General features: G+C 37.2%; 6 protein-coding genes and 1 long non-coding RNA gene across 9 annotated transcripts in view; 5 read left to right on the top strand and 2 right to left on the bottom strand.

The window, feature by feature from the left end:
- Positions 1-1912, bottom strand: part of LOC134794556 (uncharacterized) — a 3091-nt gene extending 1179 nt beyond the window's left edge. Inside the window, exons 1-2 of the long non-coding RNA XR_010144679.1 lie at positions 1441-1912; positions 1-1038 (exon numbers count right to left, since the gene is read on the bottom strand). The exon at positions 1-1038 is cut by the window's left edge and continues 192 nt beyond it. This is a non-coding gene — a long non-coding RNA (uncharacterized LOC134794556). The remainder of the gene's footprint in view (positions 1039-1440) is intronic.
- An 8894-nt stretch (positions 1913-10806) lies between these two features.
- Positions 10807-24859, top strand: LOC134794226 (uncharacterized). 2 transcript variants are annotated; one of them, XM_063765966.1, is made up of 3 exons: positions 10807-11222; positions 18201-18574; positions 23138-24859. In XM_063765966.1, exons 1-3 carry the CDS (start codon positions 11111-11113, stop codon positions 23633-23635), a joined length of 984 nt encoding a protein of 327 aa, XP_063622036.1. In that variant the 5' UTR covers positions 10807-11110; the 3' UTR covers positions 23636-24859. The 2 variants fall into 2 exon arrangements, with proteins under 2 accessions (XP_063622036.1, XP_063622037.1); XM_063765967.1 differs by lacking the exon at positions 10807-11222 and adding an exon at positions 15348-15704.
- Positions 24860-29723: 4864 nt separating this feature from the next.
- On the top strand, positions 29724-41197 carry LOC134794228 (cubilin-like). Its single transcript, XM_063765968.1, has one exon. It carries the CDS (start codon positions 29852-29854, stop codon positions 41147-41149), a length of 11298 nt encoding a protein of 3765 aa, XP_063622038.1. The 5' UTR covers positions 29724-29851; the 3' UTR covers positions 41150-41197.
- A 5807-nt stretch (positions 41198-47004) lies between these two features.
- LOC134794254 (uncharacterized) lies at positions 47005-115152 on the top strand. The gene is made up of 2 exons (XM_063766011.1): positions 47005-47233; positions 114050-115152. Exons 1-2 carry the CDS (start codon positions 47146-47148, stop codon positions 114919-114921), a joined length of 960 nt encoding a protein of 319 aa, XP_063622081.1. The 5' UTR covers positions 47005-47145; the 3' UTR covers positions 114922-115152.
- A 4068-nt stretch (positions 115153-119220) lies between these two features.
- On the top strand, positions 119221-129954 carry LOC134794238 (arginine/serine-rich protein PNISR). 2 transcript variants are annotated; one of them, XM_063765990.1, is made up of 12 exons: positions 119221-119711; positions 121491-121581; positions 122527-122682; positions 123123-123241; positions 123691-123863; positions 124405-124578; positions 125247-125352; positions 125566-125631; positions 127036-127112; positions 127820-127937; positions 128725-129481; positions 129853-129954. In XM_063765990.1, exons 1-11 carry the CDS (start codon positions 119423-119425, stop codon positions 129462-129464), a joined length of 2109 nt encoding a protein of 702 aa, XP_063622060.1. In that variant the 5' UTR covers positions 119221-119422; the 3' UTR covers positions 129465-129481; positions 129853-129954. The 2 variants fall into 2 exon arrangements, with proteins under 2 accessions (XP_063622060.1, XP_063622059.1); XM_063765989.1 differs by having other exon boundaries at positions 128725-129954.
- A 3793-nt stretch (positions 129955-133747) lies between these two features.
- On the bottom strand, positions 133748-135759 carry LOC134794229 (dehydrodolichyl diphosphate synthase complex subunit nus1). Its single transcript, XM_063765969.1, has 2 exons — positions 135298-135759; positions 133748-134486 (listed from the first exon to the last, which is right to left on the bottom strand). Exons 1-2 carry the CDS (start codon positions 135596-135598, stop codon positions 134029-134031), a joined length of 759 nt encoding a protein of 252 aa, XP_063622039.1. The 5' UTR covers positions 135599-135759; the 3' UTR covers positions 133748-134028.
- Positions 135760-136728: 969 nt separating this feature from the next.
- On the top strand, positions 136729-142082 carry LOC134794230 (ubiquitin-like FUBI-ribosomal protein eS30 fusion protein). Its single transcript, XM_063765970.1, has 5 exons — positions 136729-136797; positions 136993-137075; positions 137526-137691; positions 141274-141367; positions 141986-142082. The coding sequence occupies exons 2-5, from the start codon at positions 137001-137003 to the stop codon at positions 142041-142043; spliced, it is 393 nt and encodes a 130-aa protein (XP_063622040.1). The 5' UTR covers positions 136729-136797; positions 136993-137000; the 3' UTR covers positions 142044-142082.
- Positions 142083-144179: the final 2097 nt, after the last annotated feature.

Below are 144179 nucleotides of genomic sequence, written 5' to 3' on the forward strand. Positions count from 1 at the left end.
ACCAAGTATATGTTTTGAAATTTCACTGATTTTATATACTAAGTTTTGATTTCAACATTTGATGTGAATTTGTGTCGTTTTTAAGCATAAAATTGCAATTTAAAAGGTTTTTGTGCATTCTTTTGTCGGTACGGACTTATTACAAAGATATTCCAATTTCAGTACACACAATTATTTTAAGAGTATTTGCTTACATTTATACTGTCAGCTCATTATTACATATTTAAAGTGAAAAGCATTGGATTTTGTTGGAAATATTACATTCTTGGATTTTTGTGGTATTGTTTGGAACCAATTTGATGGTAGCTTTCACTTTGCAAATTTAAAAAGAAAGTTGACGTTTGAAAGTGTACACCTGTCAGTTAGAAATCATTTTCGGTAGAAAAAATACTTTACTCATTAAGGATTACAGTTACATTATTTGTAGATTAAGATTGGTTTAAAGAAAATAGTACACTATTTAGTAGTATTTATTCTTTATAAAAACAATATAAGTGATACAATCATACATACAAAACACATTGTTAATACCAGAATTTTCAATACAACAGTTGATAAAATAGTTAAAAATGGAGCGCAGCATTCAATTTCACAGTCTTTTGAAGGATGAGTTGATTTATGAGGTTCAAATTCGGTCAGAAACTCCTGCAACCACAGTTGACGCTTTGAGAAAGCAACTTAGGTCTCTTATTTTAGAAGCTCCTAGCGAGGACATAGTGGGAACTGAACTGTCAGCGGAGTCGGAGCTAGGCATTGTCTCGGAGAAAGTGATCGATTTGGCTTCCATTGTTGACAAATATTGTGAGACAAAGGAGAGATATTCTTTAAGTCGCGCTAAAGCCCTTGGGTACCATATTTATCACCGTCTGGCCAGGGTTCAGCCGGAACGCAACCAGACATTGTTAGAACTGAAGACTACTTTGCAATCCAAGCTTGAGACTTTATTGGCGAAGATTGAGGGTCCAGGTTCAGGTCCAGCAGCACCCAGTGGCAGCGCGGAGGTTTTAAATCCAAATCCTTTGGTCTCAGGAAGTAGTTCTGAAATGTTAACAAGCGGTATTAGGGAAATGCAGGTTCAGTGCTCAAGTGATTTGAATATTTCAAAATGGCAGGTTAAATTTAATGGTATAACAGACCCGCGCTCATTTTTGGAGCGCGTGGAGGAGTTAAAGGAAGCAAATGGGGTTTCAGATGCCAAACTATTTAGGGCGGCACCACATTTATTTGTAGACTCGGCATTGTTGTGGTTCAGAGGTGTCAAGGGTTCGGTTTCAAGTTGGCAGGATTTAAAGTCACTTTTATTAGATGAGTTTGTCCCCGGAGACTATGATTTTAGGCTGAGACAGGAAATTCAAGCTAGAACACAGGGGGAAAACGAACCCATCCATTTATATTTTGCGGTAATGTCAGGAATGTTTGCAAGATTAAAATCAGACTTACCGGAGGAGGCGAAACTGGACATCTTGTTGCACAACATTCGCCCACATTTTACTCAGCAGTTGGCATTGGTGGATATTAAGTCGGTCGCCGAACTGAAGGCTTATTGTCGCAAGGTTGAGTTTTCACAGCAAAGGGCGAAGTTATTTGTAGAACCGCCCAAGGTCAGCGAGCATACACTTTGTCGTGATCACGTTTATAAAGGCTCCAGTGCCAAGCAACCTCAGGTGAATGCCATCGCTGTAAAACAAAGCTCAGGCTTCGCGACCAAGTCGGATAGTTCCTTTTCACAGCGGAAACAGCAACCAAGGTTTTCGGACGCGAAGTTTTCGAAACCACATCGTGGAGTGTGTTACAAATGCGGAAAACCGGATCATAACTTTAAATGGTGTAAGGAAAAGCCTAAATTAAATTCGTATAGCTGTTTTGGTTGTGGAAAAGCAAATACAATTCGATCGGAATGTGAAATCTGTCAAAAGGGTAGCGTTCAGAAACCAATGCAACCACAGTCAAAAAACGTCTAAGGTTGAATCGTAGCAAGTGTCAATCGAATCGATTAAACTTTAAATCGATTGAACAAAATAAAAATGCTAGTTCGATTGCTACGATTCTGTTTGCCCCAAATAAAGATGATATTAGGCCGTATTTGAAATTTAAGGCGAATGATTTCGAGATTTATGGATTGGCCGATAGCGGTTCAGCATTGTCAGTTTTAGGGAACAATGCACATTTAGATTTTGTCAAATTTGGTTTTACATTTCAGGAAGCGTACTCTAGTTCGTGTAGGGTCGCAAATGGAGTAAATTGCGAGTCGATTGGGTACATTTTTGTCCCGGTTACGTTTGAAAATACTACGAAAGTCATAAAGTTTGTAGTAGTACCCTCGATCGTAAATTACGTGATTTTGGGGTATGATTTTTGGAAAGCTTTCGATTTATTGCCTGAATGTTTAAAAAATGCGGAACACATGACTCCACCTGAAAATTATTTTAGTTGCAACGGTTTAAGTGCAGAACAGGTACACACGATTCGGTCTTACGAGCATTTAACTGCGGCCGAGAGGGAACTCGCGGATACCGTCGTAGGGAAATTTAAAAACATTTCGTTCGAGGAGAAGGGGCTTGGCAGAACCAGCTTAACCGAGCATGTCATCGAGACTGGCGATGCCACGCCCATCAAAACGAAACAGTACCCGTTGTCGCCGGAAAAACGCGCTGCTTTAGCCTCCGAGTTAGACCGCATGTTAAAATTGGACGTAGTTACACCCTGTGAGAGTCCGTGGAATAACCCGGCTCTGTTAGTTAGGAAGCCTAACGGTGATTGGCGATTTTGTTTAGATTGTAGGAAGTTAAATGCGGTCACAAAGGGAGATTCGTATTCCATTCCGTATATACCCCAGATTTTGGATAGTTTGAAGGAAGCGAAATACCTGACCTCGATCGATTTAAGTTCCTCATTCTGGCAAATCCCGTTAGCTGAAACCTCACAGGAGAAAACAAGTTTTTGCGTGCCCGGTCGTGGAATGTTTAAGTTCAAGGTCATGCCTTTTGGTCTCTGCGGCGCGTCAGCGCGTCAGCAGAGGCTGATGGACAGCCTTATTGATCACAATTTGACAGGTGACATCGAAACCGGTTTAGCATTTTGTTACATCGATGACATCGTTATTTGCTCATCAGATTTTCAGACGCACTTGCTTTTGTTAAATCGTGTGTTGGCGAAGTTAGAAAAGGCGAATTTAACAATTAATTTCGAGAAATCTAAGTTTTTCAGGCAGTCCATTAAGTACCTCGGTTACGTCGTGGACGAGTTCGGGTTGCGTACTGATCCTGATAAGGTTTCTGCCGTTCTAAACTTCCCCACACCGACGAACGCACGTGACGTAAGGGCATTCTTAGGAACGTGTTCTTGGTATCGACGGTTTATCCGAAATTTCGCATCTATAGCCGCTCCTTTGAATAAACTTACGTCACAGGGCAAGAAGGCGCCACCTTTCGAATGGTCTGCAGAAGCAGAGGAAGCATTTAAAATTTTGAAGAACGCTCTAGTGACGGCACCCATTTTGGCGGTACCGGATTTTAAAAAAGAATTTTCTGTACATTGTGATGCCTCTGCGTACGGAATTGGTGGAATGCTTTCTCAGACCATCGAGGGTGTTGAGCATCCGATCGCATACGTTAGCCGCGCCCTAAACAAAAGTGAGCGCAATTACAGCGCCACGGAAAGGGAGGCTCTTGCGGTTATATTTTCAGTGGAGAAATTTCAGGCGTATTTAGGCTCACGTAAGTTTAAAGTGATCACGGATCACGCGTCACTCAAATGGTTCATGAATCTTGAAAACCCGTCAGGGAGGTTAGCTCGTTGGGGTTGCAGACTGTCTCAATTCGACTTTGAGATTGAGCACAGAAAGGGATCGCTTAACGTTGTGCCTGACGCACTGTCAAGACTTATGCAAGTAGACGCAATAAACGTGACGAATGATGACGCTGAGCCGGATGAGTGGTATGATAAGATCTTCAATGGTTGTAGATCTTTTCCCGCAAATTTTCCAAATTTTTGTTTAAAGGACGGGAAACTTTTTAGACTTTCTAAGTCAAAGTACAATCTGTTGCGAGAGTTCGATTGGAAGGAAGTGGTGAAGAAGTGTGATCGTAAGAGAGTTTTGCAGCAAAATCATTGCGAAGCAACCGCTGCGCATTTAGGTGTTTTTAAAACTCATCGCCGGTTGGCGTTGACCTACTTTTGGCCTGGTATGTACAAGGATGTAGTCGAGTTCGTAAAAGCGTGCGATGTCTGTGCAGCGTACAAGCATTCGCAAAAACCGACTGCAGGCCTCATGGGACAGCCAAAGGTATGTCGACGACCATGGTTGGTAGTTAGCATAGATCTTGTCGGTCCACTGCCGCGCTCTCGCGCAGGTTATACATTTTTATTTGTTGTTACATGTTGCTTTGCGAAACACACACTGCTATTTCCACTTCGCCGCGCTACTAGCGCTTTGGTGGCGAAGCATTTTGAAAACCATGTCATTTTGGAACATGGCGTTCCTGAAACCGTGATTGCAGACAATGGAACGCAATTCACGGGATCAGAGTTTAAGCAGTTATTGAAACGCTACAACGTACCTAACATTTTTTATGGCCCGCGCTATACTCCGCAGGTAAATTTAGTCGAGCGTTATAATAAAGTAGTAATGACCGCCGTAGCGTCTTACGTAAAGGACAATCACCGTACATGGGACGAAAAGCTGCACCAAATCAGGTTTGCGATAAACAGTGCAGTAAGTGAGACCACCGGGTATTCTCCTTTCTTTTTAGTGCACGCTAGGGAACCCGTCATTAACGGCTCGTTTTATAAAGATACTGATAAACAGTATGCTGTGGGTATGCCTAGAGAGGAGTATGCAGGCGAGTTTGGTTGTATGAGAGAGATTTTTGAGCAGGTTAGGTTACGGATGCTGCAAGCACATGCAACAAATGCTAAATATTATAATTTGAGACGCCGAGAGGCGAAGTTTTCAGTAGGGGATATTGTTCACAAGCGTACTTACACGCAAAGTGACGCCTCTAAGTTTGTTATGTCAAAACTCGCACCTAAGTATGAACCGTGCAGGGTTAAAAAGGTTTTATCTCCTTTGGTTTATGAGCTTGAAAGGCTGGATGGTCACCCAATTGGGTCGTGGCATATTAAAGATTTTAAGTAGGAAATGGAAGTTAGGTTTCGAGGTGGAAGTTATCTCTGGACGCAAGACCCCGAGTCACTTTGGCTTGTCGTCTTGCCGCCAGAGTTGACAACCACTATCACCTACCTCTCATAACATAACAAAAAAAAACAGTTGAGATCGTTAGTAGTGTTAAATATTCGGTAAATATTTAATTCACGAATTTTGTTCGGAATGTGGCGAACAGGAAAAACTGTTTCGTTATTATTTTTTTGCATGGGCGATGAATGTTTGAGTCTGTTAGTGCGTGATGTATGTGCGGTGCGATCGAAGCTGTGCTCAGTCTCAGAGCGATATTGGGATATAGGAATTAGTATGGTTTTAGAGCGTAGGGGAGTTATCCTTGGACGCACGATCCCTCGTCTTGTACCAGTCGTCGTGCCGCCAAGGACGACAAACCACTCACCTGCTAAGTACCTCTCAACCCCAACATCGGAGCTATCTTTAATATGACCAAATGGTAACGCATTGTTGCGCTTTGTCCGGTACTTACCATACCCGACAAACATCGAAATAGTACTTTGTTTGTTTTTGTTTTTAACTTAGTGTATTTTTTTTTAAATCACGTGTCGTTAGGCGTAAGTCCTAATGATTTTTTTTAGTAGTACTATTTCGCATGTTGCCGTACCTCGGTTTTGTTTAGGTATACCATATTTTTGGGGGTGTTGTGCAACATGATTTTGGACGTTTCGTTTCCTCCGACAAGTCAGTCGGGGACAAACTTTTATAGGTAGAGATTGAAACTTAAGTTAGCAACTTTGATGGTTTGAAACTTAGATTTGGTTGGATTGTTTTCCGGTTTGGATTTATGGTTGTTGGAGTCGGGTGATGGTTATTGCCTAGACTTCATCATTTTGCCCGGTCAAGAAGAGTTTATATTGATGAATGCTGAATATCGGTCCTGGCGGTTGGATTTGGCTTTCTCAGCACAACAAGCTTTTACCGCGTTGTACTGAGAAGGCCAACGGTTTGTTCACTGGTTCGTAAGATAAAACGGAGGTTTTTTCTATGTGTTGCGCAGAGGCCGCAAAGTTTTTTTCACCTTCCGTATGTTAACGTGGGTTCGAGATTTTCCTTTTTGGTCGGTTGTTTTTAGATTCGGTTAATCCATGTTTGTAGAAACGGTAGTTTAATTTTTTTCTTTTTGATGATATATGTATCATAGAGTCCTTAGACTCCTGAGAGTCAGAATCTCGAAGCCGCGTTAGGTTTTTGTTCAATTTGAATAGCTTGTGTAGTAGGTTAGTTTTTTTGCCTTTGGTTTGTTGTTGGTTTGGTCCAATAGACTTATTTCAAGGATCCAAGTCGCTGAGGACAGCGAGCGGTTCACCTACGTTGAACCTTAAAATCGGGGAGGGGGGTATTGTAACGTAGTACATTTTTCTAAATTTATATTAAGTATTATTGAGATGATTCATAATTAAAAGAAAAATACCTTTTCTTATTTCAACGTTTTTAACAGTGTCCGAAACGAACTATATTAATTGCACTTCTTTGCATAATCTGTTGCATTCAGATGCACCTCTAGATGCTTATCTGTTGTCGGGGTTGTCATACGAGTAAAAATAATTAAAACTTGAGATATTTATATTGTCACTCCAGGAAAACTTTGTATGATTTAGGTATGTTTTTCAGGTAAAAAATAATTTTGATATAAAACAAAACATAGAAATTACAGACTTACAAAGTGGCTCTGGAATGAAACAATATTGGATTTAATGATAAAAATATATTTCTTAGGCTCAGGAGTGAAATTGTCTAAACAATTCAGATAGAATTTTCGAAGGATTTGTGTCTTCAAGGGACTGCCACCCTACTTTTGTTAGGCCCTCAGGGACCTCCATATTGGAGGAGTTCATTCGAGAATGATTTGCACATTTGCTTTGGGAACCCCTCTGGGGACACTCGCTCGCAAGAGCACAATTTATGGGAAGACCACACTTTCGACATGGTGGTCCGAAAGATGGAAACAGCTTGAGTCCTTCGGAAGCTCCACTGAGTGAGTACTAATTAAATTTCGTGGTGATCAACTCCACAATGGCGCAAAACGTTGTGGGTTTGTCTTAACCAGGGTTTGGTTCTTTGCAGAGTGACTCCTGCTCGAGGGAAGGGAGCGCTCCGCCAGAAGTCTTAGCAGCTTCCAGTGCGGTGAGCTAAATTTACAATTGTTTCGTTTCTTCTCTAGCGGCCATAAAGGGCATCGGCTAATATAACCTTTTCTCGGTTTACAGGAGCCGGGAATTTAAATTAAATTTAAATTAAATTTATTTCATCATTTCAAAAGCTTGGAAGTCAATTTATGAATATTGTTTGGGAGACCTCCTGGATCGAGGAATTAAGCATCCCATCTGCCTCTGCCACGTCGTCTTGGTACCACGTGCGCGGCCCCTGAGCTCTACATCTCCGCTCAGCTTCTAGCCTTCTCGGGGAAACCAGCCTGACACCCCGCAGCGTCTGAGGAAGGTTTTCATCCTGAGGTCGGTCCTTTCCATGTTTTAATTTTGTAGGGCATCAGCACCAGCTGTAAAGTGTAGAGTAAATTTAAAACTATGAGCAACCATTAAAGTAGCATAAAGACATTTGAAAATCCTGGTACATCGAATTTAGAGTTACGATAATTTAGTTCTTAAATAAGTAGAATTCTGTGTGAAGCTTTATTCTGGACCTATTAAGCGGCCCCGCCGTCCACTGAGCTAAGTTCTACCATTAGGTGTCGTCAAATCAAGTTAGAGGTTCACACAGAGGTCATAAGTTTAGGTTAAGCCACTAACATTGCATAGGCAAGATTTTAGTAATAAATAAAGTTCCTTAAATATAAATTTGTTCACTTTTTATCTCCCAAAATAGGTTCCTCCAGCAAGCAATTTTTGACACCACATTTTTTCTAATTAAGTTAATTTTATTTTCTGTGCTAACGTGCTATGCTTTATTGAACAAGCCGGAACTTTGCAATCTTATTTACCTTTAAAAATAGCACGTTTCAGTAAAGACTGGTTCAAAAAGTAGAATATTGAGTGACGTTTTTGTTTGAAGAAATACACTGACATATCTCATCCATATCGTATCTAAACGTAGTATATGATGTTCATTTTCCTTTTTTAGGGTTCCGTACCTACCCAAAGGGTAAAAACGGGACCCTATTACTAAGACTCCACTGTCCGTCTGTCTGTCCGTCTATCTGTCTGTCTGTCACCAGGCTGTATCTCATGAACCGTGATAGAAATTTTCACAGATGATGTATTTCTGTTGCCGCTATAACAACAAATACCAAAAACAGATTAAAATAAATATTAAAGTGGGGCTCCCATATAACAAACATGATTTTTTGCCGTTTTTAGGGTTCCGTACCCAAAACTGGACCCTATTACTAAGACTCCGCTATCCATCCGTCCGTCCGTCCGTCCGTCTGTCACCAGGCTGTATCTCATGAACCGTGAACCGTGATGCTAGGCAGTTGAAATTTTCACAGATGATGTATTTCTGTTGCCGCTGTAACAACAAATACTTACTAAAAAGTACGGAACCCTTCGTGCGCGAGTCCGACTCGCACTTGGTCGGTTTGTTCGACCTGTATGAACTAGTTTGAATTCTTATCACATGTACCTATGTGTTTGTTTCAGACGCAGCAGTAATCAAGGCGCTCACAAGTTAGTTCTCACACACGTTTATTTACAAACTATTTTGTAAGTATGCAGATTGCTATTTTATATATCGTATAGTTAAGTCATTATTGTCTAGTTAGCGCTAGTTTTCGTCCAGCTCCATTTTTCGTCCACATGGCGAAATTAGAATATAAACCTATCTTCCCGCACAAATTTGGACTTATTGCAATCCTTACTGTCTAAACATATTTCTACGTAAAAATGATATCTAGCAATTAAAAATGAAATAAAATTATTTGCTATTCCGTCATGTGGACGAAAACTAGAGGCAGGACGGAAACTAGCGCAATGACTACGAGACATTCGCACGAAAACAAACTTTACTTTAATTGTAATAGATAAATGAAATAATTTTAAGTTTGCTCTTATTTTTTTTACACCACACCAGCTCGGAAAGGCTTACTTTGCACTTCAAAAGAACCGATAGCAAAGTTGCATTTTATTCACATGTGAGGCAAAGTAATTAAATGCAAATTTTGAGTTGTTTTCTTATGTTTGCTGGTAGAATTGACTTTTAAATGATGATTTTGGATGATACATATTTAATAACATTCATTTGGATTTGAGTTGGTTTGATTGTTTGATATTTTCATTTAATATTTGCTTCGGGTTGGTGTGGTGAAAAATTTTGTGTTTCACTCGGGGGCAAATTTTGTTTAACCCTCGTGCTTTGAAACCCTCGCAACGCTCAAGATTCAATTTTTCGAACCACTCGCTACGCTCGTGGTTCAATTCTGGAAGCTTTCGCTTGCTCGGGTATCAATATTAGCACGAGCGGTTAAACAACAACTTTGCCCCCTTGTAAAACAATACTAGTTTGTGTTTCAAGGGATCAAAATTATATATTTCCGTCAAGGGCGTACATTGAATCCTAAATGAAGCGATGGATTCTACAATAGAATCTCAAACGTAGTGAGGGATTCTAAAGTAGAATCCTGAGCGTAATGAGGGATTCAAGTGTTAACGCCCAAGACGAAATAATTTTGATACCGTTTCACAACAACTATGAGGAAATTGTTATGTTCCAAAATATGTATTATTTGACAACAACAAAAAATAGTATGCAAAAAAGAAAAAATCGTGTCCTAGAACAGAAAAGTACAACTTTGATCCCTCCTAGCAGGGAAGAAAAGTGCCACTTTGATCCCTCCTAGCGGGGAAGAAAAAGCCCTTTTTCGAATAGGTGATGTGAAAATAACTATTACAGGCCGCGTAGCCCAGATGCCAATCGCTTACGCTCCGTAGCGGTCGAAACGCAACTGTCACTGTCGCGCTAATATGGAAGAGTGGTAGAGAGACATAAAGCTTTTCGTTGTCGAAGCAATAGCGATTGTAACCTTGGCTAGGCCGGCAGTACAGCCAGGATACACCTTTTGCATAACAATAAGATACATTTAATTTATTTTGTCCAAAATCTCTGAATATATAAATAACGTCTGAAACATTCTTGAAAATCGTGTAAGTATTGTGATGGTTAATTATAAAAACTATCTGTTTTTTTTTATTATGGTGAATTGGTGACTATGATTGTTGGTTTTGAAAGCTCTGGCCACCTCCGGGGTTTAATAACCACAAAGAGCCATTAAATTAAAATTTACTGAAATAAATCCTGTCATGTTCGCTTAACGTCTTATGTAACAAAAAGCTTTTAATGTGACGTAAAAAACTACAGACTTTTAGCACTAGCCCACGGATTTTCAAAATATTATGTGAGCAATCTTATTCGCCGGTTATTATAACATGGAGCGGCTGAGAGCGGGTGGCTGCGTCACTCCATAATTAAGGATAATGTGCAACACGGTAATTTAGGCAAATACGATCATGTGCGTTACTGGCATTAAACTTATCCTGTTGTTAACAAACTTTGTGTTTAACCAGTTAAAAATCCTACTCCAGCCGATTTTTAACGCTAATATCAAATTTGTTTTAAATTATGGGCGTAACACATAAGTACGCCGGCAATTTTCACGTACATCCTGGATCCTCGTACGCACATGTCCTATTTATTTTGATAAGCGATTACGTTAAGGCATCTGGTCGTCTTACGTCCTAATCGCGAGCGACGTTATCCGTGACGTAATAGCCCTAGTCCAAACAGTTTTTTGCACCCTTTATCGCGGGTGCGCCGGCCACATAAAAGCAGTGTGAAACGTTCAGGATACACATTACAAGTGTAGCGGCTGAACAAGCGCCAACTGAACGCGACGCGCCGCGCCATTTTTCAAATTCAAATATCGAACGCGCGGCAATTCGAATTTGTGATGTGCCAGTGATATATTGACTGTGAAAGTGAATGAACCAAAGATTATTTATTGTTTTTGTATCTGTGATAATTAATTTAGAAGAAATGGATTTCACGATCTGCAACAAATGTTCCTCGGAAAAGCAGGAATCGTTTAAAAACGGTAAATATTATTTTAATACTTCTCTTGTCATTTTTATTCACTAAGAAAATTATTGTTGAGACAATTAAGTACACTAGTTATCTATATATAGCTTACGTGTGTGACGTATCTTCACTAAACCGGTGTCACATAAACAATAGATATTGTCCCACACAAGCGTGTAATGTATCTTCTATGATATTACTTTTACTATCTAGTAACAACTGTATAACGGTGATTGACTTCTTAGGTTTAATATTATCTCAGAAACCGAAAGTAACATATTGTCTGTCAAAGCCGCGAAATTTTAAATTTGTATGGAGGGTGAATCTTTGGGGCGATTTTTCAAATTTACATATCGTCTTTCTCTACTGACGAGATTGGTGTCCCAGTATAACTATTATAGTTATTTAATAATAAAATTTGTAAGTGTACCTATATCTTAGATTAGTACTTACAAGAGTCATCAAAACCAAAACATTATGATTAGGTAACACAAACAGACCATGATTTTAGAAGGATCTTCTAAAGTATGAAATTGAAATCATTTATAATGCCTAGTAACATTATTTGAAATATGACTAAACATTGGATAAGCATTACGTCTTAGGTCATATCTTTTAGGTTTAGGTTATTCACATTAGGTCATACAATTGTTATCAATGATGATTCAAGAAAATCGAATTTTGTTACTAATACATGAAGTCACGCATGTAAATATATTTTTGGTACCTAAATAATATATTTTTGGTAATATTTTTTTATAAAGCCCTTCTACAATCAATGATCTTATGTAGGATACCCGAACAGAAAACTTCCAGGTTACAGATAATCCAAGCTCTCGTCTGATTGGTTGATAATAGACCGACAATTTATTGATATAATAATTGACAACTCATTAACATTACCTACTGACATTGACCGCGTGGCGTGACATAACTTCAATTAAGGAAGATTTATATTCCCCTACCATCATGTGGGATAGATAGCTAGGAAGAGAGAGAGAGAGAAGGAAGATTTATATCCCTTGACGGCTTTAGTTCAAAAAACCGGACAAGTGCAAGTCGGACTCGCCCACCGAGGGTTCCGTATTTTTTAGTATTTGTTGTTATAGCGGCAACAGAAATACATTATCTGTGAAAAAAATTCAACTGCCTATCACGGTTCATGAGATACAGCCTGTTGACAGACAGACGGACAGTGGAGTCCTAGTAATAGGGTCCCGTTTTTACCCTTTGGGTTCGGAACCCTAAAAACTGACTCATCACGCATTATTTTGATGAGATGAAAACTCATTATTATTTAAAGTTTTGGCAGGGAATTGGCAATGGGACATCAAGATGAACATGATACTTATCTGGGATTAAATACTTTTTTTACTATTTTTGGCATAAACAAAGTGATTAGCAATGAGATAATTTATTGGATTACCGAAGCTTAAATCATACCTAAGCATTGTGTTGTCTTATTAACTGACGATAAAGTTCGAAACAAACAACATACTAACAGGGATTAAAAAGGAACAAATCGTAGTTAAGAGCCATTATCTTATCTGTAAAAAACTGCTACATCTCATTTCAGTGCTTCGTCAGAATAACAATGAAATTAATGCACTTTACAAATTGGTACATTTATATAAATTTACTTTGAAGTAGTAATAATATTTCAATCGATGACAAATATTACGATTAAAGCGTCAGAAAAGAAAGTTACATCATGACTAACACGTCAATACATATTCATATGTGTATCATAAATGCGGGAAAGGATGACCGCAAATAAATTAACAATTACATCATAAGTCATATAAGGAAACGTCCTCCATGAAAGTTTATCCTATTAACTGGAGAAAATACTATAAAATCGAACCAGTAAGCCTGTGTTCTATTCATACTTATTCAAATTCGTGTTTACTTGCGCATCAGCCAAAAGCTTTCTCGCGCCAGTCAGCGTGATTTATACTGCGGTGCAAACAATGCCATTCGACTATTGGCAACCACGCCACAGACGCAGGCAATCCCGCCGGCTGCTACTATAGCTTTACGGTAAACTTAAATTAGCTACGCCAAGAATCTTGGCTAAACCAGCCTCAAACTTGTCTGATTCATGAAGCACCTATGACATGCCTAATTCACTGTTACAAAACTCAAGGTTGTCAATGAAGAAATCGCTGAATCAACGCGGATCCGTACCCGCGCTTTCTAGCGTGAGTAATATCGGGCCAGACTTTTGCAGGCTTCCCTACCCTTTTTTGCGATGAGTCCACGAAAATTCGGGAAATCCGTGAGTCATTGGCGAGGCAATCGGCGGAAAAGCCGCCATTTAAACTAATTATCGTCTGAAAAACACTGATGAAAGCTGTGTCATTATGTCAGTAGACATGAACAAAAACGCATGCGCTGGGAAACCGCAGCAAAAACAATTGTAATCTCCCGCTACTCGTATCGCAATTACAAATTGCATTCCGTCTGTCGCACTGCCGTTATTGATCAGTAATCGCGGAGCATTTAAATCAAAAAAAGTTGTGTTCAAATTTTGAACTTCGAAAACTATTCCACGTTCTACCGCCCACAAACTAAAAACAAAAGGTTTTATATTTGGTGCGTTATTAATCATAACCTTTAATAATTCTGTATTGACACTATCAATAAGCGGTCACGTACAATAGCGACGGCTTGTTAAGCACGGGACACGGGACAAAAAAACGTGTTAAAGTAAATAGCGCGACCGCCAGTACCGAACCATACGCGGTAAAAGTTACGACCAGACTCGTTCTCAGACGAGCAGTATACAAAGTGATACGAATGTCCACATATTTGTCTCTGTTGAGGTTAGTATAAAATAGTAGTTTATTTTGTATGCCTACGTATGAACGTGAATCTCTACCTTAATCTGTGTCACAGAGTCGTTGGCGAGTCTTTTCCCAGACTCGAGATGTTTTGTAGTTTGCTTTCTTGTTATGTTTTTTGCATCGTGTTTGCCGTTCATATTTGAAGGACAGTCGACACAAGTAATTTGCTTTTGTGGAATCCTTACTAATATTATAAATACTGAAGTTACTCTGACAGCTTTGTATTTGACTTGTTCACCCATACACCGCGGGGCTGTTATATGTATGTATGTAATAAGTTATAAAAATAGTATGTGTACCGGAGAAGACGTGGGCTGCTTTCTAATCACTTTTTCGCCATTATATTCATGATTGCATATTTAATTTGATAAAATTAATCACAAGTAAATTTCGTCATGTTGTATTTTTGTGAAATTTCATCATCATCATCATCATCATCATCATTTCAGCCTATATACGTCCCACTGCTGGGCACAGGCCTCCTCTCATGCGCGAGAGGGCTTGGGCTATTAGTCCCCACGCTAGCCCAATGCGGATTGGGGACTTCACATACACCTTTGAATTTCTTCGCAGATGTATGCAGGTTTCCTCACGATGTTTTCCTTCACCGAAAAGCTAGTGGTAAATATCAAATGATATTTCGTACATAAGTTTCGAAAAACTCATTGGTACGAGCCAGGATTTGAACCCGCGACCTCCGGATTGAAAGTCAGACGTCATATCCACTCGGCCACCACTGCTTTTTTTTTGTGAAATTTACATGTCAACAAAGACCTCTCGCCGATTTGATTTCCGATATGATTTACGAGGCAATTAAACGTAATCAATGAATTATCTCAGTGTCGCGAATAGTGCCGGTCCCACGTGCCGGCGCGCGATAAAAACTCACTTCGGATAGACTCATCGATGAATCACCGCCGGCCGAATAATGTTCGCTTACACAAGATTTGGAAAGAGACTGGAGTAGAAGCTTTTATAATCATTTGTAAAAAAAAGTATTTTAAATATCAAAATGAATAAAATTATTGTTATTTATTTTTCGTGTAATATTCAATTAGCGTCGCGATTTTGATAATAATACAGTAATTTTATTACCTTAGCATAATCTTTATAATAATGAAAACGTAAAAAAAATTGTACTACATTTTTTATTTACTTACGTAGCTAATGAACAATGTTAAATTTAACTTACAAGAGAATTCAAAAATACTATTTGACGTTCCTACTGTCAAAAAAGTTTTCAGTAGCATCCTCTCCGCGATCCGCTTGAACTTTAGTCCTGCCCGGCGGTAAGGGTTTTCGCATAATGTTTGACCGGCTATTTCATGTACGGTGCCGCTTTTCGGTACCCATTCATCGAGTGGAGGTTGCCTGTGCGCCGGTCTCGCACTCGCGACTCGCCCCACGCCGGTGACACACGATTCGAAACGAATAGTGCAAATTCAAATAGTGCCTTCCAATTTTGAAAATTATCTGTGTTGTATTTTTTTAATTTGAAGTGCTCGTGGTTTTAGTTTCCGGCCAGTGATGAATAGTTTGAACTGTCATTTGTTTTCCCATAATTAGGAAACCGTGTTTGTATTTGACGCGTGAATATGGACTTGCCTGAAGGAGCTACATCAATGCATTGTTCATGGATGTCTTTTTAACTGGTGTGTGTTGTTAATAATTAGCAAAATTATATTTAAGTATAAAAAAAAGGATTACGTTTGAATTCGGAAAGTGGTCTTCGTGTTCATTAGCTATAAAATAATAATTTAATGGATTTTTTTATGCAATCAATCTTATTTTCTATACATATTATTATCAAACTGCACAACGGGACTTAATCGCGTATTTAAGTTTTAAGATTACACACACATATTTTTTTTTTATATTTCATTTAAAATATAGGGTATCGAGAATTCATTAGAAACTTAACCAAAACTACATAAATATATAAACAATAAATCAGCAGACTCATTAATATGCATACAACAATAGCAATAAATACAGAAACGCACCCAAGTGAATGTGCACCACTATTTACGATTCAAGTGCTCCAATACCTTTCTGAATATGTCATTGTTATTGTTAAAACCGATTGATGCTCGTTTTTGGAAGCCCGACGGAGAAGTGCACCTATTCAGCAAGTCGTGTGGGAATGCTCAACAACCCGTCGGCAACATGTCAAAAGGATTTTTCCTTGAAACCGACAGCGATGACATCCGATACTCGTTTGTTTTTCAGATTCGGAAATTGGATGATTAACTTTTTAATTGTTTAATTAGTTTAAACGTCAAATAGGATTCCGGGTTGTCGATTGGTAGCGTCATACGCGTTGATGTCGCTATCACAACATAATGTTCAATTTTCCTCTCTTGTGTTCTAAGAATTGGCTTAGCAAATATATTACAAAATGCTTAGTACAGAGAAGTGTACAGTGAGTAAATACACCTCAACGATCCATAAGGCATAACTATCATGACATAATTTAAATTATAATCCTGTATATATAATTTACCGCGTCCGAGTTTGTGGAAATCGAAATCAGACATCTATGACGCCTGTAAAAACGGGAAAATCCAAAGTATTGTCATGTTACAATTTTCGTGGTACTTCACGGGCCGTATTGTTTGTTCTCGCGATTCATCCCACGATGCTAATATGCTACTAATCGTACACAATAGCCACAGCCTAAAACCGTTCCGCGAAAAACGAACTCAAACTAACAGATCAACAATATATTAGCCTGGTTGTATTATACTGTGGTGAAAAAGCGTCATGTTTAGTTAACATACATTAAATTGTCAACGACACGGATTGACCCAATGATTCACTGACCATTAAACTCTACTTTATCCTTATCTGACATAATATATTACGTGCGAAATTCTAACACATCAAACATTAAGTCATTAGTTTAATAAAAGGGAAAAATAGTAAATACATTTACAATGATGATGTTGCTAACTAAGTTAACCCGCAAAATTAACATGTTTCGATTGTTTTTCTTATTCAAAATTTTCTAGGATAATATTGTACTCCTTCCTACCGCAACCTACTAAAATGACTAAAATAATAAGTATAAGGTATAACTTGTTACTTATATTAAGCTACCTCACCAAGTACATAACTAAGTAATAAACCTCTGGAAGCCAATCCTTGGTCATAAAATGTCACTTTGGCGCAATCTGAAATGGTCACTTTCTACACGTTTGCACCCAGACCCGTTGTTGGTGGCACTTTTTTAAAGTTTGCAAACGAAGATCCACAGATTGCTGGCCTCGGACCGTAAAACATATTTTACGGCCGCTGCAAAACATCTCAGCCGTCAATAACATTTAGCATTAAAATCGAAAGTTACTTGCGATTTAAGTAAAATCACTTTTAGGGCTAAGTTTTACCGGAACTGGTTTGATTTTACATATTGTAAAATTAGTTCATCTATTCCGACACAAGCACTTTATATATTTTTAATTATGTAGCCTAAAAAGACCTAGTCCACCGTCTATAAATGGATAAGAAAGTGCGTTGAGATGAAGATAGTATACATATAGCAGTGTACGCAGAGGTACACCTATATCTGCTCCTCCGGTAATCGCCGAGCTTATTATTTTTTATGTGACTCCTCAAGTACTTTGAGGAATGCGAGCTACTGTGTGAACCGACTTCGGAAGTATCTTACGTTCAAGAATGTATAAAATTGTATTAACTAAAACATTGACATAAACAATGCGCTTTTTAAAAGACAAATTTAAATAGTTAATGGACAATGAGTTAAAACCCTTTTTATTCTTTTACAATGTTATCAAACTTGTATCGATTTCTGAGCATGACTATTAGTTAGCATACAATTATGTTTAACAAAAATTTTAAATATTAGTTACCTACGAAGGCTACCTTACTAATTAGGATATTGTAATACCCCATTTCACAATTTTGAAACAAAAACACTTTGATATCTACGTATGCAAAACATTTACTGATAACCTATTTATCCAATAGGTATAAGCGAAATTCTTAAGTTAATACCAAGCACGCTGTAAAGATTATGATTATCTACGGCCGAATAATTTAATTAGCATCCACAGTGATAACAATTAATCGGTCTACTTTCTTGTCACTGTAATTATGACGAAATTATAACGGCGTTTATGTTGTTGCAGGTTTTTCCAAAAAGCTTTTGGTAGCTGTATGCATAGTACTAGTAGTCGCGATGTGTCTCACGCCCGTCGAAGCCCGACCACCACACAAAACAAGACACAACAAAGAAGAAAGATTAAAAAATAAGCTAATACCAAAAGAAGAAAGAATGAAGTCCAAGGCGCTGCCAAAGAACGTACCCCTCCACACGATGCTAGCAAGAAAAATAATAAAAAAACTGAAGAACACTAGGAGGTTCTTCGAAGACGCACGACAAGAAGTCAGAGACTCAATGGAGCACAGATATGGAAACCCCAAATGGTTGCCTAAAGTCAAATTCACCGAGATTCATAACCACACTTACGAAAACTTGAATAATGGGATGTCTAAGAAAAAAGTAAGTTTTGACTTTAACCTAGTCTTACTAAACTCAATCCTTCCGATTATTTATCTCTTTTATAAATATCTCTATATATATAATAGATCTAAATACATATGTTCAAGTATCTATTTTCACTATATTATGCAAACTTCTGAGTAACCTTTTAGATCAAAGACCTCTCAACGGTTCCGTCGGCCTATTTCGTAATTTTTGCATATGACTAACGAGTCGGCCTACCAGCCGCCGGATATACTATTATATAGGTCACCGATGAATCGTTTGGGTTAAATAATTTAAATTAAGTGATTCACGTTACGTGAGATAATGTAACGTTAGTTATATCCTTACATTTTTCCAATGTAATTACTTCATGTATGATTAGTTTTTTGTGAGTACCTAACCATCGGAGACCAGAATATTGGAACCTCTAATTTTGTCAAATGCTCTACATTTAATCTTCGTCCAATTAAGCTATTACTTGATTCAAGTTGGTAAAACTTAGTCCGCTGCAGTGCGTCGCGGGGGAGGACGGGTTGCGCCCATCTCTCATTTTCCGTTCAATGTTTTAAAATTATTTTTTAATTTTTGCTCTCTTTAAGGTAAGATTCCCGCGCACATTAGCCCGCTCGAGGCTTCGCGGCGGCTTAAATGAGGCTCCGTCGGCCAAATTACACGGGCCCGGCCCGCCGCGCGTTTATTTACTTCACATTGTACTTAAGGGCAATAACTACAAATGCAGGCCTTTATTTTCAATACCGCTATGCGCGAAAATTGACGCAATTTTTAACGGTCGATATTACTTCATTTAAATTCTTTATCGGCACTCTAATTCATGAAATTAAATTGATAAAGTTCAGTTTTGAAATTTAAACTCATCGATTATCAATTCAAAATTTAATTGGGAGGCATTATCGCTTCAAATTTAATAAAGCACCGCCCCCAAGCGCAGCCAGGCAGAAAAGGTCTTTGGTAAACGGAGATCCGTAATGGAGAGGTTGAATTGTCAGGGTTTAAGTCAAGCTGGTGCTTCATAAATCCGAGCTTTACTGTGCGTGTTAGTGGGAGCCGGGCAAACAAAGAAGCAAGTTAAATATTTCGAGGAAATTTGCATAGATCGACAGCGTCCATGGCGGCACGCGAGCCGATAACCACAGTCCACGCCGCGTATGATAATTGCTTCTAGACCATTGATTGTTCTCGCCGCCTCCAACCGATATATAAGATATACAAGCATGTGTAACGGGTCTTCTTAAGCTCTTTTATTGTTTGTTGAACACACATCTGGACCGCGACTTTCTATTACGTATTAGTATTGGACACCCACTAATTAGTACACAAAACTAATGCGACACGAGACAATAAGCATGTGTGTATTGGTGGTTTGGTGTCTGTTCATATTAGGAGAGTTTTACGACCAACACCAGCCGTCGAACTGTCTTCTCACGCGGTACAGTATTAGTCGCTCAGTGTACACACCGTTGTATGTTAAATATTTCTGACGTTCGACTTGACATTTCATCGATGTATGGCCACTTAAGAAATTCAAATATTTGACGTTGGGCAAAGGAAAGCGTTAGAATTCAAGTGATCTCAGCTCCGCTCCGACTTTAGTTGACTTACGGACAGTTTAAAAATTAAATAGCCCTCAACACAACAAGAACACAAGATGGATTAGATAATAAAAACATCGATGTATTTATTATGTAATAAAAAGATGGAACAAGATGTAATGATGAAGCGCGCAAAATTGTATATAAGATATTTTTAAACTTATTCGTAGAGCCATAAAAGCTAGTCATATATTTTTGCGTACTTCATTGCTAAAGATGCTACTATAGGTATACAGTATACAGTCTCTTTAACGGCTAAATGCAAAATAATCCGTAAAAGACATGCTTTTTATGATTACATAAGTATATAATATAAGAAATAAAAAGGGGTAGAAACTGAATTGCATATTTGAGGACGTTTAACTTTTTATTGGTAGGTACTTCTCTATGAGTTTAGGGTATAACTGTTTTTTTATAAATTTCCTGCAGAATATTTAATCACTGGGAATAAGCGTTCACTAAAGCATAGCCGCGAAGCTATCAGCGCCCGCGCCGGCCGACGGCGGGCGAGAGACAAGCGCATTTCCTCGCCGGAGACGCTAGAGTTTGTTCAGTATTTACGATTCAACAAAACAACAAGAAATGTTAAAAACACATTATTTGCTCAAGTGAGACGAATGTGAACTTACGATTCCGGGCGAGGCGTTTGTCTGGGACACGTTCTCGCCTCGCGCCGCTCTTTAGCGCAAATATACGGCGTATTGTCGGTTTTCAGCTTTAATACTTGCGTTTGCGCCGACGCTTTTATTATCGCTCGACAATTTCTTCTTCAGAATTCCATACAAGAAACTGTGAAACGTGTTTTTTACGACTTCAACACATTGATTCTTAAACAATTATAAAATACCTAATTAAAATTTATTTAAGTGCGATTAAGTTACTGTAAGTATTCATATTAAAATCACTTCAAGAATACACAATGGATTATATTAATAAAATCTGAAATGAAACCATGAAACAGTATTTATAAATAGAGCATCACTAAGCGACAATATTCCACAAACGTTATCCCATGAATCGTGAGTCACCCATTCATGGGGAGGAAGTTTACAAATGACAATGTTTATAAGTAAACAAAATATTTAGTTACGTCTCTCTACCGTCCGGTGTAATATTATATTCTATGAAGTGTGACAATTATTTTGGATGAGTTCATTCATGCAGTATTTAACTACTACACATATAAAAGTGAACTCTATGAAACGGGATTACAACTCAAAACTGAATGGAGTAAATTGTAGCGTGGTAAATCACAAATTTTATTGAAAAGCGAATAGTTTTCCTTGTTAGTTAAAATGACACAAACAAAGACTAAATGAGTAATTTCGTTATATGATATCTTTTAGAGGTTATTTACAGTTTAGTTTTATGTTGGTACTAATACATATATGTATATAGTTGTTAATCTCGTTTATTTTTACACCTCTGTTTCATTAGCCCCAAGTTTTAGGAATTATATTTTCGCGTATTAAAATAAAATGATTAATAAAGGATGATGAAGGATTTATCTTGTTATCATATAACGTTAACGTGTTTATATCGTAAGTTAATAACGCAACTAGCATCAAGACAAGACGTTTTAAAAGAATAATAACCGATCAGTTACAAGAGTCGAGGATAACCGGCTAAGCAACTTGTATTTACCTAGATTCTGCGCTTCAGTACAACTATAATGAATATATGTAGTAGACTGAAGCATACTCACAGTAAATCTCATTGTCGTAGGACCAAAGAAAATATGATAGACACTTACATGCTTACAAATAAACAAATATTGTAACCTAATGCCCCTGTAACACAGGCTTTAAAGACTTGCCAAATGGGTTTAACCCTTTAACCATGTGACATTCCTTTCTAGTCATTCGATTTCGAACCGTAATTCTTATAGATACGGTTTTGTTTTAAATATGATGGCAAAGTGTGTTACCGCTACTGACTTTAGGGTTAATGCAATTTCTATTCCAAGTGCTACCTTAGTGCTGAGCGCTTGCCAACAATGCTAAACAACTGTCACTGATAGTGGAACAATGGAGTCAGACCAATTAATGGACCGACCTAGACAGGATTACGAGTATATGCCCTATTGGATATTTTTCCAATCACAAGTTTGTAACATTATGTCAATTCTTGGCATATTCAATTTATGATAATATTTCTTTATCAGCCTAATCGCACACTGGCCATTGCAATGTTATTGGTACTGCAACTGGATACGACACTTGCAATTATGCTTGGGAGATTGTGTCATAGGCGAGCTATGTCTCTAACCTAACTCTAAACAACCTAAGCACCCAATATTCTCAATTCGTTTTCGTCGTTTTAAATTTGAGTTATACACGTAGTTACGTCGAGACGTACCTGGGTATTCACCGGTTAGCAGATATTCAATGCTAAGACAAATAAATTAACGGATATCGTATTTCAACTTGAAACCTGAATTTAGAGGAGTGTTGAACATTTAATGAAGTGATTAATTTTGTCAGCGATAATAAGACAATGATTAAAATTAATGTTTATTGCAATACGAGCAAACATATTTGTTTATATTTAGACCAGATTAGACCTGTAGTTATCTAAACAAATTTAGTTACTTACGTAGATAATATTTAAATCAGTTTTATAGCTGGTATGATCTAAAGATTCTAAAGTATGATTTCATTTGCAATTAATTTAGAGAAAAACTGGCTAATGACCAGGCAATCGGTCGTAGATTGTGTAAAGTTCTCTTAATGTCAGTTGAACAGTCCTGTTGATCACAAAAACGGATAATACAACCTCGACACGAATTAGCTTCGCAGTAAAATATCGGACTTTATACATGTTTAACGGCCAACAATATATACTTGCTTCGAGCTTACGAGTAGAACTGAGACAACAATGCCTGAATAAAAACTTCCCTTGTAAACTTAGAGCACAAACAATTTTAGATTATCATAACATTGCTGACTTCCCTTTTCTTTTGTTTCAGTTTGAGTACATCGTGCCGAAGCTGTACAAAAGCTTAGTACAATTCAAGTTGGTCTGGGAGCGCCTCGGCAACGTCACTATCACCCAATTAGACATCCATTTCCAACAGAACTACGCGAAAAAACGCGAATCTGTGATTCGTTCAACACTCGACGAACTTTTCAAGCTTCTTACAGAAATCGAAGATGACATGGATAAAGCAAATATCCCTAAACCACATATTAACATTAACAAACTAAATCTAGAAGATTTACAAAAAGACAACGTAGAAACCACTCTCTGTCTTCGACAAGACATGATTGCTATTAGAGCTTATGCCAATACATTGAAGAAGTGGTATTGGGAACTACGGTGTCCAGACGACTCGAATCCAAAACTGTCTGAACAATGCAGAAGAGTTGACCAGGCACTGTTCACGAAAAGAACTCCACAGCGCAACGGCAGTTCTAAACGACACAGGAGGCAAAGAAGGCACCGGCATTTTAGATCAATCCCGTAGTTCAGTTACTCAGTGTTGCGTCAAGTTGTAACAAATTTATTGCATTCCAATGATTTGAATTCATCTAAAACTAGACAAACATGTATGTTACCCTACGAGTCGAGCCTAGCCTGCGCGACATGTCCTCGTAATCATATTGTATTGTGTATTGGTTGATATTACAGATTGTTAACCAATGATAATGAGTCATAGGACTTTTTTTAAAGTCAGACTATAAGTATTATAGTTATGTAATTTTAACTCTTAGCTATTTATTTTATTACCTACTTAGTGTCTGTATTATTTATTGTTAGATTTTAGTTTATGCTCTCTGTAACACATTAAGCTTTTGTATAGTTGTTGTGAATTGGTAGCAATTATATGATTGCCCAGTCGAGTTATTGAACATTGATAACTTCTTATGGTTTGATAAAATTTTAAGTAAGTATCATTTTAATCAGTATTGTTCGTCAATATTTCGAAACATGCAGTGATCGATACATATAATGGTGAAGTGTTTGAAGTAACGGTTTTGTAAGTATTGGGTACTTTCTCTGTGATATTTAGTAATCCGTTGTAAATAATTTTAATTTATTTTAGGTTAAGCACTTTTAATAAGTTCCTTTTCATTGTCACTTTCATTGTTTTGTCATTATTTCAATTCCACAATTTTTTGTCATCTCATGTTTTCTTTCTAATTATTTATTATCTTTCTACTTTCATATTTTAAAATTTCATTGCTTTTGTTTTTTTTTATAATCGTAACTTTTAAATGTTTAACGATCTTATATTTATTTTTATCGATAGTCAAATCGGTAACAGTAAATTTAGTAATCTTTATAAGAACCAGTATTCTGATTAATAATATATTATTAGTCAGAGACTTAAGATAGACCCCTAAATAAAGAGTAAACATTAAGAGAATTATTGAGATCTCCACGAACATTCGTGACGTAAGAAAAAAAATGTTGTCGAGTTAGAATCACTTTGTATACGGTATTATATTCTGTATCTTTAGGTATTTAAATAAAATTAAACAAATAATTTGTATATTTTCGGGTAGTTATAACATTTATTGGTTAACCAACTAAATACCAAACTGCCTGGATCTGCCACTGAACGACCTGACTTTAACCTACATTATTTGATCATGTAATGTTTTCATCTACCCTCAACTGACTTAAGGAGCCATTTGAGGGTAGATTTTGTTTACGTTTATTTAAATACCTAAAGATACAGACTATAGATTGAATACATGTAAACAAAATAAACGATTTCAGATTTTGAAGCCTGTTAAAAGCTTCGTTTTAGTAAAATATGGTCCATAAATACATGATTAACACGAATAACATAGTTGTTTATATTAAATTTTTATATGTGATTAAATACACATTCCAGTTGTTTTCTGTGGAAACTTAACTTCAACAAACTTGACAAGATAGTATGTATTACCATTTTTGTATTGATAACCCGGAGTCTGGACAGTATTATTATTGTTGTATTCTTCTTTTGTATTCCTCTTTCATTTAGGTACTATGCTAAGATTCTTTGCCTTTTCATCCAAGAAAGACTTATCTTAAGTAAGTGATTCTGCCTATTTATTCATTTATTGGAGTGAATAAACACTTACTTTTGCGCGTACTATTTCAATATACTACTGTTTGATAGTTTATTCGAAAGTTCCTGAAAACTTGAAGTATATTTAATGTATTAGCAAATCAATTTGTTTTTACTCATTTCAATAAATACGAATAATGGTTAAGCATAAACTCTAACAGTGTACGTATGTCCATGTAAATTTGCCGTTAGTTACGTAGTAAATAGGTAAATGAACTGAATATTACGAATATTATGTAAATAATATTTTATACGTTTATGCGAATATTGTTACCGCATATAAAATGAAAGACGAAAATAAATTTATTCTGAATATATTATGACAGTTTTTCTTTTCCTTAGTATTAATTAATAAAAAAAGGCAACAAAAAGTTTATTTAAACTGAAATAACGAAATACAAAATACATATATGAAGCGAGTTGGTTGGTAGTGGTGGGTTAGGGCTAGGGCTGCGATAGGGCTAAAAAAAAAAGAAATAAAAAAAAATTAATGGAGAATATAAAGCGAAATACCTTATAAAATACTGATACACATTTTTATATAAGCAAGTGAAACAGCTAAAAATAAATGTTAACTTGTCTCATATTCACGTCTTCCGAGCAGAAACTTTCTAAAGAAATACTTACTTATACTTATAAAGATACTTACATACATATATTTAATACCTACACTTGAAAATCAGAGTCTTTCTCTGATTAATTTGCATAGTTACCTACTAGGTATCAAATTCTTAATTAACAAGTCCTCATGACACGACTTGAACTTACCTACCTTTCACAGGCGATATCGCGTCCGGTAAGACAATCAAATTAAAATCTCAATGCCCAGAATTTTATAGATGGCGCCTGCGTAGGTTTTACTTATCAATCATACGAATAGTGTACATTTTTTGTTTATTTTTTCTAATTTTATGGCCTGGATGCTAGCCCTCTACGAGTCTCACAAATCCTCCGCCCGAAAAAGCCGCTCTCAAAATTTTTAATAAGTACTTACAAATAAAATAGTGTAGAGTGTGTAGAAAGTATGTAAAAAGTTTATTCGATCTATTTTTTTTTATAAGGTTGCGTTTCGGTCAGGGCTGTGCGAGGGTGTGTTTGTCAAGAATCAATAGAATCACTTCATTTGTTTTCCTCGCTCAGCGTGCAGTGATTCTATTGGTTCTTAACCTTTTGGACGCCAATGACCGATATATACGCACCGCAGGTTCAATGCCAAAGACTGATTAATCGGTCATAGACCACAGAGCAACATAGACAACCTAACAATTCCTAGCAAAGAAAACTAGTACCAGACATATCTAAAAAATAACTGCATTCCCGTGGCCAGGGAGGTTTTAGGATTATACTGAGCAACTTTTACTATGGGACCAACCCCGAAAAAAATAATACCCCCCATAGAAAATGGACCAGCCAAAATGTATGAAACAGCCAAGTTTTTTTCGCGATTTCAGGGTTGGTCACATAGTAAAAGTTGCTCAGTATAATCCCAAAACCTCCCTGGCAACGGGAATGCAGTTATTCTTTAGCCACCGTGTATAACTATGTTACTTGAATGTCCATGCCAAGTTTCATGTCATTTCAGTAAGTCGTGACCGCCATGAGGCGGGGACAAATGGGAATGATTTATATGTAAACATCTATCCTATCTGGTCTGGTGGGAACAGATGGGAATTCACCAATTCGAGAGAAGCCATTTGACCCAAACAAAAAAAAACAGTACCTAGGCACCTTCATGGAATTCTTTAAACGGCTAAGTAGGTACATTTAAATTGGAAACCTAAAAAAAATTATGCTGCAGCAGTGTATTTTTCGTGAACATAGCGTAACTACAACAGACCAACATTTATGGAATTAATGGTATACTAGCGACCCGCCCCGGCTTCGCACGGGTTAATAAATTATACACAAACCTTCCTCAAGAATCACTCTATCGATAGGAGAAAACCGCATGAAAATCCGTTCAGTAGTTTTTGAGTTTATTGCGAACAAACACACAGATAGACGCGGTGGGGACTTTTTTTATGGTGTAGGAGGTAGTGGTACCTATGAGATTTTCACATAGGTACCATGCTGGTCGAATCATGCTGTCCCTTTTTAATATATGGCACTATCCCTTTCGGCTATTTAGGGTTGTCAAAATTCAAGCCATTATCTGTGGTCGTGCACGCAAAGGGACGTCAAGTTGTGTCAACCCTAAAAATTGCTCGGAGCAATGCTGAGCCGAGCGGAGCCTAGTTTGGCCGAAGTCAGGAGTTTTGCACCCCTGCCTTGAGTTACAGTGGTATTCCACATTCCACCTGTCTGTGCGTCTCGCTCTCTCATTAAAGCAACATGTAGATGCAATACACATTGGACAAAGAAATTGGATAGGTGGAATACCACCCTAATCAACAAAAACGTTTATATGAACGACTGTCGCCATCTAGTGGCATTAAAAGGAACTTCTAGGCAGATGTGATACGAACTCATTTTGCTACTCGTCACTAGATGGCAGCACAAAGAACCATGAGTCTAGTGTTTTTAATTAAATGAAGTTATTAATGTTTCTACTAGATGGCGCTGTAAACAACAACTCATTTTGTTTGGTTTGAAATTATTTTTTTATACCACGTCGGTAACAAACAAGCATACGCCCCACTTAATAGTAGGCGGTCACCGCTCCCTATGGACGCCTGCAACTCCAGGGATGTTAAATCCGCATAGCTTACCCTTCAAATTGCTAAAGTTAAACCAAGCTAAGTTAGCAGCGATTTTGATGGCCCAGACGGTGTAATTTGCCATGATACTATTATTCTAAATATGAAATATGTTTTTCTTTCTTTCTTATTCCATACAACCAAATACAACTAAGGGAAAAAAGTACTTAATACGAATGTATTAATGTCAATGAAATATTTAATAAAGAACGAAAGATGATGTTATGCTGTTATACCTACTTACATACTCATTTGCTACTACTACTCTATTGATGTGATATATTATGATAAGTAAATATAGGAAATAAAGGTACTTACATTCGTTTATTTATTTTTGTGACATGACGAACAATCATATTTGAAAATGTTTTTAAATGTATACATACGTAGTTAACAATTAAGGCTTGTCATGTAATTTTTTTTGGTAGTTGTGTCTTCGCGAGAAGTGGCAAAAAAAATGAAACGAGAAAAACTAGTTCATCTAAGTTTAAGGACATGAAGGTCTGTAAAAATATGCATTACTAACCCCATTCTATCCTTCCTCAATTCTGAATTTATTTGGTTTCACTCGCATGCTTGGTTAAGCTAATATTTTTGAATAAATCGTTTATTACATTATTTTGAATAAATCTGAATCTGAAACTAAAGAAGATCGAAGGATGATATTAGGCATACAGTGCTCTCCAGCCACTACTCCACATAACCAAATCCCTCGTGGAAGCCACTCTTATTACCTTAGCCTGCTAGACCCTTTATTTCTTATAGAGAATATAGAGTAACAAATACCTACTCACTAGTACTCACGGAAAGAAGAATCGATTAACATCTTCCAAAAAAATCATGCATGCAATTTGCAATACGCAAATGCAATTTGCAATACGCAAATGTCAACTTACATTAAATTTATGTTATTGTTATTTTATTTGTTTTGGAAGGCAGTTATACCTACATACTTAACTATAATGGAGTTAGGTTATTACGAGTAGGAACTAGACATACATGATTTAAAAAAATGCTTTCTGCATCAATGTCTGTATTAGATGGAAAATACGGAAATAGGTTTGTAATTTATAGAGCAACGAAATCCCTCTAGTTAGTGTGCCATACTATCATTATTAATTAATTCGGGCGCCTGGCAGCTGTTCAGCGGTGGGTATGAGAGGTGTCCGGATTAATTAATAATGATAGTATGGCACACTAACTAGAGGGATTTCGTTGCTCTATAAATTGCAAACCTATTTCCGTAGCTAGCTCTTAGACCATATTTGGACATTCAATAATGAGTAATAACCATTGACGTATCATAATTATCGATACATATTGCATCCTGGCGGCATAGCACGGTCGCGTTTTTATCCCTTGTCACCATAGTCTAATAAAACATGGTCTTCCATTCCCAGAGTGACACGGGCCTACGTCACAACAACATGGCCGCTATATATAGCGCTATCGCATATTATCATATAGCGCTGTCGCATGATGACGTAGGCCCGTGTCAGTTAGGTGACCTAGAAAAGACGGGAATGGAGTACCAGGCGGAGTATATTATTATACCATGCTTGTCACCATGCCTGTCACGTTCTAACAAGTAAGTAAGTGCGAAAGGGACGCGCATAGTGATAGACGATAAAAATGGAACCGTGCTGCGCCCGCTGGTCAAAATAAATGCAACATAAAACCGTTCGCCTGACCAAATACAATACATATTATATTTTGGTCTGAAAGTCAAACGAAATAAAGTTCAACTTGTTATATTTAGATGTTTCTGGAACCACATGGCCTAAACTATATAATCATCAAGGGGCGGACCAGTGATAAGATCTTTACACCAGCTGCGGGTAACGCCCCCCGTGTCAACAATGTCAGCATCAAGAGAGGCGCATGCTAGTCAGTCACAGCGGCTCCTCCGGTCACTCGGGACAACATGTCCGCTCTACTTATAAAATGTCTCTTCTTAACCGTTTGGGTTGTGCTCCTCGACTGTGAAGTTTATCAAGACCGACCCAAAATCAAGACTTCAGATGGCGATTTAATACTGCAGCCGGCTTTGGACAAAAATATATATCTACTCCCTAATGGTCCCAGGTCGAAAGTATTTATCGGCGACACAGACTTGCTTGCCTTCAACCGGAGCAGTTCTCCTAGCATTGTACCTTCTGGACCTGCTTCAAATTATGATACAGGTAATTATCGATCGGATATATCTGACATATTACGCAGATTAGACAACCTAGAGAACCGTGATAGCATATCGACAAATAATCGTCAAACGAACATGTCAATGATATGGAGAAGAACAAATAGAATGATCACAAGAATTTCTAATCTCGAAGCCCAGATCAGTTCATTGACGAGAGACGCGTGTCAATCAAATCCATGTGCTCACGGCGGTACCTGTTTAACGTTGGTGGGAGGCTACCACTGCCTATGTCCATCTAATTGGGAAGGGACCGATTGCGATGTGGATGTCAACGAATGCCGTAACTTTGCCGGCACAGACTTGGGCTGCCAGAATGGCGCCTCTTGTATCAATAAACCTGGATCGTATGAATGTCAATGCAAGTTTGGATGGTTTGGCGTCCATTGTACTAGAAAACAGAAAGATTGTTCTGGCGGTAACTATGAAATATGCGGCCATGGAACGTGCGTTGAAGGAAAAACCGGAACTGGTATCACATGTTTCTGTAATCAAGGATGGACGCAAAACGACACTGGCTCCGCGTGTTTAATAGACGTCAACGAGTGCGATCCCAGCCAAGGAATTCATTGCTCCGTAAACCCAAGAGTCGACTGTATCAACACCCCGGGATCGTTCAGGTGCGGCGCTTGTCCAACCGGCTACGACGGTGACGGCTACATTTGCTCTGACATTGATGAATGCATGACAATCCCAAACGGTGGCTGCAGCCCGTTAGTCACATGTCATAATACTATTGGCTCTCGTATATGCGGAAATTGTCCACCCGGCTATATTGGAGACGGAGTTACCTGCAGCTGGAAAGGTACGTGTAGCGTCAACCGCGGCGGTTGTCATCCCTCGGCCCAATGCATCGACAACCCTGGTTTCCTTGGTCAGACGAGTCCATGTGTGTGTCCCGCCGGCATGGCAGGCGACGGCGTGGGGCCCCACGGTTGCTACGTTTCTACTGGAGGCAATTCTACCCAAGGCTGCGAAAGTAATCCGTGTGTTCACGGACGTTGTCATGTTCTACGTCAAGGGTACACTTGCATCTGTTACGATGGCTACGGCGGCGCCCACTGCGACGCACCTACTGACCACTGTGCAAGCAACCCCTGTTACAACGGCGGAGTGTGCAGACAGGATTCCAGCATGACTAACGGCTTCAGGTGCGAATGCTTGGCGCAATATACCGGCGATCTGTGCGACACTCAAGTCCGAACCTGCGGCGGCATATTGGACAATGAAGAAGGTAGCCTTTACTATCCTTTGCACAATAGTTCATATACTCACGACTCCAAATGCGCTTGGGTAATCCGTACAGTTCCTGAAAAAGTTATTAATGTTACCTTTAGTAAATTCAATTTAGAAGACAATCCAGATTGTAATTACGATTTTTTGCAAATACACGATGGTCGTACCTCGGCAAGTCAACTTATTGGGAGGTTTTGTGGGAGTACATTTCCGAAAGGAGGTACCATAGTCTCTAGTCATAATTATTTATATTTTTGGTTTATATCTGATAGTTCAATTAATAAAGACGGATTTGCTTTGCATTGGACTAGTATCCCCCCGGTTTGCGGTGGCGAGATAGATGCGACTAAACATGGACGTATCAGTTCCCCGGGTTCGCCCGGCAAATATCCTCCTAACAGAGATTGTTACTGGCACTTGCAAACCAATCTTAACAAACGAATACAATTGCATTTTTATGAACTAGATATAGAAAAGCATTCTAACTGTAGTTTTGATTATATTGCTATTTATGACGGAGAACACAGCAGCGACCCACTACTTGCTAAATATTGTAATTCAACCCTTCCCGCGCCCATCCACTCGGCTGGCTCAGATATTCTAATTCACTTCCATTCTGATGCGTACGGGGCCGGAAACGGCTTTCAAATTTCATATGCTCCTACCGAGGGACACCCGGGATGTGGCGGCATGTACACTATGAACAGAGGAGAAATCGTCTCTCCGTCATTCAATGGCACATATCTACATAATTTAATATGCGACTACAAAATTCAAACTGGCCCAGACACTAAAATCCGTATAACATTTGTATCCTTTGCGTTAGAACGCTCATTTCATTGTAGGTATGACTATCTTAAAATTTATGATGGACCTTCGCCCGACTCGAGACTGTATGGCAAATTCTGCGGTAATACATATCCAAAAACCTCATTTATATCTTCATCTAATAGTCTTTTTATTAAGTTTCATACTGACTATAACGTAGCCTCAGAAGGTTTTAAAATAATATACGAATCCGTCTGCCAACACACAATATTCGGAGATAGCGGTGTTATTAAGTCGCCAAATTACCCTAATAATTACCCAGCAAATAGAGTATGCGAGTATGTCATCCGTACCATTCCAGGTAAAGCGATTATACTAACTTTCCAAGATTTTGATCTCGAGGAAATTGGAGATAATAACTGCCGCTACGACAATGTTGAAATACGTGACGGCCCTGATGCAAACGCAACTTCGATGGGCAGATACTGCGGAGGCTCAGAGCACATGCCACCCACATTGATATCTACTCATAATTTCATGTACATTAAGTTCACTTCTGACATGAGCCTCTCTGGCACTGGTTTCTACGCAAATTACACAACAATCGACACAAAATGTGGAGGTATTTACAGAGATAATACTGGACTTATAAATCATCCAAAATCAATTAAAGAGAACTACGAAAATGACCAAACCTGTACTTGGATTTTAACAGCTCCTGAAGGATTTCTTGTAAAACTAACATGGAATAGATTTGACTTGGAAGACATGGATGACTGTGAAAGTGATTATCTAGAAATAATTGAGTTCGATGATACCAATCAGAATGATGATCCGCAGAAGTACTGCGGTACCACTCTGCCGCCGGCCCTGACTTCTACTACTAACCGTTTAATGCTGAGGTTCCATTCAGATGTCAGTATACGAAAAACTGGTTTTTCCGTGCTGTATTCCTTCTTAGATGCGAAACTACATTGTGGTGGAAATTATATCAAAACTCACGGCTACATATATTCGCCAGGATGGCCCAACCTATATGAACGAAATCGTGATTGTACTTGGACGATTACAGTACCTGTTGGTCAACAAATTATTGTAAATATATCTCAGTTTGATCTAGAAATACCGTTACGAGGATCTTGTGACAGCGGTGACTTTTTAGAAATCAAAAACGGTGCGTCAGAAAACTCTCCACCAGCTGGAAAGTTCTGCGGAAGTTTCCAATCCAAGACTATAAAATCTCTTGGTAACACCATTTCTCTTCATTTTCATTCTGACGGTTATTTACAAGGCAGAGGATTCAAAATTGAATGGGACGGTACAATCACAGGTTGTGGTGGCACGCTTACGAGTTCGTCTGGGTCGATATCTTCGCCGAACTATCCACAGACCTATAACGATAACGCAGAATGCTTCTACAAAGTTGTAACTAATCCTGGGTCACGGATTCAAATTTCCTTCATCGATCTAGATCTAGAACGGACACCGGATTGTAGGGACGATTACGTTGAAATATTCGATGGTCTTACGGTAAACGACCCCACTTTAGGTCGGTACTGCGAAATGTCACCTTCTGTAAATAAAATAGTAACGTCTTCGAACTACGCCTACATTAAATTTAGGTCAGATATATACATTGGTAGCAAAGGATTTTATCTTAACTACAATACTATTTGTAACAACAATATAACTGGCAGTTACGGTGTTTTGGAAAGTCCTGATTTCCCGGGCAAGTATAAGGGTAACTTAAACTGCTTGTGGACTATTACCGTTCCAAAAGGACACAAAATTAACGTGACTTATACGCATTTTGACATCTACAAGTCATCATTCATCAGGAGGTTTCCGGTATACGGTAGCGTTACAGCGACAAGAGGTTATCCGTCCTGGGGTTGGCCTCAACATGAAACCATGCGTATATCAGATGACTGCAGTCAAGATTACTTACAAACCAGACAATTACCTGATAGTGATTTTTCTCAAAAGCTTTGTGGATCCACAATCCCGGCTGCATTCACAACTAAGAGTAACGTTTTGCAAATTAAATTAGTAACAACCGGTTTTATGCCAGCCACCGGCTTTCGATTGGAGTGGGTGAGACAAGGCTGCGGAGGGATTTTACAAAAATCGTATGGGACATTGTCATCCGATATAAATGAAATGTCCGATGAAGAGATGGAATGCGAATGGTTATTACAAGCACCCCTTGGCAGAACGATCACTATGACATTTACGGATATATATTTAACGGAAACCAATAATTGTACGACTGATGCCATTGAAATTTATAGTGGACCAACTTTGAGCTACCCACTGATTACAAAGTTGTGCCGCCGTCAGTCTTCTTCAATCCAATCAAACAGCAATAGTTTGCTGGTACGTTACGTCAAAAAATCGAATCTTAGGGGAGCTTATTTCAAATCTCTATACAGCAGCTATCAAACTGGTTGCGGAGGTAGACTTAATTCGCCGACAGGAATGTTTATGTCCAAAAATTATCCCCAAAATTATGACACCGACACAGACTGTACTTGGCAGATCTCTGTTCCTAAATACCATCGTATTGAAATAAATTTTCTGGACATTGACCTATACTCGTCATTTGACAATGACAATGATGACGACTGCCATGATTTTATCAAGATTTATGAAGGCTCAAATATATATATTAGTAACAAAAATTATTCTAAGCTAATATGCCCTAGGTCTGGAGTTACTAAATATATATCAAACTCTAATAGAGTAGCTGTACAGTTCGTGTCCAACAGTTACGGAACATCTAAAGGTTTCAAGGCTAACTTTTCTATGACTTGCGGAGCGTTAATCACTGCTCAGTCTGACGGTATTATCACTAGTGATAAATACTTAAACCACTCAAACCGAAGTTGTACATGGACTTTAGTAGCGCCAAAACCTGATCAGAAAATTACACTTACCATAACTCACATTTCAATTCCTAAAAATGTTGATATCGTTAGTAATAGAAACTGCCCTTCTTCCTACCTTCGAGTTCTGGAAGGAAATGATGACTACGGACCTGTCATTGGTGAATATTGCGGTAATAAAGTACCTCAAATGATAGTGAGTCAAGGAAGTGCACTCACCGTTGAACTAGGCACTTATACCAATAATATCACTGGTCAGTTTTCTGCTCACTACACTAGTCTAAGTAATGCTTGTGGAGGATCCTATACTTCGGAACAGGGCACAATAGCTTCACCTAACTATCCCCTAGCATACCCAGGTAGTGCGGACTGCGAATGGATCCTAAGAACATCACCGGGTAACAAGGTGTACGTTATGTTTGAAAAATTCGATTTGGCATTTTCTGAAGGTTGTAATGAAGACTATCTCGAATTACGAGAAAATAACGGAGCCGGGCAATTGATAGGAGTATATTGTGGAAACGTTATACCAACAAATACGACTTCAGCAACAAAAATATATATGAAATTCCACAGTGACAGTCAGAATGCTGGAAATGGGTTTCTAGTGCATTACGGTTTTCTACATGGAAATGAAATCACCGGTTTAGAGAGTGGTGAGATATCTTCTCCGTTGTATCCTGCTTCATATGAAGGAACAGGTGAATACGCTTGGAGAATTATGTCGACAGGTGAATCTTTATCTCTGATCGTGGATCGTCTTGAAATACATACATATGGAACACGCTGCTCAAATCATTTGACAATATACGACGGATTTGATGATAGTGCTCCGGTTCTGCAAGAGCTTTGCGGTATACAGATCGGAATACAGGAAGTTCGAACATCCAGAAATGTTGTATTTATTAAACTTAAATTAGACAACTCTAACACTGGATCTATATTTCACATCCGATGGGCTGAAAGCTCTAGTGAGACCGAACCTCCAGAATCCATAAACTGTGGTAGTCCAAATATAACTGAACTAATACGACCAGGGAAAACAGTCACCGTGACGTCTCCAGGTTACCCTGAGCCGTACGCTGATGAGTTAATGTGTGAGTGGGTATATAAATCTCTACCCGGCCAACACATAGCTTTGGAGTTCCTTGACTTTCAGCTTGAAGAAAGGCCAAATTGTTTTGCTGACTACGTTTCCATAATGGGCTCAGATACCGGGATGCAATGGAAACCCATAAAAGAATTTCTATGCACAAATGAAGCAGCCCGGAACATCAACATTGACACTTCTTTTATGAAACTGATTTTCAAAAGTGATTACTCGATGACTGAAAAGGGTTTCCAAGCTCACGTCTCTTCAAAATGCGGTGGTCATATATCAGAACCCTCAGGTGAAATCGGAGTCACTTGGCAAGAATTATCACAAGGATACCTACCTAACATAAAATGCCAGTGGAGAATTAAAGTTCGCCCAGGCCGAGTAATAAAATTCAAGTTTGAGCAGTTTAACATTACTAATAGAGACAACGACTGTTATAAATACGTTACAGTTCGTAATGGCGATTCTGAGGAAGCCCCTCTTTTAGGAAGTGGTAAATACTGCGGATACCCTCATGAAAAGCGTGAAGAATTCGAGACGTCAAGTAACGCTCTCTTTGTAACTTTCAATAGCATGCGAAACCAAGGTCAAGTGCAAACTTTTCGATTACACTATGAAGAGAAAAACATAGAATGCGGAGTGACTTCCACATTAGATGCCGATCATAGCTGGGAGGTCTTCAGTACTCCAAACTATCCCTCCATTCCTCTACCATATTCTGAATGTGTTTGGGTTTTTAGCGGTCCTGTGGGAGAAATATTAAGAGTAGATTTTTCTGACTTTGATTTAAAATACGACACTGATTGCAGAAAAGAAGCCCTTGAGGTTAGAAATGGTGTATCGAGTATAGCTCCACTTATAGGACGATATTGTTATGACAAACCTGGATCCATCAAGTCTATTAGCAACAGCCTATATATCAGATACATCACTCAAAGTGATATCCCGAACCGTGGTCTGAAAGCTAACGTATCGATCGATGTTTGCGGTGGAACGATAGTTGCTAATTCAGGAGAAGTGTCGTCGCCCGGATTTCCTCACTTAACCCCGCTTAGCGAGGGCACAATATGTGAATGGCGTATAACAGGATATCCAGGCTATGTTTTCCAGCTGAAACCACAGACTATAGATTTACCCGAATCCGTAGTTTTATGCGCTACTAAAGTCACTATTACAGACGGCATTGGAAACCAATATAATACAAATGTAAGAATATCGGACAACACAACACTAAAAACATTTTGCAATGAGGACACAGAAGATTTTTACGCACCTATCGAAACATCTTCTAACGAGGTTATCATTAAATACTATGTTGGTAAAAGATCTTATTATGCCAATCCAGATTCAAAAGGATTTCGGTTCACATTCAATTCGTCCAGACCCATGTGTGGAGGACCCATTACAACACCAGAAGGCTACATAATGACTCCTGGATATCCTAGAAAAACCACAATGCACTACTGTTATTGGGTCATCACTGTTCCTGATACATCCAGGAGAGTACGTTTAGAGATCGAGGATTACAACTTAGGTACGGATACTTATCGAATAGCAATTTACAATGACAACCGTTTCCAAACTTTAGTCCAAAGCATTACGAACAAAGATTTGAATCCGTCGAAAATATTCGAATCATCTGGAAATAAACTTGCTATTTATATAATAATGTCCCCATTATCTTCGGAACATAACAGGTTCAAAGCAAAGTTCAGCTCAAATGAACCGACATTATGTGGCGGTACTTTAACGGGCGACACCGGCGAATTAGCTTCACCACTTTTGAACAGATCCTACTCTTGCGATTGGAGCTATCGCAGATATATTACTGCAGATATAGATCAATATGATGACAGTGACAATATTGACAATGTTAAATACAGCACATTATTAATCAATGCTAAAGTCAATTCATCTTTTGCTAGAACTCGATGCCTCTATAGTGACCCAAAACTAAGTATTAACGCCGTAATGGCTGATAAAAATGTCATATTCAAAAGAGAACTCTGCGGTAATAATGACTTACAATTTCGTATACCTTCAGATAGTATCGACTTAAAGGCAACTCAAAATAAAGGAACGTTTCTTAACTTTCATCTAGATTGGAAATTACAACCTTGTGGTGGTGTAGTAACAGTAGGAGAGGAGTCTGTTAATGTTCTAGACGTGCCAAATAATTATAATGATTCACTAGATTGTGCCTGGATACTTAGAGGGTCTTCAGGAAATAGGATTAAAATCAAACTTGAAGGTTCATTTAAATTAAGTTGTTCTGATGAGTTTATTCAAATTAGTCAAGGCTTAGAAACTTATCAACCCATTATTGGAGATTACTGTAAAGACAAAATTCAAACTACTGATTTAGTTTTATCATTTAGAGAAATTTATATTCAATACCATTCAAATATTCAAAACAAAACTTCCATTAAAGTTATGGCAGAAATTGTTAACCACCAATGTGGAGGATACCTTAACAGGTATGATAGAATGTTTACATCCCCCAATTATCCCAAGAATTACATTGAAAATCAAGAATGCGCATGGGAAATAGAAGCTGACGTAGGCAATAGAGTATCTTTGCATTTTATAGATCGCTTCGTTATAGAAGACACACCGAACTGCACAAAAGATATGGTTATTATTTACGACTGGGACGATAATTCCTACACAGAAATAGCTCGTGTCTGTGGCCGCAATTTGCCACCCGTTTACAACTCTACTAACAACAGGATGAAAGTAGTTCTACGGACAGACAGTAACACTAATCTAGACGGATTCAAAGCTCTATGGACCCCAATCTGTGGAGGTAAATACAAAGCCAAAGAAAAACAACAAATATTGTACAGCCCTGGGTTCCCTGATAACTATATGCCATCATTAGATTGCAGCTATGAAATTTCAGCTCCGGGACAGAAAATCGCATTAAAATTCCTAGAGTTTGAGCTTGAAGGGACCTATCCGGAATGTTCTTATGATAACGTTTCTATTTCTGCTGATAACATGTATTATTATTCTGATAATACATACTGCGGAACGGAAACGCCGACATCTAATCGTTACGGAGACAAAATATCAATTCGATTTAGAACTGACAGATTCATCCAGAGAAAAGGTTTTAAACTATCGTATTCGATTTTTTCTTGTGGTGGCAATGTAACTGAACCTACTGTCATATCATCTGGTGAAGGTGAGAATTATGACAGAAACTTGAACTGCACGTGGTTTATCGAGGCTCCTTCCAATAAAATCGTCATTGTAAAATTCACCACCATAGAGATTGAAGGGCGTTCGTGCTCTTACGATTACATAGAATTATTTAATGGACACTTACTTGACTATAACAATCGTATAATTAAGACTTGCGGTTTCCTACAAAATGAAAACACCGTTTTTAGGGGCACTGGTAGTAAAATGCTCTTACACTTCGTAACGGACGGAAGTGTCAACTATGAGGGATTTAAAGCTGGTATTTTTTTCAGCTACGGAGAATCTGTTGGTTGCGGTGGATATATCAATTTGACAGAAACGTCATTATCTGAAACGTTTTCATCTCCACTCATAAATAGTAGTAGTGTTTACGAAAACTTCTTGGATTGTCACTGGTCCGTAACAGCACCAGATGACCGAGTTATCAAACTAGAATTCATCAATTTTCATGTTGCCCCTTGCCAGAATGTCAACCAAACAGCTTTGGGATATAGTAAGTGCGATTGTGACTTTGTTGAAATCAGGGATGGGTTAAATCCAGATAGTACGCAAATTGGTGTTTATTGCGGTCATACAACACCAGCTGAAGCAATTTCGTCCGGAAACCAAATGAGCTTTAGGCTCTCGACGGATGGTGAAATTAACAGTTCGGGGTTCAAGGTTCGTTTAACTGCCATTCCTAATGTTTGCGGTCAGTCTACTTTCTCCGTATCTACGCAAAAGCTGGTTATACGCTCTCCAGGTTACCAAACGGGCTCCATTCCCCGAGGATTAAATTGTGTTTATGAATTTATGCCGTTGTCTGAATATTCTTACAGAGCAATTCATGTAAAGATTAATCAACTAGACCTTCAACCTAGCGACCCTGACAGAAAACAGTGTACAGCAGATAAACTTACTATATCTGGCCAGAATTCCCCAAGAAACCTTAGTCTGGGCTCAGATTACATTCAAGAACATGGAAATAGAGACGTATTTGATACACCTTACTACTTTGAGGAAGCATTAACGTTACCAAAAGAACTACAACTGTGCGGTACTCACAATTCAGGGGATTATTATTTATATGGCACTACTGTTATAAATGTACATACTTCTCCTGATTTCGATTCTAAACAACATAGAGGGTTCGAAATAGAAGTATCGCATGTTGAATTTTGTGGTAGAAACTACACTGAATCACAAGGCCGCATTAGAGCATCACGACGAGATACCGAAGAAACTGAAAAAGATTGTTACACGCTAATTACAGCTCCTGAGAATTATACTGTATCTGCTTATTTCATTACTGTTAATCCCGATTACTGGAATGAAAACGTATACTTGGAAATATTCGATGGTGATAAGACGACCTCAAAAAGTTTAGTCAAAGTGTCCGGGGACTACGACTCCGAATTAGCAGTATTTTCAACTGGAAGGTACCTTCTCTTGCATAATCACCAGGTAGACGGTGATCGCGTTGGCTACGATTTAAATTATATTATAACAAACAAAGGACAAGGTTGCGGCGGAAAAATGCAAAACGAGTACGGACTAGTGACAAGTCCCCTGTATCCAAATGCCTACCGTCAGAAGAACAACTGTGAGTGGGAATTGGAAACACTTATCGGTACTAAACTGAGATTACATTTCTCAATATTCGACATGGGGGCTGCGTGTAACGAAAACTATGTGAAACTGGTTAAACGAAACGGAGACATAATATCTACGTATTGCGATGAGACTCCAGCGGATTATACCAGCGATGATAATTATGTGAAAATTGTATTTGTAACGAATATGAACAACGGTGGCACAGGCTGGCTCGCCCACTTCATAGGTATCGTGTAGACGAAGGCATAGGGAATGCAACTGCAACAATAAGATAACGGATATATACGTTACCCTAAAATAAAAATCAAACTTATTACAAATAAAAATATAAAACCAGCCAGGAGCATATCGGGGCATGCTCGGGAGTTTGAATATATATAACAGCATCTGTAAGGTTAACCTAACCTAAAAGTTGATAAACCGAAAGACGTAAGTAATATACTTAAAGAAAAGTGACCTAACCCCTAGCGGCTGCGACCGGATTTGAATCGACGTCTGCAGCATTCGTGGCTAGCGCCATAATCACATGACCATCCAGGACCTCTAGGTCATCCGCTCATGTCGGCTCATATCCCAATTTTCGGAGTACCTATATGCAATTAATTGAGTAAAATAATTTAACTTGTTTCCAAGTTTAACCAAAATGTACTTTAAATAGTATAATTTGGCAGTTTTAATTGAGCATTGAGCGCAGTTTCTACACCAATCTCTATTCAATACGTGCACTAATCCATGAAAAGTAGGTGATTGTTGGCGATTAACAGAAGCACGCTCTATTTACGGTTAAGATTATAGGCATTAGTTATTAATAACAAATGAACTATTTGTAGCATAATCCACACCTAAAAGCAAGTATAGAGTTGGCTTGGTGGGCAAGAAACGAACCCGACTGATTACGTAGATTGTTTTTGTCATGTTGTCAGCAATTTTAAAGCATTTTTTTATTTTCGTCGCATTGCGTATGTTCTGTCTGCAAGGTGAGAAAGTACTCCCGGTACTAAGTTTGTATGGCGAGCTTGTCAAAAAACAGTTTAAGGCAGAGTATGTATAAGTTAGTCTATGAATTTACTAGAGTCGGTAGTGCTGCACTCTGGCGGCAGAACATTGCAGTAATATCCCCTATTGACGTAATTGAGTGGTTGCCCCTAGAAACGTAAACGTAAGTAAATGTCGATGGTAAACATTATGTCAATGAATTATTTATTTATTTATTTATTTATTTATTTATTTATTGAAAACACGTTTACATGCCATTACAGTGTATAACTAATGCGCCATGAAAGTAGTTACATTTAGATTACAGTATACATATATGTATAAGATTGACTAAATTATTACAGTTGAACAACGACTATCATCCATCCTCTCACAATACCTCAAACATTCACTGCACACAGCCGTCCATCGCCACGCAAACATATCGCAGTTAGTAGCTGATGTCAGGAGCGCATTCAACAATGTGAGAGCACGAAGAAGTGGCGAGTTCTTACGCGACACAGTGCGAGCCGCCGGCACTGCCAATAAGTCGCGTCGGCGGGGCCTGAGACCTATCCTGGGAACGTCAGCGACAAACAGTCGTACCAGACGGCAGACCAGCTTTAGGCAGTCTAACTCGCCGCGCAGAACCCGCAAAGCCGTAGTCAATAAAGAAAAATTTCGCCTGACCTCTAACGAGTTATAACCGAGGGTCCCTAACAAGTATTTGGTTGGGTACAGAAACGGGTAATACCCGTACAATTTCTTGTACAAGAATCTTAAAAAAGCTTTTTGAACCTTTTCGAGTAACAAGGCATATGTTGACTCGTGTGGGTGCCACACGACCGACGATGCCTCCAACTTACTTCTAACTAAGGCGTTATAAACCAGTTTCAGTGCTAATGGCTCTTTAAAGTCGCGCATGTTGCGAATTAGAAAGCCTAGTCTTCGATAGCAGTTCGTAGCAAGTGATGACAGGTGCTCGTGAAACGTGAGGCGCGTATCGAAGACACCTCCAAGATCCTTAACCGAGAAGACCCGAGTTATGGGCTCGGGTCCCAGCACGTAATTCGCAATTATAGGAGTACGCGCACGGCTGAAACTACAAACACAGCACTTGGCAGAGTTAAAAAGAAGTTTGTTTTCCACACTCCATCGGTAGACCAAGTTGATATCATTTTGCAATGACTCACAATCAGTTCTCTGCTCCACACCATACACTAACTTCAGATCGTCAGCATAAAGGAGACATTGAGACGACTTGAGTGGATGTCATTGATCATTATTCCGAACAGGAAAGGTCCTAATATGGAGCCTTGACTGACCCCAGATCGAGTGTGATATGGAGCCGAGACGAAGCATCCATGTCGAACATATTGCTGCCGATCACGTAGATAGTTTGCGAAAAAAGACATCAACCTGGGAGAGAAGCCAATTTCACCCAGCTTTTTCAGCAACACATCATTATCTACGCGATCGAAAGCTTTCCTAAAATCGAAATAAACGACATCAACTTGGATGCCTCTATCAAGATGTTCAGATATTATATCTACTAAGATGAGGAGATTTGTATTTACGGAACGATTAGGTCTAAAACCATGTTGAGCGTCACATAAAAACGGCCTCACTTGTGCTGATAGGGTCCGATGGAGTATGGATTCAAATAGTTTAGCCAGTGTGGAAAGGACGGCTATCGGTCTGTAACTTTCTGCCGCAGAGCTAATATTTTGACATTACGTTAAAATATTAACTCTAAATACCATCAGTTTGCTACACGATATTTAACCTTAGGTGGGTCCCAAATTAAAGCTCGTGATTGTACCTATTTGTATAGAAAACCAGGACCGGGAGCACTTTCTCACCTTGCAGAAGTTGTAGACAGAACATACGCAATGCGACAAAAATAAAAAGATGCTTTAACATTGCTGACAACATGACAAAATTAATCTACGTAATTTGTGTGATAACACATTTATTACGTTAAATAATACAATTTTAAGCTTATTTCAATACAGTTGTGCGGTAGAAAGAAGAGAGATCTAATCTTCAAGGATGGGTATTCCACAGCCGTCTTCAGATCCAAATCTTTCTATCCTTCTTCTCGTTCCTCTAATTCTTAGAGAGACAGCTCTGATGATTGATATTTGTATTTTGACTTTGATCCAGTTGATTATTTGTGAGTATGGTTTGGACCATTTTTCATGGAGCTTAAGGGATGTTCTTTTTATGAAGGATTCATATTCCGTTCCTACAGCGCCATCACAGGAGACCACAAGAGGAGTGAATGAGGCTCTGAGATCTTCTGCAGCCAGGTCGTATTTGCGATGTTTTTCGTAATTTAGTCGGGTTCGTTGTTGCCCACCAATCTTTGATTTAATTTGTTAACAACATCTTTTATGTGATATTGACATTGAATTTTTTATATTATTCCTAATTGTAATTTATGTAATTTGAAACTGACTTTCTACATTCTTGTTAATAATTGTAGTATAGTACGTAAGGTTGATTGACATTTGTTTATTTATTTGATTTTTACAGTTTGTAACGCATATGGGGCATTATCTATGAAAAGAGACCATATTGACGATGGCACTTACGCCGCACAGCGTCGCGCGGCATTGTATTTACTTATATCGGAGCGTAATTAATAATGGCGTAAGCGCCATCGACAATAAGGTCCCTTTTAATAGATAACGTCACGTTTTTAAATTCTAAATTAAATATATTTAGTTAGCTATATATGTATTTTAAATATAGTACGCCGGAAAGGCATCATAGTCATACCTGCTACATGTAAAACACCCTATTACTTACAGCTGTAAGTATTAAATGTGTTTACACCCATGATGATGAAATAAAAAAAATATTGCTTCATCGATTGTATAATCATAATCATTTATTGTATAATATTAATATTACCTACATGTCAGTTGTGTACAAAAAAATAATAAAAAATTAAATAATTAATTATAGGTGTTTCATTTAATTTGCATTGTCACAACCCTATAATCATCATCCTACCCTTCCCGTTTGAAACTACCATAACTAAATTTGGTACTGCGAATTTATACGATAACGATACCAAACATGGCCTCGTAGCTTTACTGATGTAGAAGTCAAGATAAAATTGAGAGCCCTAAAATCTTATTACTTGGCCTAACTTGTGTAGAAGGAAAAGGAAAAATAAAAGTCTTCGGCAGGAATATTAGACACAAATATAATTTTTTGAGTGACTATTTCAATCATCAAACATAAACATACCTTGATTATATTATTCTAGTGAGATCCTCATATATAAACAAAAACATTTAAAAAATTACAAGGTCGAAATGTCACGGAACTTGTGAGAGTTATAGGTGAAAAATAAAAACTTTATGACAAAAAAATCTGGACACAATTTAAGAATCACCCATTTGCGTCGAGGAATCATCTGTATTTTTGCTTGTTTCATTACCTCCTTGCTTCTTTTTTTGTCCTTTGTATTTTGTAGCAATTGGTCTAAGATCTGAAAATAAAGATAACTTGCGACGTCACGGATGTCGATTAATAGGTTTTAGGGAGTGCAGAATTCGATAATGATGACCATTTTATAATCCAAGATGGCGGGTACGCATTTTGTCATAAAAGTCGTCATGAATATCGTTTTATAGGTTTTAGGAAGTGCCGATTTCGAAAATGATGACCAGTTTGGAATCCAAGATGTCTGCCGTGCACTTTGGCATATAAGCCGTCACGGATGTTGATTTATAGGTGTTAGGAAGTGCAGAATTCGAAAATGATGACCATGACCAACGTGCACGGCAGACATCTTGGATTCCAAAACGGTCAACATTTTCTAATTCTCCACTCCCTAAAACCTATAAATCGAGATCCATGACGACTTTTATGACAAAGTGTACGGTAGACATCTTGGTTTCCAAAATGGTCATCATTTTCGAATTCTGCACACCCTAAAACCTATAAATCGACACCCATCTCGACTTTTATGACAAAGTGTTTGGCTACCATCTGCACGCAAGACATTTCTATTATTTTTACGTACAAAAATGACCCCCTGTCAACTTTCAATCGAGATTTAATCGATAATTTATTCGATTAATATTCAGATTAATTCAATTTCAATCTATGTTAGGTCGACTAAATTAATCGCGATTAAAATTTGAGGATTAACTTTTTTTATTCCATTAATTAATCGAATAAACAGTTAATCGATTAATGCCCATCTCTGACCACGGCATGGCTCTTACACTTTGAGAATATCTGAAAACGAATGAACACAAGGAGCCATTTTGCAAATCCAGTAACTTTGTTACTACTTTTGACAGCGCGTGTCATGTGTCTACACAGAGTCTACACAAAGTCGAAACATTGCGACTACTTTGTCACTGGAATATTTCTCAGCCTTAAACCATATTTTTACATCATAATTAACAAGTTTAGTACTTAGTATGTAAAGCGTTATTTCTGTTATTTATATATAGTATTTCTGTATAGTATACGCATCGAAGTACTAAAAATGCATCAAATAATATAGTTATGAACACAGGCACTGAGAAGTAAACAATTTCATTGCAGGCTAAACTAAAACAATGTGGTGGCGCGTTGATTATATAAATTATATTACACTTAGTTTATCAAATCACTCGAGCAGTTTAATTCCCCATAGTAATTTAAGTCCTATTAGCCTAAGCAAATTAGAAAAATCTGCGGAAATAATTCGTGTAGTTTTGAAAATTGGTACAGGTATGTGGTGACTAAAATACATCCACAAAATACTTTTATAAATGTATATTTATATTTTTATATTTAATTCACTCTGTAACTGTGTTTCTCGTGTTTTTATTTTTATGTACAATAAAGAATATACCTACATACAAACATACATATATTTATGACAAAAGTTTTGTTTTTGTTGTTGTTGTTGCTGTTGTTTTTAAATTTACGCAAATAATTATGCCTTCTTTGCAAAACGATACACTAACTACGCCGGGTTAACTTATTATATATGCGCGGTCGGACTGGGCCGATTTTTATTTTTATTTTGTTTGTAAACATTTTCCTGCACCGCATTACAAAGCCCTCCGGACGCACGCGCATAAAGCCAATAGAAAGTACCGCAGCGGATTTAGTCGAGGACTGCGCGCGCACAGACATCGACGCGCGGCGCAAATGTTACTGCACTGCACGCGGGAAATAGTTGCGTCCTGAAAATCGTGAAAAGAGATTTTTTAATTTTCGTGTCGGATATTTTTTTCGAAATGGGTGCCAGTGCTTTTGCCGTGTTGTTGCTGGTGTCAGTTGCGGCCGCCGTTCCTGCGGGAAACTCGAGGAAACAGCCAGCTATAGGTAAGTTATTTTTTTAAATATTTAGTCTAAAGTGAATGTTCTACGGTCAGTTCCATTAAAAAAAGTTTTTGGAGCCTTTTGGCGTAAGTATTAACTTTTACATGCTATTTTTTTTCTTTTTTTAAAGTCTTGCTAATTTGTAAACGGTCAATAAACTTACGCTCAAATTTATTTTCAAATTTTCCGAGTGAAAATCTTAAAAGTACAAATAGGTGGGTACATATATGGTAGGTAGTGATCTCGGTCATTTTATTTATATTTTTTATAACTTAGCGCTAAAAAGGTAAAGCGATTGACAAAGCAAAACAGTAAATACTTAAGTGGCTCACCAAAAAGCGACCCCGTTTTCAAGGCCTAACATCGAATGGCATCGATTGGGGTTATTTAATTTTAGGTAGTACTTTATCCATGTATCATATTGATGATGATCGTCAATATCACGATGTAGAAACTGTAAAAATGTATTTAAATAGTAATTAATGAAATCGTAAAACTGTGTTTTATCTAACACGGTAATTACAGTACCTATCTATATTATGTATAAGTATGTATTACGATATTATGTTATATTCGTAATATCGTACCTGACATTAACATAATTGCTCAAGCGAAGAACAAAGTATAATAACATAAATAAGGATATCCTATCGTTAAACCTCATTGCAAGCTGAAATATCAAAAACCTGAGTACCTAATAATGACTGTAATCGTGCACTAAAACAATCAAACACTAATCAAAGTAATCAAGGAACTGAAAATTATATACCCACTATGAACAAAAAGACTCTTTCCTGTTATCGAAACCGTATTACCTTTGCACCGGGGGTTGCACGTGGTACCATTTTCCAGTAGTTTTATAATGTGTTTGAGAGTTTTAGATTTCTTAGTTTTAATTTAGTTTTATTCATTGATTATGATTAATAAAACATCATTACTACGTGTGTATACTTTCTTGATATGAAGGAATTTTCGGTGATTCATCTCGTAACATAGTTAGCTTTTTTTTGATCGTCATTGATTTTAATAAAATAAAGAAACAAGAGGTTTCTATTTCACAAAAAAAAAACATATTTTGCGATAATAGAACTTTAAAATAATAACTTTCTATAAGTATTTATATACGTTGCCTGTTAGTTATATGTAATTTTCGTTTTAATTTCTTTATAATTTTACATGTAAAATGTTTTCAAATTCATATTAATTTCATTAAAAATATTAACTTACTTACGCTTCTTTTTTCCGCATCATCATTTTTCTTTCGGCAACAAACTTATAAGGACCACAACGCAAATTTTGGCGGAAAGATAAAAATCTGTCATATAAGTACCAAAATAAAATTATTGACTATCTGGAATGAGAAAAAAACCGGGCAAGTGCGAGTCGGACTCGCGCACGAAGGGTTCCGTACCATAATGCAAAAAAAAAAAACGAAAAAAAAAGCAAAAAAAAAACGGTCACCCATCCAAGTACTGACCACTCCCGACGTTGCTTAACTTTGGTCAAAAATCACGTTTGTTGTATGGGAGCCCCATTTAAATCTTTATTTTATTCTGTTTTTAGTATTTGTTGTTATAGCGGCAACAGAAATACATCATCTGTGAAAATTTCAACTGTCTAGCTATCACGGTTCGTGAGATACAGCCTGGTGACAGACGGACGGACGGACGGACGGACGGACGGACGGTCGGACGGACGGACGGACGGCGATGTCTTAGTAATAGGGTCCCGTTTTACCCTTTGGGTACGGAACCCTAAAAACGAAAGATGGTGTAACGACTTGAAGCATTCCACATGGAATCGTGACACAATCCAAAAGATAGGGTCGAATGAAGGAAAAGAGGGGTCTTTGCTCAACATTGAAACACTAAAATAGGTAACCCTATTCAATTAAATATAAAATAATCTGGAAATAGTCGCGGATCATGGAAACTCCAAAAAATGTTTATAATTAAGTATAAAAAATAATCTAAAAAACCGGGCAAGTGCGAGTCGGACTCGCGCACGAAGGGTTCCGTACCATAATGCAAAAAAAAAACAAAAAAAAAAGCAAAAAAATAAACGGTCACCCATCCAAATACTGACCACTCCCGACGTTGCTTAACTTTGGTCAAAAATCACGTTTGTTGTATGGCAGCCCCATTTAAATCTTTATTTTATTCTGTTTTTAGTATTTGTTGTTATAGCGGCAACAGAAATACATCATCTGTGAAAATTTCAACTGTCTAGCTATCACGGTTCGTGAGATACAGCCTGGTGACAGACGGACGGACGGACGGACGGACGGACGGACGGACGGACGGACAGCGAAGTCTTAGTAATAGGGTTCCGTTTTACCCTTTGGGTACGGAACCCTAATATCTAAAATCTCGAATAGACTTGCAGACACCAATTTACACGCAGAATAATTTAACAATAATGAAATCTAAAAATTAAGTAGACATTACACAAACGGGTTCACGAACTGTTCGAAAACTTGTTGCAAAAGCTAATTTATAAACAACTTTTACGGTAAATTTCACGCAGAAAAAATGACTGCACGCTTGACAATGACCTGAAACTTACCGACACGCCTCACGATTACAAAAAGATTAGACGTATTTGACATAGAAACAAATTAATAGGTAATGTAGCAAAACTTTGACGACGTTTTGATAATGCATGCAATGCTGGAAACGTACATTAAATTTGATTAAATAAATTGTTGTTTTTAAAAATGCTAAATATGGCTCAAATGGTCATGTCATGAGATAAAATGTAACAGAAAACAACACTATGAAGTAAATAATGATACACTTCTAAGAATAACCAAAAAACGTTAAAAACAAAAAAGCGCTGATGAGAGAAAACCAACGAGATGATAATGTTTTACGTGGTAGTCATGGCATGGTAGTCAACTACAAAAGACTACTTTGCTTAATTTTGCACGGGAACATCAAGCTCGTTGCAGTCGACGTCAAAAGAAGCGGCATATTTTGAATCAGAGTAATTTGAAGTCGGGCATTGACCTGACATTTAATAGTACATTATTGCAGAGGCCGGGAAAGGGCAATTCGTGGATGAGTTTCGATTTTGTCGGACGACGCGAAGCGGAGTCCGACAAAGAAGACGAATCCACGAATTGCTATTCCTGCCGAGGCATATATAGTGCTTTTCTCCAAACATGCGAGGAAATAAGGTAAAATAATTATTTAAGCATGAAGCATCACTCAAATCGAACCTTCACATCAAAATGTCAAGTCAAAAACTATTTCCCTCTTACATTTTTAAAAGCCAAAGGCACAAACTTATTCTGCCATTCAGTACCATTCAATATTCGTTCATTCAATATAATTGTGCAATATAGTTGGTCAAACAAATTTGTCAGTCAGTAAGAACCAGGAAAACTATACCCATCCTTTTCTTTTGGGTGCTAGTACTAGTGTAAGACAAAGATAGTATGATTCTCTTTGTCTATGATTGAAATGAGAAAGTCCTTTGACAAACTATATAAGCTTTATGAACACCGATGAGATCCTTAAAAAAATATAAAAATAATCTTTGATTTTATTAAGCAGTATTCGCACGATCATACACGAGCACAACGGTCTTGTAAGAACGAGACTAGTAAGGTCGTTTATCTTATTATCTCACTCTATCCTATAGCTTGAAATGCTGATCGGGACGTGTAGACGCGGCTCGCGGTTATAATAATTGGCTGTTTGCGTATTTATTTTTAAAAAGTATAAAACACTACAGTAATAAGTTATTACTGTAGTGTTTTTTTACTTCCCGTCCGCTAGAGCAGGACAGCGATAGTTTGATTTTTTTTTATTAGAGTTTGACAATAACGAAGAACTTCGCGTACTATTTTTGCTACAATAAGGTGAACATTTCCGAGCATATTGGAGAAAAATAAATATGGTTATTAGTTCAATTTTAGTTTTAGTTTAAGGATGACAGTTTTGAATGATTCACGGTAAGTTTCACTAGACTTATATTGACTGGGATATGGACCGTGATTACCTTTTCCCGTGATTTCGGGATCTCGAAAACAAATCAAAAGGTTATCACGGTCCATATCCCGGTTGATATACTCGTAAGTTTAGTTTAGGATAGCAATTCAGTTATCTAAATTATGAATCGATACAACGAACTGGTTCATACTGTCTTGTATGATTCAATGAATTGGGTGTCAACTGTCAATCAAATGCAACTTAAAACTTCAAAAATTCAAGTAGGCAGGCTTAAAAATAAGCACTTTTAACAAGTCATAAGTGTACAAATAAAATATAACAAACATTAATTGAATTTTAAACAAGAAATAAATAAATACAATTGGTAATAAATAAATACAATAAATAAATATAACTTATTCCTAGGCCAGTAGAAATTTAAACGCTAAGTAACAAATGAAGAGGTCACAGCAATTATTCACTTCATAAGCATAACATTGCATATTAGAGGCAGCGATCGACGCGACCCAGATACCTAACGGCGCCAAACAAATTTGATATTTGATAACACCGTGAAATTTATTAACATCGACCAGCGAACATTTTACAAGCCTTAATGGCATAAATTGAGCTTATGAATATTAGTTACCCTTAAAATTGAATGCTAAGTTGTACAAGATACTTACTTAAGAAGACATTATGTGCATACTCGAGCATTTCAAAAATATTCTAACGTATCGAAAGACGAAATAATAGGGCGATATCCTTTCGTAAACAGATATCTAGATAATAGGTAACTTATTAGGCAATGTGCGACTCCATTTTGCTATTTTTATTACGATCTTTTAAAAGACAAACATCAGGTCGAAAAATTTGTGTTAATAGTATAATATTTTGTAGGTAGGTAAATACGTCTGTAGTTAAACCAATTTTCTGAATAGAGTGTGCCTAAGTCTTAATTAACTTTCATAACAACCTAGTGTCCCAATTTAGCGGAAACAACTTTTTTTTAGTTTCCCATTGTCCGTAATAACTAGTTCTTTCAAAGTCCATTGTTGTCACTGCATTGTCTTATTTGTCTTAGCTCGATCAGATTTAAAACAAAAGCTGTGTTTTGTCGAAGTTGGTAATGCATTTACGAAATTAATTGATCGCATATTTTCCAACAATGAAGCTTAATGTCCATCAAATTGCGTTTAGCAGATTTTCTTTGGCCAAGGATTTCCTTGCGTCAGTCCTAATATTGCCTAATTGCTTCAACCTCCAGTACTGTCGAGTAACAATGGAAGCCCAGCAAGGTTCTTTAATGCTTACAGACAGATTCAAAATGCTATTGTTAATGTAAGAGCTAAATGTAACTGTTCCATTCTAAATTATTCGTAAATGTAAAATCATCAGCGTCGAAGAAAACACAATAAGTCATGAAAACACAATAAGACAAACATTTTCCTACAAACTTTGAATAATAAAAAACTACAAGTCTACCTTTATTTAATTGTACATCTAATGACAGAATCAAACATTATAATAAATAGCAGTAGGGATGTAAGTAGTATTTTGGCTTTAATTTTTAACAGTCTTTACTAACATCACGTCAGGAAGTAAAAGTAAATTTTTTGGTAGTATAATTTTAATTCAATTTATTCGGAATTGTAATAGACTCGATTCTGTAATCGATTAATCCGATCCGTTATTCAATTACTTTAAATACTTACCATGCATGCATGATTAACCTTGATGCCTGCACTTTTGTTGTCCATCTGATAAAATATATGCAACTCCAAAAATATACCGACCGCAAACCACTCAATTAACCAGTCCGCAAAGGTGATTCAAGCACCATTAAATAACAATAATTTCTTATTAAGAATTTTTAATTTTCCTTTAGTGTTTTTAAAAATCTTCCTTCATCATCGAGTGACGCAGCCTCTTACCTGTACATTGCCCTGGGTCCTTTCTCAGTTCAATACCCTCTGCTAATATTGACAATGTACTTTGACTTTACGACTGCACGTAAACTTGCAGTTTGGTCAAGAATGTGGTTTTGGAAGAAGATTACACTGTCAGGTCTTTGTTTCGTATTGTTTTGTTATTCATATGAACGTCGCCCATTTGCTTTTAAACTCACCAAGTAGTCATTTATTTGCCAATTTTCGTGAACACAAACTGAACAGATACTATACTAAGAATAAAATTAAATTCATTATCATCATCATCATCAAGAATAAAATTTGACTTGTAGTAACCCCATAACACATCAGAATCATCTGTTGTTATCCCTAAGCTTTAGATTTTATTAAAAGTAGTACGTTCGAACAAGAAAATGGTTACAAACATTCGACCCTGAAACGCATCCGAACCTCTTATCCGACGACCTCATTGTAGACAACATTGTCTAATTACACAGTAAAGATAATTATCGATCCGACAGGTGTTTTGTTTTAATATTCATCCAATTTGAGATACCACACGTCCGCCATGATTACAAGTAACCTTATTTTATCACTTTTTAGCGTCATCCTACGTAAGTCGCGTTTGTTATGCTTTTGTTTCTTTATTTTGTTACTTAATGCATTATCGTAAACTTCAAAATCGTGCCAAATATTGCCATATGAATTTGATTACTGATTTCATTATTATTATCGTTCATTATTGTATTATGTTATGTCATGTTTGTCTTGCAAGAATGTCTAATCAACATTTTCAAAAGTAATCGAGTTATTACGACCGATAACCGCATGTTTCCTCAGTGTTCAGAAATAACGAATATTCTACATAGATTGCACGATGATACTATACTAATTAGCGGTCCGATAATTACAAAAACGTTGCAAAAACATTACGTAAACTATTACCCTCAGATCTGTCTACATCGATTTCTTTTTTAATCATTTTATACAATATAATTTATCCAAAAAAAACGAATTATAGAGATTTATAATGACAATGGGATCAACTGAAAAGAGTTTTAAACTAAAATAGAAAATTTCCAAATCGGTCCACTTTACGACAAATCAGGGAACTAAGTATAAGTAATAAAAAAAATACGGTCGAATTGATAACCTCCTCCTTTTTTAAAGTCGGTTTAACTTTAAAGCAGGTATTTAACAAATCATTTAATATTTACTTGATAAATCAATTCAATTTCGTGTTTATCAGTGTATTTTTAAATACCTACGAATCATTTTTACAACCTAGATGAATTAATTATAGTATGAAATGAAAATAGAAATAAATACATTAAAATGACTCACGGTTTTAATATCGGTCGAAATCAAATCATATACTATCAGAAAGTCATCACATATCAATTAGGTATTAATTGAAACGATATCTGCCAATGATACATTTATAACAAGTTTACTTGATGAATTGAGTTAATTTAATCATACCAACAGACATACATTTAAAATGGATGTTTAATCGAATGCACAGTTTTAATGATAATGAAAAGGGATTCCAGACATTTCAAAATTTAATCTACCGCCAAAATGGATAATCAGGCTTCTCGCGTTGCGACACCGTTTCGCCATGCTCTTCTTCTGCGCGGGCGCCGCCTTTGTGTTCCTTGTTTGTGAAACTTTGCGGCTTACTGCATTATACGATGTCTTGTAAACACGAGGATTTCTGGCTGAGAAAGGAGATGAACATCTTTATGTGGATTAAATTGCTGTTCGTAATTCGGATGGATGATGAAAACCGTACAGTTCATAAGATCATACTCGATTAAAATAAACCGTAGGCTTAATAAAGCACACAATTATTTGATTAATTAAAATTCTATACGCGTGGGTACTAAAGTCCTCTGTCAACTATTTTAAACACTAACCCCAGTGTTGGGCAATCTTCAAATGTCATCGAAGAGGTATCCATGTCGGAGTCTGAAGGGTACGGAGCTTGCAACACGATTACAATGCAATACATAAACACTATGCTACATGGACGAGTATATGGTGACGACTGTTAATCTGCATATAAAAACATATTGTAGTCTCAAGTATGTACCTAAATAAAAGCGTTACACCATCTAGCGGCTTTGTACGCCCGCTGGCGGGGTTGGCGTACGGGGTCTTCATAATAAAGCTCTCCTTATATTATATTTGTTCCCGTATCTCTTACTGAATGAATACTCATTTGAGTCAAATACCTAACGACGACTGTAATGTTTAGTATATACAGGATGAAATTGTTGTATTTGACCCTACGCTGAGGGGTAGATAGGTATGTATGTATTGTATGTCATACTGAACAACTTTTACTATAGGGCAAACCCCAAAATCGCGAAAAAAAATCGAAAATACTGTTTTTGTGATTTCAGGGTTTGCCCTATAGTAAAAGTTGTTTAGTATGACCCACATATTCACCCCTCAGCGTATGGTCAAATATAACAATTGCACCCTGTGTACACCGACTGATCCTACGATCCTGGAACGGCCGTACACATATGTATAGCCGTTGCAGTACTATAGTTTAGATGATGAATTTATATGGAGACTAAGAGTCTATATTATTTACTTGTCTCGGCTATGCACCAACACAATGAAATTCTGCTGATTATAATAAGTATAGAATAAAAGTAGCAGTTGTTCGAAGGAAACACAGGATGAATGAAATACATAATACATAGTTGCGATTTGACTGTAGAACGATGTTGTTTTGTAATAGATAATAAGATTTCTGCCTTCAATGCATACTAACTATAGAGAAAGCAAAGCAACATTATGTTCAAAATTCCAACGCAATTTACAGAATCAATACATTATCGTATGAAGCATGTATCTTTGATCTTAGGATTAAGTAGAAGATAATGTTACATTTAATTTTGTATACGTACAGAGCGACATCGTCACAAAAGTGACTAAGCTCTTTAAATAAAGATTAAAAAAAAAAAACTTATGACTTATCGTATTTGAAACTGGTTATAGCTTAAAACTATGACTCAAGGGCCTGCTTGAACCAGAAGACAGCCTTCTACTGAAGATAATTTTGTTTTTAGGTTAGATAAATTACATTACTCACTCTCAAAGATATCTGCCTGTTAAAGACGTTAGGAGCGGTAAGTACCTTCACATTACACATTTAAACTAGATTTCAAATACACGTACCTACGTAATGTATATGTTAAGCACGGCAAAATAGTGGTGTCATTTAAATGACACTTTAGATTACTACAACCCCTCCTTATATAGTCGTGAGCCATAACATCACAGTCAAACAAAACGTTTACTTTGTTTCATCACAACCATCCATCAGCTGACAATTTACAGCAATATTGTGCCAACGAAAAATCGTGACCGCAGGGACTTGAAACACCGCTCATAATAACTATGATTTAAGTACCGAATCCTCATTATTCCGAGAGTGTAATCGAAAATAGGCAATTATGTCGCCGACATTCAATTGTCCTAAATTGTCATTGGCAAGAACAATTCAATTTGTACGGCCTTCGTCTGTTGTTCCATCAACTGTCATCATTGGTTGGGAAACGGTTGCTCCTTGAATCGAATAGAGATTGCTTGAAATTGGACTTGGTTCAGAAAAACCACACAATTATTGAATTCCTTGGTTGAAGGCGGCGTGAACTGTAATTTGCGTAAAATATACTTGAATGATCAACGAGATATGTGAGCACTATTTGAGTTTTCTTTTTTTAAGACAATTTTACAAAATGTCCATAACAATATTTATTAGTACCTATACATGTATGTTGTAATAAAGTATGTTACGAGTATGTCACGGAGAATGAACTCTGTATAACTAAAAATTAAAAACTCAATCAGACTAAAAACGAAACAATGATCCTTAAACTTTTTGTTCATAAGGTTTAATTACCTACATACGTGACATACAAAAGAACCAAAAAAATGGAGATAACAACCCCTTTTTTTGCTAGAACACTTTATTGTATTTTCAACTGGTTCGCACAATCTTTGTTGGTCTATTACGCATTCAAATTAGCAATCAATACGCACCCAAACTGAGCTAGTTCTAGTTCTACCAACTATTGCAAAACGCGTCTCATTCATAATCACAACAGGGCTATTACTCCCATAGCTTACCTTTAATACTTCAAGCAAATCAGTCGAAAATTATTAGAGTACGACCAAGCAAACGCTTCATGGCATTTGCGATGACAAAGTGTAAAAATGTCATCACTAATGTCAAATTTATATGAAAATATGACGTTTATAATTACATACCCTCATTTTATTCAGTTCCAGTCAGTGCAAAAATAGCTTAGATGTACTCTATAGACCTTGAGATAAGAAGAACTAAACTGGCTCACCAGAGCGTAGGTATATAAGTAGGTTAGTTAGCTATGGGGAATAACTGCGACTACCTCTAGTTATCTTTATCAGTTTCTGCAATGTGTCAGTATTTATTTCTACTAATATTTTACATTGCTTTGGGCGACGCACGTATAAATTTGCCAAATCGATCTTTTAGATACATTTCCCAATATCAGCTTCAAACCTTCCCTGTTTCGGAACTTGAGAAAAATTTAAAGTTATATGTTAGGTTCAATCAATATATTAAACATTCAATTCAAACCTAATCCATACACGTCACTAGCAAAAAACAGGTAACTTTACAAAGTGACCTTATTTTATTACTCGTGAGTGTACAATAGGAATTTAAGTAGGCTCTTTCTGATTCTGTCATATGCCGCATTCTTAACTTCCTTCTATTTAACTGCTCTCTTCTCTTCAATTTGTTTCTAATTCACTTCTCTCTTTCTGTCTCTATTGTGTATGGTCTTCCCTTTCTTAGCTTCAGGTTCTCCTTCTATGATGTTATTTATCGCTAAACTATAAAATATAAATATTCCGAGAGCAACCTTTATCCCTCTTACGCGTAAATTATATTTACTGTCTCATTTAAAACATCGACAACAACTGGAATGCCTAAGTACGGCAACGCCTGTCTGCGAACTTTAAGGGTTACGAAATTTCTTACAAACGCAGATTTATTAGCATTTCTAAAGACTGGAGCGCATTTTCGCAAACCTGATTTAACCACACATAAATTCACAGTTCACAGCGTTAATAAACTTGGTACTTATAAATATATTTAAAACTAAGTACAGCAAGCTCTCATGATATTTATTTGTTCTAGCTAGATATAAGCTTTACTCAGACGGCACAAGGTCGTTTTTGTTATGTCTTCGTCAGGGTGTTTACGACCTTTTAGGAAGTCCTCAGGGTCTACCGCGAAACACAAAAATCGAAACTTCGTTATCTGCCTTTATATTTATATCACTCTTGCATATTCGAGCGATAGAGAGGCAGATAGCGAAATTTCGTGTTTCGCGGTAGACCCTCAGGTCCGAGATCATACGTCCCCTGCCAGCTATATGGCCACATCTAAAAATTTATGATCATTGAAGATTCAATCTTAATTAAAAATAATAAAGTTACGTTTCCAATAATCATAAATTTTGAGATGTGATCGTATAGCAGGCAGGGGACTAATAATCTCACCCGCTAACGTGGATGCATGTGCGTCAATTGCTAAGATTTTTTTGTGACCCAATGAATTTTGTTTTTAAGACGCCAAAGGACGTTCAAGTTCGTTGCCCTACGCCACGAAAATAAAGTTTTACTTTTATTTGCATTTTTTCTCGTTGAAGCAATCGTGTCCATGCCTGGTTTTATTGAAATTAAATACTGACATCAATATGAATAATACATTCTGTCTAATAAAGGTGATGCAGCATAAAGTACACTGCAATTAAGGTTTTATTTATACTAACTGACATATTTTTGATATTTTGAAAGCTACTTATTGCGATAGGTCAAAAAAACGAACAAGAATAAAAAAAAATGACCAATAAAAACGCGTCTATTTTTGGGCACTGATCGACAGATATATATAATCATTTCAATTATATTTATTTTTACAACATTGACCATTATGCAATTTATGCCTGACGTGCCCAATGCCCATCCATACCAACGTAAATATTATGCTTTATTGACACCATTATACGACTCTTCATCAGTTCTTCATCTTACTGACATACCATTCTAAAGATAATAGTGTGCTACTAAGTAGCCATTGCAGTAACGTACCTACATACATACTTACTGCACTCATATTGCCAGTATCAAGATATAGTGAAACCGAAAAATAAAAACACTTATAACGAACTTGGATGAAGTAAGATGGCAGAAATTTGGAAAGTATTTCGTGATTCAGACCTTGTTTTGTAATATAATCAAATGAGGAACATTAAGATGAGACATGAACCTTGAAACAACTAGAATTTACAAAAAGTTCTAACCTAACCCGTACATTCAACATTTATTTATTTCTTCCAATATTGATTCGTAACCCGATTATGTATTTTCTGTTGTAGTCAATATTATAGTTTAATCGACAACTACGTGTATATCAGATTAAGTACTTACTACTTGTAATATATATTTATAGGTCTTTGTAGATCATGAAATAGGGCGCTACAACAAAACTACCGATCGATATAAGTCTAGTGAAACTAACCGTGAATCATTAAAATCTGTTAAACTACCGATGGTCTCAGACGTCTGTGACAAATTTCTATCTGTCTCGGTTATGCCACTGGGTGCCAAAATTAAATAATCTACGAGGGAATAGCTAAATTTAACAAGAACGTGTCAAATTGATTATCTTTATTATTAAATCTAATCATAATTCTCATTTCGTTTACATTTTTGTCAGGCATAGGTATTTTCTTTTTGTAAAATATACCTAAGATTTTGTTTTATCTATAATAGTTATATGTATTTGTATAGCGTTATTTGTGTTCAAAGGAAGGAGCCTAATAATTTGTTACGTAAAATTGCTGGTTTTAATCATTTCCTTTGGTGGTTTCCTGTGTCCGGTGTTTATCTAGCAATGCATTTTGCATTTTAAAGTAAACGGCCTTCTTTGCCGGAATTTCAATGTTTGTACGAATATTAACAAGAAATGTAGCTGTGCTAAGAAACACTGTTCAAATTAAACGAATATTTTAGTTTTCGATGCTACTGCAAAAACTTTGAAACTATTTTCTCCGAAATGAAATATTGATCTCATAGCATACTAAAATCATAAGTATTGTAGTTTAACTAGTTTAAGTAGAAATAAGCACGATTTAAGTTCGCAATGATAGTGGCCGACCCACAAATTACTTCCTGCCTCGTAAAGTTGTTATATCTACGATAATAACAGACAAGACTGTTAAAGTTATTACTCTGAGCAGTTATTACAAATATACTAATAAAAAGTATAATTATATTCACACTTTGGTGTAAACACCTACAAACGGTGTTTTTAAAAAAAAAATTAGGTATATCAGTTATCATATCTATTATTGATGAAACAAAACGTGAATGCTTCACAGCTCTCGTTAATTACAATAACAGATCACACCGCCTAACCTTGATCCAATGGCATTTAAGATACGGACTCCGTGTCAATCACCCGATGTATTGCTTTCACCTCACACCTCTACATCTGGTGACTCATTGTTTGGACCGTTTGACATTTGGGTCGATTGAAATAGGTCAAGAATACATTTTGTAATTTGATTTAGATATGTATTGTTATCTGTGTTATTCGCGCTATTTGCAATACTGTCTTTAAATTCACCCAGCGCACTTCACAAGTTGAAATGTTTTCTGCTTTTCAACGAGGTTTACATGTTTTGAATTAATGTCGAGAGTGTGGTCTGCATTAACTAGACTTCCCTTCTATAGGTACATATAACAATACACCATTATAACTACTAATGTTAAATGTGGGACTGTGGGTGTTGTGTTGATTTTTATCCCGGTCTCTACTACTCGCAGTTGCTTATCTTTAATCTCAGAACTATGTGCATTGGCGATAGCTGACAATGGATCTAATAGGATTGAGTCTTTTACAGATTATCTGACTTTCGCTACGGCATAATACGATTGCAATAAGTGGTTTATCAGTGCGATTCATCAGCTTTCCCAAGCGAACAAAAAACGTTTAAGGAAAAAAATACCGGTTCCGAATTCGAATCGGTACGTTGATTCCGAGTGCCCGATGTGTCGATTTGGCCGCGGGTGAAACTGTAACTCACGCGAAAGTGAAACTTGGATATATTCGATGTCGCACATTGCGTAATTTTGTATAGGCAGTCGAGATCACGCCGTGATCGAACTTAAGTAGCCATTCCGGGGAATCGCGAGCGAGTTGTAATAGGTACTTACTTGCGGTGCATGTGATGGAATTGAAATTATGGCGAGAGCTATCACGTCACATGTGTTTACGAGTAAATACGAGGAAGTAGACCGACGTGGCTTACCCATTACGCGCATTAATTGCACTGCTAAGATATGTTTGCTATTAGGTCTAGTATAGTGTTTCTTAGGCCAAAATAGGTAAGTGACATAACAGACTGGCAATGACCTTCTAATTCCGTGCAGATATCAAAATATTATAGCTGGATTCATTTTCCTGTATAAATATTTTAATTATACAATACGGCCAATCCTTTAAACCAGCGGTCGGTAACCTTTTAGCAGCCAAGGGCCACATAGCAGTTAATGAAGGGGACGCGGGCCGGACTTTGTTAATACTTATGACTTTATCAGACATTGTCATTTGTCAATATTACATACAAAGTAGCCAGGGAGGCTCGCGGGCCGCGGGTTGCCGACCGCTGCTTTAAACGGTGGTTAGCATTGGACCTAAGAAGTATAGGTACTGAGATAACTTTTGCCTAGAAATAAGTAGGTACAATGGAAATATTAACCAAAAATCTCGTATCTCGTAATGTCATGTTATGTATCCTAATATTTGCAGTAGGTACATTGCTGCTCGGTAAATTTTCAATAATGATTTACGGGGTCATAACTAAGTGTAACTTAGAAAAAACTTCTTAAATCATAATTACACGGGTAAATTATTTATGTCTGATTTGATTTATTACCCGTATTGGGTTAACACACTGAATATCTACTAATATTGTTTGGCCATTAATTGGATTACTAAGTTTTAGTCATATAATGTACAATAAAATAACATTACCTGCAACTTCTTTTCAAGTTACATCAACATTCAACAAGCTTGTCGTTTATAATTCTCCTTTTTACTTTGTCATACTTTGTATTGGATACACAAAGCAGTTTTTATCTGTTATCAGTATCACTATCTGATATATCTAGACCAACTTGGCCATCTCTTATTGAATTACGTAAGTTATTTGTAATTGCTTTTTCACACCGCCTCGTAATCGCGATCTTTTCCTACTTCTAGCATGCAAAGCCGTCGCACGCGTCTCTTTGTCTATTTCTTCCGGAACTCGATTACTTTTACGTTTAAAACCGGTATGTTGGGTTCCGTTTCAATAAATTTACTGTTTTATGTCTATAATAAATAAAACGAGCCCAGTTGTTGAAGTTTAATGAGGAGCTGTTGTAAACAATTGTGCCTAGTATCGTGCTTTGCGTGACTTCTTTTTTTTCAAAGTTTTATGCTAATCAATAGGTTTTTCTTTACTTCAATATTCTTATCGATCTGCTTGTTCCTGAATCAAGAAACTCATTAAGGTGTGTGGTGGTAAGTAGTATAAAATTCAACCGATAATGTGCTAAATCTTTTGCCGCATCGAAATCTCAAAGATTTTTTTTTTTTTTTAATTTATTTATCGCAAAAAAACTTACAGGGTATTTACATATTTATATTCCGCCAAACTGAGGACAGTTTGTTGGCGGATAAAGCGCTCTCAATCCTTTTTTTTTTTTTTTTTTTAATATTCTTTATTGCACCAATAATTATACATTTTACATACATGTAAAACTACAAAGAAATTTTAACGGAAAAATAGAACCAGGTAACAACAGGCGGTCTTATCGCTAAAGAGCGATCTCTTCCAGACAACCTTTGGGTAGCAGGAAATGTAGAACTCAAACAAAAGTCAACAGGTAGTGCACGGAGCAAAATATGGAGACTATTAAACACAAACACACATATTACAAAACTACTTATATTAGTATTACAACAAAACCTAATACACAAATAAATATACAATATATATATACATAATACATATTTATACTTACATATATACAATATATAAAATGGCAACTTAAGGCAGAGATAAAAAGTATACTTTCAGCTGATTTTTGAAAATGGGGAGAGATTTAGCTAATCTTAATTCTACTGGCAAAGCATTCCACAACCGAACAGCCCGGAAGGTAAACGAGGTGTTATAAAATTTTGAAGTAGATGAAGGAGGAGCAAGAATATGAGTCTGAGAACATCGGATAGAAGAGAGATACTTGAAACGCTCTTTGAGATAAGGTGGTGTAGCGGGATTAAAGAGAATGCCATAAAGAAGGGCGAGGACATGAGAGTCACGGCGAAGTCGAATAGGAAGCCACTTGAGCTGAGAACGGAATTGTGACACATGGTCATATTTGCGCAGGCCAAATATAAACCTTATGCAGAGATTCTGGAGGCGCTCAAGCTTATTCAGCTGGTCCTCCGTAAGGTCCAGATAGCAAATATCAGCATAATCTAATATGGGCAGTAAGAGGGATTGAGCTAGCGCAATCTTAGTGGCGTAAGGCAAGAAATTTCGAAGTCTGCGGAGTGATGCACTTGCTGCAAACATCTTCCTGCTAACCTCACGCACCTGAGGCGCCCAAGAGAGACTCTGGTCCATCATCACACCGAGGTTCTTTACCTGGAGAGAGTAGGGAATCTGAATGCCGTCAAAGACAATGGCAGGTAGAGAACCAAAATCAATCCGAGCAGTAAGCTTTGAGCTACCTATTATCATAGCCTGAGTTTTAGTAGGGTTTACCTTGAGACCGTAACGTTTGCTCCAATCTAAAATGCTCTCCAAGTCGGTGTTCATGGCGCAGATAGTCTGTGATAGATCGGCAACAGAGCCCTGAGAGTATATTTGAAGGTCGTCGGCGTAAAGGTGGTAGGAGGACAAAATGTTGGAAGTGATGGAGTTTATAAAGATAGAAAAAAGAAGAGGAGACAACACGCCGCCGCAATCCTTTTGTGTTCTACCCACTTAACTTACATACTTATACCTAATACATTACTTAACTAGAGTTATGCCATACAAACAATATACTATTACTACTAACTACTATTATCATACAAATCTAAAAGTTTTGCTTGCAGCCTTTTCTTTAATATTTGCTTACTGCTACACTGATCTACTGTTGGACTTAATTGGTTAAGTATTTTAGGAACCATATGTTTTCGCGTTCTTTGGCCATAGTAATTATTCGCTTTATGTTCTACGTATGTTTGTTGCGTGCTTGCTCTGAGATTACGTAACGGTAGTCTATGCGTTTTGAATTTGTCTTGACCATAATCATCCATACAAACTAAATGCCTAACCTTCTCATGCACTGGTAAGATTTTTAGTATCTTATACAATCGCTTGTAATTATTATTGCATTCGTTTTTAGTTTTTTTATCTACTAATACACTTTTTACTATTCTTATCTGGAGATTACAAATTTTATCAAGGTAACTCTTAAACGATGAATATGTACTTAATGTAAATTTATGTTTACAAAAACAGAACCCTGAACGCATTATCTGTTTTGCTTATGGTATTTTTTACGTTCTACACAGCGTAATTTTAACACTAACTGTGGTTGCTGTTGCTACTGTTACCATTGGCATTAAAAGTCGATTTTTGATGTAGGGTAATGTTCATGTAACTAGTTTCTAGCAACTATTTGTTCTGCTAAATTCCTGTTCACATAACTAAAGGCTTAATATACTGTCCAGTCTCAGTGGCATAATCCTTTGTGACATGAACATATTTGATACATTACTAATTTACCTTTTACCTGAGCTATGTCAAAAGTTTTTACTTCTACATATTATAATGAAGTTATGACGTTTCGGTATAAGGTATAAGTACCTACAATAAAACGAAGTCATATTTCCATTTTGTTCGTATTACACTTCAATTACATACTTCACGAATATACTTGTAGGTACTTCGTTTACTAACGGCTTTATTTACATAACAAATGAAGACAATACCTACACTTGATTAATTACTTGTTCGATTTGTTTTATTGCAAATTTGCCAATTAAGGCAATATCAGATGAATCAACGGTTGCCATTTATTACTATTGAAGTTTTCATTACAGTAAAATCACGATTTTATTATTTATCTTGATCTTGACTGTATTTGGAATTGAAGTTTCGTGCTTAATTAAAACTACCATCTTTGTTCATAATGCAAATAATTGAATTAATTACTTAACGTAAACATCGTGAACTTTTATGTGCAAATCTTGTTATTTAATCGCTTCTGTAGACCTTCAGCGGAAACAAAATCAATAGAATACCCATTAAATGTTTACATTCTACAACAATATCCTACGTTACCTACATGTACCTACATTTTCCTGGCATTATTAATTTGAGCATTTATTCCCAATTACTTTCAAGGTCACATTTTTGTAATGTTAATACTGGATTTTGATTTTATGCACCTCCAACTAGATACGGAATATCATGCAACCGCTACGGATAGACTAATACGAGTATAATTAGCAAAGAGTTATCATAAAAGTGCTGTGTACCGTAAAGTATAGTAATTCGCCTCTATTAACTCATAAACATGACTTTCACTTTCGATTATCGTAAGATATTTTCAGATAGAGTTGTTACAGAAAATTGCAATGAGGCGGTATTTTAATGGTTATTTGTATGACGATGTACTTATAAAGTTTATCGTCTAGAAAACGTGATACTTCATAATTTTTTATAAACATTAAATTCCTTGTTTAATGAGGAGTCAGTAGGATTTAGCGTAAGTTACCTATAATTCAGAATTAAATTTTTTATTAAGAGCCCATCAACGTGCACACTAGCGCCACTGCTAATTAATAAATTTAATAATCGTGATTATTTAAATTTAACGGAAAGGGGGCCGCTACGTACTGTATTTTGTATTTAAGTACCTTTTGAATACATCAATCTACACAATTTTTAGAGTTCCGTACCCAAAGGGTAAAAACAGGACCCTATTACTAAGACTCCGCTGTCCGTCCGTCCGTCCGTCCGTCCGTCTCTCACCAGGCTGTATCTCATGAACCGTGATAGCTAGGCAGTTGAAATTTTCACAGATGATGTATTTCTGTTGCCGCTATAACAACAAATACTAAAAAGTACGGAACCCTCGGTGGGCGAGTCCGACTCGCACTTGTCCGGTTTTGTTATGTTGCTGGATTCGTCAATCTATGCGTCCAAAGTTAAAACGGGGCTTTTTGTTTTTTCATAGATCGACGAATCCAGCAACATAAAAACTAGTTTGATGTATGTAAAAGGTACTTAAATACAAAATACAGTACGTAGCGGCCCCCTTTTTTTAATATATCTTTTATTAAATTTAAATAATCACGATTATTTAGCAGTGGCGCCAGTGTGCACGTTGATGGGCCCTTAAATAATTCATATGCAAACAACTACAGATATCATCAGGATCCGATTTCTGCGAAAAGTAATTCCGTTCTTTTTTTATTTGTTCAGGTATCTTAATTTGTCTGCGCTGAATTGGTTGCGAATAAATTTCATTTTCAATTACAATTCTCAGAATTTTATTAGTGCGTGAACAAGGTGCGTCTCACTGCTGTATTCGAACTTCAAGATATTCACAAGAGACGACACGTACTAGATCCATTCTAGATACGTTATAGTTTAGATATCAACTAGTACTCTTTTGCAGCGCAATTCGGGCAACCAATGTTACTTTTACGTTAGATAGAGTAAGATATCTATTAGATGTGAATTGGATCTCTAAGTCATATCCTGTGGAAATCGTTCAACAGTATCTCCAGAATCGCGCAAATGTCAAATTTGACAGGTTAGATCTTAAACATATCGTTATCGTATCTTGGTGATGTCTAAAAGATGTCTAATGGATGTCTATTTCAAAATCCGCATCGGGCCCTCAGTTATGTTAAGCTGACTAGTCATGTTTATTTATTTGACTGCTCAATAAGATCCATCACGTTTCTATTTACTAGCTCTATGATTACTAGGGTCGACTATCGTGAACTTATGGGATTACGAGTAAGTATACCTACAGCAGTACGATTTATGCGATAATTTAATTATATATGTAAGTTGGCAACAAAAGCGCATTATGCACTGTTATGTAGGTACTGCTGCTGAAACGTGACCTCAATGAGATAACTCAAAATAAACAGGAATGGCGCTTAATAATTAGGACAGCTGACTCTCTGATAAGGGAACACAGGTAACATAGCTCGGCAATGATGATGATGGTACATTATTAATTTTAATTACAACATGTTTGAATTACTAGTCTAAACCCAACTGAACCGCATTGTAAAAAGACAATGCAGACCGATAATCAAATCAAGATATAAAAGTATAAGTGAGAGATAAGATGAGGACACAGCACTACCAGTTGTTATGGATATCCTATGCTTTTTTCCTGCTGTGGACTTCTATCGGCTGATACATCATGCTGCTTTTGATTACTGTTAGCGACGCTACGACAAGACGCGGATAATTGTAAATTAGATTAAGATCAAATTCGATTAAGACTGTATTCTCAATAAAAATTTATTGATAGGTAGGGAAAACCGCGATTAGATTGTCAGTAGTCATAAGTATTCAAAATATCCGTTATTTAAGTCGTAGGTTCGTAATAAGTTTTAGGTCATATAGTAAGTTAGGAAAAAACAAAGTTAAACCTATTTCCCAATTCCCAAGTAATCACTATAAACTTGGTAAAATAATGTAGGCTCTGTCATTGGTTAACCAAAGAAAGGCGGATCAAGACAAGGAAGTCTCAATATGAAAGGGACAGAATGACCGCTTCTCATTGGTCGGCCAAATTCGAGCTCAGCGCTCCGATACAGCGTAATTTTCACTTAGAAACATACACGTTTCATTAATTAATTCGTAACCTGTTAAAATTACATCATAACAATATTTGTAGATATTATAGGTCGTTAGCCTAGTCACCTAGTTAGATAAGAATCATAAGGCAGTCACAGGTAGACAAAGGCCTGCGAGTCGGCAAAGGGCCATAAACCATCCATTGTATTCATTTCGGCCGCTTTCCTATCTATTGTAAACCAAGTCGTAAGGACTAGTGAACTTGTTATCGTTTGTTTTTATAACTAATGAACGTAGTTAACTATTTGTAATAGTTTTAAGTTAGTAATTAATCGGATATATGTAATATGAGTCGCAGAACGATAGCGGGATAATGAAAATTCACCCGAAAATGACCGTATGACGTAAGCGACCAATCACAGGCCGATTAATTCCGCGAATTAAGACATGATTTTATCTCCCTATCGTAGGTGACTCTCTTTCTTGATTTTTCGTATAAAAGTAAGACGGAACCGCTTCGGATCGTACAGTACACCAGGAGCAGCCGAAAAGGAAAAAACCAAAAGGAAGAAAACCAAAGGAAGAAAACCAAGGAAGACCTGAGGGATCCGAAGCTGTACCGCCTAATCGTTGTAGGAGTATTTTTATATTTGTACCGCGTAAATAAAAGTCAGTTTTTTAAATCGTGTAGTTTATTCCTTAACGCGAGGCGGTTGAAGATATTCGTCGAGGGCTTCGCACATGGGCATCTAGTAGGCTGGGGCGACTGCGGTTTCGAGCGAGGCGCCAGTAGACCAGTTACCTTCTCCAACTGCTATCGTCGGCTATATTGGGCGTTGAGAGTTCAATAATTACTATGTTCAAGGCCAAACATATGCTTATATAATTAAAACATTAAGCCAATGTTGTAGGTATAATTATAGTAATTAATTAATTTTAAGCTTCGCGTGCTACTTAGATTTACTTAATTACTATTGAAGTCGCATCTTGTATTTATAATCAAATCGTATATCAAGTTTTTGCTCCTGATGAATCAGTCTAGTCCAGGGCTCTCCAAACCCCGGCCCGCGGGCCAAATCCGGCCCGCGAAGCGTTCCAAACCGGCCCGCCGATAGCGGTCCAATCCGGCCCGCGGGAGCCAGGCACCAGGTGTTCAGCCCTAACAGCAGCAACCAGATACACCCCCCCTACCCCTCGGCGCCGACGGTGGCCCGCGCGAAAATTCTGAGGAGCAATATGGGACTCAGGTAAAAAAGTTTGGAGACCCCTGGTCTAGTCCACAAAAAACTCATTAATTTATCTGCTTAGTTCATGCTTTAGCTTTTATTTCCGAATCTGTATCGGTTCTGTTTTGCTCTAGTTTCGGCCGGAAAATAATTTTTAATTTTATGCCGAAACCTGCCGAAATCGAAACTTCGGCTGTTTACTACCGAAAATACAGTTTTGGCACGGGCGGAACGTTCGGTTTTTTTGGCCGAAACCGAATCTTCGACCGAAACATGATACCTATTTATGCCAAAATCGAAACTTCGGTTGGACACTACCGACACTGACCGCCACAGTCTAAACGTCTCCTGTGTGCGTTATAGTAAAGAGTTATACATTGAATGCAGAACTCTGAACGCGGAACGCGGAACCCAGAATTCCAGACCGCTCTCTGTAGGCGCGGGCTCCAAAAAATACTCTAAAACGCTTATAGCGCTTTATAGCGCTACAATAAAAGTTCCAGGGTATAAGGATAAACGTCCAACCGAAAGCGAGAGGCATAGTGGTAGGAAGCAGCCAACTCAAGTCATGATTCATACAGTTGGACCAAGAAAAGTCTGCAACGATTTTGATAGCACACGCAATGCAAGTATTATTTTAAATTTAAACGTCAAACTTCTATGAAATTATGACATATAAATAACACTTGCACTGCGTGTGCTGTCAAAATCGTTGCAGACTTCTCTTGGTCTAACTCTATCAAACAATCAATGCCAGACAAAACTGACTGTGGATGTATTCAGTTTACCCATTTACGTCTCGGTGGCACGGCCTAGCGCTTCGTGGCGTACCGTTCGCGAAAACATTCAATTAATTAAATTAGTGAACGTTCGTAATTCGTGTTGCCCTTAGAACAGATTTATTCGGTAGTTCTCTTCAGTAGAACGATCGTGACTCCTTCATTAGATCGTGAAGAGTCATCTTTAAAGACACTGCATCCTATAAGTACATTCACCTGAAATACCTAATACCTGGCACGACAGGGCACGCAAAAATATTTGACAAAAGTTATTTGCAGTCAATACTTAAAGCGTGCTTAGGTACTTAGAGCGTGATTAAAAAATACATATTACAAACATCGCTACAAAAATCTAAAAAGGTTTAACACTGAAATTTCTGGAGTATCGTCAAATAAAAAACGCATTTTGTACAAACTTATTAAATTGTGAATTTGTAATTTCCACGCAATATCTCGCGCGCCACGAAAACTACTGCGGATTTTGCAATTAAGTACAATACTTGCACTTTGCACTACTTACGCTTCCAAATTTGACAACGCTTAAATCGTGCCCAAACTACGCAAGTATTTCATAAATTCATAACAAACTTAAAGAAATGTCATAACAGTTATTAGTTCGCACTAAACTCGTAACTAAACAAATTACAATAATATCCAAAGTAAAACCTATTACACAATGTTCGTGAGAATATTACTTAGATTCACTCATAGATGAAGACGTAACCGTTTGAGTAACGCATTCTGATTGTTTGTCAAAGAGTACGTACTTCCGGACGCGATTGGAATCAATGATAATGACGAGGTAGCTTTGCATAACAAAGCAAACCGAATCAAAGCAAACATTAGCCGACTTGTGGGTCACAGTGCTTTCCATTACGTACGATAGATAGTATGAGACCTAGCATTTTTTCTTTGATTATCAGTTATTTATTCCTATCCAAGATAACATAGAACATGAAAAGAGATATTGTTGTCGCAATACTATGTAAATAAGGCGTGTATTTAATTAATAAAAAATAAGTGATAATTTCTGTTTACAGGTAAGCAGATTTACCTACAATTATCGGAAAGTACACACTGAGGAGGACTTAATTACCTATTCCGAGTACGTAAGTACAAAAAACAGCAACATTCGTAAGTTATATCTACTTTTCTTTCCGACTGATTCAGATTTCTAGTATTTTAAGATTCTCAGTACCTACACCTACTTGCAATTGTCTGTCCCCTGAACCAAGTCTTTTGACAAATATTTTATTCAAATATAAGGCATAATTCGGTAGGGATATGTTGTGTAAAATTTCTCGAAATACGCATATACCTCATACGTAATGTAATGATAAAGCACAAAAACAGTGGATCAAGTTATACGCGTATGGACAAATACATCTTACTACACTCGTATCGTTAACCTACTAAACTTACTTGTGACAAGACGAAACATGACTAATTTCATTCGCCATGGGAAATTAAAAGACAGATGTCCTAACAGCAACTCTCTTAACTGATTATCTAGGACATTACGTCTTTGCAATAGGTATGGTTTACGATTTGTTAGTTAATTTTGTGGAACAAAGGTACTCATATTTATAGGTACATAATATCACAGATCTTCGCTAAGTATTTATTTTACGGTTCTTACGAAAAATTGTCGATTCTTAGAAGCTACGATGTCCCTGTTGATGGAGATGAATATGACAAAGCTCGTAAAATGTTATAAACACGTGTGAAGCCGTTTAAATTATTGTTATATCTTAAGTGAATTTGCTCTCGCAAGCACGATTGAATGAAATCGAAGTATTTAAGTATTTTAACGAATTACTCCGTTTTTATATTATGTTTGTAAGTGCTTTGACATTTTTGCTCCATATTAACCATAGTCTTCGTCATCTTAAACGTCTAGCGGTCCTTTGACGTTGACGTCCTTCTCCGACATATTGCCGCAACCCTCACCAGATCGCCGTTCCATCTTGTGATATCCACCCTGTGTTTTATTTGGTTACCATTCCAGAGCAACTATTTTCCCCAGCGATCGTATAAGTTCTAAGAACAATGAAATTGTGTTGAACTTGTAAAGCCAGGATGGCGGTCGCTTTCGTGATAACGTGCCAGCGCCAATTCTTAGCCGCTCCCTCGCCGCTGACTCTAGGCGTTCCAAAAAGCTAGGGAACGTCAGGAAGATGAAGCCAGAATAAATACAGAATTTTCCTTATCAAGTGTTTACGAAGACCATAACATATAGGTGTACTACATGCTTCATTACTCACTTGCATCGTATACTACTTTACACAATATCTATCACTATTTTTTGTTAATACATATTTGTAATTTGCATTAAGCCGCGTTATCATTTAGTATGAGCAAACATCTTGTTTTGAGCAAATGTTTGCTCTTCGCATTTACTGTTGGAGCAAGTGCTTCCTTTATCCGAACGAACGAACGATTGCTCGCTCAGAACTGTTTAGAACACTAAGTGACAACGCGGCTTTAGTAACTAAAGATCATTTTAACAAACATTAAAAAACTTTAACACACTTAATTAGTATAAATGCGTCAATACGTGGCGTGGTGACCGCAAGCTGTCCTTTATACTCCATCTACTTAGTAAAAAATTATTTGTCAGTAAACATAACGTCTACTATCTATTACGAAGCAGTCTGAAGTATCATAAAATGTACCTATATAAAGTTATGGTACCTCTATGTCATCACCAGAAGCAGAAATGTGGATGAGCCAAAGTATTTATTGTTATTATTTTGATGTTATCACATAGATTTGTCGTTGGCCTCAGAATAATTTGGATAGAAAAAATCTAAAACAAGCGGCGTAAAAAAAACTAGTTCAATGCTGCGGCCTTCTCCGTGAACTCTAATGGAAAACCAGTAAATTATTAAATTTCCAAAATATTATGCAAACATAAAACATTTGAGCTGTACATGTAAGCGCTACGTAGAATTCGTTACATTCACGCTTAAAAAATAATTGATTTACAGAACAGTTTATGAAAATTCATATTTTATTTAATAGATATTGTTCTCAATGTAAAGATCACAAATACCAACGCAGCTTCTATTGATGGACTAAACAAGTAGGTTGCAATTTTACTATTTATAATCGGAAATGGGCGGTATTTCTTTCATTCCTTCGCCCTTAAAGATATTCAATTAAATAGTTCATCTAAAACAAATTATAAATATTAGGTGACATGTAGAGTTTTGAATTATCCTAGTTCTCTCATATTTCAAAACATTTTCAGTACTACAGATGCCTAGTAGGTAGTTATATAACACAATATGGCTAACTGATACATAAAGCACTAGCAGTGTGCATGTACTGCCTGCACTAAACTCATTATAAATATGAACGCGAACAACTTTTATCAGGAAGCGGAATCACATTCTACCAGCAAGTAAGATATAGATGGTATACTCGTATGTGCACTATGCATAGGAGTAATTGCAATCGCTTCGAGAGCGAAAGCAAGTTCGACGCATAAACAAAGCAATAAGGGCGTTTTTTATCGTAATAAGTTTACGTAATCTTTGGTTTCCAAGAAATTTTTGGTTATTCCTCGGAATCATGAACATTATTGTAACGGAGAAAAAATAATCCCAATTTATTCCTACTATTTCCGATTTTCCATTGCGTTACATTTTCGAATATCCATAGAAAAGTAGCGTTCGTGGACTCTTAAAAGGACACTTTTTTCTGATTAAAATCAAGATTGCTCGTGATTTTGAGTAGGAATAACTTAAAATTGTTGGTAATCTAAAGAACACAGGAACATGCCTACAACAATAAAAACGCTCATATGTAAAATCTAGTAGATACAATGTGTTTAAGAACATACAACTCATTTAAACATATCACTTTATTAATATATTTTAACGTTTTAGTAAAACAAATAACATTTCTTCTTCTTTGTAAAAATCAATAATTTTTAACAGAATTAACACAATCATATATATCTAGTCAATGTCAATAATCGAATTCCGAATCCATACGGCGGCCAGCAACGTCGTAGGTACATGAAGGTGTCAAGCACCAATGAGGCGCTAACACAATGTCTTTTTTATTCGTATTTATAAGTCAACCTCAGTATTTTTAGTACCGAGACTGACTGATATAGCAAGACACTTTCGTACGTTTCCGTAAAAAACGATGGAAAATAATTATGCACTATATGTACGGTAATTCATTTCATTCTCACAGTAGGCGAGGCACTGAACCTTAGGCTAAGCCAATGATCAGCGAAGATGTCCACTTGTTGATACATACTCATCACGATCCCGTTTGCTCCTACAAGAGCAGGAGGTAACTATTACCTGCTGCTTATATATTGAGAAAGTACATACCTACCTATACCTACCCATCTCACTCTGTGGATCTCACTTATTCTTCTTCTAAGTCAGTCACTCACTGCTGAGGATCGTGACTCCGCTTGCTAATTTTTCCTATGGCAGCTCTCCACTTCTCCCTGTCGGTTGCTTTGTGGAAAGCGTTGCTTAGTGTGATGTTCATCTGGGCGGACATTTGGTCACACCATCTCGTTGGACTTGGTGGATCTCACATTAACCCTGGTTTGATTCAAAATTTGTATCGCTTGTGCTCGGCAGGTAAAGAAAATACACAGTAACTTGTTCCCGTATGACCATAATGCAACGAACATGTTATGTCAACTGACCGCTATTACGGCAATTAGAGAAAGTGTACGTGTCTTTACCAAATAAGTGTTTGTTCACGACTACCTTCTTCACCTTAGGTTTATCTAGATGAGAGGTCAAAGGAAAGACTTTCCCCCATAGGGATTTACTCGTAGCTTATGTAAGTTCACGGAAATATGCCGCTGGCTAGTTTTAGTCTTTCATTCAGGGGTAGGTAACCATTCAATCAATTTATGGTTAACCCTTAAACAGGTTGTGTATCTATCGGTACCACATAACATATGATTTTTTTTGACGAGCAGTGTAAATACAACGACCGCAAAATGTCATTGCCGTAAAGTCTATAAAGTGGGTGATTTCCGAACATAATAAAACGAATAAAATGGGAGGTGTCCAAACAATTTTTTTTGACATTTTAGTTGTCAATTTGAAATCGACAACAAATGGCCGTTTTTGTACGTTTCGCCCGCTATAAAAGTTCCCTACGCCGAAAAAAATACTGTAAGTATTTTGTGTTGTATTTTTTTGGTAGATTATTAGATAATGGATGTATAGTAAGTCTAAATATACCTTAGTTATTATTTTCTGATAAAATATTCGCTCTCAAAGTTTGTGGTTCGTATGAACCCTCTGCCCGTTTGGGGCACATCCAAGTGGTTTCTATGTGGCCAACTGGCCACTGCCCTGCGGGGAGTTTACATGAAATTTAAGGGTAAGGTTTATTAGCATGAATGAACCTTCATAGTACAAAAGTAATATACTTTCCTTTGGTTTTTAAATTAAATATTTATTCAATGGTCAATCTTACGAGCCACGACATCTGCGCGAGCCAAGCATTTGCTGGCAGTTAGTGCATTTTGTGACGCAAATGTAAATGTGATGTGCACATGACTTACCCTTAAAACTACTCTGCATGGCTAACAAGGCAGTGGCCATATAAGGACCACGTAACACTATTGGTAACGGGCAGTGGGCATATAAAAACCACCGGTTTTTTTTATTGAATTAGGGATACTAAAAAAATCAAGAAATGACTTTTCTTTTAAAGCTATTACCTACCCGAATCAGTAATCAAAAGTAAAAAATGCGTCAGGCATGTTTAACGGTTAAGTCATCACGGGTTCTTTACATTTGACTTTACACAACACGGGAGATGTCCTTTTAAGATTTGGTCCGCTCAAACTTACTGGTCTTGTATGTATGTAGAAGTATTGTAGAGTTTAACAACAGTGTCTGAAGATTATATTTGAATTGCAAGTCATACGAGTCGCCATTAGTGTCAATAATACTGATTTAAGAGCTCTTAATAACTTCAATACTTTAATGTAATGACCATGTCTTGACATTCAAATCATCTTTAAATAATTCGGAAGCTTGACCCAATGAGTCCGTGCCGTTATAATGCTGGACAAAATAATAATAATATTTGTCATGCTAATAAAGTTCACCAGGCCACTTAGAGTCAATGAACGCCCAGTCGATGACTGAGTCATTGTTAAGACAAGTAATATTGCATGTATTGCCAGTTATTTGCCTAACCGCTAAGTCCGAGTTGATCTATCTGTGCCATTGTGGTCCAAGGTAATAAATAATTAGGTTGTTGCGAATTTGGTGTAAAAACTATATAATTGGTGTTTGGTAACCCATAGTGAGGCCATTGCCTAGCTAGACTGTTACTTTTTGACCTAGTGATTGATTTAGTTAATTAGGCATGGTGGCCTCACCATCGCTAATTAACTAAATTAAATCACTGTCAAACATTTTTTCTTCTTTAATTTAATGACTCCTAGCTGCTAGTACTGGACAGAACTTTACATATTCACAATTATGTTTTATCATTTTAAAATTACATGCATAATTGAAACTGTCTATTACTTGCAAGTATAATTAGATTATATCTGTTAAATATAAAATTATAAAGGTTATAGACCAAATAAATCTTCGTACCTAAATCAAATCATGACTTAATAAAACCTACCAAACCTGTCAATAAAACCAAACCACGTCTTTTGAAACTATCTTCAAGTTACATAATATTAATAACATATACTACGCGTTTGGCCCTGCCCCAGTAACCTGTGGAGTAATTTCCGTAATGTCACCAAACTGTCATTGTATATTCCCGAGAAATAAACTGGCTTTTCTGCCGCTATCTGGCTGTCAAACTGTTATCAGTTAAAACACCATTTGAATTCATATTTTGCGCCTACGGCATTTATTAAGCATGTCATTATTATGAGATATTGTTATGTCATTGTGATAATGAAGGCCCAATCAAGTTGCATCACAAGTTTAACAGGTCGTTGAAATGTTATTGATATGTGAACAATAATATTAAAGAAAGATGCTAATAAAAATAAAGTTAAGTTAGTTGTTTATTTTTTCTACTTATTGAATATAATTATATTATGTCAGTTAGAAAAATGTATATGATTGAATCAATTAGCATTAGGAATCAATAATTTTACATTCGTAATAAATACTATGTTGCTTCCCTTCGTCTAAAAAAACGTATCGAAATTCCTCCGCGGCTACTTCCTTCTTGGGCCACAAATGCCACAATCAATTCCGCTGTTACTTCAACACCGGTACATTGTGGTAAAGAAATATGCCAGGAAATTATTCACGCATTCAAAATAACTGTTAGCGAATACTCTATCATAACGATACTTAAAATGATTTTGCTATAATGTATACGATACAAACTACAAAGACTTGTACATCTTAAATTGATTTTGACGTCGAGTACTTCTACTTGACACGGTTAAAGAAGATGAATGAGATATTTCATTTGCAATGTCATGATGGATAAATGATGGTGTATTTCACGGTACTTAACCTACATAATTCGGATATGTCTTCCAAATATTTATGTAAGTAATTAGATCTCGGTTAGTACGGTCATACACCAAATATAGCTGAAATGTGAAAGCTGTGCAAATATCATACCTACTCAAAAACAAATCTCGTGGCACGTGTGATACATCATTACATTAGATTAGAGCTAAAAATAATATGTAAGTTATAAGCCTACACGAGCAAGATAACACATAAAATTATCATTAATCCATCGTCATCAATTTATAAATGTCCACACATTACCCACGCAGCACCACATGGCGCATAGCGTCCTAAATATGTAGTCATTAAGTCATTGACTGCGTTCACACAACGCTGCATCCGCACGCTAGCATTGTCTCTCTTGCGGTCAAGGACACACATGTCATATGAGTCCGTCAGTCCATCTGATTATGTTTAGTTTTGCTACATTAAAACTGTTGGCAATCCAGTGAGCGTGACGTATCTAAAGCAGAGGTGATTCACCTCAGCAGACAGCACTTTATTTATTGTAATGCTATCGTTTATTTATTTTAACTTTACATACTAATACCGAAGATTGTGCTAATCTGAGGAGAAAATGTCGGAAATTTTATTTACAAACATATTATTATATTGGTAGTTTGTGATTTTATTTTTGCATCAGAGTATGTCTTTCAATTCAGTGTGCCTCTTGGCAAAGGCCTCCTCTAGCTGCTTCCACTGTATTCTATCGCGGGCCACTCTCCTCCAGTTGGATCCCGCAGCAAGTTTTAGCTCATCCTCCCATCTTTTGAGTTGTTTTCCCCTATTCCTCTTAGCGTTTCTGGGGTACCAGTCCGTTATAATTTTGCTCCACTTCTCTCGATTTTCCCTCATCATGTGTCCAATCCACCTCCACTTTTGCTGATCGATTCTGGTTAGGATGTCTGTTACTTTTGTTTTGGCTCTTATTCTTTCACTTCTGACTCTGTCTCTTCTATACAAACATAACTTATCGGCTAATTTGATTTACATCCATATTACAGATTTATGTTTCGTTTAAGGTAAAATTACGCTACAGTTTTAACATATAATTACCCGAGATTAAGAAGATTCTGATCGAATCATATGCCACGTTTTTTAACCGTAAATAATAAAACCAGTCTATTAAATTTTAATTTCAATAACGACCTGTTTATAGCTATAAATATAAATTACGCCAATAAATGATACATTCGCACAGATGATTTATATTGCATCGTAATATAAACCACAATGTTTAATGTCTCAAGCAAATGGTTAAGAATGTTAAAGCCTACTTGATACCTACAATAAAATGCAGTCTATTTAAATGAATAATATAAATCAGAAAGATAAGAATTTGAAATCATTTTGTCCACGATTCCCAAGCCGAGAGACACAGTGCATTGTCTTTGGCCATTTGCATAGTAGTTGGGACGGCACGAAACAATTACCTATTTACCTACTGGTAAAAGCCTCAAGGATAGTATACGATTAGTGGATGCTATGGGAAGCGGTTAAATGCCAGAGCTATTATATTTATTTACAAGTATCCTGAAAATGCTATGTGTGTGATAATTGGGCCATGTTATTAATAGCTCGGTCACATCAGTAGTTAGTATTATCAAATACACTTAGACGTGAATGTGTATGTAAGTATCTAGACTAAACTGTGACTGTACATGCTTAATATAATATTCTAGTAGAAATTCAATTTTAACATTAAAGGCAGGAAATTAATTTTTTCAGCACGAGAATGACTCGAATTGGAGTTAGATTAGGAACTCATGTAAGTCATGTATAAAGTTGTGCAGGACTAAGCAAGACAGACATTTATTACCATATCGTACATTCCTCTTCTGTATAAGACCTAAAACCATAATTATTATTATAAAAAGGCACCGGATTTATAACCCGGTGCCTTTTTTCATCTAACACAAAATCGCGCCCACCCGCTTCTTCATTTATTCCCGCAGAACTCGTACTTCTAAACAAGGGTCGATGTTCTATTCCAACGTGCTTTCCAACAAAGTAACAATTTCCAGTAATTAAAACAATTAATGGTTTTCCAATAGTAATTAGAAACCATTCGGCAATAAGTCCAAGGTCTTGTTAAAGAGTTGCGTGACGCCGCACGCGCTATTCCGCAACCATTTTATGATTTTGTCGCAGAAAAAGTGCGACGATTAGCTGTCACGATTCGGCAGATTTCAGCGTTTTGAATATTTGAATACTTTTATAGTAGGTAACATGTCTAATAATGGGGTTAATTGGCTATTATAGAGTGGAGTATTTGTACGGAACGGGTAATAATTATTTAGGGAAATTTATTTACTGATAATTTTAGTAATTTTTATAGCTCAAGCCAGTCAGATTCATAGAACCGGTATTTTTACTACGATGCTTAATGGTAGCTATAAACTTTATACTTATAGGTACTGACGTTTAGGAAGATTCGTTGGGCAGAAATATAGTTGCCCAAAAACTCTTAAATTATTTTTAAATGTATCATATTTATAATGGCCCTATATGTTTGCCTAATGCAGTTTGGGAAATTTAAATAAATCTTTGACTAAATCTAAGTAGTAAGTCCTAGCAGGTAAATGTATATGCAATAAGAAAAAAACAAAGAAACCAGATTTAAATATAGAAATAAGACAAAAAAAATGGGATGTGTCAGAATTATTATGTCCATTTTCCTGTGCCTGGTGGCACAGGAAAATGAATGGACACACACAGAGCCTCAAGTCAGGAGGGTCAATATTCTAGGTTCAGTACCTATCGTAGTTTTTGAAAGTAGGGCGCTAATGGTAATCTTTATTGACATTAGTCAGATAGTTCAAGGTTTGGCCCAGCACAATGAGACCATAAATCGGCCAGACACCGGACATAAACATGTAAACACGTGCAGTCCTTAATGCGTTCATTAGCAGGGTCGGAAGCTATTTAATTTATATTAACAATAGCGGTAGTATCGCAGATTTATCATTTATTTACCACTGGATTATTGAAGCGGATACTTACATGCTAGTCAGAATTTGAAGGTTCGCATTCGCATTTCCACCGGCGTAAAAGCTATAGTTGCGACTACCATTACAAAAGTCGCAATGATAACTTTGTTCTGATGCAATGTGCATTCATTGATATCTTTTTCTACGCGCCACTGAACATTCTACTATCGCCTGTAGGCGATTGCACGTATCGGTCGTAATTATGCAAATCGATTTTTTATTTATGTATCGAACTAAAAAAAAAGTTTACCAAACTTGCTTGAAATGTGGCGGCAACGTTACTTTTAGTAACGCAGAACTTGATAGATTACCGAGAAAAAAAACCTAGAGTTTAAATAAAATATAACTTTTATTTATACATTACATTAAGTCATTTTTTATTAAGTTTTTACTTATGTTTCTTCATAATTTGAAAATAAAAATCCTACATTTTAGTTAGCAAAAGTAACCCGTATGTTATTACTTAGTGTAAGAGCCTATACTTCATATCATTAACTTTATTAAATGCTGTAATCCTTTTACGTAAGTTTTAACTAATAACCTAGATTCACTCTTCATTTATTGGAATTCCTTGTAATTAGCGCTAAACATAACCCGCTGGTTACATTCTACGGGTTAATTAGACTTGTTAAGTTCTATCTGTTGATGATATTTAAAAAGGATAGCGGGGTAAACGGCACATGTACTTATTTAAATTTACTATGTACCTAATACTTAACCAAACTATCCTCCTCACCTCCCTAATATATACTTATTCTATATGTTAACAAACTTATATCACAAGGATATTAGGATACAGTTAAATAAATGCTAAAATTTTAATATTTTTGTGGTTTTTAACGTCTTCTTTTCATTGTAAGGCAATTAACTATCAACCCACGACACCCACGTCTACCGCATATGCGGTAATTTATTATTAATTAATTAAAAGCCCATATTAAGTACTCGTTTAATCTTTCGTTCATAACCCGACCTCCACTAAAACTGCAAAGAATTGTAGATTAGCAACATTTTTCTAAGTCATTAGTGGATACTCATGCATATCATGCCATACCTAGTCGTATCTAGAATTAGAATTAGCGTATTCCCATCTCGAAGGCCGGTAACGCACTGTAACCTCTCTGGTGCTGTAGGTGTCCATGGGCGGCGGTAACCGCTTACCATCAGGTGATTCATAAAAAATAAAGTATAAATTGACGGTTGTGTATTTCTTGAGATTGCCATGTTATTGTATAAGAAGTTGCGTACCTCAAAAGGAAAAAGGAACCCCTATAGGATCATTCGTGTGTGTGTCGTCTGTTACAGTCAATTTGCTACAAAAGTAATTGCTGGTCCGATTACTTATATTGTGGTAATCATACGTAAATCGGCGACTTAAAGACGGGCGTGTATATTTCGTAGGCCGATCGTAAGATCAGGCAGATCGTAATGTTCCTGTGTAATGTTTTGACGATAGTCACATTAAACCATGTTTGTTGTTCGTTAGGTTGCTTCAGATGCCCGAAGGGCAAACTGCCCAGAAATAGGAGCCCCGCGTAGCGGGGCTCCGTCGACTCAGGGAACGAGTCAAAGATTTTCACGTTTCACGATATGCCTAGGAATTTCACGATATGCTTGATCTTACGATCGGCCGCCGACATATATAAGGTTTAACTATTGAGTATAAATTAGAAAATTATATAAAACAAGTTTTGGAAATTATTTCGTGTCACATATCAAATGAAAACACTTAATATAAATATATATATATATATATATGTTTTTATAATTTAAAAATTAATGTTTTTGAAGTTTCTTATTTCACAAAAAACGCTATAACTTAGCTAAAAATGGCGAAAAATTATAGTTTTTACTTCTGCATATCTTTCTACAAGATTTATCATTGCATAATTAGTAATTTTATCGATATTACATCCTAAGTAAATTAATTACACAGTTTGCGTAATTACGAATTAGTTTAACCATAAGTTGCATGGGCCGCTTCCTTGGCCTATTGGCTTCTCACTGGACTATGGAAACTAAGGTCGTCGGTTCGCTTCCCGCATTAAAATACAATTTTCATTATGGCCGTTGATAATTACAAATAGCCTAATAACCTGCATAATTTTGAATAAAATATTACATATTAGTAATAGTATTAACAATTGTATGGTAATTTTTGATATATTTTCCGATCATTCGAGTAGGCCGTACCTAAATGTATTTGTAATGCAACGTAGATTTATTTTGCTATACACTGACTACAAGTTAATTAACTTTAATTAAAGTTAAGTCTTAACTTAATATAAAATAATTTTATTCATTATATGCCATTCCAAACTCAATTCGTTACCATATAAAGCTTAAAAAACAAAAAATATATTTAATTATAATATATTTAATAAAATTCAACTGGCCAAAAAGGGTGCTAAAGTGGCCAGAAAAGGTACTTCTTCCCTAGGTTCAAAAACAAAGGCCTAAACACTACAGATGCGCGTGAGTTCGGGTCGCGACATTCTGCGCCTGACCCGCATTCGTGCCATCATACATTTTCTCCAACGTGACCCCTTATTTCGAGCCATTCAAAGACATTTGAATGGAGATATAATTTTACCTGTCAAGAGGTCAAAAGGTGAATAGCAAAAGTGTTGTCGAGATATGTAATTGAACATTATTATATTCGTTAACACACGATGTAAACGAACAATAACTGGACAGTCTGTTGTTAGTTAAAATAGAACACATTTTTGACATATACAACGAATACTAATACCTAAACAGGAATCTATTTATCCAGCAGTAAGTATTATAATTTGTAATTGTTGATATTGATAAGTTTCTTAACGTTAACTATGCCGCTGGTGACTGATATCCAAACCCATACACTATACTACCGCGGCGGTTGGGTTAACCGGCCCTTAAGTAATATAATTAAATAAGTTTATAATGAAAAGGCGATGTGAAATAAATACAATGTCATACTTACATCAGACTTCTCAAACGCGAAGTGGTGTAAAACTTAATCAAATATTAAGTCAAGCAAGCAAAGGTAGCATTACGAAATCGGTGTACACGAAACCAAACCTTGGCGCTTCGCTCGAGTTACGACAAATACACTTAATTCTTCTAAAAGTCCCATTATTACCATATTATCTTTATTCTTTATCAATCTTTACGATTTTAGGATTCTATATATATACGAAGGGTAACGAAAGCCCATTAGTCCATTACCAAGCCTTGTCTGGATACATTGTCCGTGAATCTTTTTATCTCCTAGATAGGGAATGCAAATCGGTTATTTTCGGTTATTTTTTGTATGGAAATTATCGGTTATTAACCGAAACCGCGGATATTTCCATACAAAAAATAACCGATTTGCATTCCCTACTCCTAGACCTTTAAATGACACTGTAAATTAGATAGCTGTTTGAAATTTTCAGATACTTAATTGTTACATATGACCGTGTCTCTAGATAGAATGTTACGGCTCGATTCGGGAAATGAATTAGACTCACTAGATATGAAATAGTAAAGATATGTGACGTTCCACTGCAAAAGGTACCTTATGGCGGCTGGCGCCTCGATTCGGGAAACGAATTAGAGACTCACTAGATATGAAATAGTGAATATATGTGACGTTCCACGGAAAAAGGTACCTTATGGCGGCTGGCGCTTACGTCGTATAGCGCCGCAATAATATTGGAGTGCCGTTAATAATAGCGTAAGCGCCAACCGCCATAAGGTACCTTTACCCGTGGGACGTCACATATCTTTACTATATCGTATCTAGTTAATCTCTAATTTATTTCCCGAATCGCGCCGTTAGTATAATAAATGTAAAGTTTTCATATCCACATAAGTAATTGTTTTTTTTTATTTAAGTAAAACATATTAGCATCAAACTAGCGCAATTATCTGCCTATATGTAAAACAGACAATGTATTTATGTATACTCTATTTTATTCCCTTTTACTGTATTGTATAGATAGATCAAATCAAATGAGTTGGTTCGGGTAAATCCATCTGTCAGATTATGCGATTTTGGTATTACAAAAGGTAATAGGGAGAGGGTCGAATGGATTTACCCGAGTTTGAAGTTAACCGACACAAATATAATAAAATGTTTTTTTAAGCCAACATAATATGCAGAACCCTTCAAGCGCAACTTCTGTCACGCATAAGACTGAATATACTAATTATTGTAACATCGCATTTCGTTCACATAAAAATAATTAACTTAAAAACTAGATTTTATCGATGATTTTTATTATTTATATAGCACGCCTTCCCGCCCTGTCCTTGTGATGATGAATCATTTGGAGTACTTGTCATTTTGTTATGTAAAGCTTTTTATCTTACTTAATCTATAATTTCCTATCTGATTTAGTTGCATTTGATAAATTACCGTGGTTTTAATGTGTAACGTTACCTTGAATAAAATCAACGTAGCATATATGTATTATAATTTTTATTTCATTTTTTTTAGCTTAGTGCTTTTAATATTGCTTACTACCTCCTAGCCTAGTCGGTATCCTGCCTACTCAGCATTTGTATCCCGGTAAGATATTAAGAATTCATCACTAATATTTGTTCCTGGGTTATGAATGTCATCTATGTACATATTTTGGTAATATGTATATAAGTAGGTATGTACATATATTGTCGCCTAGTAAAAGTACTATTTACAAGCTTTGCTTAGTTTGGGGTTAGATTGATCTGTTTAAGATTGTACCCAAATGTTTAGTAATTTCTACAATACGAACTATTGATATGATAGTAAATTAAATTGATTGTAATACGACGTACAAAAAACCGATAAGCATTAAGTAGGTAGTTTAAAAGGGTCATACACATTGTAAAGTATGCTTACGTAAATTGTTAGCGTTTTTCCTATAGACCTCGGAAACTTAAGGGAAAATAGTACGTAACTGATTTTTTGTTCACGAGTGTAATTCGATTAATTGACCGAGCGAAAGCGAAGGTCTCGATTTCAGCTCGGCCAAAAATGCTTACGTATGTCGGGATATACTCTTCCACAGGTCGCATTTTTCAAACGATTGTCAATAAATTTGGTGATAAGAATCGATAATTAAGTAAATGAAGTTTTTGGATTTTTTTTTAAATGACGGAGTCATGGGGTTAACGAGGTTTACAGCTCTCAGGGCCACAAGTTTTAACTAGACATAACATTCCTAATATCCTCCAACCAAATTTCGTAACTAGATCTAGGCATAATCTTCAGGATCGGAACCACTTATCAGCAAACTCGCGTGTCAATCCATCAAAGCATGAAGCATGTCGAAAACAACGACCTACTGTTTCGAAAAACTGCCAACCTTGTAGCTTACCGTTTCTTAAGCATCGTAACAATAGTTAAGTGCTCCAATATTGACAAGTTACTCATACGCGGTTTATTTTTACCTAATATGACGCGAGTAGGTAGTCATTTTCACGAGGCTATGGATTCTCTTTAGATTTTGAAATGCAATTATTAGGCTCAAGCGAGATGGAAGTGCGGGCTTGTAGTATAATTTAAGTAAATATTATTACCTATGTAATAATTTGAATATTATATTATTCAAGAGATAAAATAATTGACACACAGTTAAAAAGCACGTTACACGATAAATCTGATACAAATTACTTTGTCGACCTTTTTTTACTGTTTAAATAAGTAACACAGCATTACAGTAAAGCCGAAGGCACTGTGAAACTACAAATAAAATAAAATACAAGGCGACAAAGAAAAACAATACATATAAAAATGAGATACAAATTAAACATTGGATTTGCTTTACTGTACCTATCAATTTTAGATACATATAATCCACAAACGCCTATTCATAAAACTTAGCAACCTCATACAAACCTTTGTTAAAATTTTGTCTCTTGCTAACAAACAGAAATGTCAAAATGATGGATAAGGACAAACGATTATCAACGGTTTGTTATAATTGGCAGACGATTATGAATAACGCCATAGACCTTTAATGGCAGTGCTTAAGTGTAGATCGCGGGAAACAGTTCAGGCTAGGTGCGGTCACCTTGACTTGATGATATTCAAATGACGTCTGAGGTCGATGGATAACTGAACCGACGGTTTAGCGTTAAAGGTATGACATTATAGATAAATATTATTATTGTAGTGGTATATTATGAAAAGCCATTATTTACTTCGGGCGGTTGAGCCAAACATTACACTGGAGTAGGTAAATTCGGTTTACAGACATTTCATTTCTTATAAGGAATTACTTTTTACTTTGGTACACAAGAAATATGAATAACTAACTTAATATTATTTTAATACACAAACAGTGAGCAATGTCGGGCCCAATTATACTAAACATTATCTATTTATGGGACTTACACACTGCTGCACCATATTTAACAACCGTATTTTACATTAGAAAAGTTGGAGAAGGAAGGCCACAAATAGATCGGAATGGAGATACTTGCTTGACCAGGCTAAGGCCCACCCGCGGCTGTAATGCCTCAGATGATGATGATGATGATGATTTTACATTAGAAAACATATTAAAATGTATATCTTGTTCTAGCGCTATAGTGATCATGGTAGGGCAAACAGTCAAGATTTTAAACTCAATTAACATTGAAATTAATGTAAAATCAATTAATCAAATATCGATTTGTCCGTACTTTAGGTCGTTATCGTAAATACGAGTACCTACGCTGCGTAATGAATGCACCTGCAAACTCCTACGCGTTTTGGGTAACGAGAACTGATAGTTTTTAGATTTATTAGATAAATCTATTAATATTAATAGGCCTATCTATCAAAATAGCCGGACGTCGATTTTGATTTAGACCTTGGATCTATGTTGAACTACAATTAAGACAATACGGTTAAGTTACAATGTACAATTAATACACAAACCAAAATAAAAGTAAGTACACACAATAGGCTCCACAGAAATAATAAATTAAAGTTGTGTCCGATATTTTTCGCTTGGTCGCGTATAAAATGTTTGCAAGCGAAAACCATGTAACATGGCAAGATGTTTTATGTTTAAATAATAATAAATTTCGATATTCAAAGGTAGATCAGGTAGGTACATCAGATACAATCACGTAACTTAAATGTATAGTACATAAATATGGTGCTAATTTACCGTAGTGCGGTAAGTAGCACTATACGTGCGTATGTCGAAAATTTAAAGGGCCATATGCACTGTAAAACGTTGTACAATACACATGCGAAAAGGTAATTTCCTACTTTTCGCACTTGTAATATACTATTACGTCCTTACGCTTTAACTGTCATTAAATGACACGCATATTGTGACATGTACCTCAAATTCAGTTCAGTATTACGGACGTCAGCTTGCTTCTGCTGTCAAGTTAGGTACGTGATTATTCAGCAGGTGACTGTGCTTGAGGTCAAAGGTCCAGTCATTGACACTGCTTGCCAAATACTATATATCTTGCAACTTGGTTGAAAGAAAAGGCGCATACCAACGCATATTTCTATTTAAATATTTTGCCATCGGTGCTTAATTAACATAGATTTTATTTCAACGTGAAGTAACGTGGATTGATCATTATTAATTTATTATAATTGATGATACGAGTAAGTTGGTAACTAAACTACAACATACAACATACCTAACACTGCGTGAATCATACGAGTATTATGGACTTTGCGATCATCCACGGCCCAATTTGTATGTGACATGCAACTGGCTTCTCTTTTTTTTTTCCCTTTTTTTTTTCTTTTATTATTAACGCATCTGTTTAGTTTAGTGCTGGTAGTAATCTGTGACAGGACTCACTGCGACTGAATCATAATCATAACCTACTATAATTGACCTCTGCTCTTATAGAACTTTATTATAATGTGACAAGTAAACGACTCAATTATATTTACTGATTGTATCCTCGTTCGCTACATCCGTTTCAATATATTTATATCATCTGTATCAAAGACACTGTAATTATGCAGCCTTTTAAGTTAATTTAACTAAAAGTACTTTTTGTAAATTTCAAACATTTTATAATTTAATTGATTAAATATCTACAGGATATAACAAATAAAGAATCAGAGCAAAAATAATGACAAAATACCACCTACTTTTTCCCTGACTGCCAAAAGAGTTATTTAGTCCTGATCAGAATATTTAAGATAGATTCGATAATATGTATGTTCAATAAAATCCGCTTAAGTATCGACTGTTCGCGTAACTATTTCCCATATAGGAAACTTCTAGGTTTGTGTCTTCCGCGCTGCACCACACCGCTTCGCGTTCGAGCTGTTTCTCACTGACGGTTTTTTGCAGGATCCCGTTTTAGTAGTATATGTGCTAATATAGTAACTTTTACACGAGGATTCTGTTTGCGGGATCCTGCATGCATACTACAGAAAACTGGATCCTGCAAAAAACCGTACCTGCAAAAAACTGGACGTCAGTGGGAAACAGCTTTAAATAAGACACGTCAAAAACGCATTATTCGCGGGAAAGCGTACTAAACGTGATCGTATTATTGATTTCTTTTTCTCTTGTATTAATAAGAAAAAATACACCTTTTGCGTTTTGCTAAAGTCATCATTTCGTAATCAAAGATGACGAAGATTATCAAAGTAGTTTAATAAACTAAACGTCAATTGTTACTTGTGATATTTCCATTAAATGGTTTCTAATAACGCAATTGTGTATAAACATATGCAATAAATTACTCCAGTATAGATAATTACGATAGTGCACACAGTTTGCAATATTGTCACGAGAAACATAACAGCAAGTACGTCGAAAACCTAGTTTAATTTTATACCTTATCCTCACGTAATAGAGTCCACATTTATGGTACTACTCAATGCAAATACGATTGTAATGTTTAGCGTATCAGTACACTTATAGATATAAATCAAAGTGTCACTTTAGTTAACTATAATGAGTTGCTAACAACAAGAAGATTGCACTTAATGAATACTAAAGAATTACTTAATTGGGGTGTTGATTGTTGTCATACTCAGTAGCTGTATTAGGATTAGTTTGTGATGTGGCTGGTTTAACTCACTTTTTGTGTTAAATTAAATACCTATATCATATTTCAAATCTCTCTAAGTCTAAATATGTCTGTGATAGCTGTCATTCTTATAAAATTTAGTTTTATCTTTTGATTTTCTAAAATTTTACTGTGATGACAGCTATCAGCCACATACCCCTTCAGAATTGATATAGGATATTGGTAGAGTCGGACCAAGCTAACTCTGCACAGATTTTGGTGCGGAGTAGGTACTAGACTAAATTGTTATAATTTAGCTTGTAGATGTAATAGGTGCTTACATAATTATTATGGCTTTGAGATCCTTACAAAGTACCTAGATATTACGTAGAACGTAGATTAAGTGTCCATATAAAAGTAAGCGATGAATTTATGTTTTACGTAATTAATGAATACCCCTTTTTAAGATTAGAAATCTTATTTAACAATCTACGAATACATGCAACTAATAACCATTAAAAATATTCATGTACCTACATTTTTTAACAAAAGGTTAAGCGCTTTCGTGCATTAAAATGTCTTTATCATTTGCGTAATACCCCATACTCGTAATAGACACATTGACATTTTGCCGGAAGTACGCATTAGCGTTTGTTATGTCTATTGTTATGAAAATTATCACAAACGCGACTCTTTCATGTGTTGACCTTTATTGATGACTCGCTTCAACGCTTCATTCAAGTTGGTGAAGTAAATAATAAAGAGCGTTGATTTGCATACAGACTCGAGTGCTTCATGTGAGATACACTACTAAAAAGAAGAACACAACTCTCAGAGAGAGTTAATGCGTCATCTATAACAATTTTGAGACACGTAACAGTTTAAATTGACAGTGGACAGTCATTATTATATGTTGGTATTTAAAAGATATAACGCGTTGGTCAAAGGCCTATAAGAAGTTACGTGAGGTCAGCATGTAAATTATTACTTTATGATATACGTATAACACCGTTTGTTAGGTTTATTTGCAAATATATCATGTTTCGTGACCTGTACCGCCCGCGTGGAATGCTTAAGTTAGGTCTTTATGGAGCATTTACTGAGCATGGACCATTTAATCTAGTAGATATTGTCACTGTTATTAAAAGCCTTCTTGCATCTCTCTGAGGGTCATAGCAAATATTAATAATACAATTTATTTTTCATAATCCGCCGCCGTTTCTTTCTATCTGTCCCCGAATGCAAGTATTATGGATTTGAGTGTCAAGAACTGAGCTAATTTGATCAGTCCAGAGTATCGGGCTTTTGTATTTCGTTTTATCACATCCGACATTGTGTCTTTTCTGGCCATTTTATTATTGCCTTTTCTGGCCACCTGGCAAAAATACTCAAACATTTTGCGAAGGCATATTGTAAAAATTGTTGTGATTTTCATCTATACGTAAAGTCTGAACTACACCAGACGTGTGCGGCGTAGACACGGGCGTGCACCCGTCAATTGTAAATTGTATTATACATATCATCATCATCCTGGCGTCAATCCCGGCTGTGCCCCCGCGCGGGGCGCGAGGACCCGGGGTCCGCCTTCCGACTCCTTCGTGACCACTTTGCCCGATCTTCGGCATCCCTGGTAGTGAGTCCGTTGGCACGCATGTCCTCCTTGACGACATCAAGCCATCGCTTCTTGGGCCGGCCTCTTCTTCCCGTACCGGGAGGAGGCGGCATGGCCAGGCATTTGTTACCCACGTAACTTGCCGGTCTGCGCGAGACGTGGCCATACCAACGAAGGCGACACTCTTGCAGTTTGTCTGCAATGTCACGGACGCCAAGACTACCCCGAATGTGGGCGTTTCGGACGCGATCCTTGCGTGAAACTCCGCACATCCACCGCAGCATCTTCATTTCCGTGACACGCAGTTCCTGCTTGTGCCGCTCTAGTAAAGGCCAAGTCTCGCTGCCGTACAGAAGGGCAGGTCTAATGATGGTCTTATAGACCTGTCCCTTCAACTTAATCGGCATTTTGGGGTCACAAATAACCCCAGTCATCTCCCGCCATTTGACCCAAGCAGCGGAAATTCGGGCTTTGACGTCGCTGTCGATGTCCCCGGTAGTGCTAAGTACAGATCCTAGGTACTTAACTTGATCCGTGCGCTCGACCATGTCCACGCCTATGCGGACGGGTAGAGGATCTGTACTATTGCAGGCCATGTACTCTGTCTTCGCCACATTTAGTTTAAGACCGCCGTTCTCCAGCGACCCCCTCCATCTGTTCACACGCTGGACAAGTCGGCCCTTATCAGAGTCTGTCAGCGCGATATCATCAGCATACATGAATAGCCACGGTGGCTGCTCATGGTAGTCTCGGATGCTGGCTGACAGGGCGTCTAATATCACGCTAAACAGAAACGGGCTGAGCACAGAGCCCTGATGTACTCCAACAGTGACAGAGAAGGGGTTGGTGTCACCAACAGCGGTCCTGACTATTGAATCAGAATCGTGGTACATGTCCCGGATAGTGTCAATATAGGCCTCAGGTACAGCCTTGGACCGCAGCGCCCACCAGATCATCTCACGAGGGACACAGTCAAAGGCCTTTTCCATGTCCAGAAACAGACATTATATTATACATATGCCTGTACCAAAGAGAATTTAGACTAGTTACGACTACTATTTAGACTAGGAATATTGTCAAAGTAAATTATGTTGTCAGTTACATTTACTGTCATCTTTCAACACAAATGAGATCGCTCGCATCGCTCGAAAAGATGGACCATACCTTTGGCCTATCGTCGAGTAGATGGCGATACTTGACGTTTAACAAATTTAACACATATCAGTGAAAAAATAAGGATCAAAGTCAAATGGCATTCTAAGTGTTATTCATTTGTGTCGAAAGATGGCAGTAAATGTACTGACTACATAATTTACTTTAACAATACTCCTCTATTTCAAATTCTCTTTGCCCGTACCGTTACGCATGTAGGGCACGCATAAGCGATGTGCTACTTCACGCATAATTCTTCTCAGTTCATTATGTCAGCGAAGTGCGAATGATCTTTAACCTCTCTTACCTAAGTGACGAATATTATTAACTTGACAGGGGTCAAGCGTGCCCATTGGCTTCTAAACAGCTTATGGAATGGTCGAGTTTTGAAACAAATAGTAGGTAGGTCGGTATTTGATGAATGATGAGATGTTCATTCAAGAACTATAATATTTTTCAAACTCGAAGGGTAGGATGACACCTGTAATTTCAACACAATTTTGCGAGATTTGGCGTTTTTAGGTCATAAATTATATGTAGATGACAGGTGTCATTCTACCCTTCGAGTTTGAAAAATATTATAAGATAAAGACATTTTCATATAAATCCTACAGACAACAATGCTTCTGATATGACTGTGTACGTATTTATGCCCGTATTAAACACATATTAGAATCATTAAGAATCCAATATAGAGATTATTTAGCTATAATTATTATACATTATTTCCATTCCACCTTTCTCACGGACCGTAAAATGACTGAAGTATCCGCATTTTTGGTGTAGTTAAGTAACAAAAATCTAAACATAATAACTTTCATATTACGTTATCATTATTAATGTATGAGTGAAAGACCACAATCCTTTTATTTACAATACCACAATAATATTTACAGAATTAAATATCTAAACTAAAACATTCAAACTATAAAATTATCGTTATTAGGAATAAGATTACACAAACTTGTATCTTCGTTAACTTGTTAGACAAACCATTTCTTTTTCATGTTATTCATAGAACATTCATATTTCTTTAAAGCCGTTTTAAACCCATATACCTATGTATGGTTCTTACTAAATTGGAAATTCTATAGCGTAAGTATTGAACAAACATTTTAGCTAGGACCCTAAATGGCGCAACAATCGCGGAGCGTGATGGCACAGTTCACATCTGACGTCACCAAAAATAGGGCAGCGGTATAAATAAATAAAGATTATAGGACATTCTTACACAGATTGAGTAAGTCCCACAGTAAGCTCAAGAAGGATTGTGTTGTGGGTACTCAGACAACTATATACCATCATCATCATCATCATCATCAGCCCGTTTCAGTCCACTGCTGTACGTCTACCATCAGTTTTTACATTGACATATACGCTCACGTCTACGTAACTTACTTTCTATGCATCTCGCTCGTACTCGCATATTAGTGCAAGCGAGATGTACAGAAAGTAAATTACGTAGACGTGAGCGTTATGTCAATCTCAAAACTGATGGTAGAGGCTCTGGACATGGGCCTCTCCCAAGGTACGCCACGTGGCCCGGTCTGCCGCTTTATGCATTCAGTCGCTGCCGGCCCTCCTGTGCAAGTCCCGCCATCTGACAAATATCTGTGTCATCACACAAATAAATGCCCTCACTGGGATTCGAACCCAGGACCATCTGCTTCTCAGGCAGGGTCACTACCCACTAGGCCAGACCAGTCGTCAATCGTATTATTATTTATTTCTTAGCGCAACTGTTACCTCATTCGCGGCTTCACCTTGAACTTCCGATAAGGAAAGAGTGAAAGCGCGAGTGCGCCACGCGATGAAACCGAAAGGCCGACGGAGCTGAGGCCTACTACGGAGTTCGATGAATAAAATACGATACCTACTAGTAAATTTATTTTAATACCAACGTTGGTACTAAATAGGCATACGACTGGTCACCGTTACCGTTAGTAGTTACCGTAGCTTATCTTATTATTTCTTAGCGCATGTAAGTAGACTTTTTAAGACCTGTTCACTTCTTTTTTTAACACTTTCAGTGCCAACCGCACCATTTCCAATACAAAATGAACACACATACGTGTTCTTGGCAGTGAATGTGTTAAGGAACAACACTAAATACTCAGCACCGTAGGTTGCTTGGATAAACCTCAGTAGCATATTAACTCAACCTGCAACATAACACTTTAAAACTCCTAATGAAACTATAGGTATACTGACAATGCGCGAATATAAATAAGTACTAAAGGATTATGAGTTACAGACTTACAGAGCGATAGAAAACGAAACTCTTAACTTCAAGTTTCGTATTTTAGGCCATGACAGTATGCCAACTGGTGCGAGAAAGATATCACATCAAAAACAGTTTAAGATTTAGTTTTAAAATTTTAATAGGCCTCGCAGTCACGGAATGTTTGAACCACATTGTGAACAGGTCAACCACACGAAATCGTTTTATGTTTCTCAAACAATCAGGTCTGATCGGGTTACTAACCTTGTAACTTTGATTTCGGATTGTATTTGCACTTACCATTTACGTTCAATTCTTGGGTGAATATTATTTTTGAACTACTGAAAAGCGTCGTAATTTTGTGTCAGTAAAAATCAATTATAATACCTATCTTAGCTTACTAGCTTTCGCTATAAAACAAAAAAAATGGGCTTCAGTAATAATAAAATAAGACGAATCTCAATTTAGATGAACTGTTGATAAAGTATGTATGAACCCAAGTTGCGTACTTGAAAATATTGACAAATGAGAAGTGAAACTGTAAAATGAGTTGTGGGATAACCTAATTTTTTTAAGTTTTACCTGATATTGCTGATGTGTTATTGATGGTAATGAATTTGTGATGTAATGATCAAACTTAACAAATCTTTGAAAATGACCTCTGACATACCCTTTAACTCAAATTAGATAACATTAGGGTTTCATAGGAAACAAGTGAAAAAATTAAATTGGTGCCAAAATAAATTGATAGTAAATTGTCGTTCGTGACATAAAGCGCGAGTTATCGTGACATTTAGATATTGGGCAACCAGTATAAATCGATGGGTTATTAATTAATATCACAGTTGTTTTTTAATTAGACGAAAATGTATTTCCTGCTTTCGATACCGTACTTGAATTTAGGTTAATGTGCCTAATTCTGTTATAGGGACTATTCCGTCCACGAGCGTGTATTTCTTTGATTTTCAATCGCAGGAAAAAAACTATTTGCTTTTGATTGCTGAAACTAAAAGTAATCGCTGCTTTGTCGACGAAATTATCAATGTTGTTCGAGAAAAACGCTAGTGGACGGAATAGTCCCTATGACGGAATTAGCCCCATTGACATTACAATTAAGGCACATTGTTCTGCTTCGTATCATTATGTCATTTTACCAAACTAAAGATGTTACAGATGGTAAAGATGTTATTTTATGTATAGACGTCTTACATGTCTTCAGTTTGGTACTCCCTTAAGTTTACCTATTCAATTTATTTAATAAGTCTGCTATTATTATAACAAATAAACATATTATTATCTTTAGTTTATTTTACACTAGGTTTTTATTTCATTTTCCTTTAAAAATATTAATTTTATAATTAAGTGCGTCTTCGTCAGCTATACATAGGCACGTCAAATTGCAATTGCCCTTCTAAAATGCGATTTTCGATATTATGAAAACTATTATTTAGTGCCACTTTGGTGACTGTGGTGTTCATGTTGTATCAAACATTTGTCTTCTCGGAAACATCAGATTGTCGATCAGACTTTGGTCACAAAAAACTTAGCTAAAAGTAACCTGAGTCGAGGAACCATTAATAATCCTAAATCCGTGCAGCAACAAAGAGAGTGTCACTACGACCAGTGTATATAATACCTACGTAATGTACCTATCCTTGAAATTAGTCACGTCACAAACGATTTCCGTAAAATGCTCTACAATCTCATGCTCAGCGGATCGTGATGTTGTTAATCTAATGTAACAGTGGAATAGAATCTAGCTAATTTCATACATTTATGTATGAGTCTAGGCGATCATGAACGTCGTATTTTTATTAAGGCAAATACTGAGTTGTTAATAAACACTCGCAGTTTATGATTTAGCCGGTGGTCTAATTACAGTCCTTCATGAAATTAAGAAAATAAAATCGTATTTCATTGTTTTGAAACTACCTTTATTATATGTATAAGTATTTGTTTTATCAAAAATAAAAGTTGTGTTTTTCTAAATTACGTTGCTCTGTTTAGGTAAGTATCTATATTGTATATAGAAATATGAAGTCTAACAGGCCTATTCGGATTTCGAGATAATCACAAGATCTTGAGACGATTTAGAGAACAACTAGATCTACATTAGATATCGACTAGATGTGACGTGGATATCTAAGTCATAACTTGTCGAAATCGTTCAAGAGGACCTCCAGAATCGCGGAAACGTCAAATTTGACATAATCAATCAATCAATCAAAAATATACTTTATTCATGTAGGCCTAGCAACAAGCTCTTATGAATCGTAATTAATCTTAATCTAATTATCAGAGCAATTTATTGATGTTAATATTATTCCATAATAAAATTGGATTATTATACATATCAAATTTAACACTAAGAATTTCACAAAACGATCGTCAAACATTAAAAAGATTGTATAAAAAAATACTAGTCTAGAATTTCTAGAATAAAATCTAAATGTCAAAAAAAAAGCATAAGTAACAAAAGAAGTAGATAGTATTACATCGGAATATCCATTTCCTCATCAATAATCAAATATACCTAATAAATAAATAATCATTTCGAATAACAATTAATCCCACGTTGTAATATCATTCATGTAGTCTAGTGTGGTATAATAAGCTTTAGAAATAAGTTTACGCTTTACATAATTCTTAAATTTATTAATAGATAATTCAGTGATATGGTTTGGAAGTTTATTATAAAATCTTACACAATTACCCATGAATGATTTTTTAATTTTATGGAGCCGAGTGAAGGGCACTGCGAGCTTATGTTTATTTCTAGTATTAATATTATGAATTTCACAATTTTTCCTAAAATTTACAATATTTTTATGTACATACAGAATATTCTCATAAATGTATTGACAGTGCACTGTCATTATGTCAATTTCCTTAAATTTATCTCTAAGTGAATCTCTATGGTTCATTTTGTATATTGCTCGAATAGCCCTCTTCTGCAGAACAAAAATGGTATTTATCTCTGAAGCACCGCCCCACAGTAAAATACCATATGCCATAATGCAATGGAAGTAACTAAAATATACTAATCGAGCTGTTTTCACATCAGTTAACTGACGGATTTTGTCACTGCAAAAGCTGCAGAGCTCAGTCTATTCGAAAGAGTAGCAATATGGGGACCCCACTGTTTAGAATCTAAAGTTATACCAAGAAAAACTGTACTATCAACTAATTCCAATTCCTCATCCTTCACAATGACACTTGTTTGCACATGCCTTACGTTACTACTAGTGACAAACTTAATACATTTAGTCTTTTTCTCATTTAACAATAAATTATTAACATTGAACCAATTTACTACTTTTGAAATGGCATTGTTTAACATCATTGTAAGCTTGTTGTCTTGTCTGCAAACAATACTATATCATGGTGGGTCTTAACAAGGAATGGCAAGTCATTTATGTAGATAAGGAACAGGAAAGGCCCCAATATTGACCCCTGTGGTACACCCATAGAGACCAATGACCCAGGTGATCGCTGTCCATTCACATCGACCCTTTGTATTCTACCATTTAAGTAGGACTTAAGTAAATTCAGTGCCGATCCTCTAACTCCGTAAAAATGAAGTTTCCTGATTAATGTTTCATGACAAACACTGTCGAAGGCCTTAGATAAATCACAGAAGACACCTAAAGCATCTCGTGACTCCTCCCAGGCCTCGAAAATATGCTTAATTAGCTCAACACCGGCATCGGTTGTTGAGCGACCCCGTGTAAAACCAAACTGCTTATTATGCATCAAATTATTAACGTTAAAATGTCGTACTAATTGAGAAAGAACTAATTTTTCAAAAATCTTGCTAAATGTTGGTAACACAGATATCGGTCTAAAGTTAGTGGGGTCAGAGCTGCTACCAGATTTAAATAAAGGAATTACTTTACTATGTTTCATTAGATCAGGAAACTCGCCGCAATCAACACTGTTGTTAAATATAACTACCAAGTCAGGCGCTACAATTTCTACTAAGGATTTGACAGCATGGACAGAGACTCCCCAGAGGTTATTCGTTTTTTTGACATTAATTGATTTAAACGCCTTTATTACATCTGAGGTACAAACATGTTCAAAATGAAGGTCTCCACAACACTCTAGAGCGTTATGTTTTAATAATGTAACAGCAGATGAGGGTGATGAATTTAAATCCTTAGTTGTGGATACTGTACATATCTATCTTACAAATATCTTTAAATTATCCGTATCGTAACTTGTTGAAGTCTAGTAGAAATCTAATTCATTTTCCGAATCGATCCGTTATTCAACCTATTGTTCGGCCATAATCCATCCAGTGATGTAAAATAAAATTAGATTTTATGTGTACCTAGATTAATTGATCTGATTAGGTAGATTCTGGGTGTCAATTTGCAAAGCATTAGGTACCTACCCTGCAAAAGCGAAAGCGACATTAAGTAATTTATTTTCTTACAGAATTAATTTATCACTCTGTTACATGTTGCGGAAGGCGTGTTGCGCTTATGATTTACATATACGTTTGTATCCGTGTACTTCATATTTCTCTCGTCGCGTATTTTATTGTTAATGATAATGACTGTTATTTAGCACCTATTGAGCGTATTGCCACTGACAATGTTAGGTTGAACTCGGGTTGTTAAGAGTTGTTAAGAATGTATGGGTCATGTTATACTACGGACGAATTCACAGAATAAAAGGTTCTGTGGTGTGAAAAAGGTATCGGCACTCTCACGGAAGAACACGTCAGGTTACACGATTTTCTGCTTGCCAGCCATTCGCACTCGGAGGAAATGACTCGACGGTCGGCATGATATGTCATAGTGTCATATCACCATTGTAACCCTTTTTTTTAAAGCATTTATTTAATACATTATTGATCTTGAGCAATAAGATTTATTTAGTTTTAATAGGTACCTACAAATATTGTCGCGAACTCATTAAATACGTCGAATGTATGCTTCATGTTACCAATTTAAAAAAAACCGTTATAGGCTGTGGAAGGTTACTTTGTAAATGAGTTTTCATAGCAATAACGTCGGCAAAATCTGCATTTCCGTTTTAACTTGTCAAAACCTACACAAAGCTGTATAATATCAATCAACTCAATACCTCATTAATCACTCAAAGGTACAAGCGGTTTGTAAGACATGCTTCTATTTTAAATCCGACATTAATCTCATTATGTGATCTCATAATCTCTATACAAGTGAGTGCACTCGCTGTGTATCTATTTCAATCGCTTACCGAGTGGACGTGAATTTCATACTCGGATAAGTCTGGGTAAGGTTGACCTTAAGATAAGTCAAGTAACTATAACTATGTATCACGACGGTTATTATACTGGTTTACCTAAGCGTTGGACTCACCTTGGGCTCGGTTAACGATTGTAATACCACTCGTCTTATAACTACGAACGAACGGTTGCCTCACTGAGAACAGTGAGAACCAATGATTTGACAAATGAGATCGTTTGCTTATGGTTTTGAGTTTGATGTTATGTAATGAGGAAGTACGTAAGATGCGTTCAGCGGTGCTTGAGGGTTGCGTATGCACTCGTAGCTGTGTATGACAATAGTCAACAGGGCTTGTGACTATTGTCACACATTGTGAGCTTCGTTCGTAATAAATTGTAATTTATGAACTTCATCTTCCTATCGTTTGTCCCGGCTTATCACTACAGTTCAAGGGAGCCTGGGGTCCGCATGACAACTTATCCCAAGAATTGGTATATGCATGAGTTTTTACGAAAGTGATTGTCATCTGTGTCCTTCCAAACCCAGAGGGAAGACTATATAGCCCTCATTGGGATTAGTCCGGTTACCTCATGATGTTTTGCTTAACCGAAAAGCGACTGGTGAATATCAAATGATATATCGTACATAAGTTCCGAAAAACTCATTGGTACGAGCTGGGGTTTGAACCCACGACCTCCGCATTGAAAGTCGCACGCTCTTACAGCTAGGCTACCAACGCTTCAAATTGCTATGAATGAACGATTTTTTTACAGTAATTAGTGGGATAAGTCATATCTAATATTAACTTGCCCTTCAAATGCATTTAAATATTTTATGAAATTTTCCTTATAACAAATTTATAATTTACCGTACCTACAGGTACAAACGTTGAAGATAAGGTGGTGTTAAAACGACCAAATAATTAAATAATTACATTATTACCCGTAAAGTTAATAGCCGTGTCGTCCCTGCGGCCATTATGTAAGGTATAAGGATTATAATTAAATAATTAACAAACTTATTTTTATGGCTTGCACGCTAGTGTGCATGCACTTGAATGGCTATAGTATTTATATTTATATTACATAATAAAATAGGAATTATTAAAACTTATTATTTTAAGTACTAAAAGCAGGTATTTTTAGTTTATTACAATACTTACTTTTTATTCTACATTTGTGTACCATCTTAAAGGATGACTCATTAGACCGGGCCGTGTCCGGGCCGGAGCTTCCGGCGCATCGTTTTCTATGGAAAACGTCACGTGATCATCTGTCATGTCATACAAAAGTAAGCCCCGGAAGCTCCGGCCCGGACACGGCCCGGTCTAACGTGAGTCATTCTTAAAGTAGAATCTTTAAGAAATACTATTAATTTTAATAGTATTACTTACCACTATAAAACCCGTTGCCTATGATGAAACCGGGAATAAGCTAAGATGAGGAGGGCTTATGGCCTTTTCAAAAGAAGAGTATGTGCCTACCCGATGTACAATACCTTACAATTCGCATATGTATACTCTTTATTGCACACCATTGTGGGGTTACTTTGCATTGTGGGGTAACTTTGATAGTTTAGCTCTTTACGAAATCATTTTAGATTATTTTTCGCAGGTCTGAATAATTCCCCAAATCTTATAAGTACTAAACAAAAAAAGCAACCCGTTCTAATCAGGTTTTAAGTAACAGCATCAAAACGCTCTTACGGTAGATGTCGCTAGGGTCCACTTGACCCATATGGTGGAAAGATTAGCTGGCTATGGATGAGGTCTTGGTGGCTAAGATGGCAGAGCGCCGGAGTATCGATCCAGAGGCCGTGAGTTCAAGTCTCACCCAAGACAGTAATTTTTCCACTTTTAAATTCATTATATGATTAAAGTAAGTCAACAAACCACACCTTAATCAAATTCCTACGGAACGTCACAAAAGTGCAGAGATCGTCGATTGCTCTGATACGTATTATTTCATAGTCACGTTCTACTGCATGCTAGGTAATCGGACGGTATGCCGCGAATTCACCGCGGTGCACAGATTGCAAAACAGTGCGGCCGAAGTAAAAATGATGCTACGTAGTGCAGCCGATGGCACAATAACTGCGTTTAGGTACAGACAGTCGGTTAACTACTAGCTGATATAAATTCTTGTAATAATTTTAATATTCAAAAATATTTTTTGTTATAAAAAATGAGAAAAATGAAACTTAATATTTTCTCAATTTTTCACAAGAACTACTAGGTACTGTACCAACGCTTATCGTCGTTGCGCTTACCAAATCTGATACGTGCGAGATTTTAATCAAATGAATTCATACCTTATGTGTTTCGTTGCTAGGTAACTATTTGTCAATCAAAAATAGAACATAAATAATTATCAGAAACTGTCCAATGTATATAGGCAATCAGTAGGGGGAACGCGGCCAGCGTTCTAGGAACAATGCCTCAGGCTGATTTAGGGCTAGATTTATAATTTATTTATTTTGTTATTTAATCTCTGTTTTCATTATTAAATACATCAGTAACAGATATATAAGAAGTTCAACCAATCTTAAATTCCTACTGGAGGCGGATTCAAGGAATGGTTTTACAGTTAATAAAATGTTACGTTTTAAATTAAATGTCATGGGAATAGGAAGTGAAACTTCCACCCTTCCACCGGCCAAATTCATTTATAAACGAATTCGTGAATTACCTATCATGCAAAAATATTGACTGAGAAATGTTAAATGAAAACTTAATATATGAGATTTCTACAAGCGATTTTTTGTTGTCTGATTCATTATATACCCATAGGCAGGTTTCCTAGTCTGGTGCTGCATTAATTACCTATTAAAGGAATTATTATTTCCTTACTGCTTCTACTGATGCCATTTCGATTACATATATGTTTTATAAATTATGCTTTATATTTTATTTCTAGCGTGTCTGTTCATAGCGTGTTTAATTATACCCACAGATATCTTTCCTATTTGAGTAATAGGTACATTCAGTAGGTATTTACATACATATATACTTACATATTTAATAAGAATATGCTGCTGATGCAACTACGATAAATGCTTGATTAGCTACGATTTAAAACGTATAATGTCTACCAGCTAGCATTGCATGAACCTAATTTTGTGTCTGAACTTAAATATTAAAAAAAAATAGCCACAACCCAATACAGAACCTCCTCCTTCTGGATAAAGCAGTCGGTTAAAATAAGAAGAGCTTTTGTTCTGTTTCAGTCATGTCTACTGTGGCCGAACCTTGAAAGGCCCTCTCTAATTCCAAAGATGACTGCTTGATAAAACCAATTCGAGCATCAGTAGGTATTGTTCGGGCCATAAATAACTGCAATCATGATCGTTTACGGTCATTGTTATTAATAATCGATCAATATGTCTATAACTTTACAATAACGGGAGGTTATTGAATAAATATACGATCTAACAACTTTCAAGCTTTGCTAACAGCTTTAAGGCTGTCAGCAAAGCTTGAAAGTATGACTAAACTTTTTTTAAGTTTAATAATTCTCTAAGGCCCTTAGCGTACTTTTATAAGCTAAAAGAAGTTCAATAAATTGACTCTTTACGGATGGTATTTCTTAGGTACATTTTTATTGAATAACTAGGTCATTATTTAATGACGACTCTTTTTTAAATCTGGCTTTTACATTTTACTAAATTATCTCTATTTCAGCTCGTTTTGAACAGTCGCAGCGCATTCTCTCACATATAAAGTCAAGCAAGTCTATAATTTACTTGCGGATAACTGATGTCATCAAATTTTATGCAGATGTGGGTGACAATCGACTCCTGTCATTTGTTCATAACTTGACTTATTAAACAAAATATTGTATCAAATCGGACCTGGTTTATTAAAACGAGCCTGAAGTAGGTAACAAATAATAACGTCGAGCAAAAGTCACTAAGTACTATCAAAAAATTAAAGTAACAATGCACTTTATTACACTTGTAACACGGTTTATTGACCAATAATTTCAATGGTGTTAGTTAGTGACTTTTGCTTGTCACCCGACGATAAGTACCTAGTTGAGCTAAATTACATCATAGAAATGATGGGCTTAAATGCCTTGAAGCTTTCACTGCCAATCAATTTTATATTTATATTATTGATAAATGCTTCATTTTAACCTGCTATTTTGTAACCTGAGCCCTTTGAGTATTGCGATCTTCCTCATAAAATAATCATAAAATTTGATTTCATAAATACTGATGCAATGAAACGCAACTTAAATCGTTACAAGATAAAAAAACTCTTGTCTTTAAAATGTTATGTCATATGAGCCATCAAACAATATAATACAGTAACCAATCCACTAATGCATCAATCCATTACTCTTTATGTTGTGCATTATTTGTTTTAAAGGCTTTTTCGCAATGAATGTAACATCAAAAGAACTTTCGTTTCATGGCAAAGAAGCTCAATCTTAATGTATATTTCGTCACAATAAGTAACCGTCTTTTTATAGGTACACTTTTCGCGATAAGTATTAAGACATTATGTAAGTCATTAGCTTGTGTCATTGTACGTAACTAAGTAAGATATTGCGCGTAATTATTAAATTATTATAGTGTTACATTGTTTAGGTCCCTTCGGCCGCGTACGCAACCGGAGCTTCGTAACCAGTTGCGATCGAATACTTTTTCGGTCTTGTACGAAACCGATTGCGATCAAAAACTATTTTCTTCTCATACGTAACCAGTTACGATCGAACATTTTTTGTTTTTGTACGAAACCTCTCGACCGTTCGTAAAACCAGCAAAGACTTTCTTATTATAAATTTTAATGTACTAATAATGCACACGTTATACAGGTAATTAAGCCCGTTTAAGCTAACTCTGCACCGTGTTTGACGATGTTTCACATAAACTAACCTTTATACTAGATTAATTTTAGACATATGTAACTTTTTATATTTACATAACCAATTATGTTTACATTTACCTAGACCAAAAATCGGTAATAGTACGTTATTGTTGGGCGAGGCTCGGAAGTAGCTACTTGAGCGCCATTCATTTATTACGTAAGACGATTTAGGGGGGAAGGGGGTCGAAAAATCGCATTTTTTCTTACAAGGGGGAGGGAGGGGGTTTTCATAGTTCTTACGTAAGATAATAAAGATGCGATTTTTTTAATTTCTATGCAATGATGACGTTTAAAATAATACTTCCATAATATATGCTATCAAACACGGTGCAGAGTTAGCTTAAACGGGCTTAATTACCTGTATAACGTGTGCATTATTAGTACATTAAAGTTTATAATAAGAAAGTCTTTGCTGGTTTCATGAACGGTCGAGAGGTTTCGTACAAAAACAAAAAATGTTCGATCGTTACTGGTTACGTATGAGAAGAAAATAGTTTTTGATCGCAACCGGTTCCGTACAAGACCGAAAAAGTTTTCGATCGCAACTGGTTACGAAGCTCCAGTTGCGTACGCGGCCGAAGGGGTTTAGGTACAAGTGTTTGAAAATGTTTGTAGATTTTTAGGGTTCCGTACCCAAAGGGTAAAACGGGACCCTATTACTAAGACTTCGCTGTCCGTCCGTCCGTCCGTCCGTCCGTCCGTCCGTCTGTCACCAGGCTGTATCTCACGAACCGTGATAGCTAGACAGTTGAAATTTTCACAGATGATGTATTTCTGTTGCCGCTATAACAACAAATACTAAAAACAGAATAAAATAAAGATTTAAATGGGGCTCCCATACAACAAACGTGATTTTTGACCAAAGTTAAGCAACGTCGGGAGTGGTCAGTACTTGGATGGGTGACCGTTTTTTTTTTGCTTTTTTTTCTTGTTTTTTTTTATATGGTACGGAACCCTTCGTGCGCGAGTCCGACTCGCACTTGCCCGATTTTTTTTTAATTTTTGAGTATTATCCTGGCACAGCAGTTCTCAAGACCCGGACTTTGTCAGGGCAAGTCGAATGCAGTGTACCATGCGCCTATGTAGTAAAATTAGTCGCTAATCGCACTCTAGTAAAAACTTTCCCCCTTCCGCTCTCTTCAGCAGGTTAGGTCCGGGTTTAAATAGTAGTTTGTGTTACAAGGGATCAAAATGATATATTTCTGTCAAGGGCGTACGTGGAATCCTGATCGTAATGAGGGATTCAAGTGTTAACGCCCAAGACGAAATAATTTTGATACCGTGTGACACATACTGCTTTTCACATCAACTATGAGGAAATTGTTATGTTCCAAAATATGTTTTATTTGACCAAAAAAATTGTAGATATGCAAGAAAGAAAAAATCGTGTCCTAGAACAGAAAAGTATAACTTTGATTGCTCCTAGCAGGGAAGAAAAGTGCCACTTTGATCCCTCCTAGCGGGGAAGAAAAAGCCCTTTTTCGAATAGGTGACGTGAAAAGAAACTTACCTATCCTTGTTGGAGACCGAAATCTCCATTCTACATTTCGTTTTAATTAATTGAACTGTTTAAAAGTTAAAACCATTATTTTATTATATTACTCGAAATAATGTCAACATTAAAAAGTAAACTACATACCTTTAACTAGGAAACAATGTACCGTATCAGTTATAATGATAAATTGATAAATCGAAAATATCTACAATTTTACTTACTAACTACATGGTATGGGATGGGACGTAACTTATTATGTGCTTCCGAGTGACTATTTAAACAGGCACAACCAGTTCAAATTACATAATACTTACTGTTATCTCAGTGTAAATAAAATGAAAGAACCCGTCTGACTCGCTAATGCAAGTAATACTTACGAAGTAGTAAGTAGCTACTAAGTAGTTGTGACCGAAAACCGCTCTCTGGTTGTACAGTGTACTCATATGAAATATGATACGATTGATTTGATGTGATGGATGAAACATTTATTAGAAAACCCGTTAAAGTGGAAGTTCCCAAACTTTGCTATAACTGCCCAAATAATACACACAATTGAAGACAAGTTCACATCATATGTATATTTCGGTTTCTTTTTAAATAAATCTGAAAACCATCAAGACCATGTCAAGTGTCAACACTACTGATGTGATGTCGGAAAGTTTCCAAAATTGCGAAATTTGCACTTGGAAATTTTTCAAAAACAACTCATATTATTCTCTGATCCTATTTTGTATAGCAACCGAAATTTTCCATTTACGGAATGAAAATTTCCTTTGTTTTCTTTGAGATTTACCTGACATTTCTGCAATTTGCATATGTGTAGTCAACACTTATGAACCAACCAATAATGAACCAATGAAAACAATTCGTGTAAACAAAACTGCGGAAAGAAGATAATTATAATTCAATTATAAGTATATTCGGATGTAGTATCGATATGTTTCCAGACGTCACGATAGCCCTCGATCAGGAAGAAATGCGTTTGATTTTATCGCACTGATTAACTGTTCATATTTACACACAAATGGTAATTTGTAACATGACTTCAACAGTGCGTTCCGGGTTAGACATTATTATTTAGGGACGACATTGAACGCCCCAGTCCAGCTCATTCAGACCTTTATATGTCATGTTTTTTTCATTTATTCTGTGTTCACTTAAACTGGTTGTCAAGTAATTGTAAATGCACAATCCTTACGTGGATGTCGAGTGACGTGGGATTTGTGCTGCCTTCTAACAAATTGCTATCGTTAACGTCAAAGGACGTACTTAAGCGGAAATGTAGGAAACGCGGACGTCATTTGAAAACAATCAAAAGTCTAGATGAATCAATGCCAACGGTACATTAATTAGGCCATATATTTGTTTACATATTCATTTATTTATTTTTTTAACTTCTTTCATAGGGAGACATACTATAGGGACAGTACCAGCTGATATAACCTTTATGAATATTTTATTAGCCATACATATATGATTATTTTTGTCTCATAAGTTTATTTCCGAATATTTAGTTTAAGTACCTACTTACTTTCTGCCTTCGAGACATATTTCTCAATCAATTGCAATTTATTTTTTAATAGTGCAGCTGGAACACTTTCAGCTCGTATCAACGGATCTAATACTAACCGTCACCTTTTAAGAATGAGGCCGATTCTGTTTAAAATTTTGATAAAATCGTCATCTTGTTTTGATACAACGCACCCGCCGCTAAGGCTAATCGGTACTTGCAAAATTTTATCAAGAGTTATCCCATTATGCACTCATATGTGCACATTAGAAGGCGAATGACATGATTATATCAAAACAATTTGTGTGTGTCTGTTTTTAGGGTTCCGTACCCAAAGGGTAAAACGGGACCCTATTACTAAGACTCCGCTGTCCGTCCGTCCGTCCGTCCGTCCGTCCGTCCGTCCGTCCGTCCGTCTGTCACCAGGCTGTATCTCACGAACCGTGATAGCTAGACAGTTGAAATTTTCACAGATGATGTACTTCTGTTGCCGCTATAACAACAAATACTAAAAACAGAATAAAATAAAGATTTAAGTGGGGCTCCCATACAACAAACGTGATTTTCGACCAAAGTTAAGCAACGTCGGGAGTGGTCAGTACTTGGATGGGTGACCGTTTTTTTTTTGCTTTTTTTTCGTTTTTTTTGCATTATGGTACGGAACCCTTTGTGCGCGAGTCCGACTCGCACTTGCCCGGTTTTTTTTTCTACTTTCTTATTGCATGTTTAAAACAACCGCATTTAGAAACCTAATTTCGCACAGCAAAAGAAGACAAAAACAATATAGCGCGTCCATTGCGGAACCGTAGAAAATCGGTGTTACCATATTAGAAAAGTGTGCGTATTTGTTTCAATAATCGATGTCGTGCTCTAGATTTCAAGTATGTCAAACATTGCAAGATGCGTAGCGTTAATATGGATGGTCCAAATTAGCTTGTGCTATACAACGGAATGTGTCTACTCATACAGTTTTAATATTTTGTAATTTGTCGTGAATATGACAAAACATTATTATTTGAACAGCAGGCGTATTTTGGACGGCTTTATGCACGTGATAAAATAAATTTCGCTTTTTGACATCAGGCGATTGCAAGAGATGGACACTGCGGTCGGATTCGAACTTTAAGATACATCAATTAAAGATCTAGAAACGATATGGATTAGATATTGTCAGTGTCAAATATGACGTTTCTTCAAACAAAAACGTCACTTTTGACACTGACACATCTAATCCACATCATTTCTAGATCTATTAATTGACGTATCTTAAAGTTCGAATCGAGCAGAAAGACGGTTTTTATTCGATAATGAAACTGCAGGCATATCGCTGCCCCAATATTACAGGGTTCTATGTTTCACTTTTATCGAACTGAAATTTGAACATTGTCATAATGACATTAAGTCGAATTTCAACTATCTTTAAAATGTAACATAGAACCCTGTAATATTGGGGCAGCGATATGTATATGAACGTAACATAGCAGCCTAACTTTTCATTTTGTTTTAAAGAATCTTGATAAATATTGTGCTGGATAATGTACGCTAATATCACTTATGAAATCCTAGAATAGACTAAAAATTTACATAAAGTATAAATATCTGCAGAAAACCATCTAGATACAAGATAGTTACGCAACAAGAATTAAACCTGCGTAAACGAAGCACTATATTTATGTATATTATCGCACCGGAAACTGTAAGATAATCATTTTAGCTAGGTAGTAGGTACTTTGCCTTAGGCAGGCAGTAAATACCGTACATTAATAAAAGGAAGTATTCAGTGCTAGTAGTATGAAGAACGAATAAATGTATACTCAATTACTTATAATATATTACACGGCGGAAAATATTTTTGTAATTCTTTGCCCATCTTCTCGTAATTTAACTGCATTATTATTAGATACAGTGGACATGTAAACATTGAAACAATTTACATATAAGTGTGTAGTGCACGATTCTATAAATACTTATTTTTATATGTGGTATATAGGCAACTAAAACGCGCATATAGTCACTATTCTGTAATTGTAACTATCGGTTGCCCACAAATAATTTAACTATTATAGTATTATTGCTTAAGGCATAAAAATACGCTAAGTATTTACCTACATATACTACAATCCTCTGACGACATTTTTAAATGTCACATTGTTAAATACCTGTCGTTAAATTTAAATAATCACGATTATTTAGCAGTGGCGCTAGTGTGCACGTTGATAGGCTCTTAACGTAGCGCCACCATTATAAAGGAGCCCGGATCAGCTGGACTACGCAGTTAAGTTTTTACGAAAGCTACTATTCAGCTATTACGCAGCTATCAGCAATTTACGAGTATAAACCTTAGTACAAGTTAAACATTTAGAACTTTATTAAACCGGCAACATGCTACAGTCAGCATCCATAAGAGCGCGTGAAATATCACGCAAAAAAAATTTGATGGTTTACGATTAAAAGTAGCTATCTAGAGCAGCGGTCGGCAACAAGCATCCCGCGAGCCTCTCTGGCTATTTTGTATGTAATATTGACAAACGACAATGTCTGATAAAGTCATGAATATTAACAAAGTGCGTCCCGCGTCAACTTCGGTAACTACTATTTGGCCCTTGGCTGCTAAAAGGTTGCCGACCGCTGATATAGTGTATCTAGTAGTAGTAAGCGTTTAATTGATTTATGTAGGTAGGTACATATCTTACAAAAACATATGTTTTTGTTAAGCTATCACAAAATGAATGAATCAAAAGTACGCATTCATTCTGTGATATACTTTGATTTGACGCATAGTCTGATACGCTACTTAACCAAAACTCTGTACCTGTAAAGTAAAGTGTAAAGTGAGCGGGCAACTTACTTTTACCAATAGGGATGTTTCCTGTACTTAAAATAAATGATTTTAAACCTTGCACGAAATAAAGCACCAGATCTTTATTAGAAAAACATAGATAGCAGCTATTTTTAAACACAATTTGTATTTAATAAATCGGATTGAAATATAAAAAGTAGGTGAGTTTACCGTGACGTCACTACATTCGTTTTCATATAAATTCCATATTAGCAAATCGTTTTGACAGTTCTAAAAAAGAAGCTGATTTGACTAGTAGGAATGTAGCCTATTGTTTTAAGTAATGTGATCATGCGTCTACGACTTCTACGAGTATAACGTACCTACTTACGGTCGAGCGACTGCAACCCATACATTTTCGTAAATAGGTTAGGTACGTATTTTAATAATTATGGTCGCAGTCGCTGTCGTATCGTCGAGTATTTCGACAGTGGTTAAAAAGTTCTCAAACAGCACTACTATGAATTATAAAGACATTATTATAGAGTTCCTATTTCGAGATAAATGCAGAGGTGCATAGGTTTGAACCACTTATGTCATCAACGTGTGTGAATGGTTTAGCAATTCGTGTGGAAACTGTCAACCCGTTACACGATGTACCATCGCCCACACTGTTAACTGTACATCGGTGGACCTTATGCCTTTTGTAATAAGGTCCACCGATGTACAGGTAGGAGTGTTGCTGTTTGTACGTAACTACGGAAAAGCTGGAAATTACTGCGACGTGTAATTCGTGTAAAGTCTTCTTCGTTAAACGTACGAGTCGCATTAAAGTAGTATGTTATGTATTGCTGTAATGAGTAAAAACCGGACAAATGCGAGTCGGACTCGCCCACTGAGGGTTCCGTACTTTTTAGTATTTGTTGTTATAGCGGCAACAGAAATACATCATCTGGGAAAATTTAACTGCCTAGCTATCACACGGTTCATAATATACATCAGCCTGGTGACAGACATGGTCCCGTTTTTACCCTTTGGGTACGAAACCCTAAAAATAGATAAGTATGTACCTAATATGTTACATATAATATAAGATAAAATAGTCTAGTGAAGTGATTCGGACCCTATTATATTAAATAGATATAAGTACAAGAACCAAGCGATATGACATAATTTTGGAATTAATATGTAAGTATATTTTACCATAGTAATCGTTCCAACTTTTTTATGATCAGTCAAAATTCAACATTATTAATTACTCACTAGCTCATTGGTTTGAAAAATACCGATAACCTACACAACATAACGGTCAGTATAATAGACAACATTCCAAAATACCTAGGTACTAAACTGTTCTATTTTATTTTTAATTTAGTATTAAATAAACAAGGAAGAAACGCATAAGCAGTATAGGTATGCAACTATGCACGTAGAGAAATCCTAATTCCTACGCAAATTGCGTATTACCTAAGTCTGTCTTCTAATCTGATACAAAACGCACATTCCATTCAGAGTTACGTGAATAGACGTGACCAAAATTATTGCGTCGGCCTGCCACGTCTCTCATAAGGCGTCTATTCGATCTAGCCTCGTTATACCCTAACCCTAGCTTTCTCCTGACCTTTGGCACAGTTTCAAAATACTGCCTTGTTTTCCTAACAAAAATGCAGATTTGTTTCAAATTCCCCTCTAGGTTAAAGGTTATAAAGATCAGCGGTTATCGTCATATTTACGACATAAAGGTTGAGAATTATGAATATATTTAACGTAATCGTAATCTTCAGCAACATGCTTCGATGTTGCGTTCGAATGTGTTTATGTTCCAGATTCAAAATTTAAAAAAGGCGACCGCAAACCACAGTGTGCACTTCACTGACCAGTACTTAGGAATGACATAACCGTTGAGTTAATTTTCTTCGGTCCAAAAGGCTCAGACGTAGTTATTCATTCAGCCAGCTAACATAGGTACTACCCACAGTGGGACAATAATTATGCTTAGACTTACGGCACCGAATGGTAGAAGATAATGGTAGAAGTAATATAGTTTGTCAAAGGACTGTTTTTTGTTTCAATCAAATTCAATTTCAAATTTGTGATTTCAATCATAGACAGGGAGAATCATACTATCTTTGTCTTACACTAGTACTAGACTAGCACCCTTAAGAAAAGGATGAGTATAGTTTTCCTGGTTCTTACTGACTGACAAATTGGTTTGACCAACTATAGGTAGGTAACTTTAACAAATGACAGTAGGTAAGTGACAAAAAAACCGGCCAAGTGCGAGTCGGACTCGCGTTTCTAGGGTTCCGTACATAAGTCCGACTCACGCTTGACTGCACATTTCTAATAGGTTTTCCTGACATCTACAGGTAAAGAACTATTTTGTGTATTTTTTTCAAAATTTTAGACCCAGCAGTTTCGGAGATAAAGGGGGGCTGATTGGTCATTTCTTGGCTATTTTCTTAAATAACTTCGAACTTATGTATTTTAAAATTATACAAAAAAACATGTCCATCTTTGGGTCACTAATTTACATATGTGTACCAAATTTCAATTTAATTGGTCCAGTAGTTTCCGAGAAAATAGGTTGTGACAGACGGACAGACAGACGCACGAGTGATCCTATAAGGGTTCCGTTTTTTCCTTTTGAGGTACGGAACCCTAAAAATTGTAACTTATACTTGGTCAAGCAGATCTTGTCAGTAGAAAAAGGCGACAAATTTGAAAAATGTAGGGGCGAAGGGATATCGTCTCATAGAAAATTTGAATTTCGCGCCTTTTTCTACTGACAAGATTTGCTTGACCATCTATACTTAGAGCTTATATTTAAGTCTACTTATAAAAATTATAATAGTGATGAATGTATCAGAAATCGCAATGCACCAAGAAAAAATACTAAGCTACTTCTAAATGTCTAATGTTACTTTAACAACTAAAGAGTAGAAATAGGACACCTACAAATAGCGCAAATTGGCATCCTCCTGATGTAATAATTTACCCACTCTTCGAACTCATTCTGCGTCATTAAAGCTTATTGGCTTCTTATGGCTTTACTATTCATATAAGGATTTGATTGAAAGCTAAAGTTGAGAAATTCACTCAGGAGTCAGGAAACAATGTCGAGCCGAGTTTCTCAATTTATTGACTAACGGCCTAATAAAGATTTACATTTTGATATAGCGTCGTTTTGCACGCCTCGCGTTTCCTTATACGAATATACGAAACATCTTCAATTTTAATTTACTAAAAACAATAAATTATACGAGAGATTTATAAGTTTGTTGGCAGACTAACGCGAGTGCTTTAGATACTTTGTGTTTATGTTAGGGTCTGATTAGGTTCATATTTTTGTTGTTGGTACGTTTATTTACATTTTGAACTCCAAGGTCTAAAATTATTACAAATGTATATTCAGGAAACGTTTTATATTCCGGTAGCTAACTTATTCCGTTTGAAAGACAATGAGCGTCACAAAACATGTGTTTTATTATAGCGTGTCGCAAATAAGTCGAAACGTCACCCCCGCACCCACGCAGCAAAGAACTTAATTTACAAGTGTAATCAAACCAATGCATACATGCATTATGTATTAACAGCCGCAATCTCCGTTACAACATACCTATCAAACCTACATACGTCAAGCATCGTATTGTCTTACCTTATCAAGGTCTTCCATAATTTTTGTTGGCATTTTAGACAACGTTGACTGACGTTAAATCTGTTTGTTTCAGATGATGCAACGGATCTCAGTGCAGAGTCGTCCGAGATTGTCCCAGAGATGGTAGCGGCGCCGCATGAGCAGTGGCAAAATCAACAGCATGAGCCTCAATCTGCGGCTTCGACGGCCGTCCAGACCGACCACTCGATCGAGCTCGTCGGCGGCTCACAGACTTTCTTTCCCTCCTTCGCAAACCTCTTCGAACCTCGACAGCAAAGCGGCTACAGAATAGGCGGTTTTGGAAATCAAGAGACAGCGTACAGCCAGAAACCGCAATCGTACAGATCATTGCTAAACTACCCTTTGTTTGGAAACTACAGAAGTCTTGATGGTTTCGGAAAGCAGAATAGCGTTGCTTCGGCGCCTTTAGTAGATGCAAGCTCTAGCTTGCTTGGCTCAGGAAACTTTGGAATCATTAGAGGAGGAACTTTCTTCGCCCAAAACGATGAGGACACCGACGATTTCCACGACAGCTTCAGCTCATTCTACAACAATGGCCACGGCCGACCGTCTACCGGATCCGGCTACATAGCTAACCCTAGACCTAATTTCAATCAAGACCAGTTCGCTAACTTCAGAGACTTCGCCGACATCAACTCTCCATCCAACTCCGCTTACTCACATTTCGTCGTCGTTTACGCCAACAAAAATGCAACGATGGACGAAATTAGCGAAGAAACTAGACGGGTCGTTTCAGAGCCTAAAAACATTATAGAGACATTAGAACGTCTAGACGAACATAAGCCGCAAAAGATTACGAAATCTAAAGCGAAGCTAGCAGCAACAAAGCAAAAGTTTAACAAAAAGGAGCAGTGGAAGAAAGCGAACTCGAAACATATAAGCCCAAAGCACGATCCGGAAGAGCCGTTGCTAGCTTTAAGCTAAAACCAGTGTAAATACAAAGACTTGCGTTACGTAAGTGATTGAAGTAGGTACCAGTAGAAAAATGGTGTGACAAGTGCGTCGAGTGTCGAAACGCCGCTGCCTAAATTTAATTTGTGTGTTGTCTGTAGTCTACTTGTGTAAGCGATATGAGCTGTTATGTGAAGATGAGTGAATGCGCGCGGTTTGCTATTGAATGAGAATTCAAATAATAAATTAAATTAAGAACCTTAATTAAGCTTCTAGTTTCATTTTCATACTTCCCTCAATTAATCAAGCTAAGAGATGTGCAACTGGCAATGTTACAGGTGGTGTAAGTAGATTGCTGGTTACAAAATTGAACTAGATCGAATATTTACGTTTCATATTGATAAAGCAAATAATATCTCGGCGAAACTTTCGAATTATCTATTCAAGGTTTCGACTGTTTAGTTACACTTAGCCAGTTACATGTGAGTTACACTAAGCCAGTTTTCTGGCATTTTAAAAGTCTGCACTGCACTTATTTGGGTGAGTAAAACTGTGTAAATATTTAAAATATTATTACCTATTATAAATAAATTAATATTAAAGGACATTATCACAGAAATTGACTAAGTCCCACAGAAAGCTCAATAAGGCTTCTTGTAGGTACTTAGTTACTTACTTAGACAACGATATATGTAATATAGGTATAAATACACATAGAAAACACCCATAACTCAGGCACAAATGTCTGAGCTCATCACTCAAATAAATGCCCTTACCAGGATTTGAACCCATGACCATCGGCGGCTTCATAGGCAGAGTCTATTAGGCCTAGTAGCCAGCCAGAAAATGATAATAAGTAGAGGGTGGAACATTTCTAGGGACTGGCCTGTAAGGATAGTGTTATCGAAGTGATCTACAATCGAGTTAATATACTTAATCGTAAAGCAGCGGGCTCAGCACGGTTCCATTTTTATCGACTATCACTATGTCCCTTTCGCACTTACATACTTGTTAGAACGTGACAGGCATGGTGACAAGGGATAAAAACGCGACCGTGCTAAGCCGCCTGGCTTAAAAAGTAAAACAGAATCATTAAAATGAAATATTTTTTATATCAGTGACAACCCTACAGTTATTTAGGTACGTTTTAAATTGACACGTGTCATGTCATTAATTAATAGGATCTTCTTGCTAGGGTTGAAACATACAGATTTTTGCACTAATGTTTAACAAACTGTACCTATCTCAAAAACGGTTAGAAATATATTAACGTGAAGAATAAGATAAAGTACGTAGCCCGTAGCCTAAACATTGCATTGGTTTGCATAAAAGTCCCTTGTTCTGTTCCACCTAATACAATAAAAATGTTGGTGAGTTGGTTGAAAAAGGTTTGCACATTTTAGAAAAAGGTCGCTTCTGTGGACAATACAATCACAGTTAACGACTCTGGTACATAGATATGCCGTTTTCCTTATTTGAGTCTCAAGTCCTTCTTCTTCCTCGCGTTATCCCGGCATTTTGCAACGACTCATGGGAGCCTGGGGTCCGCTTGACAACTAATCCCATGATTTGACGTAGGCACTAGTATTTACGAAAGCGACTGCCATCTGACCTTCCAACCCAGAGGGGAAACTAGGCCTTATTGGGATTAGTCCGGTATCCTCACGATGTTTTCCTTCACCGAAAAGCAACTGGTAAATATCAAATGATATTTCGTACATAAGTTCCGAAAAACTCATTGGTACGAGCCGGGGTTTGAACCCGCGACCTCCGGATTGAAAGTCGCACGCTCTCACCGCTAGACCACCAGCGCTTGTTATCCCTTCAAGTGGCGCCAGCGAAAACGCGAAAAGTAGTCATGTGGCGCCGCGGATTTGCGCAAAAGCAGTCACGTGGCGGGGCCCCGATGGGTGGTCAGCACAGATTAAAATAATTTAACAAAATCGTCGATTTAAGCTTTTCTATGTTTGAAAGTAGGTATATTAGATCACATATCGTTATAATCAGTGTTAAATACGCTATTTGAATGAAGTAATTAAATTATTATAATGTTTATACATTTGGCCAGACCTAATCAAACTCCGGGAGAATGACAGTTTTTCAGTTTCCTTGTTATAGATGGTCAAGTAAATCTTGTCAGTAGAAAAAGGCGCGAAATTCAAATTTTCTATGAGACGATATCCCTTCGCGCCTACATTTTTCAAATTTGCCGCCTTTTTCTACTGACAAGATCTGCTTGACCAACTATAATAATGAATACCACCATAAAACAAATTGATGATTGGAGGTGCTTGCAAAGGGACCTAACATACATTTTATTTTACAAAACAACCTCTTAAAAATCAAGACTGAACTCGAACTAGGCGGTCGCTCCCGAATGAATGGTCCTCACCAACAAATTTTATACCAAGTGTATTTGTGTTTCTTACGGTATGCTATCCTTGTCTAACTCGCTACCTAATTTTGGGCGCTAGAAGAGCGTAACTATAACATAAATGCGTTCAATTTCACCTCTAAATACGGCACCTCTTAACTACTCACTGGTGGCCGACAGTTTACTGGTTTTCGCATCGACCTGTGAGTGGTGGGCCGCCAGTTTACTGCTTTTCGGTCCGACCATTAACGGGTTGACCGCCACTTGAAGGGTTATTTGAGTCTCAAGTACTGAAAAAATATAACCCGCCTGTAAAAGTGCCGCGTAAAAAATTTGCTTTAGGTTCCCTTATAAAGGATGTTTTTTTAGAGGTTTGGTTTTTAAATTGGCGACACTGTTTCTAGTGATTGTCAATTTAACAGTTGGCGGGATATTTGTGGTCGGTACGTTTTGCCATTTCCACAATGAATAGACTTACTTCAGAACCACGATTGCAAATTGTGCAAATTTATTTTGAAAATCATGGTTCAGTTTGCCAAACTTACCCACGTTTACAATGCAAAATTTTGTTCAGTGGTGAGGCTCATTTTTGGTTGAACAGCTACGTCAATAAGCAAAATTGCCGAATTTGGAGTGAAGAAAACCCAGATGCCTTTGTTGAGACGCCGTTACATCCATTGAAAGTCACTGTTTGGTGCGCTTTATAGGCAGGGGGAATCATTGGCCCATATTTTAATAAAGATGATACGGGCCAGAATGTTACCGTCAATGGAGAGCGCTATAGAGCCATTGTTACTGACTTTTTTGTTCCTCAGTTGAATGGTATTGATGTGCAGAGCTGTGGTTGGTGGGTGGTGGCAACAAGATGGTGCAACATGCCACACAGCGCGCGACACCATCAATTTATTGCGGGAAACATTCGATGAGCGCATGATTTCCCGTAATGGACCTGTGAACTGGCCTCCACGATCGTGTGATCTCACACCTATGGATTACTTTCTTTGGGGATATGTGAAATCACAGGTCTACGCAGATAAACCATTGACGTTGGACCACTTGGAAGCCAACATTCGCCGCGTTATTGCCAATATACGGCCCCAGTTGCTCGAAAAAGTGGTCGAAAATACTTCCCGATTACGCTTCATTCCAGCCAGCCGTGGCGCCCATATGCCCGAAATCATTTTTAAACGTAATGGCATAAGAATATCTTTTAAATAAAACCAATACCATGATAATAAAATTCATTTTTACCTGTTTTATATCATTTTGAAATTGTATACCTTTAAAAAAAACACCCTTTATTTGCGATCTCTAGGTAAGTATATAGGAAAGACGCGAATGAGTTTGCTAAAAAATGTGTATGACACTATTACGTCGCGAGGTTAGTTGATATCTACATATGTGGGTGAATAACACTTTAGAAGACCCCCTCCGAGACCACGGGGACAACGCCGTCCTCGAAACGTCGGAGGTAAATCTTAAAACTGAAATATGCGATTAAGTGCCCTTGTACAATTTAATAATGTGTAAAGAAATTATGTAATTCAATTTTATAGTCTTATATCACCATTCACAATGCCATATTTTTTAGATTAAAATGTTCTTTGGCTTTCATTGAATGCTACCATAGCCGCGGGCACAGCTAACTTTACTAGTACCAGAACGTCCAGAACAAAATTAAAATACCGCAATATGCATTTTACAACAGTGCCATCTATAGGTATCATAATGACACTATGATACTATGACAGTGACATCTGTTGTTCAGTAGAAATACCAACAACGTCTTTGCTTATAGGTTGGCGGCATTGGAATAAACCTAGTTGTAAACGTGCCACTCAACAGTACAACCAACCTTTACATTTGACGTATGAAACGTGGGAGCCAACATAATAAAAGGGAAACGAAGAGGGTTGCTATTCCACAATTTTTTTACTAAAGGCAACATTTTATCAATCGACATTAAAAAAAGTTCATTCTAAATGAAATGAAATGAAATGTGCGATTTTTGCTGTGATATGTGGATATTTTGTCGTGAATCGTATTATTCACCCTTATTTCTTAGTTTTATGAAGTGCCAATCCAATCTATAAAGTGCTAATTCTATATGTTAAGAGTACCTTTAATATTTACAGTGTAAATAAATAAATTTTAGCCAAAATGTATTCCGGCAAAGATGCCGTAAACCCGTCTTATCCCACGCAGTGGGCCTTGAATCCCACTGCGTATCAAAATGTAGATTCCAACTCGGTAGACTGGGCCTCATTAGCTCAACAATGGATAGCTATGAAAGAGGCAGCGGCCATAGTCGGCGTGCCAACGAAGACCGACATCGAAGAAGGCGAAGCACCCATGGAGGTGGAAAATCCCGACACGAACAGCGACGCGTCGGGGCCAGGTGACTGGAACGCCAACTCCAACTCTTGGGGCAATAACTGGAATCAGTGGGGTAAGGCTTCTGATACTTGTCAGTCTCATATTTGTCCTCTAAAGTAAGTACAGATAGTTTAGGTATTTCTCCCATAGAAATCATCTCTCCATTCTTTGTTGTTTATTTATATCTTACGATGTTGACGTTGCATGGTATATATATAACCCTTGATCGGGCTCAATGTGGATACTACTTTTAAGGTTTTCTCTAGGTCCCAGCAAGATAAATCCATACTAATATTATACATGCCAAAGTGTGTCTGTCTGTCTGTTACCTTTTCACGCTTAAACCGCTGAACCGATTTAGTTGAAATCTGGCATAGAGATAGTTTGAGTTACGGGGAAGGACATAGGTTAGTTTTTATGTCGGGAATCATCCCTAAAGAGAGTGAAAAAAGGGATGGAATTGAGAGAGTTAATGAATTGCCTGATAATTGATGTAAGCAATTAAGCTTATGCTCAAACTGAATGTTTGCAATTACACTGTATCCACTATACTTACTCTAGCTGCTGTTATTGATTCCACGCAGACGAAGTCGCGGGCAATAGCTAGTGTGTACTAATAAGGTACTTATTCAATAAACACAATTCTATACTAAGTGTAGGGCACTTCATAGACAGTACTACAAATTAACATTTGCCGTTGGTTTGGCTGTAGCTATTTTTAACTCATCACTCTTTTAAATATGCCAGGATGGCGATGACCATGATTATTTAATATAAGTACAGTAGATGGACCCTGATCTCAAAGGCAGTAGAAGGAGATGTAACTGACATAATAAGTGTAGTAATTTATATCTTTGCTGATGATGCTGAATTAATACACCCTAAAAAATTAAACAGCAAAATTCCAAGCTTATGAAATTCTAAATTACTAATTAATAGAAATCTAATTTCATATCAGTGTATTTTGTAACATTGTTAATTGAAGTTTCTTAGTACAGTGATTTCACTCACCTTGAAGAAAATTAACTGGTTAGTTTTATTATACCCTAGTGTTTTTGTTCTACAATGCAACACTGATAAACATAAAAACAATGAAAACTATAAGCGATAGAGTTTGTTCGGAAATAGAAGAGTTGTGGAATGTATTAGGCCCCATACATTCCACGACTCTTCTCTTACAGTTACAGTTCTTGATACATTGTATAAATTTGATTTGATTTTGTAGGAATTGAGTCTCCGCTTATTATGGGTACATTGATATTGCATAAAGGGCCTGATATTGTTAAAAACACTTGCATTTTTCTACAAACATGGCAATGGCATGATTATTGTACACCATTAGGTATAAGGATTTATCCCTCTCACACTGTAATAAGTAGATATAGAAGAGCTGTAGTAATAGGAAAATTGTCAGGGGTTAAAAAAACCGGCCAAGTGCGAGTCGGACTACGCACGAAGGGTTCAGTACCATTACGCAAAAAAACGGCAAAAAAATCACGTTTGTTGTACGAGAGCCCCACTTAAATATTTATTATATTCCGTTTTTAGTATTTGTTGTTATAGCGGCAACAGAAATACATTGTCTGTGAAAATTTCAACTGCCTAGCTATCACGGTTCATGAGATACAGCCTGGTGACAGACAGACAGATAGATGGACAGACGGACAGCGGAGTCTTAGTAATAGGGTCCCGTTTTTACCCTTTGGGTATGGAACCCTAAAAACTAGTCTTAAAAATCCTGGCACCGATTCAGGACATAATATAATAAGTCTATTTGCTCCTTCAAGGAGTGAGTAATTGTCATATTTACTAAAAATTTTTTACTATTCCTTGCTGTAACTTTTGTTTCCAGGATGGGGCAACATGCAGTCAGATGCTGCTATGATTCCAGGCATGATAGATGGCTACACTGTACCACCAGATGGCTCTACTGCAATGCCTGGGTAAACATATTTTGTTTACAATTATTTTATTATAACACTTTAAACTCTCGCGTTTTGTACACATATTTAATTACACAAACGGGTCTACCGCGATATAATTTCATTGTTTTTACCTTTAATTCCGACGTTTCAGCTGAGTTGCACCAGCTGTGGTCACGGAAAGACTTTCCAGTCAGTGTTTTCTTTAGGTCTTTCCGTGACCACAGCTGGTGCAACTCAGCTGAAACGTCGGAATTAAAGGTAAAAACAATGAAATTATATCGCGGTAGACCCGTTTGTGTAATTAATTATTTTATTATCTGTGTGGAACATTTACTGGGCACTTTAATTTCTTCTCATTTTGCATTGGCTTCTAGAAGTTCATACAGGATAATCAGCCACTATTATCAAATATATGGTTGGTTGGTGGTTTCCATAGTTTATAGAAATGGACCAACAACCATATGGTCTAAGAGCCGCAAATCCGCTGAACAGCTGCCAGGCGCCCGAATTAATTGATAATGATAGTATGGCACACTAACTAGAGGGATTTCGTTGCTCTATAAATTGCAAACCTAGCTCTCCGTCTAATATTTAATGCCTACATTGCCCATGAGGCTCAGACAATATTTTAATAATTCTAAACCTAAATGTGCAAAATGGTGAACACATTCAAGTCAATTATATTAGGATCCTCTACAGGAGCTGTTAGTTTTTAATACTTTGGTGGGATTGTAGGTGGGGTCACACAGAAGGAGCCCTCTTGAAAGGAAATTGCTCACGCAAGGCATGATTGTTACACATGATGGTTTCTTACTGCAATTTTGTATATTAATTAAGTAATACAACTAAGATTTCATAGATAGAACCTATGATTTAGACATTTTAGACAAAAAATTATACTAGGTATGTGTATGTGTGGGCGTCTTTGAAATAAATGGTGTTTCAAACTTCTCCTTACTACAGATACACAACAGCGGGCGTGGGAGCGCCGACGTTCCAGCACGGATACTGGACGGCGTCGCAGCCCGAGAACAACAACCGGAGCACCTCGCGCGACCGCACCAAGCGGAGCAACAGGGACTCCAAATCATCAAGGAGCCACCGCTCGCATCGACCAAGGTACCTTCGTGGACAATCTTCATAGAACATTATTGAAAATCAATATACGTAATCTTATAGTAAGCACAAGAGTCTTAAAAAAATAATGACAGGACAGGATTTGGAGTCCTGACATTTTTAATTTACCATATAAAAATTAATATTTGGCATCATAGAATGCATAAACTTCATCTCTTATAACTCAACAACTATAGTTTGTCAATGACGTCGCTGGCCGAACTTACTTCCAATGAGCGATGATTTTCAGCAAAGCTAGCTAGCTAGGGATTGTCCCTAAAACATGTTTCTTTTTTATTCTTATTGTATCCATAATAAAGTGAAAGCTGCTGTACTACTACTAAAGAGAGATAATAGGCTGTCGTCACTAGTCCACGGCCCCTTCCTCAAAGCGACTTCTATAGGGAACTATTGGCAGTTTTTTAACCATTGCATATGTACAGGGAAAAGGCGCCACCTGTAGCACCGCCAGTGATAGAGCCAGTGATGGTTCCGGCGGTGGCGCCCACACCCACCATCGATGCGGCGAAACGAAGGCAGCTGCCCGCGTGGATTAGAGAAGGTATAAGGCCCACTCAAAACTACTCTGTATCATAAGCCGGGTCCACACAGAGCGAGCATACGCGCGAGGCACAAAACGGCCAGTGTAGACGTGCCTTGCGCGCCCCGACTCGGCCGAGGCACGTCTACACTGGCCGTTTTGTGCGCGAGGAAAATGCCTCGCGCGTATGCTCGATCTGTGTGGATACCCGCGGTTATACAATATACATATATATTTCGGGGATCTCGGAAACGGTTCTAACGATTTCGATGAAATTTGCTATATGGGGGTTTTCGGGGGCGATAGATCGATCTAGCTAGGTCTTATCTCTGGGAAAACGCGCATTTTTGAGTTTTTATATGTTTTCCGAGCAAAGCTCGGTCTCCCAGATATTACATGATTATATGTGAATATTTTAACTAGCGGTTGCAACACGCAATATATAATAATAATTATGCAATTTTACACAGGTCTAGAAAAGATGGAGCGAGAAAAGCAGCGTGCGATCGAGCGCGAGCAAGAGAAGCAAGCGCGTGAAGAAGCAGAGAAGCAAAAGAAGCTTCTAGAAGAACAGGAACTCGAGCGGATGAAGGCCGAGGCGGAGGCCAGCGGGCAGCCGCTGCCGCCGCCTAAGAGCAAATTCGTACGTTCAATACGGTTATCACGGTTTCACTCACGTGATTTTAGTCACTCGCGTGACAGGTGACGCCCGCTCGTCGTGACCGCTATGCACTGTTAGATAGTGCTTGAAAATGGAGACCTAGGCTCTCCTAAATATGTCGCGCGAGTGACTAAAATCACGTGAGTGAAACCGTAAAATAGAATTAGCTTAATCTATTATTTGCGAAATTTAAACCAAGCTAAAGGCTTCGTCACACAGGCGCGTTTTCCGGACGGGTCGTAAGCGGGGCGCGCCGCTTTTACATATAAAACGCTCACGCCCCGCCCGGAAAACGCGCCTGTGTGACGGAACCTTAACCTTTCGTTCCTAACACCCGGGCCTTCTACACCTTTACCCCATTAAGGGTCGGTTGCACCAAACTGTTCGTATCGTTAAAGAGTTCGCTAAATTCTTATGTATGGAAAGTTTCATAGTAAAGCGCCGGGGCGCGCCGGCTGACGTCGATCAGTCTGTCAAATGTGGTCGGTGCAACTGGCCCTAAAAGTTTCATATGTTCTCACAGGACACAGATTCAGAAGGCGAATCGGAAGAGAAGGAGGGTGTGGAGGTGCCGCCGCCGCCCGACCTCGGCGCGCCGCCCGCGCCCGCGCCCGCGCCGCCGCTCTACTCGCAGCCCGCGCCCGCGCCGGCGCCCGAGCCTCCGCAGCGCTCCAAGGAGGAGATCATGCAGGAAGTGGTTAGTGCTTACTACTCAGGCTGGTATTCCACCTGTCCAATTTCTTTGTCCAATGTGTATTTTGTCTCACATTTTGCTTAATAAGAGAGAGACGCAATGACATTGGACAGATGGAATACCACCCTCGGGCCGCAACGAGTATGGCGTCGTTCCACAATGTGCCGCGGACTGAACGCACCCGACCGGCTACGCACCGACCGCTCGCGCCGCCCCGCTTGAACGACGCGATATAACCTATAGAATTGAATGAGCCCGTTCTGAACGGCAGCGTGCGTCCAATCTGCAGCCTTGTGTGCTGCATTACACTTTTTGAAAGTCAGTTTTAATCGAGTCAAAAAGGCTACAAAAAGTAATAGATCGAAACCTCATTAAAGCCATCCCATTCATTTAATTATCTCAACACACAACAGTAATTTTTCTTTCTAATTTAGCCTTAGTTGGTAAACAATATTAACTTAAATATATAGAAGAAGAATATTAACTTAAATATACACAAGAAGGCTACACACAAATCCGTCAGCGCCATTTTAAATTCACAATTCGTATCTCCATACTCTTTTTACCTGTATATTATTTCATTCATCATTCGTTCCATTTGCTGATTCATAAAATGATTAAAATGTGAGACTTGATTAAGAAACGAAAATACTCAAAACTTGTGTCTATAGATGCTGACAGTTCGGCGTTCACTCACTGAGATCCTACTGGAGGTGACCGACCACGAGATTCATATGGTGAGCCAAGAAGAGTTGGCCCGGTATAACGCCGCACAAGGTATTTCCACTATCCACCATATTGCCTTACCGGCCGGAAGACATTGTCATATACAACGAGTGCACTGATAGTGATATACTTACTTACTGTGATCAAGAAACTGTGATGTGCTAAACTGTGCCCTATTTTTATACCTAATAAAGTCTTATTTCAGATACAGATGAATACATGTGGTGTGTGTGATTAATATTGGTTTTATTTATATGGTAAAAGCGTCGCGTCTCAACGCCATCAAAGCTAGCAAGTCCAAGGCGCTCGCTGCTATCGCTAGTGGTCTTGGTGAGTTACTTTCTTGTGGAATTTATATACGGACTTTCTCGCAAACTGAAAATGTTGCACATACCTTAATATCTAAGCACTGTTTATGTTTAAGCATGTAACAATCTCCTAATCTTGAAGTTTGCCAGATTGTTACGTAAACCGTTTATGATGGTTTTGTCAAATTTATGAATAACTGTTACAGTGACAAAGCAATACATTTTTCGTCGTTGAGCGTTTTTCGTCGCTCTGGTGCTGAACTTTCCTATGGAACGGTGTTGAAAGTCGGTTCCGTTCTGAGTTTCCGACCTAGACGGTTAACATCACGGGGAATATACCTACTGCCACCTTTACACATATGAAAGTTGCACTAGTAATAAACATTATTCATGTTTATAAAGTATTTTTAAAGCAAGATTATTTATAAAGTTAATGACATAACCATCATAGCGCCAGGTAACCTTTTCTTTTCAGAAATTCTTCGTCAAAATTTTAAATTTTGTATTGTCCTTGGCAATACAGTTTAATTTGACAATGTTTAAATACATTGTCTTTTATGGATTAATTGGTAAGAAACGAATAAATTATTTTCGATGTTAAATTATTTGTATGCGTGCCTGTTATGCCTATATTTACTAGTAATGGTCATTTCTAAATAAAATACAGACTTCTGATTTGTCATTCGAAAGATCCAATAGTATCTTAAAGCTAAAATGACGTGCAACATCTCAATTTATACAAAAAAAATATAAGTACAATTTACTGCAAACTACATCAAAACAATAAGGACAAGACATAGATTAGAAATAAAGATTAGAGTACATCCTGTCTTGACTTACAAGCTAATGTTTTCGCTAACACATTTTCTAGGAATCTGAAATATTATATAGCACAAATAATAATAAACGTCGTCGATAATAATAGTGAGAGTCCCAACTTAAAATAATTGTGTCCTTTTCAATATTGTTACTGAAGATCTAATTAAAGTAGGTAGTGCAAGGAATGAAAATTGCATATGTTCGTGTAATTTCTACCCATACAGCCGTGACTCGGGTAGCCGTTTGTCGTATGCAGTGTTAGACGTCATTTTAGCTCGACTCTTGTACTGTATCATGTTTCGTGTCCCGACGCAATGTTACCGGTGTGCGTGTGCGCAGGGCTGGGCGCGTACGAGAGCAGCAGCGAGGACAGCGGCGACGAGCAGCGGGACGAGCTCACGGACCAGCAGTTGCAGGTGAACATTACCGTCTCAGTTACAGCGACGCCATGTCACCGGTGTGCGTGTGGGCAGGGCTGGGCGCGTACGAGAGCAGCACCGACCACAGCGGCGACGAGCAGCGGGACGAGCTCACGGACCAGCAGTTGCAGGTTAACATTACCGTATCAGTTACAGCGACGCCATGTCACCGGTGTGCGTGTGCGCAGGGCTGGGCGCGTACGAGAGCAGCAGCGAGGACAGCGGCGACGAGCAGCGGGACGAGCTCACGGACCAGCAGTTGCAGGTGAACATTACCGTCTCAGTTACAGCGACGCCATGTCACCGGTGTGCGTGTGGGCAGGGCTGGGCGCGTACGAGAGCAGCACCGACCACAGCGGCGACGAGCAGCGGGACGAGCTCACGGACCAGCAGTTGCAGGTTAACATTACCGTATCAGTTACAGCGACGCCATGTCACCGGTGTGCGTGTGCGCAGGGCTGGGCGCGTACGAGAGCAGCAGCGAGGACAGCGGCGACGAGCAGCGGGACGAGCTCACGGACCAGCAGCTGCAGGTGAACATTACCGTCTCAGTTACAGCGACGCCATGTCACCGATGTGCGTGTGCGCAGGGCTGGGCGCGTACGACAGCAACGAGGACAGCGGCGACGAGCAGCGGAACATTTCTACACCATTTTACACTACAGAACTATTAAAACCGGAATAGATGTTAGCTGCTCCTAAATTTAAAGCATGGCATTGTTGTCCCGCAACCAAGGTTCTGTTCTATTCTACTATAGGTTTAATTTTGTTCGTACAGCGAAACACAAGATATCAAATATATGAAGGGGTCATTATAAAAAAACCTCATTCCCCTGGCCATACCTATTCGCAAATTCCGCTTTATTAGCATCTAATTTTTGTTGACTGTGTAACTCGTGCCAAGTTAATTGGTAATCTACAACCAATAGGTAAAATGACCTCAGAAAAATTGACAATGACATTATCTCACAGGACATAATCAAGCGCAAGCGAGTGGAGTTCGAGCGGACGTCGCGCGAGATCGAGGCCGAGGTGCGACGGGCGGAGCTCGGCGAAACATCGCCGCCCGCCACGCCGGAGCCGCACACACGTAAGGCCACGGATTGGACGCAAGCGGCGAGCGGCAAATCAAGGCCATTCATACATTGCGCACGACCAACTGTATTGACAACTTTTGATATGGTGCTACTTTACCGCCCTAGAGCGGGATTAAGGAAAATGTCAAAAATTGAAAGGGCCATATGTACTGTAAAACGTTGTACAATACACGTGCGAAAAGGTAATTCGCCTCTCGTGTCGATTTAAAACACTCCCTTCGTGTTTCAATTTATCGCCACTCGTTGCGAATTTCCTACTTTTCTCACTTGTATCGTAATGCACTATTAAACCCACATCAGTCAGATTTAGTGTCTTCACGACGATTCGTTTGTGAACTACGTATCCATGTGATTCGGGTTTTCCTGTCGTGTGTGCAGGCTGTAGAACGCTTAAATCACAATGGACTTAGATTCCTTAACCTTTTGAACGCCACAGACGGCAAATGACGTCAACGCAAAATCGTGACAACGACGCCAAAGACGGCATTTGACGTCGATAGTTTTTTGATGAAAATCTACTGAAAAACACCCCACTTTTAGGTTGGCATTATTTATTCACAAAACTAAATTTCACCCCTGTGGCGTCAGTGGCTCGGCAAATGGATGCGCCGTTTGGCGTTCAAAAGGTTAAATTAAACCACCTCTTATTGTATGACTACTCCATTCCCAAATTGCTTTCCATGTAACTCGTTGGAAACGTTAAGTTCTAGAAATAAATGCAGAGCGCAATTTACTGCTACACAAATAGATTTAGTATATAGTAAGTTATTTCCAATCCAGGTGCATCAGCGACGCCGCCACCCGTGGACAGCGACACGCCAGAAAAGCTCCCGGAACGTCGCCTCTCCAGAGACAAGAAGAACAACCACAAATCCGTAGACAAGGTCGATGGAGTCCGGAAACTGAACACTATCCTAGAGGAGAAACCAAAGAAGTCGAGCAAACGCGAGCGCACTCCGAGCCCGCTCAAAAACAACAAGGAGCGCTCTTCCTCGCCATCCAGCGATTCAGAAGAAGACTCTTCCAGCTCCAGCGAATCTTCTTCCCCTAGTGAGCCCGAAATCAAAGTAGAAACCAAACCCAAAAAGCGCAAACGATCCTCCTCCAAAGACTCCCGGCACAAATCAAAGAAACAAAAGAAGGAAAAGTCTCACAAGTCAGAGAAAGACGACAGAGACCGCCACTCCAGAACGAAACACTACGACGATTATGAGGAGAAATCTAGATCTAAACGAAAAGACGACTACGACAAGTACAAACGGAGTAGGGATTACGACAGACACAAGGATAAATATAGGGATGAGTCCGACGAGGAAAGGCCTCGGAAGAGGTCGAAGCGGTCGCGGTCGACGAGCTACCGGTCGCGGGACCGGTCGGAGGACCGGCGGCGGGAGAAGAGGTCGTACGACCGAAGCAGCTCCAAACGCGACCGCGAGCACGACAAGTACGATAGGTATGAGCGGTATAGGGACGACCGACGGCGCGATCGCAGCCGCAGCCGCTCCCGACACCGCCGTTGAACCCACCGACGCTACAGGTTGTATTTCTTTTCTATTATTTAGATTAAGCACACGGTGTATACCCGATAAGTGCCACTAATTAGCGTAAAAGATAACGAATAGTTTTTAACATTAGTTTTAACTGCGCTTTTTAGTGCCTTCTGTTAATTAAAACTTATATTTATACTTTACACTTTTAAGCGGAATCATGTCCAACGTAGGAATAAAGTAATGTAAACATGCCAGAAACACAATATAATTGCAATCATATATTTCACGATAATGATAAATATAAAAATAATAGATTTTAAAGATAAGATTGACATGCACTTGATGCGACGATTGTGTTTCTGGCATACCACATTGCGAAAAGGCTGTGATATATTATTTTTATTTTTTTCTCTTGCAGGTGGCGATTAGGGCTTGCTTCAGGTGTATATACTAGTATTTGTGTATAATAATTAAAGTGCACTAGCTTTGTTGCATTACCCTTATTCCAATAAATCTACAAGTACACAAAACTTGTTTTATTTACGACTATAATTGGACCATGAATAATAGAATATGAACCATAGAATTGCAACCATGGTTGCAACCGCAAAAGTGTAAAGTCCATATTTGCATCCTAATTTTTAATTACATTGCCACTCTTGTGGATAAAATGCAACTTTTTCAACGGTTTTTGAAGAATAAAGGAAGCCTTTATGAGCTGGCGTAGAGAAAAAATAATGTATTGGTGGTTTTAGCTAAAAAATATTGTCGAGTCATGAAAATATGTAGGGTAAGGGTATTTATATATTAAATATGAGATGAGCATTTTTCATTTTAACCTTTTGGCCGCCGGACCTAGTCCGCAAAGACGCTCACTCACACGCCAGAGCAAATTTTAAGTAAACAACTAATAAAAAGTTTAGGGATTGCAAATGGTAATATCGATATTTACAATTTATGGTAAAAATCTTCTCAATTTGGCTTTGTTCTTAACCAACTTTAATTTATTTCGAAAATGCCAAAAATTAACATATTTTTTACACACGACAATGTTAAAAATAAAGGTCTTTATCATCAAAAACAACCACTAAACAATATCGATTCATGACGTAATATCACCGCACTAGGCTGTAAGAGAAGTCTTTTATACAAGACAACGGCGCGCATGGACTGTCCGCAGTACACACCTACAAGGACTGTTTCCGCGCGGATTAAGTAATAATAGTCTCTAGGTCAACGGCGTAAGCGTTTGTCGGTACGTAAACTTTATAAGCGTAACGTTAGAGCCGCGCATCGTGTGTCGATAATATAAATGTAAGTACCGGAACTGCATTGGGGAAAATTACACGTGGGTTAATAAAATTGAATTGTCAATGAGTGAAGAACAATAATATTGGAAAAGGGTGGGGATCGGAAATGTTCGGGAATGCATGTTTCACATTCGACATGTTTCTTAGCTTCTCAGTTCCCGTATTACATCCTCCCTACCATGTCAATCTTTCGTCAATTTCAAATATATAACATTCTCATAGTTAGGCGACACTGACTAGTCCTAGCGTCCGCCTGTACCATTCTTGTGCGAAGCGGTCACTGCAGGGTATCACTCCCCGCTACACTATCATCTTAAAATGAATCTTTTGTTCTGCAAATAAACCACAGCAGCTGAAGAAGCCCCCTGAACTTCAGCTATAGTTATGCCTGTCTCTCTCGTCTCGTTTTACGTATTCTAGTTACGAGCCCCGATGCACATGTTTTCGTCTAAAGAGACCATTTTTTGAGGTTCTCGCGTTTGTTCAAAAATAATGTTTTAGTTTAAAATTACTAATATTTAATGCTTATACTAATGTAATTTAATTTTATATGGCAATACTCTGCAATAACTAAATCCAAATACAAGAAATACCGTTTGTACTGAAAGAAAAAAAATAACGAGTTTTATTTTTTTTATTGACGGGTAGGATTGCAACATATGTGAAAAGGGCTATTACTAGTACCAATGTATTGACAGTTTTGTTTCGAGCCCATGGAGGAGAGGACAATACGATTTGCACAACGTTTTTGAAAAGTACGTTTTTTCAGCAATAAAAGTCTCATACAATTTTATTATACGATCAAAATAAACTACATTAAACATTACTATTATGGTTCCCATTACTGGGTCATTTTATGTTCATGTGTAAAATATATTAGAATTAAACAAAATTGTTGCGTGGAACTAGACGAAATAATTTGCATCGGGGCTCGTACTAGTTACCACCAATTGGCATATAACAAGTGTTCAAATGCTTAAATAAAACCAGATTTGCTATTTCATATTTATTTTGAATATTCTCATATCGAGTTAACATTCCCATCCCTAGCTGTCTTGTATACAAGACAACGGCGACGAGGAACATGAAAAAAGTTGAAATCTGGAGCGATCATTTTGATAGCCTTATTATAAAAGAATGGATTTATATAGCAGCTTTAAATGCAATTTTTAAAACAAAGACCTAAATCATTAACATGAGTGTATAGTGTGAATCAAACGATCTGATCTAGTTTACTCAAAGAGTCTCAAGAATACAATACCATTGAGTGGTAAACCACAAATTAGGATAATCACCTCGTAGTAAAAGTAGATTATAACCGCCTTGAAATGTTAGTATAGATTAACGACTCTATTTCTTTAAACAATAGACTACAAAATACACTAACTAAATAATGGTTAACCTAACTTTTTCTGCATTTAACAACCATCGACACTCGAAAAGAATGCACTCAGTAGAAAAACAGCTATGAGATACCATAAAATTCCATTATATTATCGGCTCTACAGTCTTATCATAAGGATAAAAATGCTTTGAAGGTAAGAATAACACTTCATACGTTTTGCATTTAGAGATAACAGATGTGCCGCCAGGGTCGTACTCGCATTGTTGCAATTGATAAGCACGTGGTTTATCTGTTTATGTCTGAATATTGTTTAGTGGTATTTTTTTCTGACCTATACCTAACTACAATTGTAATAAAAGAGCGAGCGACACACCAATAAAAAACGCTACGTTATACTGGACTTGATAATAATTATGTGGCGACCGTGGGTCAATGCGAGTGCAAGTGGACATTAACTAATTATGTATAATAATTATACATTTTTATCCTTCTACATATTTTATTTAACACCAGAATACGTCCTTGTCGTGGCTAAGGTGCATGTGACTTTCCAAAAGATTGAATATGATATTATCTTTTTAGACCATTCAACAAGAAATAAGGTTTAGAATTCAATATACATGCAATGTACTTCCAACTTATTTTGTAAGTAAATTGGTTGGCGCCTACGAGAACAAAAGCAGATAATAGGATTGTAATAGAACAATGCCATTGTTAGTACAGGTAAGTGAACAAGATCAGTTCAAAAAATTTTACCTAAAAAAATGTATAATTGATATTTTTTCCACATTTACCGAGCGGTTGAATTTTTGTCTGGTATACAAGACAGCGGCGCCAGTGTATCGTTCTATCGTTGTCTTGTATACATGCCAACGGCGGTCAAAGGGTTAATTTAAAGAAACACCCCCTTTATTTTGACTGGTCAGGAAAACGGGATATAGAAAAAAAAAGCAATATGTTATTAAGCTTTTATATTTGGCTATTTTTGTTAATATAGTGTGCTATTTATATGTGGAAACATAATATTGGTTGGTGAACTTATTTATATCACAGTTGATACAAAAATTAAGTCTAAGTCATATGTAAGTAGTGTTCACTGGGAATAACAAGTCCTAACCAAACTGTAGCGATTTTATTTGAAACTTACAAAAGTTATAAACATTACCTTCATCAAGATAAGTAGATACCAATATAGCCTTAACATGTTGTTTAACTTGGTAACAAACAATACCTAGTACTTAAGTTGGAAATAGTAAAACGCTAATGGGACTAATAAATAATAATTATCGTTTTACATACCAACATACAAGTAGTACACAGTCACCATCAGATATTTCAAAGCAGCCAAGGTGCTCAAAAATAACTGAGCAAGTGAACATGCAATTCAGATATTTTTGAATACTGGAGATTCTGGATATCTGATAGCAACTGAACCAATAGCTCAGGGGTTCCCAAGTTCGCTGCGGCGCAGTTTGGGAACCCCTGCAATAGCTTAGCTAGCTTAGCTTAGCCCCTTAGGGGCTGTTCATAAATTACGTCATCTATTTTTGACCCCCGCTTCCCTTTGACCCCTCTAAAAACATCTAAAAATCGTGCTCCTATGTCATGCTGCCATCATCCGATGGATGGACAGACAGATTTGAAATGACGTAATTTATGAATAGCCCCTAATACAGCTGTATAAAATTATTAATTTTATATGGCTATTTATTTAAGTACTATTGAACTCTCCACAAAGACTTTGTAAATGCACTTTAACTTAGTGTTACTGACAAGTGACGACAATAAGGCCATGCATTGTTGTTTAAAATAGTTTTCTAATAATTTAACTTGTTATCATAATTTGTGATATTTTATTTCAATTGCTATACGGGATGTTAAAATAATAAATAATTACCTAATCATAACACTTAGGCCTAGCACTATAAGTTACAAACTTTCATTTACCAAACCTTTGATCACATTTATTATACTTATACAGAGCACCTATATAACTCTTAACATTTACACTATGGTCTAACGATAATTGTATAAATTCTGTAAGCCTAATTTGCCATGGTAGAAGACCACTTGTACGGCACACTGGTCCCGTATAAATAACTAAATCTGGGTCTGGAATGGAAGGGTACATGAGGTTAAGTCTATAATTCAATTCTTCTACTGTGAGTTCTTTATAGTTTTCTATGCTACTCTCTGCGGCAATATGACTCACACACTGCGCAATTTTGGGTCTTCCGTCATAAGAATCAAATATGTTGACAATCACTGTGTGTGCATTCATACCATTGGTATAACCATTTAAATCTGGTTTATTTGCCCATTTAATATAGCCGGGAACACCTTTCTTGTGCTGTTGAATCTTATGAAACAGTTTCTCCTCATCTTGCTTTAGATTACCTGCAAAAAAAATATGAAGCATGTAATATTTTATTCTTTTTATTTTATTTATTATCACTTGTCTTAGCAACTATTCTTACAGGTTAACCGTAATAGAATATGTATGTGTAAGTAACATATGGAGTAAGTTAAACATCTGATTTAGACGACAGTTAACACCAACTGAGCAAACAGAAAAGATAAATTGTGGATCAGATCTGAGCTTATAGTTAAGTACTTTTGGTTGTCAGTAATGAATAGATAATGCAATGGATGTTTAAATCATTTTAAGCCTGCTAAATGTACAAGTATTACATAGTTTTAGGTGATGATTTTGTTAGTAATTTGGTAACAACAGTTCTTTATTTTTACTAATTGGTCTAACAAACTTGATAACAACCAATACTCAAGGTTATTAGATTAGACACCTTCCTCGCGTTATCCCGGCATTTTGCCACGGCTCATGGGAGCCTGGGGTCCGCTTGACAACTAATCCCATGATTTGACGTAGGCACTAGTTTTTACGAAAGCGACTGCCATCTGACCTTCCACAACCCAGAGGGGAAACTAGGCCTTATTGGGATTAGTCCGGTTTCCTCACGATGTTTTCCTTCACCGAAAAGCGACTGGCAAATATCAAATGATATTTCGTACATAAGTTCCGAAAAACTCATTGGTACGAGCCGAGGTTTGAACCCGCGACCTCCGGAATGAAAGTCGCACGCTCTTACCGCTAGGCCACCAGCGCACTCTTAGATTAGACAATTGCATCATAACAGTGGATTAAAAGGTAGATTACTATTGGATACCTAATGGTCAGATCTATGTTTACCTGTGACGTCATACAAGCTGACGTACGGTATTCCGGCCACGAGACTCCAGATCACAACGCGTGCTAGATCGCTGAGAGAGTGGTACTCCGTGTGGGCCAGCACAACCAGATGATGCAACTTCTTTCTCAATCTTGGCACATGTTCCATGACAATACTGATGTCCCTCTTCGTCAGCTCACACGTTGGTAAATCATCCCTCTTAGCCCAAAATTGGTGATAAACATTCTGAACAGCAACAAGTACGTTTACAATCAAATGTACGAGAAATAAAAGAAATTCTCCTAACAATCTCGACAGCATGTTCGATGCATTAACTTGGGCCCTTTAAATAAATGTTAACCACTTGTTTTATTTGATCATTTTAATATTTTCGCGAAATTTTCGGCAAAATTGGACAGATCACACGGCTAGTCAGCCGCTTTTCTAGGCGACCAATCAAAAGCTTCAATGTGTAAATGCAGTGTCGCCAACATAATAAACCGAAATAAAGGTCCTAATAGACGTAAGTACGGAACTACAAAGTTGGTTGCTCCGGTCCGAGGCTTGTTCGAAAGTATGGAAGATAGCTAAAAGTACGTCCGATAAGGACGTATGTATGGGGTAAAGCGAGAAAGATATATATGGACCGGACTAAAGGCCTCTACTAAAAATATTGTTTAAAAGCTGCAATTTACCAAAAACCGGGCAGGTGCGAGTCGGACTCGCGCACGAAGGGTTCCGTACCATAATGCAAAAAACGGCAAAAAAAAAACCGTCACCCATCCAAGTACTGACCCCGCCCAACGTTGCTTAACTTCGGTCAAAAATCACGTTTGTTGTATGGGAGCCCCACTTAAATCTTTATTTTATTCTGTTTCTAGTATTTGTTGTTATAGCGGCAACAGAAATACATCATCTGTGAAAATTTCAACCAATTTCAACTGTCTAGCTATCACGGTTCGTGAGATACAGCCTGGTGACAGACGGACGGACGGACGGACAGCGAAGTCTTAGTAATAGGGTATTGGGAAGCTATAGAATTGGGAATCTGTAGTATTGGAAATCTGTAGTATTGGGAATCTGTTGACGTGGAAATAATTCGTCCCGTTTTACCCTTTGGGTACGGAACCCTAATTACCCTTTGGGTACGGATCCCTAATTACCCTTTGGATACGGAACCCTAAAAATCGTATAGGAGTTCGATGCCTCGCAGCTAGACATGCAAACTGCAGTTAGTTTTTATTCTAATTTTTTACAATATATTATAATATAATACCATAGATGGTCAAGCAAATCTTGTCAGTAGAAAAAGGAGCGAAATTAAAATTTTCTATGAGACGATATCCCTTCGCGCCTACATTTTTTTAATTTGCCGCCTTTTTCTACTGACAAGATCTACTTGACCAACTATAGTAGTCGTGCAATATAATTATTATTATACGGTATTGTGCAACACTATTGTATCCGTTTCCGAAAACCGCCATCTTTGTTTCTTTCGCTTGTCAGAATTGACTGATAAGGTTAGTATTTCACGGATTTACTATTTAATTTATAAAATTTACAAGTGTAGGGTGAGTTTAAGTGTCTTTAAGCATAAAATATGTAGTTATTTCTATGTAGGTGTTAAAATTTCAGTGTTATGTGTTAAAAACATCGCCGTAGTGCATTGACGTGTTGCGACCATGCTGTTGCTCATTGCCTTTTCTATTTCATAGGCCTCAAGATGCAGCTTCACATCAGAGGACAGTCTACGCACGTTCTAGACGTCAATGGACAAGAATCCATTGGTCAGATCAAGGTATGTTGCTCTCGAAATGTTTTGGTGAAGATTCCATCACGGCATGATGGTTGTTACTGTATAATCGTTTTTGCCTATTCTATGCAATAACTGCTGACTATTGAATTGTTAGTTTATCCACACATTGCCTGTTACTTGTGGGTTTTGAGTTAGTCACTAAAATCGACATCAATAAATTCAATAATGTTAAAATTGCATCAGAGCATTTTTAGGTTATGTTTGTAACATTCCATGTATATATAATAATTATATTATACGTCATTTTCATTAATACATATTTTGCCATTGTCAAGTTGTAAGTACTAGTTCACAGAACTCTCAACTCTAGGTAATTGATGATTTTATAGGGTGAGATTAATGCACGTATATGCAGATAATATACGTGCATTAATCTCACCCTATAAAAGTATTTTTTGCATAATTGAAATAACCAACATTTTTGAATTTCAGGAGCGCCTGCGCGCCCTTGAGGGATTTGAGGCCGAGGAGGTGACCCTCTCGCTCTGCGGCGCTCCCCTTGAGGATGCCTGCCTCGTGTCGGAGCTCTCCTCTGCTGAGCTGGACTTCACAGTGCCACTGCTCGGTGGTAAAGTGCACGGATCCCTGGCTCGTGCTGGTAAGACACTCTATTTGTAATAAGTATATTCTTATGGTACTGAAATCACATAGTGTGTCTACTTAAAATAACACAAATTAAAAAATATTTTCATAAAAAGTAATTTAATTTGTTCTTAGAACTTAACTCTCCTTTGGTAAGAACTCGAGAATATTGGTTTAGTTTTAAGAATTAATGTGTTTTAACCAGCGAAATGCTATACATGGAAGTATTCTGTCCGCTCAATTATGACCCAACGCAAACTACCCCGCGATAGGCGGTACTTACAAACTGCTCGATTGGCAATCTCAGTACCACCGAGATGACAGTCAGTGACAAATGGCTAAATTGATTTATAAAAACAACGTTTTTTTGTAATTAAAAATATATTCATGTGTCGTGAAGTGGTGCAGAAGTTATTTTAGTTCATACCAAGGACAGTGGAATCAGTTTTCACTTGTAGTAAACAGATAACTTCAGTAGAATTTGGAAAAAACATGACGATTTGTTTTCAATACTACCGTGCTAAGCTAAAACGTAACAACTGCATACGACTTTCATAACAACATACGACTTTTTAAATTGCGAGGATAATAGGGATGGTGTTATGCTAAATGAAGTAGACTATTTTATTAACTTGTGTTTGGTTTAGGTATTTTCTATATAATTATAAATGTAGTAATAAATTCCTTCTTACAGATTTGTATTTTCCTTTTTTATTTCATGAAATGGAGCTATAAAAAAACTACCTAGTTATTTCAAATTAATAATCAAATTTGGTATTGTCATTTTACATTACTTTCCATTCAGATTCCCACAAGATGCTATTCGCAGAGAACTATGGAAAAAAGCTGTCCAATTAGAGAGACATGAAATTGAGCGGATGCCTGGCAAGATATCTAGAATATGTTCTATTCATGAGATATAACCCGTGAGATAATCATACCCGGTCTCCTATATGTAGATACATTTTTCCTATCATGCTTTCACTGAATTAATTTGACAAATACACACATTATCTGAAAATGTTGATCATTTGAATCCACCCTCTACTGTCACATATATGTAGGTTCTCTCTCAAGCCATTTCCGTCAGTAGAAAAGAGCGGCAAACATATTAACTCACATTATAGACGGGTCTAACGCGAATTATATTCAATTACCTTGATTTACCGACGTAAATCAGTTTCGTTTCGTATAATGTGAGTTAATATGTGTTCAAAACGCAAATACAAAATTTTAATTTTGCACCTTTTTCTACTGACAAACTTGCTTGACCGGCTATATACATATAAAATATTCTGAACTGAAAGTGGGGATTTATTGTGACTCCGCCTGTTCAAATATTTTTGACCCGATTCGTGTACCCATGTAAAGGACCATGGGCAGAAATGTCCCCACCCACCAACAGAAATGAAACATGTCTCATTTAATAGATCTTAGCAACCTGATGATTTTTTACTATGACGAGGATCGCCATATGTATGGGGTTTTCTTGGAAAACCGTGTTTTGTTTTTACATATTTTTTGCTCATTTCATTGAAAGTTTTTGTTTTTTTATTATACTAGTTGATTGATAAACAAGCATGCGGGGCTGCGTGATGGTAAACAGTTACCGCAGCCTATAGACGGATGTAACAACTCATGGTTATCACGTAATACGCGTTACCGACCATGTGACGTAAAGATCTTATGCCACAATGCCAAATTGCACCGCCATGTCTCACCCTTCAAACCGGAACACCGCCATGAAAAAATAACTGCTTAGAGACAGAAAAAAACCCCATACATAGGGCGATTCTCGTTATAGTAAAAAATCATCAGTTTGCCAAGATCTATTAAATGAGACATGTTTCATTTCTGTTGGTGGGTGGGGACAGTGCCCATACAAATTTGCCCATGGTCCTTTTGCAGACTGTGTAGCAAGTCCGATTTCTAAGATCAAGTTCGCCATACATTTACTATGGCGTACTTGATCTTAGAAAAACGGACAGACTATACCTGAACGTGACTTCGCACTGCCATGCAGATTGATAATAAAATATACAAAATACTTATTATAGCGGAATACATTTATACAACAATGATATATTTACTTATGTTGAGTTAGTCTGTCATCTCATAACAACATTTGAACTAGTTATCTTTTAATCTGCATTAAATTATTATACGTGAATTATTTGACTGGTTCTTCACAGTATGGCATAAACCTATCCCTGTCCAAGTCATATTCTAATGAAATATAAACCGCGAACTCTCAGCGGCCAGTACGTACAGCAAGAAGAGGTTATTAGCGGATTAATGTCGCTGATTGGTAGTTATTGACATTATATGCATTTCATCTACACTTAGCTATGTACCATTAGTGTAATAAAGATGACTCTTATTTTGTTTACCAGCTTTGATTACAGGCTCTGTAAACGCGTCGTCTTATTTGAATGTAGGCGTAATTGTGTATGTGTGCTAATTTGGCCCGAGAATTTGAACGGTAATGTTCCTAAAGGCGGTATCCATGGTTATATATGATCGCAGGTTTTAACCCTTGGGACGCCTAGTGCCATATCCATACCAGTCCTGTCAACTGCCGGAGGGTCTTCAATTTTTGTACCCGTCAACTGCCTAGTCCCAGATCTGTACAAACTGTCTCAACTGCCTTGTGCCTTATCAGTCACCAAATTTATTGTATTATATTTTTACAATTTTGAGATCTAAACACTTACAAATAGAGTTTTATATCATTTGCACTATAGCACTTGCATTTATCGCGGCAGTTGACGGGTGCACGTACGCGAGCCTATCCGGCATTTGAGGGGGATGGGACGGATCCGGCACTAGGCATCTGACGGGTACAAGTACGTTTGTCGGTTCGGCGTTCCAGGGGTTAATGTAGTTTTATGACTGCACTAATGCACTAACCCAAATAGCATGTTACTATCACTAGACTAGATAACATCAAGTGAACAGCCCTGGCAATAACATAAGAACATAACATACATTTATTCCATAATTTAATAGACTCATAAAATAATGAACTACTAGTTTGTTATTGGCGTTAAACATTTGCATTAATACCAGCAGTTCTAAATTCTAAATCGGGTTTGGGTTCTAAATCAAAACAATACTTATATTGATCTCACATTTGTTAAGAATTAAGAAATAAATAATAAAGGTCATATCACCATATCAGCTATAAGAACTAGACCATGAATTCCACAATGGTTTGTTGTGCCCTCATCCACTAACTTGCCCTTAGGGGTCATCCTAATATACGCGACTACGCGTTCATCGCAAGTTCGCGCGAATTTGACTCGTGCGAGCGCGTCATCAAACGTTGAACTGGAGTAGGTGTCCTAATCCGAATTGACAATCGCCCGACATGCAAGTAAAATCGCGCGAACTTACTATAATCGCGTAGTCGCGTTTTATTAATAATTAAGCCACTGAGCAAGCAAGAGAAAGAAGCTCCCAAGTCCTGGACCTGCTGTTTGGTTAGACTGTGCATAGTTACTAGCTGTGCCCGCGGCTCCGCCCGCGTGGAATTCGGTCTGTGGGGTCTGTGTCAGTCTGTGTCAGTATTAATGATATGTAATTTATTTCCTTACAGGTAAGGTGAAGGGTCAGACCCCCAAGGTGGAGAAGCAGCAAAAGAAGAAGAAGAAGACCGGCCGTGCCAAGCGCAGGATCCAGTACAACAGGAGGTGAATATAGTTCATTCCTTGCCTATGTTCTTAAGGTCAATGTGGAGAAGACTGTTTACAAGCTCTTCCGTTGTACCTAGCTCTTATGTTTGTAATCATATTCCATTTAAAGATGGGGTGAAGCTCATCCTTTCTGGCTTTTAAGCGTGTCTGAACGAAATATGTACATATTCAAATACGAGAGTTCTTGCCCAATGACGGTCTTTTAAAATTGCGGCTGCTTTTGGTCGGAGTTAAGCGGTATCCAGACGGGATGATCAAATCGACCGATTTGATCAGAAATGAAATTAGCGTCAATCTCCAATTTAATCACCAATTTTAGATTTATGGTGATATTAGAGCCCTCTAAATTGAAAAAATGCCCAGAACGAAAATACTGGCGTCACAAATTGGTATTCTTGCGTCCGCACCTCATTTTATCGGTAATATCGGTCATTATCGGCGGTTGAATTCGGCGAGCCAAATTGGCTTTTGCGTCCGCACGTCCTGATTCGATCGGGCAATTTAACCAGATTGGCGAAAAATTGACTAGTCTGGATACGCCTTTAGACTCAATTTCTGCTTGCTATGGAACAAATTTTATTTCATTAAATATAATTGTGATTTTTTCCTCTACAGATTTGTGAACGTTGTGCAGACCTTCGGCCGTCGCCGCGGACCTAACTCCAACTCGTAGGTTAAAAATATTGTATATAAAATGCAAATATAACATCTTGTTTGCACCACCTCGTTTTTTTTTTAAGTGAAAACAGATCCCTATGTGGTAACTTGATAAATAATGATGAGAACATACACATTACACATACATAAAGTTTTAGTTTTTAACTATTCTATAATAAAATTTCATTCTTTGGTGGCCACTAATTGGACGATTTAGAAAATTTAGTTCCCTGTCATAGAGCAGTTTCTAAACTAACCCTTCGAATATCTAAGCACTGATCAGTGGGCGTGTATTTAAATCCATATACTTACGTACACACCTCCAATAAGATCAACTGACTATTTTTTTATTGATTCATGATAGCATCTAAACTATCATCTGACAAAATATCAACCGGTACAAGACAAGATGACTGACGATATATAGGTATATGCTCCTGGCCCGCGGTCTATATTTGCTGACCGTAGGTATATTGCTAGTGTTCATATCAATAGAGATAAGAGGTGTCAGCCTTAAAAGTGGAACGCTGGTGTTGGGTAGGTTATAAAAAGTATTTAAATACAAATAGGTACTTCCTTGATATACTATTTCAAATGCAAAATACAAATGAATTTGTATTTAAAATACAAAATACGAAATAGGTATTTTCAAAATACTTCTTAAAAATAAAAATACTTTACGATAAAAGGTACTCTGAATAGTGAATACCTAATCTGAATTAAAAAGTATTACTCGGAATTTTCGAGTTGAAAAGACTCTTTATTCTTTACAAACAGTTTGTCAATCAGTCCTCTATCTAAAGTGCAAATTTCTAGTTGTTTATTTATTTGTAGTAGTTTGCTCATATTAACCGGTAGGATGGACAGATGATGGTTTTTAACGGCCAATTTTTAAAGCATTAATTTAGATTTGTAATGTTTTACAGCTCGTATAATGCCTCTCGTTAGTGTGATGAAAACGTCTCGTTTGTGTTTCACCAGGGCAGAAAAGTTTGCTCTCCTCTCGTGCCTTGAAACCCTCGCAACACTCAAGATTCCACTTTTTTAACCACTCGCTACGCTTGTGGTCATGTGCGGCGTTACTAAACAGATTCAACAGTTCCATGTTAAAAGAATGAGAGAGTTGCCAGGATGTAACATCAGAAGAGATTGTAACTCCTACCTACATTACCTACTACCTATAAAGTATTTAAAAAATTATACAAAATAGGTATTTTGCATTTTGTATTTGCATTTTAAATACAAGTATCTATACATATAATAAAACTGCCCATACAACCATTTCCAGTCGCCGTTACGACGCGGTGTTGACACATCTTGTGTCGACACCGTCTGTTTCGGTCACAATTCCAGTCGCAGAGTCGTCGCCGTGTCGACACAGTTACCAGAAATGGGGAAGGGTCGACACATGACACAAAGTGACATAAAGTGTGGTCGCCGTGTGCACACATTGTTTCGGGTTTGCGACTACTTTATGCCAAAATCATTCGTTCATTCGTTCATTTTGTTCCTGTCAAATGGAAACTGTCAGATGGAAAAATACTTAAATAAAAATAAGTGACATTAATACGCCATCTCTAAAACGGATTACAAGACGTAATTATATATTGTTTGCATTTATATTACAATAGGACTTAAATTATTATGGGGAATTAAACTGCTCGAGTGATTTGATAAACTAAGTGTAATATAATCAACGCGCCACCACATTGTTTTAGTTTAGCCGGAAATGAAATTGTTTACTTCTCAGTGCCTGTGTTCATAACTATATTATTTGAAGCATTTTTAGTACTTCGATGCGTATACTATACTTAAATAACAGAAATAACGCTTTACATACTACGAAACTTGTTAATTATGATGTATAAATATGGTTTAAGGCTGAGAAATATTGCAGTCACAAAGTAGTTGCAATGTTTCGACTTTGTGTCGACTCTGTGTTGACACATGACACGCGCTGTCAAAAGTAATAACAAAGTTACTGGTATGTTACTGGATTTGCAAAATGGCTCCTTGTGTTGATTTGTTTTCAGATATTCTCAAAGTGTAAAAATGCCGTGGTCAGAGATGGGCATTAATCGATTAACTGTTTATTCGACTAATTAATGGAATAAAAAAAGTTAATTCTCAAATTTTAATCGCGATTAGTTTA

Source organism: Cydia splendana, chromosome 10 (genome assembly GCF_910591565.1).
Source record: "Cydia splendana chromosome 10, ilCydSple1.2, whole genome shotgun sequence".
Classification (NCBI taxonomy): Eukaryota; Metazoa; Arthropoda; class Insecta; order Lepidoptera; family Tortricidae; genus Cydia; species Cydia splendana.

Excerpts from the sequence above, each read along its gene's own strand:
- LOC134794230 (XM_063765970.1), top strand. The coding sequence starts at position 137,001 with ATGCAGCTTCACATCAGAGGACAGTCTACGCACGTTCTAGACGTCAAT. Across the intron at positions 137,076-137,525 it reads AATCCATTGGTCAGATCAAG|GAGCGCCTGCGCGCCCTTGA; the intron begins GTATGTTGCTCT and ends TTTGAATTTCAG. Across the intron at positions 137,692-141,273 it reads CGGATCCCTGGCTCGTGCTG|GTAAGGTGAAGGGTCAGACC; the intron begins GTAAGACACTCT and ends ATTTCCTTACAG.
- LOC134794229 (XM_063765969.1), bottom strand. The coding sequence starts at position 135,598 with ATGCTGTCGAGATTGTTAGGAGAATTTCTTTTATTTCTCGTACATTTG. Across the intron at positions 134,487-135,297 it reads CAGCTTGTATGACGTCACAG|GTAATCTAAAGCAAGATGAG; the intron begins GTAAACATAGAT and ends TTTTTTTTGCAG.
- LOC134794226 (XM_063765966.1), top strand. The coding sequence starts at position 11,111 with ATGAACCAAAGATTATTTATTGTTTTTGTATCTGTGATAATTAATTTA. Across the intron at positions 11,223-18,200 it reads GCAGGAATCGTTTAAAAACG|GTTTTTCCAAAAAGCTTTTG; the intron begins GTAAATATTATT and ends ATGTTGTTGCAG. Across the intron at positions 18,575-23,137 it reads ATGGGATGTCTAAGAAAAAA|TTTGAGTACATCGTGCCGAA; the intron begins GTAAGTTTTGAC and ends CTTTTGTTTCAG.
- LOC134794238 (XM_063765989.1), top strand. The coding sequence starts at position 119,423 with ATGTATTCCGGCAAAGATGCCGTAAACCCGTCTTATCCCACGCAGTGG. Across the intron at positions 121,582-122,526 it reads GGCTCTACTGCAATGCCTGG|ATACACAACAGCGGGCGTGG; the intron begins GTAAACATATTT and ends TCCTTACTACAG. Across the intron at positions 123,864-124,404 it reads CGCCGCCTAAGAGCAAATTC|GACACAGATTCAGAAGGCGA; the intron begins GTACGTTCAATA and ends ATGTTCTCACAG.
- LOC134794228 (XM_063765968.1), top strand. The coding sequence starts at position 29,852 with ATGTCCGCTCTACTTATAAAATGTCTCTTCTTAACCGTTTGGGTTGTG.
- LOC134794254 (XM_063766011.1), top strand. The coding sequence starts at position 47,146 with ATGGGTGCCAGTGCTTTTGCCGTGTTGTTGCTGGTGTCAGTTGCGGCC. Across the intron at positions 47,234-114,049 it reads GAGGAAACAGCCAGCTATAG|ATGATGCAACGGATCTCAGT; the intron begins GTAAGTTATTTT and ends TGTTTGTTTCAG.